The sequence below is a fragment of the Lygodium microphyllum genome, chromosome 13 (assembly GCF_053477565.2).
Source record: "Lygodium microphyllum isolate KBCC chromosome 13, Lygodium_microphyllum_v1.1.10, whole genome shotgun sequence".
Classification (NCBI taxonomy): domain Eukaryota; kingdom Viridiplantae; phylum Streptophyta; class Polypodiopsida; order Schizaeales; family Lygodiaceae; genus Lygodium; species Lygodium microphyllum.
In genome coordinates this window covers 130,377,199-130,521,377 of record NC_141147.1, presented here as the reverse complement: position 1 = coordinate 130,521,377, position 144,179 = coordinate 130,377,199, and the positions used below count along the sequence as shown (strand labels likewise).

Genomic DNA, 144,179 nt, shown 5'->3' with positions numbered 1-144,179 from the left:
CTTCTAGGCTCAGCCTAACCTCCGCAGGTTGGGGTGGCATCTGCAGCCCTGCATGCAGAGCTCTGCGTGCGATGCTCAGTTTTTTCTGTACCACCTCCAATGACTCCTTTTCCTCTGAGCGGCTCATGTTCATTAGTGTGTTAATGAAGGCCTTTTGCTGGGCATTGAAGGCTATCTGGGCGGCTTCTTCTTTACTCTCTGCGATGATTTTTTTTCTTTCTCCACCAAAGTGAGACGTCATGCCAGTGTCTTCACCCTTTTTTCGTTCTGCACTGCCCATTCCTCTGCTCTCTTGTTCATTTCCTCCATTCTCTCTCCTTGCTTCTGTACCAGGGTTACGAGCTTCTACTCTTGGTCTTTCAGTTCCCTGCTCATGTTCTCTTGCTCTTTCCTTCCCAAGTGTAGCTGATCGGTCATAGACTCGATCTCCTTTTATTATTGCTCATTCTCTTGCTTTCTCTCCTCTTCTTTGGCATTCAATTCCTCCATCATTTGCTCAATGTTGGCAGTTTTCGCCTCCAATTCCCCATGTTGTATCACGAGGAGCTTATACTGTCTCTGCATCAGCACCAATTCCTGATTTTCATCCTCCAACTACTGCTTGTAGCTCTCCTCCATGTCCTCCTTGGCCTTTAATTCCTGTTTGAGATCAAAGATCTCTCGTTGCTACATAGCTATTGTGCGGGCCTTTTCGAGCTGGAAAGCAACTACCGACTCCTTTTCTGCCACCAACTCAGCCACAGCCATCTTCTTTTCCTCTTTAGCCTTCTCCAGTTGGGAGAGTAACTCGACGACGTACTCATCGTAATTGGCTGGTGGCGTCACTGTTGTGTGGATTGGAGTGGTCGAGGCCTCCACTTTTTAACATTTTTGGTCCTGTCTCGACTCAGCATCTGCGGCTGCTCTCTTTTGCCCCGTGGTCGTGATCTCCGTGCTCTTTCCTTGGGCCATTTCTTTATTGATAAAATACTGCATTCATGCCATGAAGTTGGAGACCTCTACATTGGTAGGGATGCTAGGGGTGAGGGTGGTTGGTTCGATGGGAGGCACCATGAGAGTAGGGATAGGATGGATAAGAGCCTTGCCTTTGCTTTCAAGGATAGCGGGCGGCGTGATTTCTCGTACCTGCGTGCTAGAACCAAGCCCTTCTTCCCTCAGTGGGCTCCAGGCTCCCATATCATCAGCCCTGCTCTGCTGCTCGATGGACTGGCATGTGGCTTCGGCCAAGTCCTCCTCCTCCTTTCTTCTCAGGAGCTCTTCTTTGCCTTTCTTCTTCAGTTTTCTTGTACTCTTCCTCAAATTTCTATTTTTCGTCATGTTCTTTCCTTTTCCTCTTCTCGGCCTCCTGTTTCGACACCTTTTTAGCCTTGTTGAATTCTTCCTTTGCTTTTTCTTCTTCCTGTTTCTTCTTCTTCTCCCTCTCCTCGGCCTCCTTGAGGGATTCTCTTTTTGCCTTCTCCAAATCCTCTTTCTCCTTCTTGCGGCCTTCATCCTGCTTCTTTTTCTTTTGTGACGTCTTCTTCTTGAGTTTCTTGGCCTACTTTTTGCCCGATTGTTCTTCTTGTTCCTGCCCTTCCTTATCACTCTCGGTCCTATCCACTGGACCTCTCTTGGTCCTGGTGAGGGGGTCACCTGTCGGGCGTTTCTCCTTCTCCTTCTTCTGCATCTTATGTCTCATTTACTGCCTCCTGGATGAGTGCAGGCAAAATGCTTCCATAGGCAATAACGGAGGCCTCCTTTCTTTCCGTGGCCTTGGAAGCTGGGGACTCCTCTCCTGCTGGTGTACTTCTTAAAGTTAGTGCTTTAGCCGCCTGGTCAATGGTTTTGCGTACATATATGTTCCAGTCGACTTCATGCAAGGTGTGAGCTGCTACATTCTCCAGCATATGCACGTTGATTCGATGCATTAAGGCATTGTAGTGCTGGCTAGAGAAAAGCGTGTGCACTAGCTTCGCTTGTAGTCTGGCTTCCGCATCAGGAATGTCCTGGATGATGATGCCGTCATTAGTTACCACATCCTCCTTTTTCATTTTCAGCATGGCATACACATCCCTCTTCTGCTTCTTCTCTATCTTTGGCTCCAGTATCAACGCCTTCTCCACCAAGGCTGGGTTTAAGTGAACCTGTACATGTTTAGCATTTTCTTCCCTTCCCACCGTGACGTTGCCGCGCTCATTGTCAGGGTCGTATGTCTTGAGAAACTCCACACACTTTGTGTGGTCATGCTCTTGCACAAATTTCTCGAGGTACTTGGTGAGGTTGCATTGCTCGATGACTCTCTTGGCCGCTTCCTCCTTGGCCACTATACCCTCTGTGAACGAATGCCACTATACCCTTTGTGAACCAAGGCTGGTTGTAGGCGTGGCATTCAAGAGTGATGCGGTATTGCATTATTTCCTCCTCTGTGAACGAAAGTTGGTGGGCACGGTCTTGCTGCGACATCTTTTGTTCCTGTCATAATCCCAAGTTTCCATTAGTGCTTCCAAATTAATAATTCACTGGAAAAGTCATAATTAAAAAGAAAGACTCTATATGCTTATTGAATTAAAACATAAAAATCCAATCCAATGTAGAATCTTCCCTTCAGGCTTTAACTTTTTTCCATTTATTTCAAAGTTCTCGTGCCTTTTTACTACCTCGCTCGTTGTTTACGTGTTTATGCGTTTCACCTGACCCCCCTCCCCTTCCAGCTCGAGAAGAATCCTTCCTAGGATTGAAGGTTAGGAGGTCAAGGACATTCTACAATGGGTCTAGGAGTTATCGGCGTAGGAACCAAGTGTAGAAATCGAGGTTGTATTCTAACTAAGCTTCGCGGTCTAGATCAAAAGGTCGAGTACCTACGTGTGTGATGTAAGTGAGGACATCTGTTAGAAAGTCACTGAAAGCGATGCGGCTAGCAATATGTAGCTCTTCCTCAGTCAATAGGCGATCGATGTAAGGGTGTCCTTTGATGTGCCCTTCCAGGGGTCGGCCACGAAGAGTGGTTAACACTCTATACGAGGTTGGCGCGACATAAGTGGGGTCATACTCCGCTATCTTGATTGCGCAACACTGCTCAGTGTTTGTCATGACTTGGCACCCTTCAACTTTCCATTGCAACCTAAGAGTGTACCAATGCCTCAAGAACGGGGATTCAGTATCAGCAAGTTTTGATAGTTCTGCAATTTCGGTGATGGCAAAAGTGGTTCGCTGATCATATGACGTGATGAGGCACTGTTTGAGGGCTTGCTCTTTAGAGATCTCGTTGTTGAGCAATTCAGGAATGGAGTTAGTTGCTTTTGCATAGGCAAGTTCAAACGTCTCCCAAGAACAAGGCATCGTACAAACTTCGATTGCAAAAGGTTCGGGCAACAAGCCTAAGTCCAAGCGGTCATAGCTCAGAGCTAGCTCTCTGAAAGTGGCATCTAGTCGTCTAATGCAATCGACCACATCATCCCCCGTATCTTTGGTTAGATCTGAGGCCAATGTCAAAAATGATTTTTGCTCATACGAGGGTTTAAGACGTGCTGGTGGTTAGGGTTTGATAGCACTAAAGCCTTTGACAATGAACAGTTGTGGTTGGGTTGTTCTTGAGATTGCGGTTGGACCTCCTGGATTAGGGCTGGGGAAGTGGTAGCTACATCCAATGGACTGCTGCCTTCAGAATGGATCATTGTAGTCGGATCGGCTCTAGCCAGTGATGGCTTATGTGACGATGTCTGTCGTTTGGGCCGATAGGCTTGTTCGACTCTTTTGGCCATGTGCATGGATGAGCTTGATGGATGTGGGTCCGGAAAGCACTGCAGCTTATGGTCTTGAGGTTCTATGGGGCTTGGGGTGATCAAGCTTGAGGGCGGCGTACAAGTGGTGCCCTTGGCCGTGTGGGCTTTAGAGATCCATATCCAGGCATTCCCCTCATAGTAGCCTTGTGCGTGTAAGAGGGCTTTAGGGACCCGCCTTTGCTTTATCATGCACCGATTTTTGTTACTGCACCGATTTTTGTGACTACGCCTTGGTTTCCTAGGTTTAGAGCTTTGGGTCTTATGAGGATGTGTGTGTCGACTCCTAGGTGGCGATTGCGACTGTTTAGGCTTCCATTGAAACCTAGGCTGTTGGGCATTAGCTTTTGCTGCCATGAGCAGTGGTTCTTGAGAGTTGGTGGGTGATGGCCGAGCACTACCCCCCTCCTTAGATTTGGCTGCTAATATTTCTACCGATGGCCTTATGGACTGTGGTGAGGTCGCGCAACCCTTGCTGAAAGCTGTAATAATGCGAACGTTACCTATGGTGAGGTGGATGTGCTACAACTCATAATCAACGTTGCAACGAGTTTGCTTTTTGAAGGTTCGCCCTAGCAACGACTCCGTGCCTGCGTCTTTAGCGTATGGCAACACGTAGAAGATCATTGGTACAGTCTCAGACTCGATAGAAACGACGGCCCTGCACTTGCCGAGAAGTGCGTATGAGCGGCACCCATATGGGCTTAATTTGGCATTAGTGGGTTGTAATGGTGGTTTGCCAAGTTGGGTCCAATGATCGTGAGTCAAGACATTGAAGTTTGCTCCCTCGTCGATCAAGGCATTGAAGGCGCATGTTCGCTTGGCAGGTGGTACTTTGACAGGTGGTTCCAACATTAGTGGTTCATGCAAAGGATGAGTGGGAGGGTAGTACTTTTTGACACGACTGCCATTAAAGAAGCCTATTCCCTCACCATCTAGAGTCTCAAGCTCAACGTTGCCCATTCGGCTGATTGCACGAACTTTGAAAGGTCAAAGACCCCTAAACTTCATTTTTTGCTTATGTCCCTTAACTGAGTATAGGAGAACTAAGTCGCCCTGTTCGAAGTTGCGTTACTTGATGTGCTTGTCAAACCAGCTCTTACATCATGCCTTTTCACATATGAGCACATGAGTGGCTAGAAGGCGAGTCTCCGAGAGGCGTTCAAGTTCAACTAGGCATTGCGTCCATGCCTCCTTTCCTTCCCATCATTCCTGAAGTGTGATTCTCAGGCTGGGCACGAAGAATTCTATAGGGAGAATTGCTTCGATTCCGTAGGTCAACCTAAAGGGGGTCTAGCCAACATCCATTTTATAAGTTGTGCGGTAAGCCCACAAGGCTGCCATCAGCTTGTTATCCCAGTCGCTGCGCGAGGCAGACATTACCTTGGTTAAGATGTTGACAAGAATCTTATTCGTGGATTCTGCCTGGTCGTTTGCTTGAGGGTAGTATGGAGAGGATTTCCAATGGATAATTGGGAAGGTGGATAAGAGATGTGCTATCACTTCATTGATGAATTGTGTGCCCTGGTCACTGACTAGTTCGATGGGGCAACCGAATCGTGAGATCACCTGCTCCCACAAGAACTTGGCAGCCGTTTGAGCATCGTTATTTCATGTTGCTCTCACCTCTCCCCACTTCATTAGGTAGTCAATGGCCACAATGATGTATTTGGCCTGCGAATACTGTGCAGCGGGGTTGATGGGTCCTATGAAGTCGATTTTCCATTTTTCAAAGGGTTGTTGTGCAATGAGTGGGGTCAACTCCATTTGATCCTTGCGAATCGGGACCTTCATCTGCTCTGACACTCATCACAATGCTTAATAAGTCGCGCTGCATCACAGAACAACATTGGCCACCATAGTTGAGACTGTAGCACCTTGCGGGCCGTCATGTCTCTGCTAAAGTGTCCACCAGCAATTCCATTGTGTGCCTCTAAGAGCACATCGTGCATCTCATGCTCACACACGCATTTGCATAGCAATCCATCTTGCCCTAGGCAATACAGCTGGCCTGCTACTATCAACAACTGGTAGGGTTGGATCTTGAGATTGAGTCGCCTCAGTCTTGCCTTCTATATCAGGCATTCAGGTAGTCCGTGCTCAAGCACTTGGACTATATCATCTGCCCAATATGGCGTTAGATCGACCTTGAATAAATCTCTCTCGTTGGAGAGGTTAAAGAGATTGGTGTCTGGCAATTCATCGGCAATGCCTTCTCTAGCAGCTTCTCTTGTGGGGATGCATGTCATATGATCAGCCATGTAGTGCTATTTTTCCTTTCGTACAATAACAGAGAAGTCAAACTCGAGAAGCAGAAGGAGCCACCGAGCTATGCGTCCTATAGCGCAAGGTTTATTCACTAGATATAGCAAGGCTTGATGGTCTTAAAAAAAGGTAAAGGGTGTAGCCAATAGATAATGCCGGAACTTCTTCACAGCAAACACCATGGCCAAGCCCTCTCTTTCTGTCATCGAGTAGTTCATTTCCGTCTCAGTGAGTTGTCTGCTAGCAAAGTTCACTGGATAGTCTAGGTTGTGCTCGCTAGGTTGGCACAACACTGGCCCCACAACAAATTTAGAAGCATCGATATGCACGTGGAAGGTAATGGCCCAATCTGGGGCTCGTAGAATTGGTGTTGTGATTAGAGCCTTCTTCAACTCTTCATATGCTCATTGGCATGCTTCAGTCCATTCAAAGACGATCATCAGCTTGTATAAAGGTTTGGCTATCAATGCGTAATTCAGCACAAACCGTCAGTAGTATCCTGTATAGCCTAAGAAGCATTGGACTCCCTTGTAGTTGATTGGGGGTGGAAGGTCGACAATAACCTTGACTTTCGAGAAGTTAGTGGTTGGCAATGCCGTTCTTCGACACCATGTGGCCTAGGATGCATCCATGCTTCACCCAAAATTGGCATTTCAAGGGGTTCAAGGAGAGACGATATAGGCGACACCGCTCAAAGACTGCTTGGAGTTTGTCTAAGTGTTCCATCTAGGTCAAGTGAACGCAGAGGTCATCGACAAAGACTTCCAACTCTTTGCAAAGCATGTCTTTAAATATGGTGCACATGAGGCGTTGGAAAGTGGCAGGGGCATTAGTCAACCCAAAAGGCATGACTATGTAAGCAAAGATGCCCCCACTCAGTGGCGAAGGCAGTCTTATGCCTGTCGGCAAGATGCACTTGCACCTGATTGTATCCTGAGAAACCATCCAGAAAATTGTAGGCTTCCTTACCCGCCACTCTTTCAAGCATGTGCTCGGTGTATGGCAATGGGTAACTGTCCCTTTTAGTAGCAGCGTTTACCTTCTTGTAATTGATGCACACTCTAATTTTTCTGTTTTTCTTCATCATGATGACTATGGGTGATACCCAGTCCGTGTGCTCAATTTCGTAAATGAATCCCGCTCTCATCAGCTTATCAATCTCTTCCTTGATAGCATGAGTGTGCTTTGGATTCATTGGGTACAGTCGCTGCTTCACCGGCATTACATCTGGTGTCATGGGTATAGTATGAGTCACTATACTCAGATCCACCCCTTTAAGCTCTTCCAAGGACCAAGCGAATATATCTACGTACTCTCGCAAGAGAGCGACAAGACTCGTTTCTTCTTCCTCAGTCAAGTCATCGGCAATGAAGGTTGGTCGAGGTGTCTCCCCTTCCTAGGCTAGGTTCACCTCCTTGACCTTGGCTGGTCCCTCAATTGGTTCGCTCATTTGCCCTTTCCCTTTGGCACCCAACAGGATCACTAGCCTATCTCCTTTCTTGATTTTTGTAAATCTTTTAGGGAGGTCCCGTCGTTTTCGTTGTTTGTATATTCATGTGTCCCTGGGTTGTTTCACCCCTTTCCTGCTTCAATCGTTTGCGCCTCAAGTGGACCGGTAGGTCCCCATTGGTGCATCGGGTCTTGGGCGGCCTAGGTATTTCTGGGTTGCTATCCGAACTTACCTCCCACTCAGAGTCAAATTCATTGTCTTTGCTAGAAGAGGTGGTCTCCCCTGGCGGTCGCAGTTTAGATGGTGATTCTGTCCTAAGCACTGGTGTCGCTCCCGGTTGGGCTAGGCTTGCTTGCTCAAGATCTATGGCTCCTACATGTTCTAACCAAGAATGATCACAATCCATGTGTATGACCCCTTGCTCTATCCTGAAGACACTCTTTTTCTGTGGCTTCCTCAGTGTCGTATTCTATGGTATCTATCTCACCCTCACTTTCGTCACACTGAAGGATTGGCAGTCTTTGTACTCGTTATCAGAATCATCTACGTCAGACTGCTCGTCATCTCCTAGGGCTTGGTATATCTCTTGTCATTGATCAGGGACTAGAGCCCAGTTGTACATAAGGTTTAAGTCATGCACCTGGTCCATTGCCACTTGGATTCACCTAAGAGATCCTGGAGTGGTTTGAAGTTTGCTACTGGATTGTCAGCTAGCTTGTCCATTAAGTATTCCAGAATCTCCTGGAGTTCTCTTTTGTCGCTTAGCACTTGGAAGGTAACAGGCTTAGGTCTCCCACGAAGGGTTCCTGCCATCATGCAAACTGGTACGGAGGGCGTGCTATCAGACTTGCCCATCATTTTGATGGCTTGCTCATATGCCTCATGATCCAAGATTGGCAGGTCGACTATAGCAAGGACATGCATCCAATCTCGCTCATCCTGTGGGGATGGGATATACTTGGTCAAGGGCCCATAAGACTTCTTGACTTGAGTATTACCCTTGAGCATCGCAGAGATGGCATCCAAGTCGACTAATGAGGTCTTCCAAGTGTCCATCTCTACCCTCACAGCTTCCATTCTGTTTCCTAGGAATATCAAGCCGTTACCCCAATCTTCGATAACTCTGGCATTGCGCATCCAAGGTCAGCCTAATAGGATATTGTAGTCCACCCCTTTCACGACTATAAAGTCAACAGAGAACTAGACACCTGCGATTTTCACTGGCCAGTTTTTAAGTACCCCGAATGGCTTCACCCTCATGTCGTTTGCTAATGTGACACTAAACCAAGCGGTCCCAACAGGTTGTCATTGGAGGTGCGGTGCAAGTCTTAGGGTGACAGGTCTAAAAGTCCTGCCCTTGATGTGCCCTAAGTGTGAAGTGGGGAAGGGGCTAGGGAGAACCCTAGGTGCATTGACTGTGGTGCACAACAAGGTGAAGGGAAGTTGCAAGCGGGTCATGTAAAGTCCTCTCTCTCTTGTCTTTGCTTAGTAGTAGATTCATCCCTTGGCTTTGCTATTCTTTGCTGTTGTCTCTTCTTTCCAGTTCACCCCTTTTTTTTTAAATAAAAATTGTGGAATGACAGCCAGGCCTAATTGTCTTCACCGGAATGAGGAGGGGAAGGGGGTCGGATAGATTTGCTCAAAAACTAGTGACTTTGCATGTAATCTTTTAGATTCATACAGACATGAAGAGAAGTGGTGGAGAGGAAAGGGTGATTGCACCTAGTGAATTAGCTGTCATTCATATCTTCCAGGAGGGCTAGGCAAAAAGAGGGGAGGAGGCTAGCCCTCATCATAAGACGAGCCATGGCGCAGTTGTCAATAGCGTTAGGGTCAAAGAAGAGGAGAGGTAGGCCGCGCTCTTGTGGAGTCAGGTCATGCTTAAGGAGTAACCTAAGTAACCTACGATAATTACAGGTTGTTACAAAGGCGGGGTCAGGGCATGAGGAGAAATCCGCAAGAAAGCGTGTCATAGAATCATCTAGGCTTTCAAAGAAGGGCATGCTCAAAGGATACTACAGTAGAGTTATAAATCATAGGGAAGTCGTACCGCCCGTGGAGGGTGGCATCAAAATCCACCCCTACCCTCCGAGGGTATGCCATGTAGGTAGGGTTGTTCCGCTCGAATGGCAGGGTGTTGCAAAACGCCATCCAAGCGAGCATGCTGATGTCGCATACTCGCCTCCTCCATAGGGGTTGACTTTTGTAGCCCTGTACAGTGTGTGGGACTTTAAAAACTTTGTTCTGCCACCAGTAAATCAGCCGCTTCTATGCCCTAAAAGGTCAAGATTTTTTCTCGCTCTTCTAGCCATCTTTGCCCCAACCGGCCACCGACCGCGATCACCTCGTCCATCACTTTGAGCGGCAAGACCCTCCACAGGCTGTTGGTTAGGAGAAAACTAAAGGTGAATGGATCCTTTCCTTGTTCTTGTATCTCCCACAGCATCAGTTCTGCGTGGAATCCCATGGGGATATCATCAGGGCATGGTGGGAGAGGTGTGGACGGCAGCACGGCTAGTTTGGCTCTCAGCTGTTTCCTGGCTTCCTCTACTAGCTTTCTGCGTCTCTCCCTAGAGGCGGCTTTTCTTTCTGCAGATGGGTCCTCTTTTGGTGGCTCTTGAGACTGCGGCGAGGGGGGTTGTGGGACTACATCCTCCCTGAATCGGTTCATGTCGATTTCAAGTTCTGCTTCCTCCCCCTGTCGTTCTCCCTGTGGTGCTTCTTCTTCGAATCCAAGGGCGTTGATTTCCTGGGGGGTTAGGCCGGCCAGCAATAGGTATTTTCGTTGCTCGTCCAAGCTCAGCCTAACCTCCGCAAGTAGGGGTGGCATCTACAATCCAGCGTGTAAGGCTCTACGTGCTATGCCGAGCTTTCTTTGCGTCACCTCCAATGACTCTCCTTGTACTGAGTGGGTGATGTCCAGGATGGTGTCGAGGAAGGCCTTCTATTGAGTGCCGAAGGCCACTTGGGTAGCTTTTGCCTTGCTCTCTGCGATGATTTTCTCCTTCTCTACCAGAGCAAGGTGCCGCGCCAGTGTCTTCACCCTCTTTTCATTGTGTGTAGCCCACTCCTCTACTCTTTTGTTCATTTCTTCCAAGCTCTCTCCTTGCTTTAGGGTTAGTATCATGAGTTTTTGCTCGTGGTCTTCCAACTCCCTGACTAGCCTCTCTTGCTCTTCTTTTTCAGAGTTTAGTTGATCTGTCAGGCGCTCGATCTCCTCTTGCTGCTCCTTTATGCCTTGTTTTCTCTCTTTCATCCCTGGCATTCAGCTCAGCTACAAGCGCATCAACCTAAGCAGATTTCGTAGCGAGCTCCTAGTATTGCACTATCAGGAGCTTGTGCTCTCTTTGCATTTTCACTAGCTCTTGTGTCTCGTTTTCAAGCTACTGTCTCCAGTGCTCCTCCCTATCATCCTTAGCCTTCATTTATTGTTTGAGATCTGCGATCTCCCTCTGCTGCATAGCTTTCATCCTCATTTTATCCAGCTAGAAGGCGGCCAATGATTCCTTCTCTGCTACCAACTCAGCCACGGCTATCTTGCGTTCCTCCTTAGCTTTCTCCAATTGGGAGAGCAGCTCGGCGACGTACTCGTCGTAATTAGCCAATGGCGTCATCGTTGCGTGGATGGGTGAGGTTGAGGCTTCTACCTTCTGCCTTTTAGGCTCTTGCCTGGAGTTTGCATCAATAGCTGGCCTCTTTTGTCCTGTGACCGTGGTTTCTGTGCTCTGTCCCTTGCCCATCTCTTTGTTAATGAAGTATTGCATCCACGCCACGAAGTTTGACACGGCGGCACTGGTCAGGATGCTAGGGGTGATGGTGGTGGGTTCAGTGGAAAGCACCAGGAGGGTAGGAATTGGATGAATCGGGGCCTTGCCCTTGCCCTCAGGGACTAGAGGTGGCACAAACTCTGGGACCTGTGTGCTAGACGCTGGCCCTTCTTCTCTATGCAGGCTCGGGTTCCCCAATTCATCTTCTCGGCCTTGTTGCTCGATGGACCGGCGAGTGGCTTCCGCCAGGTCCTCTTCCTCCTTCCTTCATAGCTCTTCCTCTTCGTCATCCGTCTTTCTTCTCCTTTCTTCCTCCACTTTTCTCTACTCTTCCTTCTTTTTCCCTTTTTCTTCTTTTTCCTTTCTTTTCTTCTCCTCTGCTTCCTGTTTCGATGCCTTCTTTGCTTTCTGTAATTCTTCTTTTTCCTTCTCCTCCTCCTATCTCTTCGTCCTCTCTCTCTCCTTGGCCTCTTTTAGGGACTCTTTCTTTGCCCTTTCCAAGTCTTCTCTCTCCTTCTTTTTGCCTTCGTCATCCTTCTTCTTTCTCTGCGTTGTCTTCTTCTTGGGTTTCTTGGTTGTCCTTTTGCTTGTCTGTCCCTCCCCCTCTTCTTCCATCTCAGTTCTATCGGTGGACCTATCCTTGTCCTGGTGAGGAGGTGACCTTTCTGGCGTTTCTCCTTCTCCTTCTTCCGCATCCTGTGCTTCCTTCACTGCCTCCTGGATGATCACAATCAAGACACCTCCATACCCGACGAAGGAGGCCTTGGAGGAGGCTTTCTTTCTTTCTGTAACTTTAGAGGCTGGAGATTCTCCTCCTGCTGGTACACTTCCTAGGGCCAATGCTTTGGCTGCCTGATCGATCGTTTTTCGCACGTACCCGTTCCAATCTACTTCGTCTAGGGTATGGGCTGCTACATTCTCCAGCACAGGTACGCTAATTTGATGCATAAATAAATTGTAGCGCTGGATGGAGAAGAGCACATGTATCAGCTTGGCCTACATCCTGGCTTCTGCATCAGGGATATCCTGGATGCTTATGCTGTCATTTGTGAGCACATCTTCCTTCTTCATTTTAAGCATAGCATAAACATCCCTTTTTTGTTTCCTCTCCGTCTTTGGTACCAATCCCAAAGCCTTCTCCACCAAGGCTGGGTCTAAATGGACTGTATCTGCTTTGCATCTTCTCCTCTGCCCACCGTCACAGTACCACATTCTTGATCTGGATTGTATGTTCTGAGGAACTCCACGCACTTCAGGTGGTCCGGCTCCTGCGAGAACTTTTCAAGATACTTCGTGAGGTTGCATTGTTCAACCACCCTCCTGGCTGCTTCCTCCATGGCCACCACAACTTCCATGTTGTGAATGGTTCGAAATTTGAGCTGACTGAAGGCAGCACGGTTCTCTAGATGGATGCAGTATTGCTCCCTTTCCTCGTCTGTGAACGGGAGTCGATGGACACGGTCTTGCTGTGACATTTTATGCTCCTGACCGTAAATCGTAACTTTCATTGGTACTTTCCACATATCAATTCGTTGATTGCTGGAAAAGAAAAATTCTATGCTTTTTGAATGAATTCATTAGGAAGCCATGTAGATTTTCATTTTTAGACTTGGATTTTTTGCCCTTTACTTCAAAGTTTTCCTGCCCATTTTCCTACCCATCCGTTTTTTCATACTACATGTTTATGCTTTTCACTAATTTTACTTTGATTTATCCCCTTTGATTCATTTCTCATCTAATTCATTTCACCTTACCCCCTCCCCTTCCATCTTGAAAAGAATCCTTCCTAGGATTGAGGATCAAAAGGTTAAGGGATTTCGGCATGTTGGGGTAGGAGTTACTTGTGAAGGAGCCAAGTATAGAAATTTGGATTGTATTCCAATTGAGCTGCGTGGTCCAAATCAAAGGGTCGAATTCCCACGTGCGTGATGCATGTGAGAACATCTGTGAGGAAGTCACCAGAGTCGACACGACTAGCAATGTGTAGCTCTTCCTTGGTCAAAAAGCGATCGAGGTAGGGATGTCCTTTGAGGTGTTCTTCCATGGGTCGGCCCTGAAGAGTGGTTAACACTCTATACGAGGTGGGCGCGACGTAAGTGGGATCATACTCTGTTATTTTCATGGCACGGCATTGCTCGGCATTGGTCATTATGCGACATCCTTCAACTTCCCATTGCAACCTAAGAGCGTACCACTGCCTCAAGAAAGGTGATCCAGTATCAGCGAGGTGTGATAACTCCGCGATTTCTTGGTTAGTGATAGCAGAAGTGGTTCGTGGATCGTATGATGTGATAAGGCACTATTTGATGGCTTGCTCCTTGGAGATCTCGCTGTTAATCAACTCAGCAGTGGAGCAAGAAGCTTTTGTGAACTCGAATTCAAAGGTTTCCCAAGAGCAATGCATATTTTGTACTTCTGTTGCAAAGGGTTCTTCTAATAGACCTAGGGCCAAGCGGTCGTAGCTTAGCGCGAGTGACACAAAAGTGTCATCTAGTCGTTTAATACAAATCCACTACGTCATCCTTGGTGTCCTCAGCGAGTCAGCGGCTAGCGCTAGGAAGGATTTTCGTTCATAGGAGGACGTAAGGCCGGCGTAAGGCCGACAGGTGGTCGAGATTTGACAGAACAAGAGCTTTTGATAACGAAGATGGGCGGTGGGGGGGGGGGGGGGGTGTTTGGGAGTTTGTGGTTGGGCCGCTTGGATGTTAAGTGGATTAGGAGCAGCCACAACGGACGGGCTACTACATCCAGGTTGGAGTTGGGGAGGCGGATTGACTTCAACGAGTGATGACTCTTGTGACGGAGCCGACGACTCGGGCCGGTAGGCTTGTGGGAGTCTCTTAGGTCTAGGTGTGGATGAGGCGAATGGTTGAGGTTCAGGAGAGCACTGTGGCTTGCGGTTTTGAGGGTTGATGGAACGCGGTTTGATCAAGCTTGAGGGTGGTGTATGAGTGGTGCCTTTGGCCATGGGGGGCTTAGGGATCCACAGCCAGGTATTTCCCTCGTAGTAGCCTTACGCACGTAAGAGGGCTTTAGGGACCCATCTTTGCTTGATCACACGGTGCTTCCTGTGATTGCGTCTTGGCCTCCTAGGTTTAGAGTTCTGGGTCTTATGAGAATAGGAGCATCGACTCCTAGGCAATGGTTGCTGCTATTTAGGCACCCATTGAAGGCAAGGCTATTGGGCCTTAGCTTTGGCTGCTGTGGGTTGCGGTTTATGGAAGTCGGGGAGTGGCGGCCGCGCACTACCCCCCTCCTTAGTCTGGCCTACGGATGTTTCTACCGGTGGCTTTGCGAACGGTGATGGTGTCGCGCAGCCCTTGCTGAAAGCTGTGACAATGCGCACGTTGCCTATTGCTAGGTGGATGCGCTGCAACCCATAATCAACATTGCAGTGAGTCTGCTTTTTGAAGGTTCGCCCCAGCAGTGACTCCGTGCCTGCGTCTGTAGCACTTGGCAATACGTAAAAAAGCATTGGAACAGTCTCAGACTCGATAGAAACGGTGACTTTGCACTTGCCAAGAAATACATATGAGTGGGCCCCATATGGGTTTAATTTGGCAGTTGTGGATTGAAGTAGTGGTTTGCCAAGTTGGATCCAATGACTGTGGGTTAAGACATTGAAGTCTGCTCCCTCGTCGATCAAGGCATTGAAAGTGCATGTTTTCTTGGCAGTGACCGTGATACGGAGGTAAGCGGGTTCTACGGCTTCCTCCTCCTCTTTGTTGATTTCAGTTATTGTAGCTACCCGTACTTTGACCGGTGGTTCTAACAATGGTGGCTCATGCAAAGGATGCGTGGGAGGATAGTATTTCTTGACACGACTGCCATTGAAGAAGCCTACTCCCTCACCGTCTAGTGTCTCAAGCTCGACATTGCCGGTTCGGTTGATTGCATGAACCTTGAAGGGTCCGAGACCTCTGAATTTCATTTTTTGCTTATGCCCCTTAACGAAGTAAAGGAGCACTAAGTCACCCTGTTATTCGCGCTGCTTAACATGCTTGTCAAACCAACTTTTGCGTCGGGCTTTCTCACAGATAAGTGCGTGGGTGGCTAGAAGACGAGTCTCTGATAGGCGTTCAAGCTCGACCATGCATTGCGTCCATGCCTCCTTCCCTTCCCATCGTTCTTGAAGTGCTATTCTCAAGCTAGGAAAGAAGAATTCTAATGGTAGAATTGCCTTAGTTCCATAGGTCAACCTAAAGGGGGTTTGGCCCCGCCGACAGCCATTTTATAAGCTGTGCGGTAGGCCCACAAGGCTACCATCAGCTTGTTGTCCCAGTCGCTACATGAGGCTGAGACTACTTTAGTCAGGACATTGAGAAGAATCTTATTAGTTGATTCTGCCTGGCCATTCGCCTGAGGGTAGTATGGTGAGGATTTGCGATGGATAATGAGAAAGGTGGACAGGAGATGCACTATCACTTCATTGATGAAGTGACTGCCTTGGTCACTAACTAGTTCGATGGGGCAGTCGAATCGCGAGATCACTTGCTCCCATAAGAACTTGGCAGTCGTCCTAGCGTCATTTTTTCGTGTGGCTCTTGCCTCTGCCCATTTTGTGAGGTAATCCGTGGCCACAATGATGTACTTGGCTTGTGAGTACTGCGCCACAGGACTGATGGGTCCTATGAAGTCGATTCCCCATTTTTCGAAGGGTTGGCGAGCAATAATTGGGGTCAACTCCATTTGATCTTTGCAAATCCGGCTATTGTCCGTTGGCACTCCTCACAATGCTTGACGAATTGCTTGGCATCGCGGATAAGCATGGGCCACCATAGTTGAGACTGCAGCACCTTCCATGATGTCGTGTCTCCACTAAAGTGTCCTCCCTCAATACTGTTGTGCGCCTCTGAGAGCACATCGTGCATCTCATGCTCACACACACATCTATGCAGCAATCCGTCTTGCCCCAACCTATAGAGTTGGCCTACAATCAGCTGGTAGGGCTGGATCTTCAGGATCAAGTACCTAAGTCGGGCTTTTTCTATTGGTCGCTCAGGTAGTCCGTGCTCAAGCACTTGGACTATGTCGTCCGCCCAGTATGGCGTTAAATCAGCCTTAAATAAATCTCACTCGCTGGACAGGTGGAATCGGGTAACTCATCAACGATGCCTTGTCTAGCAGCTTCTCCCGTGGGGATGCGTGACATGTGATCAGCCATGTAATGTTGTTTTCCCTTTCGTACTACCACAGAGAAATCGAACTCTAGAAGCAGGAGGAGCCATCGAGCTATGCGTCCTGTAGCAGAAGGTTTGTTTATTAAATAGAGCAGGGCTCTCTCTTTCCGTTGTTGAGTAATTCATCTCTGTCTCAGTGAGTTGTCTGCTAGCAAAGCTCACTGGATAATCTTAGTTGTGATCACCAGGTTGGCACAACACCGCCCCCATGGCAAACTTAGAAGCATCGATGTGCACATGGAAGATAATGGTCCAATCTGGGGCTCGTAGAATTGGTGCCGTTGTTAGAGCCTTTTTTAATTTTTCGTACGCTCGTTGGCATGCCTCAGCCCACTTGAAGACAATCAGCAGCTTATACAATGGTCTGGCGATCAGCGCATAGTTCAGTACAAACCGCCGATAGTATCATGTATGGCCTAAGAAACATTAAACTCCCTTGTAATTAATTGGGGGTGGAAGGTCAACAATAACCCTCACCTTCGAGAAGTCAGTGGCAATGCCGTTCTTTGACACCACGTGTCCTAAGATGCATCCATGCTTTACCCAAAACTGGCACTTCGAGGGGTTCAAGGAGAGATGATATAAGCGACACCATTCAAAGACTGCACGGAGTTTGTCCAAGTGTTCGATCTAGGTCAAATGGACACACAGGTCGTCGACAAAGACCTCTAACTCCTTGCAAAGCATGTCCTTAAAGATGGTGCACATGAAACGTTAGAAAGTGGCAGGGGCATTGGTCAACCCGAAGGGCATGACTATGTATACAAAGACGCCCCACTCAGTTGGCAAAGGCAGTCTTGTGCATGTCCGCAGGATGCACTTGCACCTGGTTGTACCCTGAGAAGCCGTCCAAAAAACTGTAGGCTTTCTTGCCTGCCACCCTCTCAAGCATGTGCTCGGTGTACAACATTGGATAGTTGTCTCTCTTCGTAGCAGTGTTCACCTTCTTGTAATTGATGCACATTCGGATTTTTTCATTCTTCTTCATCGCAATGACTATGGGCGATACCCAGTCTGTGTGCTCAATTTTGTAAATGAATCCAGCTCTCATCAGCTTGTCAATTTCCTCTTTGACAGCATGAACGTGTTTTGGATTCATAGGGTACGGTCGCTGCTTAACCAGCATTGCGTCCGGCGTCATGGGTATGTTGTGAGTCACAACACTCGGATCTACCCCCTTAAGTTTCTCTAAGGACCAGGCAAGCACGTCTATACACTCTCACAAGAGAGCAACAAGACTCGTTTCTTCTTCATTGGTCAAGTCATCAGCAATGAATACTGGCTGGGGTGTTTCCCCTTCCTGGGCTAAGTCTACCTCCTTGACTTTGGTTGGTCCCTCGATTGGTTCGCTCGTTTGCCCTTGACGTTTGGCACCTAACAGAACTACTACCCTATCCCCTTTTTTGAATTTTGTGAAGCGTTCAGGGAGGTCCTGCGGCTTTCGCTGTTCTTCTGTTCGTGTATCCCTAAGTTGCTTTGCCTTTTCCTGTCTTAACCGTCTGCGCCTCAGGTGGACGGGTAGGTCCCCCTTGGTACGTCTGGTCGTGGGGACGGTCTAGGGATCTCTAGATCACTATCCGAACTAACTTCCGATTCAGAGTCAAACCCTCCGTCTTCACTAGAAGAGGTGGTCTCCACTTGTGGCCGCAGTTTAGATGGTGATTCAGTCCTAAGTATTGATGTCATTCCTGGCTCGGCTAGGCCTGCTTGCTCAAGGTCTATGGCTCCTACACATTCCAACCAAGCGCGATCACATTCCATGCGCATGACTCCTCGCTTTACTCTAAAGGTCTGCCTTTTCTGTGGCTTGGCGTATTCTCGTATCTGCTCAATTTCTTGTCCTTCAGTGTCGTATTCTACGGTACCTACTTCACCCTCGCTCTCATCACTGAAGGATTGGCAGTCTTCGTATTCATCGCTAGAATCTTTGTCATTCGACTGCTCGTCGTCTCCTAGGGTTTGGTATGTCTCATGTTGTTGGTCAGAAACTAGGGCCTAGTTATACCTGAGGTTTAAATCATGCACCCTGGTCCATTGCCACTTGGATTCCTATAAGAGATCCTAGAGTGGTTTGAAGTTTGCAGCTGGATTGCCAGCTAGCTTGTCCGTTAGGTATTCCAGTATCCCCTGGAGTTCCCTTTTGTTGGATGGTACTTAGAAGGTGACAGGCTTAGGCTTTCCACGGAGGCTTCCTGCCATCATGCAGACTGGTGCTTCGTTAGACTTGCCGATCGTTTTGATGGCTTGCTCATACGTCTCATGACCTGAGAATGGCAGGTCGATTGTAGCGAGAACGTGCACCCAATCCCACTCATCCTCTAGGCATGGGATATGCTTGGTCAAGGGCCCATAGGACTTCTTGACCTGACTGTTCCCCTTGAGCATAGCAGAGATGGTGTCTAGGTCGACTGGTGAGGTCTTCCAAGTGTCCATCTCTATTCTTACGGTATCCATTCTATTGCCAAGGAAGATCAAGCCGTTACCCCAATCTTCAATGACTCTAGCGTTGCGCATCCAGGGTCGGCCTAATAGGATATCGTAGTCCACTCCCTTCATGACTATAAAGTCAACAGAGAACTGGACACCTGCGATCTTCACTGGCCAATTCTTAAGTACCCTGAATGGCTTCACTCTCAAACCGTTTGCTAACGTGACATTAAACGTAGCCGTTTCGACAAGCGAGTTTCCCCAAGTCTGGAGCACTGCGTGGCTAAGCACAATAATCCCAGCTCCCATGTCTACGATTCCCTTTCTTGTTGTGTCACCTAGGGCTAAAACCGGCAAGACCGCATGCATCTCGAAACCTTCCCAGAAGGCATTGACGTGCAAGGATTTAGACACAGAGTGCAGCGTCAAACTCGGTATTTGTGTTTCTGCATCATGGTCTTAAGGGTCTGCCGTGACCTGCTCTTGTGATCCTTCGACCCACTGCTTAAGATCTTGCCATAGGGTAGGATGCTGCCTAAGCAGATCTCCCAGGCTAAGCGTTACAAGGGTAGTCACTAGTGTGGTCAGGAAATCGTTGGATACTTGCCTCTCCCTCAACCTAGATTGTCCTGGCCAATGGCCGTGACTGATCTGCGACTCTGTAGCATCAAGGCTTGGTCTTAGTGGCACTGCTTGTGGCGCGGTTGCTTCTGTCACCTTAGGTTGAGGCAGTGATATTGGCGTACTTACGCTGGAGAGATCATCAATCTCGTCCTCTATGATGGGCTCAGCGTCTTTGAGATGCTCTTGAGTCTCCCTCACCCATTCCTTCACCTTTTCTATGGCCTCTAACTTTGCTTCGGATGCGGGTATTCCCCTACCTTAGCGCTTCCCTTTTCGGCCGTCTTAGGGGCTGAAGTCTCTGCCTCTGTATCTGAAATCTTCTTTCCCGCAGGCAGAGTTGTAGCACTCTCGGTTTATAGTGCGACTTTAGCTTCCGATCTCTTCTTTTTCTGCCTGTGGCTTTTCTTCCCTATCGAGGTTGCGTCAAGATTGCTAGGTCCTGGCAGAGAGATGCCGGCCTGCTTCGCTTGGGCTCGGGTCATGACCCGCAATGGGATAGGTGTGGCCTCCCCATCAAGGTTTTCGACACCAAATAGCCCCAATGGGACAAATGGTACGTTGGCTGAGCTAGAAGATGGCTTTCGCTTTGGGCAGTCTACGAAGAGATGGGTGATTCCACACTCTGCGCACCTTTGGTCAGCCTTGTCTCTATTTTACTACTCTCTTTCGGGGCAGCATGATGAGACATGACTGGGGTGACCACAAGTCCAACAAGTGACTGGATCCTGCGATTGCCCTCCTAAGCCTCTACCTCATCCTCATCCTAACGCCATCACCGGCACGGGTCGATAATCCATGAGGACCGTGTTGCCCTCGTCGTCGTGCGAGACGTAAGGGTATATATAGGTCTCTTCATCATTCGGCTCCTCCACGTAGTGGACTGGAGCGTCGCTCGGTGGGTGGGTCACGTAAGGACCAGGCGGTCTAGGAATGCTGATAGGGTTTATGTCCATTCTAGGGACGGCTGGTTTCATATCGTTAGGCGCGGAATGAGCCAATGGGGCTCCCCTTCCGAAGAATGGCTGCGGCCTATTCGCTAGGTAAGCCTGGTCGTAGAGTTGCGAATATGGAAGTCTTCTGGGTAATCTGCATTGCGCAACATCATGGCCAAACCTACCACAGTTAGCACAAGGACTTGACCTAGGGTCGTGACACTCGGCCGGTAAGTGGTTTTCACCATAGTACACGCATTGGACGTGTGGGCGCGTTGGGCGTCTCAACATGTCTTGCAACTTGGCTAACTCCATCTTAACATCAGCCAAGCACTGTCTCGGTGGCCTTCCCCTTGTCTTAGGGTGATGGGATTGATCGCTCACTAGAGGCTGATATTCTCTCTGAGCTTTGCGAGTTGGTCTCCTCTAGATTCGAGCTCTTGGAGCTCCGCTCTTTTAGCTGATCATCGACTCTGATGGCTTTCTCAAACACTCTAGCTACCACGTCTTGCTGCAAGCTTGAATTGCTTGCCAAAGCCTTATATAAATCCTCGTCTCGAATTCCGCTGACAAATACAGTCGAAACTGCTCTTTCAGAGGGATTCTCTTGAAGAGACTCCTCACATGGGTTACGTAGTCGCGGATGTCCTCCTTCTCTTTTTGCTCGACATTCATCAAGCGTACTAGCAGGTTATCGGAGTATCCGGGCTCGGCGAATCTCTTGACGAAGAGATCCTTGAGGTCATTGAAGTTGGCTCGCTCTACAGCATCTAGGCTCATGTACCATGTCCTACCCTTGCCACCTAGGCAAAGCCTGAATGCTTGCAAGCGTTGAGTTAGGTCGTTGAGGCTGCTGGCTTCGCAGACTTGCTCAAACTGCTCAACAAAGCTGTATGGGTCGTCATGGGGTTGGTACTTGTCGAGCTGCTTGGCAATGATCGGTATTTTGGATTGGCTCTTTGAGCCTTGGTTCGCCCCTAGTCTTGCGAGCAGCGACGTCGCTAGTGCGGTGACACTCTGCTCTGCTGCTGTATTATCGAGCAGCCGCTTCATGAGAAGCTCGCTCAACGTCAAGTCTCCCTCTAGTGCTCTCTCATGGTTCGTTCGATTTCAGCCAGCTAAGTTCAGCACTCGCTGCACCTCATGCAACTCCATGCTTTGCCTTTGGCTCCTAGCCTGCTGCTCCCTATTGTACTCAGTTATGCTCTGCAATGCTCTACGGGCTAGCATTCTCTCCTCTTCTAGATCTGCGATGATTGCGTCTACTATCTTGCCGTGGTGCTCGTACCGGGCATGCATGTCATAACTGCTCACCAACTGCTGAATAGCATCTGGGAAGACGTTCAAATCGAGTTCCTCATTAGACCCACAGTCTGAGCTTTCCTCTGCCATTGTCGAGTTGTCTTGCTCCACTAAGCTATCGACTAGGTTCAGTAGACTTGTTAAATCCACGTCGTTGGCTCCCCTTGCTTGGTCCTACTCTGCACTTTGTTGGTTTGTCTATGTCTTGGGTCCTCTCCTATTGGTGGGTTCCTTGAGTGGTTTATCTGAGTGAGCTCCTTTGGTTATTAAATACAAACCTCAATTTATAATCACTCAGTGCGTGTGTCGTTTCTTGTGCACTTGTGCCCAATCAGGCTTTCAGCTTTCTTAAGTGTACTTCAAGTGCGAAAATTCAATGTGAGTGCAGGAAGCAATTCCTCAACGTCTTACACACTCTCGCTTGTTTCGGGCCTGATAGGCTTGTAGATCCACTTTCTGGCCGTTTTGTCAGGGTTTAGGGTTTTCTTGTGTGTCGCCTTGTTCGTTTTCGGTCAAGCAAGTTTTGCAACTCAGCGGTTCACGTCTAAGACCTTGGGTCTCGCAACTACCCACTTCTAGCTGTCAAGCGACTGCGCACTACGATTTCTCCTAGTACGTGTGCCAGAATCAAGTTCTGAGCGTCCGAAGGGTTTCGACATTTTGTGTTGCTGCGTATTTGTTGAGTCAGGTCAAATTTCAAAAAAATTTGATAAAAAGCTGCACTCGGACCAACTGGTCCGAATTGCAGGGTCCGAGTAGGTCACTCGAACGGGCAAAGGCACAGGGCCGAGGCCCGAATTTCAGGGTTAGACTCGGATGGTTTTGACTCGGACGGGCTGAGTGGCAAATTCGGACGAGGTGACTTGGACGGGCCGAATGGCACTTGGGTCGAGGGCCGAATGTGGAGAGTGGCCGAGGACTGAATTGGAGGCTCGAACAGGCCGAGGCCGAATGTGCCACGTGGCAAAAAGTTTTGACTGGGACAGCCGAATGGGTTGACTCAGACGGTTTGCCTCGGACGGGGTCCGAGGGCCAATCGAGTGGGCCGAGTGACAAGGACCGAGGGCCGATTCTGGGACTCGGCCTAGGGAAGGCCACTCGGACGGGCCGAATGCGACGCGCATAACCCGTGCGAACACGATTTTGATCAATTCACCAAATGTAGGTCAGCACCATGGCCATGCACTTCTAGATTCTATCTAGGGGAGTAGAGGGAGAGATTCATATACCTGAGCGGGCCGGTAAATGCATCGGTGATGCGATCGAATCGATGCGGGCTGGAGCTCTCTCTCTCTCTCTCTCTCTCTCTCTCTCTGTGAAATGGCACAAATGAGCTCTCCCTTGGCCTCCTAGCTCTTATACCCCTTCCCAAGTGTGACGTTGATGCCCCCAATCACTCACTTGCCGATCTTAGGCATCACTAGCGAGCATTTTACCCATTTTTGCACGATTTTTGCCCTGTTTTGCCTTGTTTTGAAACAGTAAACCCTACCCTTCTCCGGTTCGATTTCCTAATTCTAACCTACGCTAAATGCAACAAAAATCGAAGGCAAAAAACTGAAATAGATTCTCCATGCTTTCCCATCATCAACAACCAAAATATCCCAAAATACTTACTTGTTTGAAGATCAAAAACACCCAAACTTCCTACCTATCTCAAGCTCCGTTTCGGGGGTGAATCCCTTACTTCGATGCTCGATATGAGGCGCGCAAGTGCTCAAGCTTGAATCCATTGGTCCCGGCAACGGAACCAAAATGTGGGAGCTTTCTCTCAACCGCCAAGACCCACAGACCGCTTATTACTTCAAGCGTTCCAAGCGAGCTCTAATGGCTATCTCTCACCTAGCCGACGCGCTGTCGATCCTACGAGTGTAGTGAGCTTACCTTGATGCTTGATTGAGTACCCTCCTCTCTCTTGCACTCCGGTAGCTCCACGATTCTTGATGCTAGCTCAAGCATCCTCAATACTCCTCCATCCTCCATAGCCGTGCGCGCAAGAGAAGAGAAGAGAAGAGACGAAGAGAAGAGGAGATAGCGAAGAGCTTCACCCTCTCGATCCCTCACTCCCACACACTCACTCCCTCACTCTCTCTCACACTCCCTCTCTCAAGAGCACACACAAGCAAGAAGGAGAGAAGAAGGGAGGAAGAAGAAGACTTCTTTTGCCACACACCAAAAGAATGAGCTTCTCATTCACTTTTCAACCTTATATACAAAACCCTAAATCCCTTTTGGGCGGTCATCCCCTTTTTCCCTTTTTTACATGGCCGGCCGTAGCCTAGGCCCTTTTTCCCATTTCCCACCATTCTAATTTATCATATTCCCAACTAATGCATACAATTTGCACAGGAGCGAGCCTGGCGCTCTTTTACAAGGATTCAGGAGCGCTTCCACATTTAATAGTGCGCCTTTTACTCTTTTGTTATTTCGGGGTGACACTGAGACTTTCTGAGGGTCGTGCCCGAACATTTAATTTTTAAGGGTCTGGTTACCGGTCAAGGCGCCTTTTTCTGCTTTTATCCTGCGCCTTTTTTGCTATTTCCTTTTTTCCATTTTCCCGCTCCTCTGTGCTGCAGTAAACATGATAAACATAAAATGATTTCAAATGGAGTAAGAACATGAAATGTTATGCTCATAAGGTTGATGTGAAAGATAAACATGAAGCTTTAGGAGGAGATTTGTGCTCGTACCTTACTCCTGCATTGCAATCCTCATCCACCTTTCCAATCCTCACTCCTCCATTTTGGTTGGGGATATGTTCCACACACGATCCCACAAAGCCCATGTGTACGCTCTCATCTACTTTCCTAATGATCACCCCCCCAAATTGGCTGGGGATGTATGCACACATGCAATCTCACAAGCCAAATTTGTTAGTTAAAGTAATCAAAATTATCGATTTTCAATTATATTATTTTGAAAAGTGTACATTTTAGAAGACATCCTCCATTAATGCATATGTGGGTAGATGATAACTTAGATGCCCAAGAAAGTAGGACCCAAGGGTTGAGATTTACTATAATCGATAAATTTTTTTTTCTAAAACTCATTTATGGAAGCTATTTATGCAGGTGATGTGTTCATTGAGACACAAGTAACATCACAAATCCATTTGATAATACACTTTTGTGAAAAAAAAAAATCCATTTGTGTTTATCAATGTTAAGGCTACATGTCCTCCTTTTGAAAGTGTCAAATCCATGCCTCTATATCCACATCTTCGATAGTTGTACTTGTATGTCATTCCTAATGAGTGACTAATGCATGGAGCTTGGACATTTTACCAAGCCTTCTTGTAGGCCTTCTTGAAGGATAGACAAAATATAGTTTGCCCAATGAGGTGTGATATTGGCCTTAAAGAGCTGAGCTTCCTGATTGATGTGGAATAGATGAGCATTAGGGAGTTGAACATCAACTCTTGTGGTGTTCTTTTTGCCATGGTCACTTGTGATAAGTGATTGGCAATGAAGTGCTATTTACCTTTGCATATGACAACATAAAAATAAAATTCCAATACACCTAAGAGCCATCTAGCAAAGTTTCATGTAGCACAAGGCTTATTTAGTAGGCACAATAATGCTAGATGGTCAACAAAAAATGTAAAAGGCATAGCAAGGAGATAATATCAATTTTTTTTCACAATTTAAACCACCACTAAGCCCTCCCTCTTATTGGTAGAATAGTTTATTTTGGTATCAGTGAGTTATCAAAGTAGTGAAGCTCACTAGGAAATTCATATTATGCTCATTGGCCTAGCACAACACCATCCAATTGCAATTTTGGATGGGTTGATATGTACATGGAATATTATTGTCCAATTCAAGGATCTTAAGATGGGACTAGTCATGAGAGCCTTTTTCAATGCTTCATAGGAGGCATTCCTCTATCCATGCCTAGTAATCAATAGCTAGTAAAGTGTCATGTGATAGTAGTATAGTTTAGCATAAAGTGACTGTACTACCTTATATAACTAAGGAAGCACTACACCCCCTTGTTGGTGGGTGGAGAGAAATTCATAATGACTTAAATTTTGATAGTGTCAGTTGTGATTCCATTTTTTTGACATGACATGGCCCAATATTATGCTATGCTTATCCTAACTAATACTTGAGAGGATCTAATGATAGGTTATATAGTCTACATCTCTCAAAGAATAAATAAAGCTTGTCAAGGTGTTCTTCTTAGTTAGAATGGACACAAAGGTAATTAGTAAACACATGGAGCCACTTCCATAACATGTCATAAAAGATTGTGTACATGAGCCTCTAGAAGGTTAGTAGAGCATTAGTCAATCCAAATGGCATGATGATATAATTAAACACTCCCCATTCAATGGCAAATATAGTTTTTGGTCTATCATTCGGATGGACTTATACCTAATTATATCCTAAAAATCTATCTAAGAAGCTATAGGCTTTCTTCCCTACTATTCTTTTAATTATATGATTAGTGTATGGTAGCAAATAGTGATCTCTCTTGGTTGAAGCACTTAGCTTCTTGTAATTGATTCAAACTTGGATTTCTCTGTTCTTCTCGAGAGTACCATAATGATTGATGACACTCGATCGGTATGCTTAATTTCATAAATGAATCCTTCATTTTGTAACTTGTCAATTTCTTCTCTAAGATGATGGGTGTATCAAGGATTCATAGGATAGAGCCATTGATTGATAGGTTTGGCATCATCCTTAAGAGGGATTCTATGGGTGAGAACTTGTGGTGGTATACGCTTAGGGTCAAAGTAGTTCCATGTGACAACATCATGATATAACCTTAGGGTCAAAGTAGTTCCAAGTGACAACATCTTGGTATTCTTTTAGCAAGTTAATCGATTTCATCATCCCTTGCACTAAGGTCCTTAGTAATATACAGAGGCTTAGGGTATTCCTCGAGTATTGCAATGTTCACTTTGGTATCTCAATGGGTCCGTTAGATGTGCCTTTGTGAACTCAAAACTTGATCTTAGACTTAGTAGATTGGGTTGGTTGGGAAATTTTTGAGTCAGAATCACTACTTCTTTTCATATTGGAGTCAGAACTTGTCATAGTGTTCTCTTGGACTTTAACTGTGCCATGTTCGATGGTGAATATCCTAGAGTCTGAACAAAGATTGTTGAGTCATTCTTCATTTGTTCATAGTCAAGTAGCTTGAGGTATCCGAGCTATTCTCCAAGTTTAGTCTCACAATGCCTACATCAATGAGTAGGCTCTTAGTCTAAGAGGGTTTGGGATCCATACAAATTTGCTCAATGGTGTACCATTAGTATCATAATCCACTATGTTAGAAACAGAGTCATTGTCATCTTGAACAAATTGCTAGTCCTCAAAGTCACTTATTTCCTCAACATCTATGCCTTGCTCCTTCATCAAGGAGATAAAGAGGTTGTTATGAAGTTGAACATGACTTAGTATAGATTTGTCCATGACCATGTGGGGTGTGTTTATCAATTCTTTGAAGATGATGAGACTAGTGTATGCTTAGTTGTTTTGGAAACGTGGCTGCCACTAGCTGAGAATCTTACATAACCCACGCTTATATACGTTGGGGTCAGATAGCCTGGGAAAGTTGTGGTTACTAATTCAAGGGCCATCACAAAGAGTAACACTAAAATTAGTTCTAAGTGATGCTCTACGATGAGGATTGAAGTATATTGTGCATCTTTGGGCTCATGCATTCATGTGCCAACTATCGATATTCCAGCTTCTCTAAAAATGTTAGTTTCAATGTGGTAAGAATATACATCCAATCATGCTCATCCTCGAGAGAGGGAATATATTTGGCCAATGGTGAGGAGGTTGAAGGGTCATTAGAATCTCCTCATAATAGTGTATATATAAAGTCTAAGTCAACAGGTGAGGATTTCCACGACTCCATCTCAATGACTACCTCCTTCCTATTTTTTAGAAAGACTAAGCCATTGCATCAATCCTCAATAAGACATGCATTGCACATCCACTATTGGCCAAGCAACAAGTTATAATCTACCCCTTTCATGACAACAAAGTTAACATTGAATTGTATACTAGTAATCTTGATCTATCAATCTCTTAAGACTCCCATTGACTTTAAACCCATCCACAACTATCAAATCAAAATACATTGGTTCAATCAATGGGTTTTCCCAGGCTTGGAGTATGCCTTGATTAACTATGCTCACCCTAACTCCGATGTTGAAAATTCCTTACTATATAGTGTCTCCAAGGGTTTCCATGGGAAGAAGGGTGCATTGCCCACCTTCTTCAAGGAATGTGTTAATCCCTAAAGCACTTAGAGTTAATCCCTGAAATATAAGGCATTGCATTGATCTCTCTTTTTATATTCTTTTTGCTAATTACCTCCACTTGTTTTCTCTCTATGCCATTAAATGTTACTTACTACTTTTTCCAAGTAAACTCCATAAACATACAATTAAGATCTAAGGAAAAATTTCCAATCTTTTTAAGCCAATCACAGCCAATGATGATGTCTATAGGACCCATATCTAGGATAATTAGATCCATCATAATGGTACAAGACTGTGATAGCTCAATGGGTGTCTGTAGGCATGTCTCCTTGCTCAACTCTTGAGCTCCATTTGCCACTTATACCTTCAGTGCGGTGTCCATTTCTTGAGGTAATAACTTCAATGCAAATAATGATTTGGCATTGATAAAGCTATGTGCACTACTCATAACAATAAGAATATGAGCAACCTTAGAATTAATCATGCCTTTGAGTCGAAGTGTATTCTCTCCTTTACAACCCATCCATGCATCTTGGGATATAGAATATAGCATGGGTGAGCTATATTTGTGGTTGTAGCGTTTAGTGTACTGTATGGCTACATGTACATTCATAGGCTTTGGTGCGTCCACCTCTACTGAAAGGTTTGGATCTAATCCAAAAATATACTAATTCAATTTTGTTGAATCAGAAATGCCCTCACCATACATAGAAAGGTTTAGGAAATGGCTAGAATACTCCCTAACAATAGAACATTGTCTAAGATTATACCACTTCATTTCCAACCTTTCTTTTTCCATTGGAGATATGAAAACCTATGTCATGGTGGCTACTTTTAAGTCCTTCCATGTATGAAGGACTTGTCCAATATTTGTCATGTATCTCCACTAAATATAAGCATATCCCTCTAAATGTAAAGTTGCATAGCAAATCTTTGCCTCATCATGGGCTGGATAGAGGGTGAAATACATTTTCAATTTATTAATCCATTCTTCAAGCTTTGTGGGTGAAGCAATACCCCCTTTGAGCTATGGTATGCTGATTTTTTCTTTGTACTCTCTATCATAGTGGTAATGATTACTGTTATTGTTGAGTGAACCACTTGATTGCTACCTTGGGGAGAGATTATCTAGTATTGGCTGTTCGTGGTTGTTGTTAAAGGATTTCTATCCATTCTACTTGTTGCCATAAGTGTATTGGAGCCAGTACCACATGGCTAATGAATATGATAGGGCTCATTTCCTCAAGATCATCATCATGTTGAACTCTATTATCTCTTCTTGAATCTTCATGAAAGTATTGATCTTTTCTATTCCTTGCATTAGGCATTTGCAAGTTTTGCGGATAAAACTGCTTATAGAAATAGTCACACCCATGAATGTCTTTTTCTTTTTCAAAATGTTGAGCTATTTCAGGCTGTCCATGATCCTTTGAAGATCCAAAGTTTGGTATTTCCCAATTTTATGAGTTAGAAGGAGACTAAAATGTTTTCTTAACTCTTGATGGACCACCTTGCTCATAGGTTGAGTGTATAAACTGATGGACTGCCCTTGATTTCACATTGTCATGTGGAATTGACACCCCATTATCATTGAAAGGTGGAGTGCTTTGCCACTTCTGATCCAAGTTGCTAAGAATGGAGATCATCTAATCAAACTTAGTGTCCAACAATTGATTAAGCTATCCAAACTTCTCAAAGTGATTGACCATTTGTCCAAACTTGTCATCTTGCTATCTCATCTAGCTTTGGCCTTTTCCCTCTGTCGGTATGCCTACATGGCAGAGCTAGTGTTCTAGAAGACAAAGATGCTTTGTATGGTTGAAATAAAGCTTTGGGCATTCAATGAGATGTAAGAATTGAAAATTGAATGAAATGGAGAGGGTTGAGAAAGGTTTACCTTTAGTAATCAATGACTCACTGATCTACTAAGCTTAGCTTTTAATTGATTTCTTGGGTATTTTCTTGGGTATTTCAATATAAAGGATCACAAGAAATCAAAATTTCAGAGATTACGCAATTATATGAGCAATAATTCATTGAAATTTTTGGATTGGAATGTACCATAATGCATGTTTTAATCATGAAAGAGATCATTGTTGGAATCAAGCAAAAGGGCTAAATTATCCATCATTACATGAGAGAGACTCAATCAACAATGAATAGACATTTAATTTTCAACATAACTAGACTAGAATCATCAATCAAGCAAAGAGGACATACCCAACTCGACCCCTCCTTCAACAATTGGAATTAGAGAGACTAAAATTGAGTAGATGATACCTTGTTTGATACTTAAGTTAATGTAGATTGCTAAAATAGATTAGATGCCTTCAAGATAGTTGATGGAAGCTCCATATAATCCTTCTATTGATTAAGAGCTCAATTGAAGTATTCAAGAAGCTTCAGGAATGCCAAACTTGATCCATAATTATTGACATTGATTGAAAAATGTCCAAATATCCATGAATCGAATTCAATATCTTCAAGTAGAGCTAAATATTAATTTAAAGCTTCAAGAGATGCTTCAATTCTTGATGAAGATTAGTCCAAAGCTTCAAAAGATACCTTGATTCCTTGTTTAAAGCAAGAATCCAAGTGATTTTCAATAATCCATGGCTACCCAAGTATTCAAGAAGAAAGAAATGTTATGAATCAATGTCAATTGCTCCAATGTTGGATCAATCTTGATATAAATGCCTTATATTTGATGCTCAAAGGTAAACTCATCATAATCCCTGAGAATAAGCCAAAAATGATAAAAATGTTGAAGAATTTCATGGTTGCCCTAGTTTTTCCCAAATTATAGAACAAGAATCTCCCAAAATCTTCTCCAAATGCTTCAATCTTGCATCAACTTTACTTCACTTGCTAAAGGTAAAGGAGGGTATTCAGAAGGTATTTGAGTAAAAGCCCCATGAATTTGGAAGAAACTTGAAGAGAAGAAAATGGTTCGATCTCTGAAGGATTAAGCAAGAGAATGCTTTCGAGAGCTTAAAGAAGTGAAAGCACCATGGAATATTGAAAATTTTCATTGTTGTCTTGAATAGTCAACAAGAAGAGGAGAGAGAATCCATGGTTGACCTTAATGAAAGGGAGCGACGGATCGAAGGTTGGACTCGAGAGCTATGGCAGGAGAGCAAGAGCAAGAAAGGGAGAGACTAGAAATGGGAACTCCAACACTCACAATGTGTGACCGGGCCTTTCTTTATTCAAACTATCACTAAAAGAATAAAGAATAAAGTGACGGTGACAGGCGCCCGCCACCTGCAGTGTGTAGTGGCGGTGACTGTTAGTGTAGTAATACACGGGCGGCTAGGAAGAGGTGCCTTTATCCCCAACAACTGAAAGGTGAGAAGGATCGAAGCTTGCACGCGAGCTATGGCGGGAGAGCAAGAGCAAGAAAAGAGAGAGACAAGAAATGGGAACTCCAACAGTCACAATGTGTGACCGGGCCTTCCTTTATTCAAACTGTCACTAAAAGAATAAAGAATAAAGTGACGTGACGGGCGCCCGCCACCTGCAGTGTGCAGTGGCGGGTACTGTCAGTGTAGTAATACACGGGGCGGCACGGCGGAGGCGCCTTTACCCCCAACAACCTCCCACTTAAAGGCGAATCTGCCCTAGTGAGAGAGAAAAGAAAAAGAAAAGACAGTACAAATGTACATAGGTACAAGGGATGAGGAAAGGCGACATCTCATCCAACGCCCATCAACCTCCTGAGGAAGGCAAAGCGCTCAGTAGTGAGGCTCTTCGTGAGCAGATCTGCAGGATTCTCGTCAGTGGAGATCTTGACAAGATCAACAGACTTGTCCTCCACGACACCACGTATGAAGTGATACCTCACCTCAATGTGTTTCGTCTTCGCATGGAAGACCGGATTCTTAGCCAACTGAATGGCACTCATAGAATCTGAATGCAGTGTAGGTGTAGCATCAATCCCAAGGTCAGCAACTAGACGGCCTAACCATATGGCCTCCTTGCAAGCCTCAGTGGCTGCAACATACTCGGCCTCAGTGGTAGACAAAGCCGTACACTTCTGAACCCTGGACATCCAAGAGACAGCCCCTCCAGCATAGGTGAATACATAGCCAGAAGTGGACTTCCTACTATCTGCATGTCCTGCATAATCGGAGTCAGTGTACCCCATGACCCCTGTATCCTGGCTGCCATAGCAAATACACATATCTGTTGTGCCCTTCAGGTACCTCATGATACCCTTCACGGCATCCCAATGTCTGTTGCCAGGTGTAGCCATATAGCGTGCCACAACACCAACTGCATGCGCAATATCTGGACGAGTGGCTATCATGGCATACATCAAACTGCCCACGGCTGAAGCATAAGGGATCTTGGCCATCTCGGCCCTCTGCTCATCTGTCTGCGGACAATCGGCCTGTGATACCTTCACATAAGAAGGTAATGGACAGCCAATAGGCTTTACGTCCTGCATGCGGAAGCGTTCAAGGACTTTATGAATGTACTCCCGCTGTGAGAGATACAAAAGCCCCTGATGCCTATCGCGCTTAATGCGCATCCCAAGTATATGTGAGGCCTGTCCCAAATCCTTCATCTCAAAGCTCTTCTTCAGCTGAGATTTAAGAGCATCTAGCTCATCATGAGCTTTCCCTGCTATCAGCATATCATCAACATAGAGTACCAAGATAAGCAAACTGCCATCACGGGCTTTCTTCGTGTAAAGACACGGATCCATAGCACTCCTGCTGTAGCCCTGTGACTGCATAAAGGCATCAAACTTATGATACCATTCCCTAGGTGCCTGCTTCAAGCCATACAAGCTCTTCTTCAACTTGCACACTAGGTGCTCCCTGCCAGGTTCTGCAAAGCCCTTAGGCTGATCCATATAGATCTCATCATGCAAGTCCCCATGTAGAAAAGCCGTCTTGACATCCATCTGATATAGATCTAAGTCAAGCTGTGCAACCAAAGCCAAGACTAAGCGCAGGGTGGTCATCTTAACCACAGGAGAGAAGACCTCATCAAAGTCCACACCATGTTCCTGCTTAAAACCCTTTGCTACCAATCTAGCCTTGTATGCCGGCTTGGGGTGTCCAGGGGTACTTTTCAGCTTGTACACCCACTTGCATGGCAAAGCCTTCTTGCCCTTAGGCAAGGCAACCAAATCCCAAGTCTCATTCTTATGCAGGGAGTCTATCTCAGACTGCATAGCCCTCTCCCAGGAGTGACTGTCACCCCTGCGCATAGCCTCATCATAAGTGAAAGGCTCTCCTGCATCTGTAACCAAAACATAATGCATAGAGGGCTGAAATCTGTCAGGTGGACGTCTATCTCTAGCAGACCGTCTCACCGCAGGCTCTGCTGCCTGTCTAACTACCTGTCCAACATCCTGGCCATGTGGAGGAACTGCTGCAGGCTGTACTACTGGCTGTGCTGGAGCTTTAGGCTCCTCTTGAAAGATCACTCTGCGGATCTCAACCACCTTCTCAGGCTGCCTGTGCATCTTGTCTTCATGGAAGACGACATCATGGCTGCGTACTATTTTCCGCGCCTGCGGATCCCATAGGCGATAGCCCATCTCTCCTGACTCACCATAGCCAAGGAATATGCATTTAATGCTCTTTGGATCCAATTTACTCCTCTTGTCCTTGGGCACATGGCAGAATGCCTCACATCCAAAGACACGGAGATGCGCATAAGAGGGTGGCTTACCAGCCCAAACTTCCTCTGCAACCTGGAAATCCAATCCACTGGAAGGCGATCGGTTTATGACATGCACTGACGTACTAACTGCCTTAGCCCAAAAACTCGGGGGTAGGCCTGCATGGCTAAGCATAGAGCGCACACGCTCCTGAATAGTCCTGTTCATGCGCTCAGCCAAACCATTCTGGGGTGGGGTGTAAGGGGCGGTCAACTGACGCTTAATACCCCTGTCATCACAAAACTGCTCAAAAGCATGCGAGACATATTCTCCCCCATTATCTGTCCTAAGGCATTTCAGCCTATATCCAGTCTGGTTCTCAACAAGAGCAATCCATCTCTGAAAAACTGCCAAGACATCGGACTTCTGCTTTATGGGATAAGCCCACACTTTCCTAGAAAAATCATCAATGAAGGTAACGAAGTACTTCGCGCCACCCATAGACATGCAAGGCATAGGCCCACAAACATCGGAATGCACCAATGCCAAGGGCTCACTCATGCGTGGCCTACCCGATTTCTTATGCGTAGACCTATTCTGCTTACCATAAAGACAATGATCACACGAGTCAAAACATGCATAATCCAAAGGTGGAAGATACTGCAAACCAGATAACATTTTCATTCCTTTCAAAGACATATGCCCCAAACGGGCATGCCAAAGTGATACATGTGGGATAGAGCCCACTGCCAAAACATGGTCTACAGAAGACCTAGATACAACAAGAGGATAGAGGCTGCCAGCCTTGGCGCCTCTAGCAAGCACAAGTCTGCCTTTGATAATTTTCCAGGCAGAATCCCCAAAACATACATGAAATCCTGCATCATCCAGCTGTCCTGCAGACATAAGACTGCGCGTAAGCGCAGGTACATGACGTACATCCCTAAGCAAAAATGAACTGCCAGTGGAAAACTGCAACTGAATATCACCCATGCCCACAATGTCAAGAGACCTGTCGTCTCCAAGTCGGACTGAACCAGATATAGTGCGGTAAGAGTGGAACCACTCACGGTAAGGCGTCACATGGAAGGACGCACCTGAATCCAATAACCAGCACTGTGCATACATACTAGGTGTCTCAGTCAAGTGTGAAGCATCAGAAGAACTAGCTGCAAGTATAAATTCATCACCACCATCGGACTCCTCAGTCTGCGTGATATTAATTTCCTCAATCTTGACGCTGGACTTCGTAGGTACTATGCTGCGATCAGAGGACTTCTCCTGCACTTTATCTTTCCCCTTATCCTTGCGCTTCTCATTGCGCAACTCATGACACTGTGGTCTAATATGGCCCTTTTTCCCACAATGATGACAAGTGACATTTGCATTGCGCCCACGCGACTTACTACGCGACTTGCCACCGCGAGATTTAGACCGACCCTTCTGCGAGTCACGGCCTCGGCCATTACCACGGTCATACCTGTCATTCCTGCCTCTAACTGTCAAAGCATGACTACCACGAGAGGCATCCAAGTTTTTGCGATTCACCTCTTCCTGAAGAAGAGCACTCTCAACATCTGCCAATTTTAGAGTAGCACTAGAGGCACAAAGAGCAGTGCGGAATACATCCCATGACTCATTCAGAGTTCCAAGCAAGAAAAGAGGAGTTACTTCCTCTCCAAAGGTGATATCCTGCGAAGTCAGGTTCTTCAGTATAGCATGGAACTGGCTCAAGTGAGCAGACATAGTCGCATTATCCTTCATGCGCAGATCCATAAGCTGCTTCAACCAGTACATCTGACTCACCGGACTTTTCTTATCATAAAGATTCTTGATCTTATTCCATAGATCCCATGCACTCTGTGCTTCCTCAAATACATTATAATGTACCTGTTCAGTGAGAGACAATACAATCGTGGACTTGCATAGCTCATCAAGTTCAAGCCAGTCGTCAATGTCCATAGTTTCAGGCTGCTCCCCACTCAACCGAAGTGGCTTAATCTGAGATTTCTGCACCAAAACCTGCCATATTTGACTCTTCCAGTAAGAGTAGTTGGTACCATCCAACTTTGTAATGTTAAAGATGGCACTATCATGCGAAGATGACGCCATTATGCAGGCTGGAAATGCCCAAACAGTCCAAAAACTGCTTGCTGTTTTACTGCAGAAACTGCCCAAAAATGACCAAAACGGGGTCCAAAGGGTGAGCAAAGTGTGCCAAAAGTTGCTGCCCACTTAGTACTAGGTGCGGTACACCAAATCAGGATATTTCAGCATGAAAAGTACACCTCAGTCCACCAATAACTGCTTGCTGTAATAAATTGCAGGTATGCAGTCTAGAGAGCAAACTGTCCCAAAATAGGATCCAATGTCAAGCAAACAATGCTAGGTCCAAAGCCGGCATGAAACGGACATAAGCAAGGCCAATGACAGTGAAAAGAACATGAGCTCAACACCAAGCATGTCAAAATAACATCTACCAGTGAAAGGCACACCCCCAGACACTCTAGGCAAAGTGTTCCTGTAACTGCCAAAACCTGACACAAATAGGTGTCTGCTCAAAGAGAAAGATCCAAATATGAGACTCAGCTCATAAGCATCCTGTGAACCAAGAGTACATCAATGCATATCCATAAAGATCGGAGTATGATCCCAAAGTCTCAATGTGTATGTAGCTGCTCAAGACATAAACTGCTCCAAATACATGTAAGTGCTCCAATAGCATGCAACTGTCAAAGGTCAAGAAAGCATGTAAAATGCTCCCACTGGCACAAAAGGCGTACAAAGCGAGCTCAGAAGCTCAAACAACCCAAGAGAAAGCACCAGTGATAAGTGACCCTGTCAATGCATCAAGCGCATCCGAGAGAGCATGACATACATGAAGCACCGGTCGTATTAACCATGAAGCAATACATAAGCCCAAATAAGCTCTCGGTCAACTCAATGACATCCAAATAGCAACCAAGATCAGTGATCAAGTAATCCGGGAATGCTCAAATACATCCAAATCCAAGCTCCAAATGTCGGTATGGCATACACGAACCAAATAGCATATGTCACGAACCAAAGCATGTAATGCAAAAGCCTAACTGTCAAGCAGAGACATGAGGCATAGGCGGTCCATGAGCATGCCAAGTCGGTCCAAATGCCAGTGAAGATGGAGCTAATGCGAAGCTCAAAAGCATCCCATAATGTCATACATATGCTCCAAGTCGTCCCCAAATGTCAGAGACATCATGCCAAAGCTCAAAGCATACATCCGGTATAGGTAGGTAAGTGCCAAAGCATGTAAAGTACCTTCAGCCCACTGTTATTCCAGCATGTATTTACTGTTCTAAACAGTAGATTTCAGCCCCGAATTCAAGCCAAAATCATGGTCAAACCAAATGCATACATCCCCAATACATCCGGGTAGGAAATAGACCGCATATGGGCATCAAACAAGGTAACCGGAGTAGGGTATAAGCATCAAATGCCAATGCCAAGTGTGGCTGCCCTGTTTCCAGCACTGTATAACAGTAAATAACAGTCCCAAATCAGCCAATATTTCAAGCCAAAATCATGGCATAATCATGTGCATACATTCCCAAGGCACTAGGCATCATGTAGACCGCATACGGGCATCAAATAGCACAACCGGAATGGAGTATAAGCAACAAATGCTAATGCCAATGGTGCTGCCCTGTTTTCAGCCTGTTATGACAGTTTATGACAGTCCCAAATCTGAAGAAATCAGCCCCGAATGATCAAGACCAATGCCCAAATCTTGAATGACATCAAACATGAAGTCTATAGCCCTCTTGATCAAGGTAGAGAGCAAGAAGCAATGGCCAAGTGTGGAGCTGAAGTAGATGAGTGCTCACAGCCTGGAAAAAAATGATGCAATCTGCCCTGTTGGTGCTGAACTTGCTGTTGCTCCACATGGGCTGAAAAGGGGGTAATGGGGGGCTCAATGGTGGCCCAAGGTAGGCACATACCAAGCCATGAAGGCCCAATGCAAAGGGGAGGGAAGATATGAGCTATGGAGCTCAAGAAGAGTGGCTGCCCTTTGTTCCTGCCCTGTTTCAATTTGAGAATACACTCAAATGCCTGCAAATGCTGAAGCAATACCTCAAGGGCAAGGCCCTGATGAAGCTCAAGAAGGCCAGGATGGAGCTCGGGAAGCCGGGGAGAGTCGGGAGCTCAAGAGGTCGGCTATGGCTGCCGGGATGGAGACCCAATGCGTGAAGCGAGTCGATGCGAAGGTCGGGAAGCACCGAGTCAAGCTCGAGCAAGAGAATGCCAAGCTCTGATACCAGTTGAAAGGTGAGAAGGATCGAAGCTTGCACGCGAGCTATGGCGGGAGAGCAAGAGCAAGAAAAGAGAGAGACAAGAAATGGGAACTCCAACAGTCACAATGTGTGACCGGGCCTTCCTTTATTCAAACTGTCACTAAAAGAATAAAGAATAAAGTGACGTGACGGGCGCCCGCCACCTGCAGTGTGCAGTGGCGGGTACTGTCAGTGTAGTAATACACGGGGCGGCACGGCGGAGGCGCCTTTACCCCCAACAACAACCTCCCACTTAAAGGCGAATCTGCCCCAGTGAGGAGTGAAAAGAAAAAGAAAAAAGACAGTATAACATGTACACATGTACAATAGGATGAGGAAAGACGTCGTCTCATCCCACGCCCATCAACCTCCTGAGGAAGGCAAAGCGCTCTGTAGAGAGGCTTTTCGTGAGTAGATCTGCAGGATTCTGGTTAGTCGAGATCTTGACAAGATCAACAGACTTGTCCTCAACGACCCCACGTATGAAGTGATACCTCACCTTAATGTGTTTCTTCTTCGCATGGAAGACCAGATTCTTGGCTAACTGAATAGCACTCATAGAATCTGAATGCGGTGTAGGGATAGCATCAATACCAAGGTCAGCAACTAAACGACCCAACCAAATGGCCTCCTTGCAAGCCTCAGTGGCTGCAACATACTCGGCCTCTGTAGTAGAAAGGGTCGCGCATTTCTGCACCCTGGACATCCAAGAAACAACACCTCCAGCATAGGTGAATACATAGCCGAAAGTGGACTTCCTACTATCTGCATGTCCTGCATAATCAGAGTCAGTGTACCCCATGACTCCTGTATCCTGGCTGCCATAGCATATGCACATATCTGCAGTGCCATTCAGGTACCTCATGATACCCTTCACGACATCCCAATGCTTCTTGCCAGGTGTAGCCATATAGCGTGCCACAACACCAACTGCAAAGGCAATATCTGGACAAGTGGCTATCATGCCATATATAAGACTGCCCACTGCAGATGCATAGGGAATCTTGGCCATCTCGGCCCTCTGTTCATCTGTTTGTGGACAATCAGCTGTGATACCTTCACATAAGAAGGCAATGGACAGCCAAAGGCTTTATGTCCTGCATGCGGAAGCGCTCAAGGACTTTATGAATGTACTCCCTCTATGACAAGTAGAGGAGTCCCTGATGCCTGTCGCGTCTAATGCGCATGCCAAGTATGTGAGCGGCCTATCCCAGATCTTTCATCTCAAAGCTCTTCTTGAGCTGAGCCTTAAGAGCATCTAGCTCATCACGATCTTTCCCTGCTATCAGCATATCATCCACATAGAGTACCAAAATCAATAAAGAACCATCACATGCTTTCTTCGTGTAAAGACACGGATCCATAGCACTCCGGATGTAGCCATGTGTGCATAAAGGCATCAAACTTATGATACCACTCCCTAGGTGCCTATTTCAAGCCATAAAGACTTTTGTTCAATTTGCACACTAGGTGCTGCATGCCAGGTTCTGCAAAGCCCTTAGGTTGCTCCATATAAATCTCATCATGCAAGTCCCCATGTAAGAAAGCCATCTTGACATCCATCTAGTATAAATCCAAGTCAAGTTGAGCAACCAAAGCCAAGACTAAGTGCAGGGTGGTCATCTTAACCATAGGAGAAAAGACCTCGTCAAAGTCCACACCATGCTCCTGCTTAAAACCCTTTGCTACCAATCTAGCCTTGTATGCCGGCTTGGGGTGTCCAGGAGTACTTTTTAGCTTGTACACCCACTTGCATGGTAAAGCCTTCTTGCCCATAGGCAAGGAAACCAAATCCCAAGTGTCATTCTTATGCAAGGAGTCTATCTTAGACTGCATAGCCCTCTCCTAGGAGTGATTGTCACCCCTGGGCATAGCCTCATCATAGGTGAAAGGCTCTCCTGCATCTGTAACCAAGACATAATGCATTGAGGGCTGAAATCTATTAGTAGGTGGATGTGTGTCTCTAGTAGACCGTCTCACGATCTCAGGCTCTGCTGCTTGCCCAGCTGCCTGTCCAACACCCTGACCATGAGTATCTGCTGCAGCTGTAGGCTGTCCAACTGGCTGTGCCGGAGCTCTCGGCTCCTCCTGAAATATGACCCTGCAGATCTCAACAACTCTCTCAGGGCTGCCTATGCATTTTGTCCTCATGGAAGACTCCATCATGACTGCGAATGACTTTTCGCGCCTACGGATCCCAGAGACGATAACCCATCTCGCCTGCATCTCCATAACCAAGGAAAATGCATTTGACACTCTTGGGATCCAACTTGCTTCTCTTGTCCCTGGGCACATGGCAAAATGCCTCACATCTAAAGACACAGAGATGCGCATAAGAGGGAGGTTTTCCAATCCATACCTCCTCTACAACCTGGAAATTCAAACCACTAGAGGGTGATCTGTTTATGATTTGCATAGCTATACTAACTGCCTCAGTCCAAAAGCTATGTGGTAGGCCTGCATGGCTAAGCATACTGCGTACACGCTCCTGGATGGTTCTATTCATCCGCTCAGCCAAACATTCCGGGGGGGTGTAGGGGGCGGTCAACTGACGCTTAATACCCCTCTCATCACATAACTGTTCAAAATCCCGTGAGACATACTCACCCCCATTATCTGTCCTTAGGCATTTTAGCCTATACCCAGACTAGTTCTCAACCAATGCAAGCCATCTCTGAAACACAGCCAAGACATCGGATTTCATCTTAATGGGATAAGCCCAAACTTTCCGTGAAAAATCATCTATGAACGTAACAAAATACTTTGCACCACCCATAGACTGACAAGGCATGGGTTCACAGACATCCGAATGTACCAATGCCAAGGACTCACTCATGCATGGCCTACCAGACTTCTTATGCGTAGACCTAGTCTGCCTGCCCTAAAGACAATGCTCACATGAATCAAAACATGCATAATCAAGGGGCGGTAAGTACTACAAACCAGAGAGCATTTTCATTCCCTTCAAAGACATATGGCCCAAACGGGCATGCCAAAGAGATACATGTGGGATAAAACCCACAGACAAAACATGATCAAGGAAAGAAGCTGATACAATCAAGGGGTAGAGACTAGCCTTGGCACCTCTCGCAATCACAAGTCTGCCACGAGTGATCTTCCATGTAGAGTCTCCAAAACATACATGATATCCTGTGTCATCAAGCTATCCAGCTGACACAAGATTGCGTGTCAAAGCAGGTACATGATGTACATCCTGCATAACAAAACTGCTGCCAGAAGGAAACTGCAGCCTAACATCACCAATGCCCACAATATCAAGAGAGCTGTCATCACCCAAGCGCACAGAACCCGAAATAGTACAGTATGAATGAAACCACTCTCGGCAAGGTGTCACATGAAAGCATGCACTTGAGTCCAAGAGCCAACACTGTGCATACATAGAGTGTACCTCTGTCATCTGCGAAGCACTAGAAGAAGCTGCTAGGATATAACCATCATCATCAACATTCTCAGGCTACATAACATTGATCTCTTCAATTTTATCACTGGACTTTGCAGGTACTATACTGCGATTAGAAGACTTATCCTACACTTTGTCTTTCCTCTTATCTTTGCACCTTTCTTTGTGCAATTCATGGCATTGTGGCTTAATATGGCCCTTTTTCCCACAATGATGACAAGTAACATCTGCATTCCTGCCACGGGACTTCCAAGAGACTTGGATCGAGATTTCTGAGAATCCCATCCACGGCCACTACCATTGCCATGCTTTCCATATCCATCATTCCTGCCTCTAACTGTCATAGCATGAGACACACGAGAGGCATCCAAATTCTTACGGTTAACCTCTTCCTGCAGAAGAGCACTGTCAACATCAGATAATTTCAAGGTAGCAGTAGAGGCATATAATGCAGTGCGAAATACATCCCATGACTCATTAAGAGTACCAAGCAAGAAAAGAGGAGTGACATCCTCTGCAAAAGTGATGTCTTGCGAAGTCAAGTTCTTGAGTATAGTATGGAACTGGCTCAAGTGAGCACATAGTCACATTCTCCTTCATGCGCAGATCCATAAGCTGCTTCAGCCAATACATCTGACTCGCTGGACTTTTCTTGTCATAGAGATTTTTTATATTTTCCCACAACTGCCATGCACTCTATTCTTCCTCAAAGACATTATAGTGAACCTGTTCTGTGAGAGACAATACAATAGTGGACTTGCATAACTCATCAATGTCAAGCCATTCCTCATCTGGCATAGTTGTAGGTGGATGCCCGCTTAACCTCAAAGGTTTGATTTGTGATTTCTGCACCAACACCTGCCAAATCTAGCTCTTCCAATAAGAGTAATTCGTACCATCAAGCTTAGTGATGTTGAAAATAGCATGATCTGTGGACGAAATCGCCATAATGCAAGGTGGAAGACTATAGATAGTTCAAAACTGCTTGCTGTTTACTGCAGAAAATGACCAAAAAATCACCAAAATCGAGGAAAAATGGCAAAGAAAGTGGAACCAAAGCTACTACCCACCAAGTACTAGTGAAAGTACATCATTTCAGAGTGTTTCAGCAGGAAAAATCCATGTCAGTCCATACATATATGCTTGCTGTAGTAAATTTCAAATTTCAGTAAAAGAGAGCTAACAGTGCCAAAATTGAATCCCAAGGCAATCAGATATTGCCAAGACCAAAGTTGGCATCATGCAGGCATAGCATAAGCATATGACGGTCGATAAGCATGAATCCAACACCCAAGTATGTCATACAAACATCTGCCAGTGAGTAGGTACACCCCCCAGGCAATGGGGCAAAGTGTTCCTGCCACTACCAAAACTTGACACAAGTAGGTGTCAGTTCACAAAGATACGGATCCAAAACTGAGACTTAGTTCATAAGCATACAGTGAACCAAGACATATGATGTATCATCCCAAAAGGTAAGAAGTCCCAAAGTCTCAAGTGTCTGTAACTGCTCAATAGCATGTAACGGCTCAATGCATAAAAGTACCACCTGCTCAATGTCTGATAAGCATTAAAGAATGCTCCCACTAGCACGAAAGCCGTATGTACAAGCTCAAGAACTCAAGCCAAGGCAAGACACAATGCCAATGACATAAGTCCAAGACAATACATTAATAGTACATCCCGAACATGTAGGCGATAGAGCATCCGTATGTAGCATCCATAAGCATGTAAGACATCAAGTACATCCCAAGATACAACTCTGGCAAGCCAATAAATAGCTCAAGTAAGCTCCAAGAATCCAAGGTCAAGCCAAGACCGAGCTCCAATAGCAATAGGCTCCAAACAATGTAACTAGCATATAGTAATGGCATAGGCTAAGCATGTCAAGACCGGTCAGACATAAGCAACATACATGCCATAAGTACATCCAAGACGGAGCATCCAAATGCTTTGCAAAGCAAGCTCAAGCTCAACCAATGATCCCAAATCAAAACCAAGCTCTATGTCGAGCCCCAAGTGTCAATACATCACCATATATGTCTGAAACATAGCCCGAAAAGCATAGACATAAGTATACATGAGTAAAATGACATCAGCCAAACTGTGTACGGCAATGATTTACTGTTCAAAACTGAGAATTTCAGCACCAAAATCAGCTCCAAATGGTTGCCAAACAATAGGCATACATTCCCCTAACATTCGGGCATCAAACGGGACCAATCGAGCATCAAATGACAATGCCAAACAAGCTACAGCATCAAATGTCAGTGTAACATTGTCATAAACTGCCTGTGGACTGTTATGACAGTCCCAAAATAGTATTAAATCAGTCCAAATACTATGACAACACATCAACCATCAAAACCAAGGAAGGCCTCAAACAAGCTCCAGCAAGTCTTGTTCAAAGGCAAGTGAGATATGAAGCAAGGGAGCTTCAATGGTGGATGCCCCAATCTTGTTTACAGCCTGTGAGACATGAGAATTGAAGTAAACCCTGAAGAAAATGATCAAATACCTCTGATGTAATGCCCTGAAGGTGCCCAACAATGCCGAGAAGGTGCTCGGGAAGCCGGGGAGTGACGGGAGCTCGAAGGAGTCGGATATGGCTGCCGAGAAGGAGACCCAATGCAAGTAGGGAGTCGATGGGATGCTGAGAATGCCACAAACCAAGCTCAAGAGTCAAAAAGCAAAGCTCTGATACCAGTTGAAAGGGAGCGACGGATCGAAGGTTGAAAGAGAGCTACAAGAGCAAGAAAGAGAGAGACTAGAAATGGAAACTCCAACAGTCACAATGTGTGACGAGCCTTCCTTTATTCAAACTGTCATTAAAAGAATAAAGAATAAAGTGACGGTGAGACAGGTGCCCACCACTTGCAATGTGCAGTGGCGGTGACTGTCAGTGTAGTAATACACGGGCAACTAGGCAGAGGCGCCTTTACCCCCAACACTTAAATCTTGAATTATTCTTAGAAGAATGTCATCTACTTGTGGAAGAAGATTTAGGAAGTGCCAAAGATTAATCATTAGTCATCATAGAGAAGATCTTAGCTGAAGAAGATGACTAGAATACAATTTGAAATTTGTGGTGGAAATCACATTGACTTTGTTGCTCTTTAATCATAGCTCAACTACTCCATCTTTGAACAATAAGTTGTTCCAAATGAAGTGAGGAATGAGATGGTGTACTCAGTGGAAGAAGATCTTAATAGGGGGTGAGAGATCTTGACAAGGGGTGAAAGATCCTAGCAAGATTTGAGCTATGGAAGCTTGGGATAGGCTGAGAGAGAAGAGACAAACACTTAATTAGCAAAGAGTAATCTAGTTTAAGCTTTCACTAAACTCTATTAATCCCGGTTAGATTGAAACCTTCAAAATGGTCCTCTTCTTATCCACGAGTTGCTAAAAAATCCAAGATTCCACAATTTCTTCTTTAAATCTTCTCCAAGAGCTCCAGAAATGGTAAAGTCTAATTGTAGGAAACCTCGACTAGTCACAATTTAAAATGTACCGTCTTGTAACCAAATCTTAAACTCTAGTTACCCTAAATGGCGTTGGTAACTAGATATAGGCTTGAAAACAACCTTGCCAAGAATCAAATTCAAGGCTCCGATACCATGGAAATGAACTTAGCCTAAACTGAATTAAAATAACAAGAAATTGAATAACAAACTAGTGAATCAAATGGCCATAGACATGTTATAGATGAAAATGTATTAAATCTATAGCACAATGAAGCCATAACTAAATGATATCAAAGGTACAATGAGAATCATGGATGAGAGATTGATGCAAGAAATCCACCTCTTGCTATGGTGGCCATTGAGTATTCACCCTCAATGTTGGTGGGGATGGCAAGAACCCTCAAGCTGCAAGAAAATGGAGAATGTTTACAAAAGTGCTAAAAGATACTTACAATGGCACACCCTTGCCCTTTTATACTCCAAATAATTAAGGTATGTTTCCCTAAGCTAAAGGGTACAAAAATTGTTTTATTACATGCAAGTTGTAGAATATAGTGAGATTTGGCAAGATTTGTTCCTTCCACCCAGTATTTCAATCCTTGCCAAATCAATGTGCTATCTTTGAGTAGAGTTCCGAGTGGAATGCTAACTTTTATGGATGCAAGGGCTTCAATGATGGTAGATTTGATTGTCTTGTAGATATACTATGCCCTACTTACATTGGGAACAAGAGAAGACTCTTGTTCTATGGGTTGTGGGCCATTCACAGGTCCGATTATGATCTCATTAGATTGTCATGGCTTTGAAGAGATGCATGGGACATGCTTTGAATACTTAAGATCTCGTCTACCTTTCCTAATTGTAGCTCATCTTGGGTAACATTTATCCATTCCTTGACCTTGTCAATTGTAGCTAGCAACCAAATACGTCTGGATAAGCTTTGTCCTTAATGATAGTTTCCTTAGTAGTCTAAGGTAAGATTGTAGCACTCTCTATACTAGAGGCAATATCCATTAGTGGTGGTCTTGAGTGTCCTTCACTCTTGAGTTTGAATTTAGCTCCTTTTCTCCTTTTATTGGTGCTCTTCTTGTTGCCAATGATTGATCTATTCACATTGTGGGTCCTTTAGTGCTTGCTCCCCCAATCTTACATTGTATACAAGTGATAGCGTGTGCAAGAATGGGAATGCTATCTTCATAATTGATATTTTTTATTGCAAACAAGCTCAATGGATTTTCTCGCACTATTGCTTGCCTTACGTTGTGGATAGTCCAGATATGCATGCATGATTCCGCATTCAATGCAACACTAGTCAATATCACTCCCCTCAGACTACTTTTGTTTTTGTGGATACCTCAAGGAAATGTGTCCTGGTTGCCCATAGTTCCAATAGGCGATGGGATCTCTATTTGTAGACATACCTCGCTTGCAACCTCACCCCAATATCAGAATGAGTATGGGGATGTAGCCCATGAGTATTGAATATCCTTTGTTTTCATAATAGCAAACTAATAGGATTTATATATTCCTCATCCTCCACTAGTTCCTCAATGAAGTGGATTGGCCATCAATGGGTGGGCATGTGATCAAATTAGTCCACTTAGACATAAGAGAAACCATGGAGATAATACCAAACACAATGAATAGGATGGAGGGCTTAAGAGATGTCTTGGATGACTTCTAGGCCATAATCAATGGCTTCCAACAAGATGTCAAATTTGACACCTCCAAACATAAACCATGAGGCCATGGAAAGGAAACTCTAAGAGTTACAAGGCCAATTGACAAAACACCCAACTGATTCTTAGATCTCAACAGTGACACTAGTCATCAGCTTGTGACCATGCAAGTGGAGATGGAAAGTATTTTGTAAATGTTGTTGAATCTAAAAGCAAGAGGCTCATCATAGGATTCCCTCTTGGATCTTGTGCGTGGATGCCTATTTGATCATTTTGATATAATACAACTAGGAATGCACATCACACAAACTATTCTAACTAAAATGGAAAACGCTCTAGGCACTAGAGACTAGGCAAAAAGTAAAATTTTCCTTAGTCACAAGACAACTAGACAAATACTGTGCTATTGACAATCCCTACAGTTTTATTAAAAAATTTGAGCAAGTCTACAAGGTCATTAACCTTATTAGTGATACTAAGAAATTGCAAGGTTTCAAATTTTGCTTAGGAGAAAAGGGGTGAATCTAGTTTATCAGTCTAGATGCCACTCATAAGGTCTCTTTTATACTACATAAGGACATGTTCATCAAGCACTTCACCGAAGCTAGCTATGGGGATAGCCTCATCATTCAACTCACGAACATCAACCAGTGAGAAGACAAAAGAATGAGAGATTGCATCTCTAAGATCCAAAGTCTATACAAATGGGTCCCTATCATAGAGAGACCCACCACTAAGGCAATCACAAAAGCCTTCATCAAGGGTATCCACGATGAAAGGATCTATGAAACCTTAGCTTGGAACTCTAAACTTGATCACTCCAACATCAATGATGTTCTAGATGAGACTATTCATATGGATGATCTTCACTGTTGCGAATATAACAGGGACAAAAAACCACATGAATCTTGTTAGGATACACCTATAAAACAAAGCTACACAGAAGCAAAGGAAACCTAGGACTTAATAGCTAATGTTAGGAAGTAGCAGTAAGAACAGCTCAAGATGAAGAATCACTCAAAATTTCTAATTCCTATTGCTAGAATATGCAACACCTTCATTGTGGTGGGGACCATCTTTCTTTAGAATGTCCCCGATCGGCTTGATCATGCACTTGCTGTGGATGATTTGGCCGCCACGAAGTTGCATATCGTAGAGCCCCATGTAGCTCCATGGTCCTAACTTTGCCTATCGACAATTTAACTATGGGCCAAATTATTCTCTGTAGCCTCTACTTGTTCCACAATTAGCATTATGTTGGCACCTCCACAATGGCCATATAATGAGTTGAAATCTTGGGGGATTCACTATACATATTTTCCCTTTTTCATGTGTGTTTAAGGCCTATTTGTAAACACCCTTCTCTATTATTTTGTCTTGAATAAAGCACAACCCTTTTCTATTCAATTTGTAAAAAATCCCTTTATATGACATCCTTATGTATGTAAAAAATGTATACAAGCAATATTTTAAAAATCCCATATTTTGAACTTGCATGATACACATGTACATTCATGAGTCACACACCCACCCAATGATGCCCTTTGTCAATTTCATTGAGGAACTAGTGGTTCCTTTGTTATCTTTTGCTCCTAAAATAAATGCTTGCTTGGCCTATTTTTGTGGGGGCTTAGGAGCTTATTCCACCTCCTTCTTTTTACTCTCATCTTTGCCTCCTTGTGTAGCCTCTTTATTGGTTGGTTTCCCCACTAGAGAAGATTGGGTTGTTGGCTTCTTTAGGCTCACACAAACCATCCTTTGCTAGTTCCCCAAGTTTGATGGGACACTCAGTAAAATGACAATAGTACATACATATATAGTGGGAGTTTCTTAGGAAACTCTTGAAATAAACTTGCACCACAACCTCAAATCCATTTTTATGGGATAGCTCCACATATTCAAGGGGGTGCACCTATGATTCCACAAAATGCATACTTTCCTCTCATGCTTGAGAGTATTGTAGGACAAAGCATTTGGAGGTGGGCATATCACTCTCCCAAGTGCACTAGCAATCAATGCCACTTCACCATCAAGCTAGATAGGAAGGTTATCAAGTGTGATCCAAATAGGACATTCAAACTGTAGAATCGTTTTGGTAGAGAAGCTCGCGGACCAGAGCATTGCCAATACTAGATTACCCTTATACCCCACAACACACCCAAGGACCCAATCCTTTTCTAGCAGGAAAACTAAGGAGTGCAATGAAAAAACCTCTATCAACAAACTTAAGCAATTGCATGAAGCTTTCTCTCAATAGATTGTAGTAAACTAGTAGTTGAAATCATCCTCTCAAGGTGAATGGTCCATGGAATAAAAATAAAACCCACATGTAGCATAATCTACATACTTTTGGCAAATGCATTGCAAAGACAAAGAAAAAAAAGCATTGAAACCTTGTTAATTATCATTGCCTTAGTTCATTTTTATGCATTGATCGCAGCTTGTTTCTGCTTGACTGCCTACTTGACCTCGGCCATATCTTGACCTCTTGCTTTGGTTGCTACTGCATAGTCCATCTCCATGTCACCTCCCTCATTTGAGCTTGCTAACCTTTACCACGAGTGATTCTCCTCCCCATCGGGTGGTCCATCATGCCTATCCACTCCCATCCCCTAATGCATGCAAAGAGGATGGCAAGCCTCCATGTGTCAGAAGGTTTTTAAGGCCTTAGAGACATGTTATGGGCAATAACTAACTCTTTCATAACATTGCCTCCATGTTTCTTCAGCCACCTCTACACATGAGGAATCATCCAAATAAAAGAAGCTTTATTTTAATTACACACTAGTGCTGTGTGTGTGTGTGTCTCACACACTCTCTCATTTTCTCTTATCACTTTTAAGGTTTTCAAGTTGATGCTTTAGGCTTGGGGAGTTAGGCTAGTGCTTCAAGTTGGAATCTAATTTGAATTCAAATTCTCAAAAGACTTTAATGGGGATGATGCATGATTTGATGCCACTTTAATGCATGATGTCCTCTCTCTCTCTCTCTCTCTCTCTCTCTCTCTCTCTCTCTCTCTCTCTCACCTTGAGGTCCAACATTTGTTAACTTTTGGGTAATAATTTTATCTAGTTTTTTCAAATTGTCTTTGATTTTTGTGTCAAATTTAGAGCTTTTGCCCAATTGCACCTTGACACACTCAAAATTTGGGGTTTTGCCTCAATTCATTTCTTTGGCCTCAACATAGTCAAAAATCATATTATTTGGTTATTGCCCTATTTTTTCATGACATTGAAGACAAATTTTATTATTTCAACACATTTATTGGATGAATTTTCATCAAGATTTTGGCGCTGTTCACATTATTAGAGCACTTTCACCCATTAATATTTGATTTCAACATATTGATGATTGTCACCTTGATCGCGTATTATTTTATGCATAATTTCTCTCTTCTCAACAAGAAAACATCAAGAAAATTATTATTTTTCATATTATTTTCACTGAGGCAAACATCATCTCTTCTACTACTATTTTGACTTCATTGATGCAATCATCATCTCTTCTATCAGTAATTTATTATTATCCGGTCATTCATTTTCTCTCTTCACTTGGAACTAGAAATAATAATAATTTGCTAGGCGTGCTTGGCATCGATGACAAGCTCGACAACACCAATCACCCATTGTGGGCTTACATGATGCGACATGTTCTTGTTGTGAAGAACTTATGGCATATTACGAACAATGTCTAACAAAGGCTAGCTTCTCCAATGCCGACGTCACCTTCACCTCCACATCGCGAGATGGTTCTCATGCTTAATCATCTTCCTCTTCCACAATGCCTCCCACTCAAGACCAAATTTGATGGGATGACTTTGACGCCCAAATACATGCCTTAATTGCTTTATCTGTAAAAGCACTAACCTGAAAGCCTAAAAAGTGACACGAGAGAGAGAGAGAGAGAGAGAGTGTGTGTGTGACCCGTCACACTTGTTGCAGCTTGTAGGACTAACCTAACACACCAAGCTTTAAGTACCTGCGTGATGCATCCAGCTTGAAGCACCAACTTGAAAGCCTGAAAAGCGATGGGACAAGCAAAATGTGTGTGAGAGAGAGAGAGAGAGAGAGAGAGAGAGAGAGACGCCATGCAAGATGATGCATCCTGCCCATTAAAGTCTTTTAAAAAATTGAGTTCAAACGAGGTTTGGTTAAAATGTCGATATATTTTGGCCTGGTTACCTGCAAAAAGTGTAGCGATCTTTAGTTTACTAGACTCTCGAATGATTGGCCAGTTGCGCACCCCGTTTGTTTGCAGGAGAGATTGTGATTACAGAAAGGGGTTTCCTGCTCATTTATCTGTCCGCAGGGGAACATCGTCATTAAATAAAGGCGTTTCCCGGCGTTCCTTCCGCAAATGTCAGCTCGAAGGCGTTTGCTACAGTTCAAAGAGGTAAACAGGCGCTCATCTGCTTGTACAATTCCTGTTACTGCAAGAGGATTTAGTCGATCAAGGTCTTCGTATGGTGATCCTGATGATCGACGAATCATGATCGTTACACAGGCGTGCACTAAAGTAAAGATACAATTACCGTGTATGACAAGCACAAATTTGTCATGCCAGAAAACCTGAACCGCTACCTTTTACAGATTTTAGGCTTATGTAGAAGTGAAGCTCCATAGCACTTCATATGTTCATTTCCGGAGCCGAGGGTTATGGTTTCGATGCTGGATAGGAAGCACAATGGAGGCCACGACGGTGTGCCTCCTGGTCAAGTGCGAGTGCTTGTCGTCGGAGATACAGGTAAGTAAACTTTAAAGTCCGTGCTCATTTTCATTCTGGAACTTTGTATTGTCAATGTTTGTCATTCAAACACTTCGGTCATTTTGCAACAAGTGAGAATAGTCTGAAAATTTGCAATCAAGGTCTGTGTGTGAACTTTGCTTGTCCAGTAGTCTGTTGTCCAATGTAAACTAGCCTATTTATGGGATCAGCTGCATTTAGTTGGTTTGAAGTGTACTTTTTCCCACTCCACTCTCAATTTCCTTGAAGTCAAGGGCAAATCTAGTTGAGGTGGATGGGGGTTTCATAAGCGTTATTCTTTATCCAAGAAATGGCCACAAGAAGCACGTAGCTTGATATTGAGTACAGTTTCGTTGAAGATATTGCTTGGTAATGCCTTTTTTTAAACAGAGATCCTTGGTAGATATCTTAGCTCCTCTGATCTCACTTTATTAACTGTGTCATATAATACGTGGAGAGAGAGAGAGAGAGAGAGAGAGAGAGAGAGAGAGAGAGAGAGAGAGAGAGAGAGATTCCACAATACCACCTGGGGTCTCCAGAAAAGCCAAGCATGGTGGAAGTCTTTGGTAATGACAGGCTGGCTTAACAAAATGCCTTTCCGATCCAAGGTCTTCATTTGGCAAATGTTGATTGGTGCGCTTCCACTTGCCTTGGTGATTTCCAAGCAAAGGATTTCCAATTGTTGCTGCTTCTTTTGTTAGATGTCAGTTGAAACCCCTCGCCATCGGTTCCTTGCTTGCTCGATCAAGCGAAAGGTTTGGTTAGTACTGTCGGCCATTTGGTTTTGAGTGGTTGAGCTATTGATGTCTCCAAAGGATTGGCTCTTTCAACATCCCAAGTTTGTGGTTGAGCTATTGATGTCTCCAAAGGACTGGCTCTTTGGACATCCCAAGTTTGTGGACCCTCTGCTAGTTGACATGAAGTGCACTTTCCTTTCTTATGCTTCTAGGGTTGTTGGCATATATGGACCATGAGGAATGCATTTCTCTTTGACGCTTCATCGGGTGTGCAGAGTCATATAGCCTGCTTGAAAGGGTTTCTTCATTGGCAACTAGACTTGATTGAGTTAACAGACATTCTCTCTAGATAGGATTTCATTGCTTGGCACATTGCAGTTTCTTCTATCTCCCTTTAGTCACTTTGGTTTCTTTGGACCTTCATCATGTCTATGCATGATGGCCGAGAGCCATCTTGTAGTTTGTAATCATGTAATCTCATACTTTTTGTACTTAATACAATTACCTTTTATGAAAAAACAAGCCCCTAATAATTGGGATATCCCATTAGTGTGGATGTCACTCCCCGAGCATTGCTTGATTGGATGTCATCTTGAATTCGTGATGGGTTTATGTATCGGAAATCTTAGGGCTAGCCTCTTCATGTGTGGCTCAAAGTAGCACAATGTATCATGATTAGTATGGCCTCTTATTTCTTACCCTTGCTTCCTTGGACCAAGAAATCTCTCTTGGAATTGGTGCAACCTATCCGTTTTATGTTATGGAAAAAGAAAGGCAATCATTTGGAGTTAGAAGGCTTGATACGAGTGTTCTATTCATTCTGTTTGGTTGGCCTGAAGGCCTAATGTAAATATTCCTTACATTAATATACACTTATTCACGAAGAAAGAGATTCCACAATTATATCACAAATTTTTATGTAGACAAGAAACAAACTACTAGAAGAGAAATAGCCTTTTTGGTTTATAAGCTCCCTCCCTTTCTTCCCTTCATCTTTTGTTAATTTTGGGGAAATATGGCTGCTGTCTTCTGATTCAATATGCTTAAATGTTTGATAATGGCTTCATTATTGGTGATGAGAAACCTTATTAAAGATTATTCCTAGAGAGTAGAAAAGCTGTTTGGTTTCTACAGACCAAGTAGTAGAAGAGAAATAAGCTTTTTAGTATGTAAGCTTCCTCATTGTCTTTGCTTGATCTTTTATTTTAGGGAAATATGTCTGCTGGTTTCCAATTCAATACGTGTGAATGTTTGGCAATGATTTCCTTATTGGCAATGAAAAACCTTACTGAAGATTATTCCTTGAGTGTACCCACATATGGCATGCATCTATGAAAATCATTCTGATGGATTGTCTGGTAATTGACCTGCAGTTAAGATGAATCTTATTTTTCTTGGTTATGTTGCTGGTGGAAAAACATAGTCTCTTACTCTAATTTTCTGATCCCACAGGTGTAGGGAAGTCTTCATTGGTCCATTTGATTGTCCGTGGGAGTCCCTCATTCAACTCTCGACAGACAGTTGGTTGTACTGTTGAGGTTAAGGTTGTAATCCTCTTCCTTCTGGTATGTAGAGGTCAGAAGCATTTTCAAGAAGACTATTTGTACTCCAAAAATCTTGGTATATTGATATATATGATAAAATGCTCCTCTTTTTGTTCATATCACAGCATTTGACTTGTGAAGACATTGTGAGCTCTTCAAATAATATGCTATCTGGGAAAGAGCGTGATTATTTTGTAGAACTGTGGGATGTGTCTGGTCATGTACGTTACAAGGATTGCAGATCGCTCTTTTATTCTCAAATCAATGGTAAGCTTCTAAAATGTTATCCTCCCAAGCAGAAAACACTTTTCAAACTCAGTGCTCTTGAAAATTTGTGAAGCTACTTCATGAAAATGACTTCTGTATTAAAGTTAAAGATTTCTAGTCTCAAGGGACTGACTTGTGTACAGGTTTCCTTTCTGCATTTCATGCAGAAAGTGAGGTAGTTCTCAAAGGATGTTCACATCTTGATAGTTTGAACTTAATGTCTTCAGCTGAGTTTCACACAATTTAACAATGTATTATGATGGTTATTTTTTAACATATGAGGGCATATAGGTAAGACAATGCAGGGCTTGAAGCTAAATTCCTTGGATCATTTTCCTTGTAAATTCAGTGTTGTTTCATTGCAGGATTGAAATCTTTAACCAAAGGCATATGGTTGATTAAAATCTGGCATTGTAATGAATGAAGGGGCACAGTTGTTTGAAATATAATAATGAGCCATTTGGAAACATCAAGAGGACCACATATGCAAACAATCATTTTTCCTTGAGGTAGAACTTTTATCAATAATATCTTGAGAGGCTTCAAAGTTTGTTTACAAGAATCGCCTTCTAGAAAAGGGCCTTCGGAGGTAGTGCTCTCATCTTTACTCTGACTATCTCATGATTAACTAGTGAACATTTGGGAGATGATGATCACTAGGAGCTTCAGTCCTCTCCATTTGTTGCTGCTGATATTAAACCTCCCATGTCTATGGTGGAGAGAGAGAGAGAGAGAGAGAGAGAGAGAGAGAGAGAGAGAGAGAGAGAGAGAGAGAGAAGGATTCTATGTGATTGGGCTGTGAAGAAATGCTCTAAACGCAAAAAGCACAAAATCTATCGTATGACAAAGCACAGATTCATAAACATAGAACACAATTAGGGCTAGGGTTAGGGTTAGGTTAACTCAGAGACAGTGAATACAATGAATAATAAAATGAATGAATAATGAATATACAGTGCTCGTGCAACAAACACACTATGCAATGAATACTAAACCTCAAACTCTTGTATCTTTGGGATCAAGGCAAAGGTTATGAGTTGTAGAGTATGACGTACTTTGAACGGATTCTGAATCATAGCAAAGGCAGCCTCCAAGTGTTCAAACACCAATAAGATGTAGCCAAGGAAGGTTGGATTTGATGCGGACAGCAGTGTGAGAGAGAGAAAGGCGAAAAACCCAAGTACCCAAGGGGAGAGAAAACGGGTGACTGTGTAGAATAGGCAAACGTAAGTTGACTGTGTTGGGCAATAGGTGGAAACCGATGGCAATAATATAGATGCTAATGGTGACAGTTGAGGAGAGAGACTGACTGCAAATGCAAGCGGGATGATGATGGCAATAACTCCTACTGATGGCAATTGATGTAGATGATGGTTATTGACATTGTGATGGAAGGCTCTAATTGCGATATCCTCGGCGATGGGGGTGTGGGCAACAAAGGTATGGTTTCTGAAACTTGTAAAAAGAAGATTAAGAGAGAGTGGTGGGTTATAGAAAGTTTGGGGCACCCAAATTAGGATTTTGCATGTGTGACACAGTAACTCTCTAGGATTGCATTTCTTTTTAAAATAAGAAATTTTCTTCATTAATTAAGTGTGTTTTGGGGTTTTGCATTTTTAGCTAAACACCCCTTCTCAAGCCCAAAATTGAGCCATGAGAAATAAGCCTTTAATATATATTTTCTTTTACCCCAAGGCGTCCTATCCCAAAGCAGCCAGGGCATTGCGCAAAGGATGCATATCAGCGGCCTAGTCATCTACCAAGTCTATAGAGGCGATAGTTATCTTACCAAGGGAGCCTAAGTGATCACCCTAGAGAGGCTAGGGCATCTGACACCAAGGGTGCTCGTTGGCTGCCCAGGGGCCTACCAAGTCTTGCAAAGGCAGATGCAATCAACAATAGACTTTTTTGTGTTTTTTATTTTTTAATATTTTTTTGGAGATGGTGGTGTAATTTGAACAAAAGATTTAGCATTAAGTGATGGTGTCAAATCAGTTTTTGTCCCATTGAGTTATTGTGTCTTGAAGTACGAGAAAATAAGGACGAATAGTCTCACTATCTTTATACAACAAGCAAAACAATCCCACACACTACTAGGATAAGCGCTTAGGGATTTCTAAGTGTGTGTGTGTGCGAATCTTATAGAAAATATGTGAAGAGAAAGGCAAGACGGGTAAGCAAACAAGACACGCAAAGCTAGCATGTAAGCATAGGAAAAAATTGCCTTTGGAGACTGCCAGGTGCAATGGCATGATTATGGTGGATCCAAAGTTGACCACTCCAAGGGTGTTTGAAAAGGGATAATTATACACAGAATACACACAGATGCATGTTTACATGAATAGAATGCCAATGCATGGGATAATGTCATGAGGACATGCATTTTTGAAACCTCACTTAATATGTGGATTAATTTTTAATCACATGGTTAAGCAAATGTTGCGTGCATGAGGTGTAACTAGGGTTAGAGTAAATTTATGAGCTTAGGATCCGAGGAAATCACGGGATGTCAAAGGCAAAAGTTGCTATAGGTTATGGCGGGGAAGTACTTGGTGGTATCTAGTGCCAATTGTTGGCCTAGGTCATTTATTTGGGCATAAGTGTCAGTTGGTGACACTAGAGAAGTGGCGTTTAATGATATCTAATGCCAATTTGATGGTCAAAGATGGCGCAGAGACATTCGAGAATGGAAGTCGCCTAGCCAATTTAATTATTATCGTGTCAAATTATTTTTTTAGGCAACAAAATAATTATTAGATTATTCTTCAATATTTAAGGACTGAAAATTAATATTTAATTATGGATAATGCTGGAAAAACCATTTTGGAAGGTTGGCACTTATAAAAAAATGTCCATGCAAGATTGAAAAGCGTCTTTAGAGGTTGGAGAGAGGCATTTTAGTGTATTCAGCTTGCAAGAGAGGGAGGAGATGCTGCTGGTCCAATTTGCAGCCATTGGAGGACCTTTTGAGGCAGTTAGGGGTAGGAGAAGACGAATCAATAGTAGTAGGTGATAGCATCTATAGGCTGTGGAGATAGGGCAACAACAGTAAATGATTGATTCTCTTCAGTTCTTTGCATCTACAAGCTTTTGAGATAGGGCAACAATAGTAAATGACTGATTTTCTTCAGTTCTTCATGAAGAAAGTCTGAATTTTCTCTCTCCTCAGTATTCTCTCTCATCTCCTAGCCTTTCCACAGCCTTGCTCCGAAGATTACAGCATTGAGATCACCAAAGGCTGAGAAATTTTAGATAGCCATGATTTTCAGCCCAAATGTGACCAACAAATTCAGCAAATGCAGGCCCAAACTGTCACACAAGTGACCAAGGTACAAAGAAGTACCAACCAGCAATAAATAACCGCGTAAAAGCAGAAATTTCAGATCTGCAAATAAATTTTCAGAAGTACTAAACCTTGTGCTAGAGCACTCCAGAACTGATTATAGCTGTTCCAAGGACAAATACATCACATTACATGAGAAGTCCCAAATTTTAGCTGCAATTTCTGTTGTACATGCACCCACGGGTACAAAATTTGACACGCATAGTCAAAAGCCCCAAAAATTTTGTACTAAAAACCGTACATCTGCACTGTCTCTGACATGCATAGAATAGGCTAATTTTGCCAAAATAGAGCAATTTCAGCAAAACCCCCAAAATTTTACTGACAAATCTGCACCGATTGCATCAATACATAAACTTGAGACCATAAAACGGGCAAAATTGGCAAAATTTGCCAAAATCTTGCAAAAGCCCCAAAAGTTCTCAAGTCAATTGTGCACCAATGTCAAAAAATTTGACTCTGCTAAGCGAAATTTCATTGATTTGAGAAAAGCCCCAAAATTTTAGGGACCAATGTGTGCAATTTTTGCAAATTTTTATTGTCTTGTTATATAATATCAGCATCAGATTTGGGAAAACCCCCAAATTTTCGGGTATAAGAATGCACTGGTCTGAAGACTGTGCTTGTATATGCAAACCAGGACTTAAAATGAGCCACTTCATAACCAAAAAATAAAAAATTATCTGTTGATTGTTGCTCGTCTGGTTACGTTGAGCTGATACGTGATGTGGATGACTCTAGTTGGCCCCGTCTTGGTTTCGTTTGACGTTGAAACGCCAAAACTAGTTGCCCGCTAGTGCACGCTAGTCTGGTCGCGCCTGCTGGTACTCTAGTTGCACGCTTGTTGGCGCCCGTTGGTTCTCTAGTCACCCGCTCGCTCGCACCCGCTGATACTCTTCGCTTCTACTCGATTTGTACTGCACGTCATTTTTTCTTCAGGTCAACCTGTGCTGGTCATTTTTCCTTGAGCTCGACTTGTGTTGGTCGCTCTTTCTTGAGCTCAACTTGCTGTACACTATCCTAATCTACCACGTGTATCTTGTCTTGTGACCTATGATACTCTTGGGAAGCGCAAACGTTGCAACCAAGAGCTCTGATACCAGTTTGAAGTGAGCGATGCGCAGTGGCGATGCAATGTCCGGTGATGAAAATGTTAGGTAGAGAGCAAAACGTGAGCAAGAGTAGAGAGTGAGATGCACGATGTTCTTGGGTACAATTTTGTGTGTGTACCTCTTGAGGTTTTAGATAGATATATATGAAAGTAAAAATGTGCTAAGGGTGTGTTCACACTCGTGCACATGTAAAAGGCACGGTGGCCTTTTATTCCCAACACAACCACGCCATTTGATGCAGGATTATAAGGGACTGTCAACTCCCTCTTAATGCCATGCATCTCACAAAACTTTTTGAACTCATTAGATACATACTCTCCCCTATTATCCGTTCTTAGAGCTTTTAACTTAAGCCCTTTTTGTGTGGTAACAAAAGCATGAAACCTTTTAAAAACATCAAACACTTTCTTTTTACTTTTTAACACATACACCCATGACTTTCTATTGAAATCATCAATAAAAGTGACAAAGTACTGTGCACCCCCATATGAATTAATAGGCATAGTGCACACATTAGAGTGTACTAAATCAAGAGCATTGAACTCTTTAATGACACCAGAGTAATAAGGAGACTTCACATGTTTTCCATATATGCAATCATTACAAAATTCGAGACCAAATTCTTTTACATCAAATCTCCCTAAAGACGATAGAACTTGAAGGTCTTTTTGGCTCATATGGCCAAGTCCTTTATGCCAAAGTTCCATCTGTGAATGAACTTCAGCCACAACCAAGAATTTGCCGGGTAATGCTTTACAATGCAAATAATACAAAGTCCCCCTTTTGGTGGCTTTAACAATCAGCATAGAGTCCTTTTTGGTGATGTGCGTATCATCTATTGCTGCCATAATATGTGCATCATTGCACGAGGTTGCAACAAGTATCTCTCGAGTGTTAGGAAGTTCTTCAATGACCACACTAGATGCAACATTTGCCTTTGCAACTTCTTTTGAGGAAGAGTTGTCATCATCTTTCTTATCATCCTTCTTTTTCTTTCCCTGCTGTTTCTTTCTTTCTTGTTGTCATGAGGACATGCATTTTTTAAACCTCACTTAAGATGTGGATTAATTTTTAATCACATTGTTAAGTAAATATTGCACATGTGAGGTGTAACTAGGGTTAGAGTAAATTTACAAGCCCGGGACTCGAGGAAATCACAGGATGTTAAATGTAAAAGTTAAGTTATGTTGCACAGGTACTTGGTGGTATCTGATGCCAGTTCTTGGCCTAGGTCATTCATTTGGCCATAAGTGCAGTTGGTGACACTAGAGAAGTGGTGTTTAATGGTACCTTATGCCAATTTGATGGTCAAAGATGGTGCAGAGACACTCCGGAGTGGAAGATGCTTATTGGCCAGTCAAATTATTTTTCAAGGCACTGAAATTATTATTAGATTAATTTTCAGTATTTAAAGGCTGAAAATTAATATTTAATTATGAATAATACTGGAAAAACCATTTGGGAAGGCTACCACTTGTCAAAAATGCCCATGCAAGACTGAAAAATGTCTTTAGAGGCTGGAGAGAGGCATTTTTAGTGTATTCAGCTTGCAAGAGAGAGGGAGGAGATGCTACTGGTCTGATTTGCAGCCATTGGAGGAGTCAGGACCTTTTGAGGCAGCTAGGGGCAGGAGAATACCAATCAACAGCAGGTGACAGCATCTACAGGCTGTTGAGATAGGGCAGCAATAGTAAATGACTGATTCTCTTCAATTCTTTGCATCTACAAGCTATTGTGGAAGGGCAGCAAGCTGCATTTGACCGATTTTCAGTCATTCTTCGCGACAAAACTCTGAATTTTCTCTCTCATTTCCCAACCATTTCACAGCCTTGCTTTGAAGATCTCAACATTTGGACCCTTGGAGGCTTGTAAAACCTAATTTATACAATAGAAATTAGGGTTTAGTAGCAGCCTCGGGAAGCGTGCCAGAAATTGGAAGCTCCAAGACTTGGATTTTTCAGGGCTGAAGGTGAATTTCAGGTAAATTCAGGTGGAGGACTAGCCAGCCATTGAATTTGGGGCATTTCACCGTCTATGAAGTGGGCGAAGGCCAATCAAGTGTCGAATGAAGGGGCAAATCAGATTGAAGACTTGCTGGTCACTTTGGACAGCAAGGGGAGTTTGGATTGTGAAGGAGATTGGGAGAATCCCATTGTAAATCAACTTTTTCTTCAATAAAGCTAAAGAAATATAGAAAGAGGTGCCAATTTTGGGGCCAATCGGGTGTGCATTGTCCAAGATCGGTAGGTAAATTTGTATTTTCAGATTTGCATTAATTGTTTGTTGTTGTAATTAAGTTGTAATCAGGATTTAGCACCCATCAACTGAAGGAAGGATAGTTTCATGGTTTTGTTGCCAGTATACCATCAAATCCTTTGAATTGGTGGGCCCGTGGTACTTGATTGCAACTTGGGACTATTGTATTATTGCTGAAATTGTTCTCAGTAGTGAATTACAGCAAGCATGTCTTCACATGGTCATACGGGATCAAGTGGAGAGGATGCATCACTCCTTGGTCAATCATGTGGTGAAGGGGGAAATGCAATGACTGATTTTGGGCATGATTCTGTGAGAGTGCGCAACGGAAGAAGAACACGAACACAGAGGAGGAGAGAGAGACAGCAGAAAATGAAGGAAGAAAATCTGCACTGACTGTAATGAATGCTGAATACACTGAAATGGACTGATCAGTCCCTGCACGCAGCCCACAGCGTCAGTGAGGGCACCAGATCAGGCTGATGGCGATGGCAGCACCATCACGGAGGAAAAGGATGTCGGAGTGTGCACCTGCTGAAGAGGAAGAAGACTGAGAGATGATCTGCCAAGTGTGGGGGGCTGGCTATATATAGCCAAAAGAGCCCAAAACTGGCCGACCTGCCCCAGGGGCCCTAAATACTGGGCCGACTGCATTAAATGCAGTCGCAAAATGCTGACGTGGCACGTCTGGGGCCAGAAAATCCCGAAACAGGGGGACAATACCTGGCAGGTGTGGACAGCCTGGGAAATGCAGAAACTGCCCTAAAAATGCACACTGGACCACGACAAATAAAGGGAATGTATAGAAATGCAAACTGACAGCCAGTCGAGAGTGACTAGCCTCCTCCATCAAAACACATGACAGACATGTCAGAGCTCCTAATGTCCTCGTCTGACTCAGACTGAGGCTCACAAGCAGGAGATGACAAGGCATGACAAACATGACTGCTAACACCCCCTCTCAGATCCTGGATGTGGCAGAAGGCCAAGGGAGAAACGGATCTTGGGGTGGCAAGAGGAATGCCAATGTCGATGAAGTCCGTCGATGTAGACTGCCGCCGCTAAAGGAGCTCCTCACGATCCTGGAAATCCCCCTTTAAAACACTAGGGGCCAGGGAATCCATAGCCGCATCATCGAGATCGTCCCCCTCTGAAAGGGATGGGGGGTACGAGGGAACCACTGGAGGAGAAGGTGGGGGATGGGAAGGAACCTGTGGAATAGAAGGTGCACAAGCGGGAACGGGTGTAGCAATAGACTGCCGCGGAGGACCCTCCATCAAAGAAGGGGAATGGAGCCTGTAAAGCCCGCTCTCCTGCCAACCTGTAGATAAGACAGCTCCTGTAGAAGAATCCTCAATAACAACGGCATGCTCGGTGAAGATCACTCGTGTGCCAAGTCTCGTAAGGCCATAAACTGAGAGGAGGGGAAGGCCCAAATCCGGAACATGTAGGGCCTGTGAAAAGGAGCTCGAAGGTCGGTCGGTAAACAAAGGCAATGTGCCAACACCACTAATAGGCACCGATAAAATGTCACCAACAGTGACTGAACCCTCTGATGGACGGAGATCCTGTAACAAATCACCTCGGGGAGTCATATGACTCGAAGCACCACTGTCCACTAACCAAGGCTGCGCAGAAGACACTGCAGCCACGGAAGAAGGATCCTCCTCCAAAGCATGGATATGAAGGAACACTGACTCATGGGTAACAACTGGTGTAGAGGTAGAAGAAGGCTCCGATGTAGATCCACCCTTCGCTCCCAGATGAAGGTGAGGGTACTTCTTCCAACATTTCTCCTCGGGATGTGTCCCTTTCCCACAGTGTGGGCACTTCGGTCTCTCTGAATCTGAGTCAAAGCCTGAAGAACTGTCCTTCTTCGTAGCCTTTGACTTCTTCTGCTTCTTCTACCCTCCCGAACCTGCAACAAAGGCTCTAGTGGAGTTGGATCCACTAGCACTGACCTCTCTGAGTCGCTCGTCATGCTCCAAGACAAGCGGGGATAGCTCCTCCCATAGAAGCTTCTCACGGGTCCTCGATGTAAGAAGGCTAGTGTAGAAGACATCAAACTGAGGCGATGGCAGCTGAGTCAAAAGAATCATAGCCATGTCTTCAGAAGATATCGTCCGAGCGAGGGATGCAAGCTCATCCCTCATATCCTGTAATCTGTTGATGTGGTCCTTCATGGAAGGGCTATCATCAATAGCGAGCATCCGCAACTTCTTTTCAAGAGATATCCGGTGGGCAAACGTCTTCTGTTGATAAAGAGACGCAAGCTTTCTCCACACGTCTGCTGCAGTCTTCAACCTGTGAACATGAACAAGGACAGAATCCTGCAAACTCAGAAAGAGGAAAGATCTGGCTCTAGAATTAAGCCGATCCCATAAGGCTGCACGATCCATAGATGTCCCATCTGCAGGATCCACCTTAGGCCGGGAAATAGGAACAGAAACAAGCTCCCAAAGATCGAAGGAGTCCAAGATACACTCCACCTTGCAGGACCATAGAGAAAAGTTGGAGCCATCCAACCGGTCCTCTTTGGGCAGCTGAGGAAGTACGGGTACCTGTACAGGGGGTACCAAAGGCTGCATCTTCGGCCCACTGGAAGGGGATCGCCGAGATACATGAATAGAAGGGGGACGGGAACGAGGAATAGACTCCGTATGACGATCCTCGCGATAGAAATCACGCCTCCGTTCAGATGAATGTCGAGACAAAAGCTCATCATCTGAGTCATCAAAACCTGTAAACTGATGATAAGACATCTTCTAAATCTGCAAAACACCAAACACCAAAGAAAACTGTGCCGATACCGAAGAATGACCACCAGAAGGGTCACCAACCACCAGAAGAACCACCAAACTCCAGGAAATCAGGTCGCCTATCACCAAGAGGTGAAAACGCAGCTGTGTAGGGCACAAAATCCGGAGGGAAAGTTGCCAGGCACCAAAACACAGCCAAGAAGAAAAGCGCCAGCTGGAGAGGAGCCGCTAGGAGGGAAAACGACCACCTTGGATGGAAAACGCAGCCTGTAGTGGACTCGCCCAGCTGAAGAGAAGGCCGCCCAGCTGAAAACGCAAGTAGACAGGGGCTGGTTGATGATGTGGCAGCCTCTGGAAGGGGCGGATGCAGCAAACGCAAATGTATAGACCACCTGGAGGGGCCGCCTGGCTGTTGGAGAGAAGGGGGGCAGCAACAGATGATAGGTGTGGTGTCTCTCCAGTCGATGAAGACCTCCGTGCTCTCAGTTTGGCGATGATACCATGTGAGAGTGTGCAACGGAAGAAGAACACGAACACAGAGGAGAGAGAGACAGCAGAAAATGAAGGAAGAAAATCTGCACTGACTGTAATGAATGCTGAATACACTGAAATGGACTGATCAGTTCCTGCACGTAGCCCACAGCGTGAGTGAGGGCACCAGATCAGGCTGATGACGATGGCAGCACCATCACGGAGGAAAAGGATGTCGGAGTGTGCACCTGCTGAAGAGGAAGAAGACTGAGAGATGATCTGCCAAGTGTGGGGGGCTGGCTATATATAGCCAAAAGAGCCCAAAACTGGCCGACCTGCCCCAGGGGCCCTAAATACTGGGCCGACTGCATTAAATGCAGTCGCAAAATGCTGACGTGGCACATCTGGGGCCAGAAAATCCCGAAACAGGGGGACATTACCTGCAGGTGTGGACAGCCTGGGAAATGCAGAAACTGCCCTAAAAATGCACACTGGACCCCGACAAATAAAGGGAATGCATAGAAATGCAAACTGACAGCCAGAGAGTGACTAGCCTCCTCCATCAAAACACATGACAGACATGTCAGAGCTCCTAATGTCCTCGTCTGACTCAGACTGAGGCTCACAAGCAGGAGATGACAAGGCATGACTGCTAACAGATTCTCAGCATAGACAGCATGCTGAAAATGTGGGAAATGACCCAAATGTTGGCATTTCAATGAATAAAGAGGCTGATGACCAGCAAGGGGCTGAAGAATTTGGTGATAGCTTCAAGGATCGAATGCATACAACAGCAAATCTTTTTACTGAATTGGCAAAGGATCCCCAGTTTACTCGATTCTTGAATGCCCCAAAGAAGGACAACAAAGGCAACGAGAAGAAGACACCTTCTACAGCTTCGGGACAGCCACAAGAACCCAAAGGAAATGCCTAAGCCTTCTTTAGAAGAGCCCAAAATGCTTGATGAGCACAAACAGTTGGTATCTGTGGGGTAGCAAGTGCAAATGCATGGCCAACTTGGTAGTGCCAATCCATGGGAACATGGGCAACAAGGCAATTATGCACATGCAAGCATGGGACAGCAAGGATACTTTGGTGGTGGTACCATTTTTAATGCTATGGTTGGACAGGCACCGCATACGGGAATGTATGGCACAAATCCCTATGGTATGCAGTAGCCAATGGATGGCTCACAACACCCAATGTATCTAGGTAATGCAAGTGGAACGCCTAATCCCATGTATGGCAGCATAGGCATAATGCTTGGGGCACAAAGCGGGCCATATGGATATGTATTGGCACCCTCAGGGACTGTTGAAGCACAAGGATTTGGTGCTGGTCATGTAGGTGCTTTAGATAGTGCTGGTTTTTATGCAAATACAGCCAATGCACCCTTTTTGCAGCAGCCCATTTATGATAACTTGACTCCCATAGGTCTGCCGAAGGACTATGATGAAGGTGGCAAAAGCGTGAAGTTTGAGCCTTTCAGTGGTGCACAAGATAGGCTGAAAGCACTTGTTTTTATTCAGCAATTTGATGCAGCCTATTTTGGAGGCAACTTCACAGAGGCATCTAAGATACGCAAGGCAGCCACATTTTTGAAGGGAAATGCATTGCAGTGGTGGTCTACACCTCTTATTCAAGGGAAGTCACCTACCACTTGGGTCCAATTTAAGCAAATGTTTGCTTCAAATTGGTTGACAAGTACGTTTGAAGTAGACATTATGACAGCTTGGAATCAGTTGAATTCCAAAGACTGTAAGAACTTGGATCAGTATAATAAGAAGTTTTGGGATGCATTGCTACCAGTTACTTTTTATTACACAATACCCCTCCATGAGCAGGTGGAGAAGTATATTTGTGGTTTGCCAAAGGGTATACGGGATTTTTGCATTAAGTCCACTGTTTCGAGCATGTCTTAGCTTATAGAAACTGCTACTACAGCCGACACATTGCTGCGTGGAAAGGATGTAGGATTCCACGATGATGGTGCCAAGTCACATGTCAAAGATGAGAAAAAGGGTAAATCTGAAAATAAAGCTGAAAATTAGGGCAGATCTGAAAATAGGATTGGAAAGAGGAATAGATTGCAGAGGAGTGGGAAAAGTGATGCTCGACATAAGGAGGTCATGGGAAAAGAGCGATTGTATCCAAAGCTGTCTATGAGATACTATGGGCCATTTCAAGTGTTAGAGAGGACCAGTGATGCATGCTATAGGCTGAAATTGCCTCCACACTAGCAGATACACAATGCCTTTCATGTGAGCTTCTTTAGACCTTTTCATGGAGATGTGCCAGAGGATGTATCTACTGAAATTCAGCCGGAGGTTGAAGAGTTGATGAAATACTGGTTCTAGAGCAGATTTTGGCACACAGAGAGGAAGATAAGGGGTAAGGGTTCTAGAAGGTACTTGGTGAAGTTTTAGAATTATTCACCAATGGATGCCAAATGGATGGAGGATGACTTGGCAGACCATCCTTAGTTATTGCAACTTTACCTTGAGCTTTCCGGTTAGAGCTGACTTTAGTTCGTACTCAATCAGGTTCAGCAGAGCAGAGGTCTAGAGTATTATTTGATACTTGTGAGGGAGCTAGCATCTCCACTCCTCAGCAATGGACAGCTCTAGAAGTAGTGGATCTTGAATGTATTCAACATACATTCAGGGTACTGTAGCTGAATAGTATGTTTGCCAAGGGATCACTATTTAGGGTACTAGTCACCATATTTGGTATGCAGATCTGTATGGTTTTCACTCCAGCTCTAAAACTGTACATTTGTATCCGTTATGCTCGGTGTGTAATCAATTATGCTTGGTATGGCATTGGTTATGCTTGGTGTAGCATTAGTTAATGATCATCAGGGGTTGATTATCGAATGTTGGTTTTCAGCATATGATCATGAATATTCATTGGTATTCAAGTGGTTTTGTGGACAACAATATGTCTTATGATGCCATTGATGTTTCAACCATGGTTTATGCTTGATTTTCGCTATACTACGGTTTGGTTTTGCTAGATGAGTTGAGCTCATGAGAAATGGACATGTCACATGATAATCTGGCAATGTTTTTGAGATTCTTTGTGAGTCTTATGTTATGATATGTTGGCTGGTAATTTTCAGCATATGTTGGGCATATGGAATGGTTGAACAACAGTGTGCAATGTTGTGTTAACTATGATGCCCTATGGAAATTCCAGTGTAGTACTTTGCTTTTGATGCATTTGGCAGTGCAATCGAGGACGATTGCAAGGATTTCAAGGGGGAGGGTTGTCATGAGGATATGTATTTTTGAAACCTCACTTAAGATGTGGATTAATTTTTAATCACATGGTTAAGTAAATGTGGCAAAAATTGCTGTAAGTTATGCCGCATAGGTACTTGGTGGTATCTGGTGCGAGTTGTTGGCTTAGGTCATTCATTTGGCCATAAGTGTCAGTTGGTGATACTAGAGAAGTGGTGTTTAATGATACCTTACGCCAATCTGATGGTCAAAGATGGTGTAGAGACACTCGGGAGTGGAAGATGCCTAGCCAATTTAATTATTTGCCAATCAAATTATTTTTTAGGGCACCAAAATAATTATTAGGTTAATTTTCAGTATTTGAAGACTGAAAATTAATATTTAATTATGGATAATACTGGAAAAACCATTTGGGAAGGCTATCACTTGTCAAAAATGCCCATGCAAGACTGAAAAATGTTCTTTAGAGGTTGGAGAGAGGCATTTTTAGTGTATTCAGCTTGCAAGAGAGAGGGAGGAGATGTTGCTGGTCTGATTTGCAGTCATTGGAGGACTTTCTGAGGCAGCCAGGGGCAGGAGAAGACCAATCAATAACAGGTGATAACATCTACAGGCTATTGAGATAGGGCAGCAATAGTAAATAATTGATTTTCTTCAGTTCTTTGTATCTACAAGCTGTTGTGGCAGGGCAGCAGCTGCATTTGACCGATTTTCAGTCATTTTGAGATTTGTCGCGAAGAACTGATCAAAATCAGCTGTTGCCCTGCTGTACCAGCCCCAAACGGATGCACCAACAACAATAGGAGTATCATAGACTGTGATCTTCAGGAGAAAGTGCATCAGTAGCAATTGCTAGCTTCCCAAGGTCAAGAATATGCAATCTCCATCACCAAAATGGTCTCCAATGGCTGGGAAATGGCCCCAAAAGCTGGCAGCAACAGTCCAACACTCTTTCCAACAGCTCCAAAATGAAAAAACGAGATTTCCCTCTCCCTTCAGCCCTATTTAGCCTTTCCCCCACTTGCATGGGAAATTTTTGCCAAGTGGCAGCTTTCTTAATCCGTTTTTAGCAATTTCCAGTCATTTAATTAATTTTCAGAATTAATTAATTCTGCAAATTAATTCAGCCCTTAATCCATGCCCAAAAAATTGACCTTGCTCATCCAAAAATTAATTGGCTAGGCCATTTGCAACCCAAAGTGGTCCCATGCATTAATTGACCCTTGGACATGTATTAATCCATTAATTAATGCCTAGGCCTTAGTGTCACCACTGACATTTAATGGCCAATAATGGTCCTAGGGGCAAACTGACACCATAGTTCACCTAAGAACCTAACAAGTATAACTTGTTACAACTTTTGCCTTTGACACCCATCTTTTTCACAGGGTCCTTGGGCCTTTAACTGTAAAAAAAGTAGCTTGCACCTCACATGTGCAACACATGTGCATCTTTTAATTGCACATTTGATTCATCCTTTAATCAAATGTCAATTAAACATAAGCAAAGCATCAAAATTTCACATCCTCGTGACATATTAGGTAGCTCCTATTGAGTTGATGTATTGCTGGATATTCATAGTGCAACAATCTTAGAGATCATTTGTAGATTTGGGATTGTTGCAGATGTATTTTTGGTGATATGGCTGAAGTGGAAGTCACCTGGCAATGATGTATGCGTATAATGTATACTGAAAATTTTAGTTATATTGCTAAAAGTCATCCTTTCTACTACTGTACATTTATTTGGGCACTGCCATAATACAGTGACACTAAATCTTGCTCTTATTTCTTGAAAATTTAGGCACTGTCATAATACAGTGACACTAAATCTTGCTCTTATTTCCTGAAATTTTGGGCTGAAATTAGCTGAATATTCAGCTTGTTGTTTACTGTCATAAATTACAGCATTGGTTTTCGGTGCATTGCTGACAAATGGCCACTAATGTTTCTGGCAGCAGTAACACTAAATCACTCCTTAAAATCAAGAGATTTGGCAGCAATGCGCCGAAAACCAATCTATTTGGGCACTGTCATAATACAATGACACTAAATCTTGCTCTTATTTCTTGAAAATTTAGGCAATGTCATAATACAGTGACACTAAATCTTGCTCTTATTTCCCAAAATTTTGGGCTGAAATTAGCTGAATATTCAGCTTTTTGTTTGCTATCATAAATTGCAGCATTGGTTTTCGGTGCATTGTTGACAAATGGCCACTAATGTTTCTGGCAGCAGTAACACTAAATCACTCCTTAAAATCAAGAGGTTTGACAGCACTGGCTTTGATATGTGGAAGGACAGAATGCAAGGCATTTTGTTTCTCAAGGACTGTGATGATGCTCTCTTGGAAACTAAGCCTGCAGTTATGGCAGATAAGGATTGAGCTAGAGTCAACAAAAAGGCCATTGCACACATTAAAATGGTTGTATCTAATGATGTACTTATAGATATTAAGCATCTTGATACAACTTATGCTATATGGAAAAAGTTAATGGATACTTATGAAAATACAACTCCAATGAATCAAGTGCATCTCATGCGCAAGCTTGTGAACATGGAGTTGAATAAGCACAAGCCAATATCTAAGCATTTGAGTGCTTTCAAAAGGATTTTGAGTAAGTTGCAAGACTCTCGTTTGCATCCCTAAATTGAAGGCTATTTTCTTGTTGATGACTTTGTCTGATAGCTAGGAGGCTTTGGTTGTTTCACTTAGCAACAACACTGCTTTAACCTTTCATGGTGTTAGGGGCTCTATCCTCAATGAGGAGATCAAAAGAAAGTCTAGTGGAGAAAGCAGTGATTCAGTCTATCATCTAAGAGGTAGGTCAAAGAAGAGGGGTAATACAACAAATAAAGGCAAAAGTAAAAGTAAAAGCAAGGGCAAACAACAAGATATTACTTGCTATCAATGTGGGCGTAAATGGCATAAAAAACCTAATTACCAATATTACAAGAAATAGCAAGTGTAACCAGCCTTCCTTCCGTGGATGGGTGGTAAATCCCTTATTACAACTTAATTATAACAACAAACAATTAATGCTAATCTGAAAATACAAATTTACCTGCTGATCTTGGACAATGCATACCCAATTGGCCCCAAAATTGGCGCCCCTTTCGGTATTTCTTTAGCTTTATTGAAGAAAAAGTTGATTTACAATGGGATTCTCCCAATCTCCTTCGCAATCCAAACTTCCCTTGCTGTCCAAAGTGACCAGCAAGTCTCCAATTTGATTTGCCCCTTGATTCGAGGACTTGATTGGCCTTCATCCACTTCATAGATGGTGGAAATGCCCCAAATTCAATGGCTGGCTAGTCCTCCACCTGAATTTAGTTGAAATTCACATTCAGCCCTGAAAAATCCAAGGCTTGGAGCTTCCAATTTTTGGCACGCTTCCCAAGGCTGCTGCTAAACTCTAATAGCTACTGTAAATTACGTTTTCCAAGCCTCCAAGGGTCCAAATGCTAAGATCTTCAGAGCAAGGTTGTGAAATGGTTGCGAGATGAGAAAGAAAGCTGTAGAGAGAAAATTCAGAGTTTTGTCGCGAAGAATGACTGAAAATCGGTCAAATGCAGCTGCTGCCCTGCCACAATAGCTTGTAGATGCAAAGAACTGAAGAAAATCAATCATTTATTATTGCTGCCCTATCTCAACAGCCTGTAGATGTTGTCACCTGTTGTTGATTGGTCTTCTCCTGCCCCTAGTTGCCTTAGAAGGTCCTCCAATGGCTGCAAATCAAACCAGCAACATCTCCTCCCTCTCTCTTGTAGGCCGAATGCATTAAAAATGCCTCTCCAACCTCTAAAGACATTTTTCAGTCTTGCATGGGCATTTTTTACAAGTGATAGCCTTCCCAAATGGTTTTTCCAGTATTATCCATAATTAAATATTAATTTTCAGACTTCAAATATTGAAAATTAGCCTAATAATTATTTTGGTGCCCTAAAAAATAATCTGACTGGCAAATAATTAAATTGGCTAGGCATCTTTCACTCCCGAGTGTCTCTACACCATCTTTGATCATCAGATTGGCGTAAGGTATCATTAAACACTTCTCTAGTATCACCAACTGACATTTATGGCCAAATGAACAACCTAGGCCAACAACTGGCACCAGATACCACCAAGTACCTATGCGGCATAACTTACAACAACTTTTGCCACATTTACTTAACCATGTGATTAAAAATTAATCCACATGTTAAGTGAGGTTTCAAAAATACATATCCTCATGACAGCCCTCCCCGTTTCCTTGCAATCGTCCTCAATTGCACTGCCAAATGCATCAAAAGCAAAGTACTACACTGGAATTTACATAGGGCATCATAGTAAACCCTAATTTACAGCAGAAATTAGGTTTTAGTAGCCACCTTGGGATCCGTGCCAGAGATTGAAGGCTCAAGGAACTGAAATCAGCAGCTGGTAATTGAAGATTATCAAGGGGTTACAGGTGTGAGAGTGCGCAACGGAAGAAGAACACGAACACAGAGGAGAGGAGAGAGAAAGCAGGGAATGAAGGAAGAAAGTCTGCACTGACTGAGATGAATGCTGAATACACTGAAATGGGCAGAGCAGTCCCTGCACGCAGCCCGGAGCGTCAGTGAGGGCACCAGAACAGACTGAAAGCAATGGCAGCACCAATGCCGGAGCGGGAGACGACGGAGACAGTGCTGAACCTGCAGAATACAATGCAGGGAATGACTGGGGGCTGCTATATATAGCCCCAGGCCAGTAAACTGGCCGACCTGCCAAATCTGGCCGACCTGGCCAGATTTGGCCGACCAGCCAGATCTGGCCGACTTTGGCGAGATCTGGCCGACCTGCCCAGAAAACTGGGCCGACTGCACAAAAACAGCCCAGTATGGGCTGTGTGTCTCCCGAAGGCTGAAGACTGACAAAAAACAGCCACTAATGGACTGACAGAGCTCCTCTGTCTCTTGTTAGACTCTGACAGGAGCTCACAACCAGGAGATGACAGACTAAGAATAATAAAAGAGCAGGCTAACACCCCCTCTCAGATCCTGGGAGGGTCTGAAGACCCAAGAACCGCATGTGATGAAGCAAAGAAGCCTGAGGCAAAGGCTTCGTAAAGAGATCAGCTGCATTGGCCGCAGTAGGACAATAGACCACCACCAGCTCCGAATCCACGATCTGCTCTCGAACATAGTGATACTGAACCTCAATGTGCTTCGTGCGAGCATGAAACACCGGGTTCTTAGCCAGAGCAAGAGCACTCTGGTTATCCACGCGCAGCTCCGTAGGTCCGGTCTGGGAAAAGCCAATCTCCGGTAGTAAGCGACGGAGCCAAACTGCCTCCATAGCGGTCGAACATACGGCCCGATACTCAGCCTCTGTAGAAGAAAGTGCCACAGTAGGCTGCTTCTTGCTGCTCCAAGAGACAGCACCGGATCCAAGGGTGAAAGCATAACCTGTAGTGGATCGTCGCGAATCCACATCACCTGCCCAATCAGAATCACTCCATCCAGAAAGGGTAATCCCATCGCCATACACGATCCCAAAGGATCGAGTCCCCTGTAAATAGCGAAGAACTCGCAAGGCTGCCTGCCAGTGATCCTGTGTAGGAGTCTTCATAAAAGAAGACAATAAAGCCACCACAAAAGAGATATCCGGCCTAGTGTGAAGCAGCCAGATGAGAGAGCTGACAAGGCACCTGTAACGAGTGGCATCTGTAAGGGGGACTCCATCTGTCAAAAGCTTGGACTCTGGGTCCATGGGGCATGAGATAGGCCGACACTCGACCATATCAAACTCCGAAAGAAGCTCGGAGATGTACCTGTGCTGCGAGATAAAAATGCCCTGTGCCATCTGATAGATCTCTAGGCCTAGAAAGAAGTGAAGGATCCCTAGATCCGTCATGTCAAACTCCCGCTGAAGAATGGACCGAGTATGCTCCACCTGCTGAGTGTCGCTCCCTGTAATGATAAGATTATCCACATACAAGATAAGGAACACAGAAAGGGAATCCACAACCCGTAAATAGAGATTGGGATCACGAGCGGAGCGCGCAAAACCACTCTGTGGAAAGAAGTGGTCAATCCTCTGGTACCAAGCATGAGGAGCCTGCTTCAGGCCATAAAGAGCCTTCCGCAGCCTGTAGACATGATCCTCCTTCCCCTGCACAAGAAAACCAGGAGGCTGTGAAACATAAATCTCCTCCTCAAGAACGCCATTCAAAAAAGCAAACTTGACGTCCATCTGATAAACAGGCCAACGGTGGTGAGCAGAAAGAGCCAATAGAACTCGAATGGTCAACATCCTAGCTGTAGGAGCAAAAGTTTCGAAGTAGTCTAAGCCTGCGCGCTGTGCAAAACCCTTGGCAACAAGCCTAGCCTTATGCTTGTCCAAGGAGCCATCTGCAAGATACTTGGTCTTAAAGACCCATTTCACACCTATCACCTTCCGTTTCTCGGGACGCGGAACAAGCTCCCAAGTATGGTTTCGCTCGATGGAATCGAGCTCGGCTTGCATAGCCTGTCTCCAAATATCCTGTGCAAGAGCCTCCTTCACAGTGGAAGGCTGGGAATCCTGAAGAATCTGTGACATAAGAGCATAGTTCACACAGAGTGAACTATCCCACTGGGCCTATAAACGGACTGATCGACGTGGACCTGTAGAAGAACCAAGAAAGTGAGTAACACCTGAATCCTGCATGAGCCGGCGATACCATAAGGGAATCCTGAGAGACTCCTGCTGCTGCGAGGGAGACCGGGAGGTCTCCGGAACCTGCAAAGCACCCAAATCGGAGAGGGACTCACCCTTACCGAATGAAGGTAGATCCTCCGCATCAGAAGAAGGCTGTGTATCCCGTGAAGATCCCGAAGTGGAGGTGGAAGAGCTCGTAGAAGACGGAGGCACATCCACCATTGGGGAAAGGGAAGCCGAAGGAGGAGGAATAGGGGGGGTGCTAAGAGGTATCCTGGAAGGAAGAGAAGGGAGAGAAGGTGGGGGGGGGGGGGGGGGGGGGGGTCCGTCGATGACGAAGAAGCACCTGTAATGGAACCATCAATCGGATCCTCAGAGGCCGAAGCCTCATCAAAGATCACATCCCTGCTCACCTCAACCTTCCGCGTCGTCGGGTCGTAGAGTCGATATCCCTTCGTGGTCGTACTATAACCCACGAAGATAAGCTTTCTCGACTTAGAGTCGAACTTCGTCTTCCTCTTCTTCTTGTCCACATGGACAAAAGCATCGCACCCAAAGATGCGAAAATGGGACACGGAAGGCTTCTTCCCAAAGAAAGCCTCATAAGGAGTCATGTCCTGTAAAGCCGAAGTTGGAGAGCGGTTGCGAATATGCACCGCTGTAGCCACCGCCTCACCCCAAAGGAAATGAGGAAGACTCCTATGCTCCAGCATAGATCGGGCCATCTCCACCATGGTCCGATTCGCACGCTCCACCACACCATTCTCAGATGGTGTGTTCGGATGGGAATACTCCACCGGAATACCATGATCCCTGCAAAACTGAGAGAAAAGGTGAGAAGTGAACTCGCCACCGTGATCAGCTCGAACGCCACGAATCTTGGAAGTTGTTTGGGTCTCCACAAACACCTGCCACTAACAGAAACGGGAGTACGCCTCGCTCTTGTACTCCAAGAAATAAGGCCACACATAACGACTAAAGTCGTCCACAATCAGCATCAAATACCTGGCCTTCCCAAGGGAGGCCGTGCCCATAGGTCCGCAAAGGTCGGTGTGAACCAACTCAAGCGGAGAAGTAGCCCTCCTAGAAGCAACCTGAGGGTGAGGCTGTCTATGCTGCTTGCCCCTCAAGCAGCTAGGGCACAAAGTGTGAAGAGGAGGGAAATTTGGAAGTCCCTCCACCATCTTCCTCCTAGAAGCCCGCCGAAGAGAATTGAGGTTCAAATGACCATACCGAGCATGCCAAAGCAGCCCAAGCTCATGGGAAGTCCTCGCAGCCAAGGCTGTGAGTGTATAAAGCCCACCCTCCTGTGGACCTGTCCAAAGAGCATCACCTGTAGAAGCATCCTCCACTGTGACTGCATCCTGTGTAAAAATGACTCGGGTACCGAGCTGAGTAAGGCCATGCACAGATAATAGGTTAAAACCCAAATCAGGAACATAGAGAACTTTGGCGGAGGAAGACCGCCTGTCAGAAAACATAGGTAAAGTCCCCACGCCTCGAACAGGGACTGTAGAATTGTCACCTATGGTGACTGTACCCCCTCTGGAACGAAGATCCTGAAGCCAATCCTGGCGGAAGGTCATATGTGAAGATGCTCCACTGTCGACGAGCCAAGGCTTCTCCAGTGTGGTAGAAGCTAGGGCTGTATCCTCCTCAACAAAGACATGCACAAACGCAGATTCTGTTGTGGCTGGGGCCGCCTTCGAGTCCTTCTCCTTAGGCTTCAAATGGGGATACTTCTGCCAACACTTCTTCTCGGGACGAGTGCCCTTCCCACAATGGGGACATTTGGGCTTCTTCTCCCTCGCATCCTTCTTGTCCTCCTCCTCCTTGTCCTTGGCCTTCTCCTTCTTTTGTTTCTTCTTCTTACCGCCACCTGTGCCGGCCGTAAATGCCTTGGTGGAGCCACTGGCTCCCACCTCTTTGAGTCGCTCATCATGCTCCAAGACAAGCGGGGAAAGCTCCTCCCATAGGAGTGTCTCACGGGTCCTCGAGGTGATAGAGGTTGGTATAGAAGACATCATAATGGGGTGATGGCAGCTGAGTCAACAGAATCATCGCCATATCCTCAGACGATATCATACGACCAAGAGAGGCTAACTCGCCTCGCATATCCTTCATCTTCGTGATGTGCTCCTTCATGGAAGGAGAATCATCAAGACTGAGCATCCGCAACTTCTTCTCCAAGGAAATCTTGTGGGCAAACGTCTTGTGCTGGTACAAAGACGCAAGCTTCTTCCATACTTCCGCCGCGGTCTGTAACCTGTGAACATGTACAAGAACGGAATCATGTAGACTCATAAAAAGAAAGGAACGGGCTCGAGAGTTGAGCCTATCCCATAAGGCTGCACGGTCCATAGAGGTGCCATCGGACGAATCCGCGGGGGGACGGTCGATGGGCGAAGAAACAAACTCCCAAAGGTCAAATGTATCGAGGATGCATGCCACCTTGCACGACCAGAGGGAGAAGTTGGAACCATCCAACTTATCTTCCTTCGGAAAGGAAGGGAGAATCGGCACCTGAATGGAGGGAATCAAGGAAGGCATCCGCACATCTGAAGCAGTCTTCACGGAAGATGCCTTCACGGTAGATGGAACCCTCTGAGATGCATGGACTGAAGAAAAACGAGTGCGAGGAGGTTCTTCCCGACGTTGAACCTCTTGATAATCCCGCCTCCGCTCAGAGGAATGATGAGAAAGGAGTTCATCCTCTGAGTCGTCAAAGCCTGAAAACTGGTAAGACATCTTCCAATCTGCAAAATACCAAAGAAAATTGTGCCGATGTCGAAGTATGACCAGCAGTTTGGTCACCAACCACCAAGACGCAGGCTGAGAAAGCCTACAAACACATGGATCTGCAAAACGCAAAGATAACTGATGACGATCACCAGAAAAGAGCACCAACACCAGGACACAGCCAGAAAATGAGTCACCAGCAGGAAATGTGCCGCCAGGAGTGGTAGCGACCAGCAGAACAGCAAAACGCAGGCTGTAGATGAGTCGCCCAGCAGAAGGAGGGACAGCCTGGTGGAAAACGCCGGGTTGTTGTGTCACTGGATGACGTGGCAGCCTCTGTAGTCAGCGTGTACAGAAAACGCAGGCTGAAAAGCCTCCAGAAGATGTCGCCTGGGCAGTTGCTGATCAGATGACAGCAGCAGTGAGGTATCTCTCTCCAGAGGGTATGTCCTCCGTGCTCTCAATCGGGCGATGATACCATGTGAGAGTGCGCAACGGAAGAAGAACAGAACACAGAGGAGAGGAGAGAGAAAGCAGGGAATGAAGGAAGAAAGTCTGCACTGACTGAGATGAATGCTGAATACACTGAAATGGGCAGAGCAGTCCCTGCACGCAGCCCGGAGCGTCAATGAGGGCACCAGAACAGACTGAAAGCAATGGCAGCACCAATGCCGGAGCGGGAGACGATGGAGACAGTGCTGAACCTGCAGAATACAATGCAGGGAATGACTGGGGGCTGCTATATATAGCCCCAGGCCAGTAAACTGGCCGACCTGCCAAATCTGGCCGACCTGGACAGATTTGTGGCGAGATCTGGCCGACCAGCCAGATCTGGCCGACTTTGGCCAGATCTGGCCGACCTGCCAAATCTGGCCGACCAGCCAGATCTGGCCGACTTTGGCCAGATCTGGCCGACCTGCCCAGAAAAGTGGGCCGACTGCACAAAAACAGCCCAGTATGGGCTGTGTGTCTCCCGAAGGCTGAAGACTGACAAAAAACAGCCACTAATGGACTGACAGAGCTCCTCTGTCTCCTATCAGACTCTGACAGGAACTCACAACTAGGAGATGACAGACTGAGAATAATAAAAGAGCAGGCTAACAACAGGAGCCAGCACTCACGTTGTACGCCTGCTGCCCTGCTGTCGCGAAGAACTGATCAAAATCAGCTGCTGCCCTGTTGTACCAGCTCCAAACGGATTTCAGAGAGCTGTAGCCTGCACTCACGTTGACCTGGGAACTGTCGCTTGCACTTGCTTGGTCAAAATTGATTGGAAAGATTGTCACCTGCATAGATTTAGGTTTTATGACTTATTGCTTGTCTGTCTGATACCCACACATGCTTGAAAAAAGTGACAACTTGATGTTTCTTTGCGTTGATGAGGTGGAGAATTGAGATGACCCGCACGGACTTTGGGAAGTGTGCACACCTTAGCTGCAGCTTTGATACCAGTTTGAAGGGGGAAGAGTGCACTGGAAGTGCGACACAGAAACATGAGCAGGAGCGTTGAGAGTGAACACAGAGATAGGTGTATCAAATTGTGATGTTACACAGAATAAAGCATGTATTTATATGTTATGGTACAATAAGGGTGTGTTCACACATGTATAACTTTATATATGGAGATGAAGGTGTTGAGAGTCATTTCCCTGCCACATCAGCAATGCCACGTGGCTGCAGTCCGGACTGTCCGACTACAATCGGCTGCATTAAATGCAGCCGACTTGGCTATTTTGGGCATCTTCTCAGACATTCTTTTTAGCCTTTTTAAGGCTGAGTTTCCAGCAAACTTCTACACTCGTATGTGACAGATTTCAGCCTCTTGGTGACAGAGACAGCACTCAGGACTGACGAAGATCGAGGTCCTCAAGACGGAGACATACGTAGATATTCTCTCTGCACCCGTGTATAATTCTGCATCCTTATACAGCATTCTTCACTGCAGATTTCTGCGTTTCACTATCTCTTTTTCTCTCTCTCTTCTCTCTCTGTTCACTCTTTGTCACAGTCATTCGCTTCCGCATTACTTCACTCTGACATGTTATCGGAGCATTGAAGGACTGACCTAGGGTGGACCTATGTGAAGAGGAGTTTTCAGCGTGACACAAGTTTGCGTTTTCAGCGTTCAAGTGCGAGCAGGTGGGCTGAGCATCAGAACAAGGCTGAGACGAGCGTGGGTGTGTGAGAAAAGAGAAGATTTGCTGGAGCTGTTGCTGTTTTTTTGCTGTTAAAGAAGGAAGAAGGCAGTGTTTTTGGCCTTCAAGAGCAGATTTTACCTTTTCATCGCCTCCGGTGGTTGAAGAAGGTTTAGGACGTGGAGACAAAAATGCCAGAGGGGGTTTCTTTTGCGTTTGTGCAGGCATTGCAGGTGAAGATGTCTACAGAGATTGACGTGGAGTTCTAGGCGATCATGGATCGGAAGGTGCCTGTTTTACTGACTCTTCCATCAGATTAAAAGCTCGATGGTGACAATTACTACATATGGCATGTGATGATGTTGGCCATATTCGAGTCTTATGATTGGCGGAGCTTGTGATGGAGATCAACTGGCCTTTGGTGAGAGATGAGTCCAAACTCTTCTCAGGTGCTCGTACGGAGTTGACCAAAGCACAGTCTCATTTGGACAAGTTGAATGCCAGGATTCGTTCTTTTCTTTTTTTGTCTTGTACAACAGCCGTGATAGCCCATATCGAGCACTTGACGGTGGCTCGGGAGATATAGTTGGAGCTCGACTAGATATACAACCGGATGACCCTTATGAAGAGGGTTTCTTTGGAGGTGCAGATGTGGACCTTGTCTGTGAATAAGTCTTCTTCACTTCGGGAATACATCAATAAGCTTTGACAGCTTCAAATGCAGGTTCGAAATGTGGGAAAACCCATTTCCTTCGAAGACGCCATATGGCGATCACCTTATTGTCCTAGTTGCCGCCATGATTCGGTACCTTTTATTCCACTCTTATTCCTTCAGGGCGGGATCGACTCTTTCTTCGGAAGAGTTGGTTGCTATGGTCTTGGACCAAGAGGAACAGTTGAAGGGATAGATTGCTTCCAAATCGGAGGTATTGATTGGCCAAGCCTCTCAGAAGAAGGGGAAGGACCAAAAGAAGAAGGAGGACAACAAATCTAAGAAGAACAAAGAGAAAGAATTGACATGCCATATTTGTGGTAAGAATGGCCATTGGAAGAAGGATTGCCCCGACAAGGACAAGGACACCAAGAAGAAGGACACGAAGGATTCTGGAGCAGTGGTTGCACCCTCATTAGTTGCTTTTCTACATTTAGCAGTCATTGAGGACTCTACATCGAAGATTTTTGATGCTGCGATGACAACTTCCCAGGCTCGAGAGTGGATTGTGGATAGTGGTGCCTCATGGCATATGACTCCTTCGACAGTTGGTGTTGCCCATTTGTGACCCTCGCGTGGGCAGATTCTCATAGAAGACAACTGTTCTGTGTCTATTGCTGCTCGGGGTGAGATGTAGTTGATTCCAGATGGACGTGGTGGTACCCACACTTTTGAGGTGTTGCATGTGCCAGGTTTAGGGTATCATTTGCTTTTGGCACATAAGATTTGTTCTCTTGGTCTCTTGGTGGAGTTTGATAGTGATGCTGTTCGAGTTTTTGATCGTGGATTGAGGAAGGTTCTCTCTTTAGGGTATGAGAAGAATGGCATCTACAAATTGAAGTCTTCTTCCACTCTTATCTCTCTTCTTCTTACCTGACAGAGTGCAAGCTATGGCATGTTTGGTTTGGCCACTTGAACTATGAGTATCTTTGGAAGGGGTCGCACAAATCGCTTGTTCGAGGTTTGCTGGACATAGTGGTGAGCCAGCAGCCACGTGTAGGTGTTGCATGTGCCGGGTTTAGGATATCATTTGCTTTCGCTACATAAGATTTGTTCTCTTGGTCTCTTGGTGGAGTTTGACAGTGATGTTGTCCGACTTCTTAATCGTGGATCGAGGAAGGTTCTCTCTTTAGGGTATGAGCAGAATGGCATCTACAAATTGAAGTCTTCTTCCGCTCTTACCCCTCTTCTTCTTACCTGACACAGTGTGAGCTATGGCATGCTCGGTTTGGCCACCTGAACTATGAGTATCTTCGCAAGGCGTCGCGCGGATCGCTTGTTGAAGGTTTGCCGGACATAGTGGTGAGCCAACAGCCATGTGTCTCCTACATTCATGGGAAGCAGCATAGGGATGTGATTCCCAACAAAGCTTCAAGGCGATCTATTTCACCTATGGAGCTTGTATCTACGGATCTATGTGGCCCGATGAGGGATGAGTCCTTGAAGGGGAGCTTGTACTTCATGTTGATCGTAGATGACTACAACAGGATGACATGGGCCTACTTCTTGACATTGAAGTTGGAGGCTTTCTCCCACTTCAAGGATTGGCTTCTCTTTGAGGAGAACCGATCAGGCCGGAGATTAAAGATCTTGTGATTAGACAAGGGTGGTGAATTTGTTTCTAATGAGTTTACTCGATTTTGTGTAGATAAAGGCATTCATCAAGAGTTTGATAATATCAAGACTCCTCAAGAGAATGGCGTTTTGGAGCGGAAGAACTGAAGTGTAATCGAAGTGGAGGCTTTCTCCCACTTCAAGGATTGGCTTCTCTTTGAGGAGAACCGATTGGGCCGGAGATTAAAGATCTTGTGATTAGACAAGGGTGGTGAATTTGTTTCTAATGAGTTTGCTCGTTTTTGTGTAGATAAAGGCATTCATCAAGAGTTTGATAATACCAAGACTCCTCAAGAGAATGGCGTTTTGGAGCAGAAGAACCGAAGTGTAACGGAGATGGCACGTACCATGATGGAGCATCAATAGACACCTCGGTTTTTATGGGTCGAGGCAATGGCTACGGCAGTCCACATCCTAAATCGATCCCCCAGTTCGGCCATTGATAGGATTTCACCTTTTGAGGCTTACTTTGGGACTAAGTCTGATATCTCTTATTTCAAGATCTTTGGGTGTGACGCCTATGTGTACATCTCAAAGACGCATCGTGACAATTGTGAGGCAGCTTCCCGACGACAGGTCTTTGTTGGCTACAGCTCCTAGTCCCAAGGTTATTGCTTGTATGATCCCGTGAAGCGGGATGTCTACACGAGCCGAGATGTGCGGTTCGTGGAAGTTCCGGCCACAGAGGGGGGTGAGGAGCACCCCATACTTGGAGATCCAGGGGAGAGTTTGGCTCCCAAGACAGTTCCTTTGGAGCCAGAGCCTCTTGATGGAGATTTTTCTTTAGATTTCGAGTCTTCTTTTCCACGGCCTACCCTAGTGGAGATCCCGCCGGTGGATATACCCGAGTCTTCAGTAGATGGGGAGTGCCGAGGAGAGATCCGGCCTCCTCGTTGGGCCTGTGACACACTCCGTGATTCATGGATTGAGGGGGTCCTTGAGGAGTGGGAATTGCAGGATGGACCGTGGAGGTCACGGAGGCATTGGGCACATTCTTTGGAGCTTGTTTGCTCTAACTACTATTTGATGTCGTGTGTTATGCAAGATCGAGAGCCTGCATCAGTGAAGGAGGCTTTACAGTTTGATCATTAGCGGAAGGCGATGGAAGCCAAGTTGGAGGCTATTGAGCGGAGTGGCACTTGGTTCCTTGTGCCTTGTCCCTCTCATAAGAAGGTGATTGGTGTCAAATGGGTCTTCAAGGCCAAGTACCATAGTGATGGCTCTTTGGACAAGCGCAAGGCTTGCCTTGTTGCTAAAGATTTTCACAGCACCCAGGTGTTGACTTCCATGATACTTTTGTCCCTACAGCTCGCATGGCGAGTATTCGTGCTATTCTTGCCTTGGCTGGTCATAGGAGATGGTTCGTTTTTCAGTTGGATGTGAAGTCGGCCTTTTTGAATGGTGATTTGAAGGAGGAGATCTATGTCGAGTAGCCTCTTGGCTTTGGCTCCTCAGATGGGCATGTTTACAGGTTAAAGAAGGCCTTGTATGGCCTAAAGCAGGCTTCGCGTGCTTGGAACAAGAAGATTGGTTCGTTTCTCCAGGCCACATTGGGATATCGACGCTCTAGGGCCGATCCGTAGCTTTATGTGCACACTTCCGAGGGAGGTCGTGTGTTGTTTGTTTTGTATATTGATGACTTGATTATTGCAAGTGCTCATTTCGAGAAGGTTGAAGAGACGAAGGCAGCTCTACACTAGAAGTTCGAGATGACGGATTTAGGACTTCTCCATTTCTTTTTGGGCCATGAGATTTATCAGTCTCAGAGGGGGATTTTCATCTCTTAGCAGAGATATGTACAAGAGCTTTTGGTGACTTTTGAGATGGAGGATTATTGGTCCATTTCTACTCCTATGGATCCGAACTAGAAGGCCACTTCACATGTCGCTTCTCCTTTGGTGGATGCTACTCGCTACGGTCAGCTGATTGGCTCATTGATTCGGCTCCTTAACACACAGGTTTATCTATGTTTTATTGTAGGTTTCTTGGTTGGGTTCATGAATGCACCTCAACATGTGCATTGGCAGGCTGCTCAGAGGATACTTCGGTATTTGAGGGGGACCTTTGACCTTGGGATTTTCCATCCAACAGGTACATATGCTTCTGATCTTGTTCTTGCAAGCTGGAGTGATTCAGATTGGGCTGGCGATGTGGATCAAAGGTGGCCTACTATAGGTTATTGTTTTACCTTGGGTGCTGGTGCTATCTCTTGGAGTAGCAAGAAGTAGCCCACAATAGCCCTATCTTTGACTGAGGCAGAGTATCGGGCTGCGTCTTCTACCACATGTGAGGCCGTGTGGCTTTGGCGGTGGTTGGAGGAGCTTGGCTGCCCCTAGACTCGTCCTACTATGTGGTGCGACAATGAGAGTTGCATTGCTTTGGCACGGAATCTCGTATTTCATGCCCAGACGAAGCACATAGAGATCCAGTATCACTTCATCAGCAGGGAGAAGCTTCTGGTTGCAACCATTGATGTGGAGTACTGTAAGACTATAGACAATCTTGGAGATTTGTTTACAAAGGCACTTCCCTAAGCTTTACTTCGACATTCTAGATCCCTACATTTGCTGCCTTGTCCAAGATGGGCTGTTTTGGATTTGGATACACATATAATTGCTCTCTGTTGGTCACTGTTCCAGGCTTTGTGTGAGGATTGGCAGCCATGGTCTTTGATTGCTAGGTTCTTCCAGTATTAAGCATGGGAATACTAGAATTTCTGCTTCATGGTGGCATGTCGTTAATACTGAATAGCCTCTTCATACTAAGTCTTCCATGCTTTTGAATCATTTGGTCCTTTCTTGGAAATCGATCCTTGCTAAACCTTCTTGGCACCCACCTCTGGATTGGGAGCCAGCAAACTCCTTGAGAGCTTTGGGAAAGATGAGGAGGAGAGTCACTTGTATGCCCTAGAAGGTATTTGGATATTTCAATACAGAGGTCTATACATTTCCTTAACCGTGATGGTTCATGGGTTTATCTACATGTATGTTCTTGGGATGTAAAAAATTTACAAGTTGAGTTTTTGAGTTGTAGGGTCTGCAGTTCTGGGTCATTAAAATTGGTGCTGGATAACAATGTTTTGCAATATCTCCAAGACTTATTATTGCAGTGTCAAGAAGCATTGAGATAGGCTCCTCCTACATCCCATGTACTCCACAAGAGTTAGTCGGGCAGCCAACTCTCTCCTACAAACTGCCATAGTGGCAAGCTGTGTTACAATCTCTGTTTTGTGGCCACCATGAAGTCCCCATGTATAAGTTGGTTACCATGAAACACAACTGATGAAATGCAAAACACATTTCATGAGTGAAATGTTTCAACTTGGCTCGAAGCGCCATGTTTTGAGAATGTATTTTTTCACAAGAAATATAGACATATATAATAAAGTTGGCCATTTCATGTGGTGCTTCACTAGGGATCCGCTTGGAATGTTTCAGGCTGAGATGAATGTCTCAGGGCTGAAATGTCTTGGGGAGGATGTGTTCCCTGGTGACATTGTACAGTATGGCCTGATCCAGGCCTGTTTCACTAGGGATCCACTTGGAATGTTTCAGGCTGAAATGAATGTCTCAGGGCTGAAATGTCTTGGGGTGGATGTGTTCCCTGGTGACATTGTACAGCATGACCTGACCAGGCATGCACTGCTTGTAGAATTTCTAGCATAGGCCCAACTTTACATGGCCCAAACTCCCTTTGCCAAAAGGAAAGGAAGGTGGTTTTGACTTCTTCCAAAGCAGAGTTATGTAGTGCTATCAAGAGCTGCTCAGCAAAACATAAATCTACATATGAATTTGAATGCCTGAAAAATGCTGCAGCCTGAATTCCATTAAAATGCAGGAGTTGCAGTCATAAGAACCTCCAAACAGGTTATAAGATGCAGTCATGGGCACCTCCAAAAAGGTTACAAAATATTACTGCCCTGCTCTCTCTCTTAAACAGCAGAGGACAAAAAACCTAAAGGCATAGATATGCATGTCAAGATGAACACCACTATCCATGGCTGTAAATGATGGAGAGCGGAATGATGCAGGACAGTGTTACAATGAGGGTGAATGGATGAATCACTGTCACATGAATGTAAAGCGCTGCTATGGACAAGTTGATTACGAATGATTGGTTCCTTGCACGAATATTACCTCTTTGAGTTTTTGGTGATGCCTTTTGGCTTAACCTATATCTGACCATCTTCAGTAGGATGATTAGCAGGGATCATTATGAGCATTTTCTGTAGGATCTTCAGCTCATGGTGGCCAACAACCTCTACTTAGCCTAGATCTGCTATCTTGGTCACACCTTTTTCTATATGCAGGCATGTCAATCAGATAAAGACTAAATTGTTGCAACTTGTGCAAACAACAGGCCCAAGTGACTGGTCCCATCTTAAATTTGACTTGCTAGGGAGTCTTCTTCCTCTTCAGACTAACTTAGCTGGCAGCATTTAAGGAGTTGATGACTATCCACAGGCCCAATCCAATTATGCCCATCCTGCATATCAACAAGTCTTTTGTGGTTTGTATGGATGCTTCCAAGATATGTATTGGTATACAATAATGCATTAAAATGTCCATTTGATGGCTCACGAGAAAAGAAGCCCACACCACAAAGCAGAGATACTTCGATCATGACCAGGATTTGGCCATGAAGCCCTTACATCAGGTCATAGTTGGTCCCAGCTGCAGAGAGGAGTAATGGCAAGAGGAATATATGGGAGCTTAGGTTGCATTGGGTCAATGTTCTTATCATCTTTGTTTGTCAATTATATCATTTGTAACTTCTAATGGTAGAATGCAGCTATGAACAGCTGATCTTTGTTTTCGTTTATTAAGTATGAGTACTAGAAAAACATGAGCTATTGTGGTTGGCAATGGTCATTAAAACCTGCATGTCTTGGGTATAAATTTAGAGCCTATCATTTTTCAGTGTATGTGTTTATGCCATCATTTCCTAATCAAAGAAAGGATCTAGAGTGTGTAGATTGCATGATCTGCGCAAGTTTGTGAAGTGCATGATTCTTCATCATGGTATGGTTTACAGGGATCATTTTTGTACATGACCTTTCCCAGAAAAAAACAAAGGTCAACCTGCAGAAATGGGCAACAGAAATATCTATTTGTGGAACCTTTTCTGCACCTTTGTCTGATGGCTGGATAGCTGGCATACCTGTGCCTTTCCTTATAATAGGAAACAAAGCTGACCTATCTCCCAAACTGGGGGGAAGCAGTGGCAACCTTGTAGATGTTGCTCGTCACTGGGTTGAGAAACAAGGCCTTTTGCCAAACATGGATGAACTACCTGTAACAGAGAGATTCCCTGGAAGCGGGGGACTTGTTGCTGTAAGCTTTATACTTCTGTCTGAAAGGACCTGATCACTTTTGTCACATGCAATCAGAAAGGGATTTCTAGCAAGGGACATTTCTTTCAGTTATAGACCATGTAGACTATATATGCTGTTGATTGATTGTCTGTTATGGCAGTCTGCAACAGAAGGGCGGCTGGATATGCAAGCTATTGAAAAGTTTTTCCAGAATGTGAGGGATGCTGTAAAACTTATGCAAGAGCACAAGCAAGTCTGTCTTGTTGCCTCACAACTAGCTAATTATGATGTTCTTTTTGTTATGGTTTAATTGTAATTGTAGCTTATTATGAGAAGATATTTTGGAGAAGAGAACACAAAAGCACATGGGCCGGCTGGCACCCGGAGTTCAACTTATCATTCTATGAATAACTTTTTGCACGAGGATGCTTCAACTAGCAGCTGTGAAAGGTAACATACTTTGACTTCTAACTTTCTCATAGTTTCTCTGACCTTTTCTCAAAGCAGACCTGTTTTTGATATCTGGATAAAGGCATAGTCATGAACACTCCATTTTGAAATAAAAAACATGACCTCATTTAATTTCAGACATTTTTATTCATTGCATTGGCATTCCGTAATTTAATCAGAAAACATTTTTTGTGAAGGCTGTTGAATTACAAACTTTTGAGATGTAGCGACAGCCTTCTGGCCAGCCAATGAAAGACACAATGAATGGAAGGCATATATACATAAGAATAGAACCTGAGCTAGCAGAAAGAAGACACATGCTGAATCATATTGTGGAGGAATTACAAGTGTAGCCATTGGTATGAAGTGGGTCTATAAGCTGACAAGGAATATAGATAGATCCATTGACAAGTATAAAGCCAGGCTTGTGGCCAAAAGTTACGCACAAAAGAAAGGCATTGACTATGAGGAGACATTTGCTGCGACATCCCGCATGACTACCATTCGGTCAATGGTTGCTTTGGCTGCCCATCATGGTTGGACTATGCATCAACTAGATATTAAGACTCCAAAACTAGCACCTCTTTTTTTGGTATTTTTTTAACTTGATTGCTAATGGAACGAGTACAAGCTAAGATTTACAGTCTCCTTTGGTGTTCCAAAAGCCTCTTTGTTGTAGCAACAATCAACAATCAATTTAGGCCAATCGCCCCTTGATTTTTCACCCAAGACTTGCACAAATGGAATCTCCAACTAGCCAAATGCTGCTCCAAATTACAATGAATGGGCTGGCATATGAACTCCTTAATAATTACACAAATTTTAGGTTCTGAATTTTGGATACAATGCCTTCACCAATTGGGATGGGTCTTGAGGTGGCAATCAGATCCTAATTTTAGCAGAAATTTAGGATTTTACAGCAAAGACCTCTCTGTTGTCCACCAAATTTGGTTCAGATCTACTCAAAATGAATGAGAAATGCTGAGATCTCTTGAGAAAGGGTTGGAGAAGGTGAGAGAAAGCCAAGAGGAGAGAGAAATCTGATTTTCTTTGTGAGCAAACCCTAAAATTTTGCATGCTGCCTGCTCGTTCATGCATTTAATGCAGTCACCGACTGCTAAACACCTCCAAAATGCTGTCACCTGAACAACAATGCTGATGCCGACCCCTGGAAAGTGACTCCTTGCTATCCTTTGCCTATTGAGGCGCCTAGATGACTGTCTTCTATAGCAAATTGTTATTCTTTAATTAGAAAATGGGCCAACAGCTCTTTCTCTCCCCCAAGTTGTAAACTAACTAAATGACTGAGACCCAAACCCCAAAAACGTTTTCTCAATTTGCATAGGCATTTTTGCCAAGCGGCAACCTTCTAAACTTATTTTTTAGCATTATCCACCCGTTTAATTAATTTTTAGAGTTAAATAATCTTGAAAATTAATTTCAGCCCTTTTGATCTTGCCCAAAATTAAATGCCTATTCATAATTAAATTGTCTAGGCTATTTGCAACTTTAAGTAGTCCCCAACCTTTGTTGACCTTTAGACTAGTATTAATGGATTGATTAATGCTAGTTCCTAGTGTCACCATCGATACTTTTTGGCTAAACCACTGGCCTAGGGTCCAATCGGATACTGATTGACCAACAAAATCTAGTCGACATAACTTATCACAACTTTTGTCTTTGACACCCCTTGCATCCTTGAGGTCCTTGGCTTGTTATCATGAAATAACTGCCATGTGCATCACATGTGCTAAACAACCTTACATGTTTGATTAATAACTTAATTAGATGTTATTAACAAGATTAAAGCATCTTAAAATTCCACGTCTGCGTGACATAAATAGAAGTAAATTTTCTATTCGGCCAGCCATGAGTCCTTTCTAGTCTCTCAATATTCATCATTTTCCCTTTGAAAGGTTTTGATGGAATTGAAGTAGCAGTGTATCCATGGCCGCAGACACAAGTAAAAAATGAGGGGTGTGTAACTTGACAAGTAGTTCTTGCATGTATTTGAGTTGAGCTTGAAGAGATGCCGCTCGAGACAAATCTTCTTTGGACATGAGGAAAGAAGATTCTTCAGGGGGACACCCATGTGTGGTCTAAATTGGAAGAAATCAATCTGACAAACATCCTCCATATGTTAAGGGTCACTTGTGACAGGAATCTCATTTGAAGATATGTCACAAGAAGACCTAATGGTAAGAGGAGATAGTGATGGTGAGAAGAGAGAGAGAGAGAGAGAGAGAGAGAGAGAGAGAGAGAGAGAGAGTGTGTGTGTGTGTGTGTGTGTGGAAGGAAAAAAATGGTGGTTGCATTGCAACACTTCAATAAGTAGCAAGTAAGGGGAGAAAGAAAGAAAGAAAGAAAGAAAGAAAGAAAGAAAGATATATTAACGTCTGCATAAGGCCAATGTGGCCTATGAGACAAAATCCAGAGTACATCCATGTCTAATGTCATCTCATGAGTAAGGTAAAGATAACATTACAAATAAGTGGGTGGCCTATGAAACAATATTGAAAATAACTATATGATGGGACTATACTAGGGTTGGACCATGTGTAGTGTTATTTCATCGATAGAAAAGAAAAGGAAAGGAAAGGAGAATCAGATCTGATAGAACCATGTACAAAAGTGTGGTGGGGACTATGGGTTGTAGCTGATCTCAAGATCTGCACATGATCTCAGCTATGATGCGGTCCCTAGCTGCTTCACTGATATGCCTAGTGGTGAGTCTGCGGTGTCTCGTGATAATGGCTCTAATCCGACTGTGGTGTGGCCTCCTCGGACGTGGTCCTGGTAGACGCAGTCGTCGTGCTCGACGAAGGGAAGTGGCTCTATCGAATGTGACACCACGGTATGGCCTGTAAGGTGTCTGGTGGGGTGGCTCTATCTCTGCTAGGTTGGTAGTGTCAGTAGGGTCGGCTCTGTAGAAGAAGTCTGTCACTGCTCTCTGTCTGTGTCCCTCTGGGTGAGCTGGCCTCCTGTCTCGCAATAGTGCAGTTCGGCGCCTCTCGAGCTCCAGGAGGAAAAGACCTAGGCATCTCTAGTCCTCGTACTCCATGACGCGACGAAGGGGTCCAAATCCATCACGGAAGAGGTAGTGGTACCGTCCTCATATGTCATAGTATACTGTGCATCTGCATATGTAGTGCTCCTCCATCTCAGGCTCTCGACCACAGAGCTGGCAAGTCCTATCCTTTGCTAGGGTATTTGTCCATCTTCCTGTCTCCATTTGAAGCCTATGTGAGGAGGTGCGAATCTGTCGCATAGCAACCCGTACGCTATGGGAGAGATGGGTGTTCATATATGCTGGCCGAATAGTGAAACCATCATCAGAGAGACACAAGAAATGACTCCTGTAGAACTCCATCCTCGATCCTAGAGGGAGTGGTGGATGGATCCATGTCCTTGCTGTCTCAATCCTCAAGATATCAGCTCTGATCACCTGGTTCAACTCTGATCGGCTGAGAGAAAGTGTAGGGCAGTCAAGGCTATAATCCAAAGGTGGAAGACAGTCAATATCTAAACCATGTAGGCTCATCCAAATAGTCATCTGTGAAAACCAACATTTCTTCTCGCCTCCAGCTGCTAGTTGTCTAGATGAGGTTAGTGCCAATCTAGAGTATCTATGGTGTGGAAGTTCCCATAGTCTGTGCCAAAAGGTCATTGCCCTGAAGAGTGCCTTCGTAACTATGGGTGTTGCCCCTAGCTCTGCTCTGACAATGGGATGTGGAGTGGAGGGCTTACTCCTAATCATGCATGCTATCATCATGATCAATGGCCTTTCCACGCTATCCCAACCATCATAATAATCCCTCTCTATTCCAATCTGATCAGTGAGTGGGCTAAGACGCCTGTGGTACAAGCTGCAACCCCATACCTCTGCTCCATATAGTAATGTAGGTGTGACTAGGGTGTCAAACAACCAGAGTTTGGTGCGGGGCTCTTGGAACTGTATGTAAGCACATTGACTCTCGAGTGCCCCTAGTGCTGCATATCCACATGCCAAACGTGCCTCTGATGCCCCTCTCAACGAAAAACGTGGGCCAGAGAAGGTGACTCCCAAATAGACATATTCCCTCACATGCTCCAGTATGTCTCCCCCAAATGTGAACTGATACATAGATCTAGTCACCCATGTTGCTGAGGTATTGAAAACCATGGTTTTGGTCTTCCCAAGGTTCACTGTGATGTTTTTATCTCTACAGAAGATGTGCAAAGCATCTAGATGGCACTGCAATCCCTCCGATGAATCTGAAATGAGAACAATATCATCTGCATAAAGTAATATCGGTATCAGCACCCTTGCCAGGTTGGCTCCAGCTCCTCCTCCTCGGTCTATGTAATCAGACACTTCATATATGTATAGACCAAACAATGTGGGTGAAAGTGGACATCCTTGCTTCACTCCTATGGTACTGTCAATCCTCTCTGATAGCTCCCCAGGTGCTCGTACATGACGTGTCACTGCCTCATGCAATGCATAGATACCCCATCGTATACCCTTTGGTACTCCAATGTCATGCAATCTCTGCATGATGCGTGTATGACACACTCTATCAAAAGCTTTGCGAATTAGTATGCTTCTTGAAGTCCTTGAATGCATCAAACACATCATCCTTATGTTTCAGTATGTAAAGCCAAGTATACTTGCTGTTGAAATCATCAATGAAGGATACATAATAACGAGCACCACCAAATGAAGCATTATGAGAAGGACCCCATACATCTGAATGTACCAACTGCAAGGATCGTGAGCTATTCCATACATGTCTCATAAATGGAAATCGTGCTTGCTTTCCAAACTGACATGCATTACATACATGTCCAAAGTCATGATACTTGAACTTAGGCAGCCCAAGCACAATCTCCTTCTGCTGCATAGATTTCAGCTTTTGTACATTCACATGGCCAATCCACTTATGCCATATCTCAATATCCCGTATAGCACCATCATCATGTGCAAATAGGGTTGCTTTCAATTTTGGAATTGACGCATCAAGAGTAAACATTCTGCCATCTCTTTGGCCTCTAGCAATCAATTGGCAACCATTACCATATTCTTTAACAAAGCATCCATCTCTATTAAATCTCACTTGAGATTATGTTCTGCCATCTATCCAACTGACAAAAGATTCTTGGTTATTGTAGGTACATGTAGTGCATCATGCAAACTCTTTTTCTTGCCATCAGGCATCAACAAAGATACAACTCCTTTATGTAAGATCCTGGGGTGGCAAAGAGGAATGCCAATGTCGATGAAGTCCGTTGATGAAGACCGTCGATGAAGAAGCTCCTCACAATCCTGGGAAACCCCCTTTGAAACACTAGGGGCAAGGGAATCCATAGCTGCATCACCAAGATTGGCCCCCCTCTGAAAGGGATGGAGGGAACGACCAAAGGAGAGGGTGGGGGTGTTAGAGATCATCCCTTGGACATAGACATTTTCCTCTTTCAGGCAGTGTGCAGAGTAGTTCAGGGTCAATTTGTGTGCCACATCAACAACAGGGTGCCACGTTATCATTTCTGCCAGTTCAGCAGTCACACGTGTGGTGGGAGATGATGTTGCAGATGCCACGTGGCAGAGGACTGTGTAGTCGGACAGAGGCTGAGCAGTCGGACAGTTTTTTATGCAGTCGGCTGCATTTAATGCAGCCGACCTGATGTTGGACATTATTTTTTCCTTGGCTATATATAGCCAGTCTTTTGGCACATTCTCATTCATTCACATGCACTCTCAGTAGTTTGTGGAGATCAGATCGTGATCAGGCCTTGCTGTCCTCGAGGTGTGCTCGTGTGGTGACATCATCGAGGAGGAGATACGCAGACATACACACTGCTCCCGTGTACAGAACTGCATTTCTTTGTATTCAGCATACTTCCTAGTGTAGATCTTCTTGTTCTCTCTCTCTCTCTCTCTCTCTCTCTGTGTGTTCACTTTCTCTCTCAGTCTTGGTTCCACGCTTCCGCATGGCTGCACTCTGACATGGTATCAAAGCGGTGAAGACGGATTGACTGAGTAAAGAACCTACCTGAAGAGGAGATTTCAGCGCGACAGAAGGTTGTGTTTCGAGCATTTGAGAGCAAGCGGGAGGGATGTGCATCGGAACAAGGCTGAAGCAAGCGTGGGCACGCGGGAAAGGAGTCTAATTGGTGAATTTGCTGCTGTTTGCTGCTTTTTGAAGAGGAGGAAGGCTGTGTTTACGGCCTTCAATTGCAGATTTTACCTTTTCATCACCTCCAGCAGTTGAAGAAGATTCGGGAATCGAAGACAAGAGCCCTAGCAGGCTGCGTTTTCACAGTCAGAGGGGGTTTCTTTTGCGTTTGTGCAAGCATTGGAAGTAAAGATGTCTACAGAGACTGATGTGCAGTTCCAGGCGATCATGGACGGGAAGGTGCCTGTCCTACTGGCTCTTCCATCAGATGAGAAGCTTGATGGTGACAATTACCGCATCTAGTGCGTGATGATGTTGGCCATCCTGGAGTCTTATGATTTGGCAGGGCTTGTGATGGAGGAGATTAACTGGCCCTTGGTGAGAGATGAGTCCAAACTCTCTTCAAATGCTCGTGCGGAGTTGACCAAAGCCAGCCTCATTGGGACAAACTTAATGCTAGGATTCATTCTTTTCTTTTTCTGTCTTATACTACAGTCGTGATAGCTCACATGGAGCACTTGACGGTGGCTCGAGAGACGTGGTTGGAGCTCGACTAGATGTACAACCGGATGACCCTGATGAAGAGGGTTTCTTTGGAGGTGTAGATGCGGACGTTGTTCGTGAATAAGTTTTCTTCACTTCGAGAACACATCAATAAGCTTCGGCAGCTTCAGATGCAGGTTCAAAATGCAGGGAAGCCTAATGGCGATCACTTTATTGTCCTAGTTGCTGCCACGATTCGGTACCTTTTATTCTGCTCTTATTGCATCAAGGCGGGAGTCAACTCTTCGATGGGAAGAGTTGGTTTCTATGGCCTTGGACCAAGAGGAACAATTGAAGGGACAGAATGCTTCCAAATCGGAGGCATTGGTTGGTCAAGCCTCTTAGAAGAAGGGGAAGGACCAAAAGAAGAAGAAGGAAGACAACAAATCCAAGAAGGACAAAGAGAAAGAATCGACATGCCATACTTGTGGTAAGATCGATCATTGGAAGAAGGATTGCCTTGACAAGGATAAGAAGGACATCAAGAAGAAGGATCCTAAGGTTTCTAGAGCGGTGGCTGCATCCTCATCAGCTGCTTTTCTATACTTAGCGGTCATTGAGGACCCTACACCGAAGACTTCTGATGCTGCGATGACAGCTCCCCAAGCTCGAGAGTGGATCATGGACAACGGTGCCTCACGGCACATGACTCCTTCTCCCATTGGTGTTGCCCATTTGCGACTTTTGCTTGGGTAGCCAACTCTTTTGTGTCTATTGCTGCACGGGGTGAGATGCAAATCTGTGGGAAAGTTGAGCATCCATGTATCTCGGCCTCACTATGAGACCATCATGAGAAAGTGGAAGAAGTGACATTGGTATTGTGCCATTTTCGTGCATAATGGGAAAGGGGGCTTGAACCAAGTCCTTTCTGTCTCCACTTTAGTGATGTCTGCTCTGATCACACTATTTAGCTCTGCACGATTGAGACTCAAAGTAGGGTAGTCAAGGTTGTAATTGAACGGTGGCAGTCTATCTGTACTCATGCCATGTAAGTTCAGTCATGTGCTCATATGTGCATACCAACACTATCTATCTCCCTCTGCTACAAGTTGTCTTGAAGACTCCAGAGCTAGTATAGGATATCGATCTTTAGGAAGCTGCCATATCCTCTGGAGGAAAGTAATTGCTTGGAATAAGCTGCAACTACCATGGGTGCAGCGCCCAATTCTTCCCGGATGATCTCTTGTGGTACTGAGGCTTTTGCCCTTATCATACATGCTATCATCATGACCATTGGTCTTTCCATATGTTCCCAGCCATCATATTGTTGTGCTTTTGGTCCATCGCAGTAGTCCATAAGTGGCATCTGTTTAGTATGATAAAGGCTTGGGCCCCAAATGGCTGCCCCATAGAGTAAAAGCCGCAATTTGGTAAGAGGCTCTTGAAACTGTATGTGTGCACTCTGCCGCTCTAGAATACCCAAAGCTGCATATGCCCATGCAAGCCTAGCCTCTGAAGTCTCCTTCCATGAAAATTGTGGCCCTTTGAAAGGGACCTTGAAGTATACATATTGTCTAACCATTTCCATAGGCTGACTGTCATACTTAAAGTGGTGCTCTGAGCGTGTCACCCAAGTTGCCGAGGTGTTAAAGACCGTCACACACACACACACACACACACACACACAGATAGAGAGAGAGAGAGGTGTGTGTGTGTGTGTGTGTGGGGAACAAAAAAAAAATGGTTGTTGCACTGCAACACTTCAATAAGTAGCAATGAGAGTGAGTCAGTGGCACGGGGGAGTGAAATTTTGATGCTTTGCTTAGAATTTGATTAAGGTACAACTTATTAATCAAACTTGTAAATGTGAGGTGCATGTGTTGTGCAAGTCATTCAAGTCACAATTGATAGGTTAGGGATCTCGTGATATCCGTTGGTGCCAAAGGCAAAGGTTGTAACAAGTTGTAGTTGACAGGAACTAAGTGGTACTTGGTGATAGATTTTGGCCTTGACCAATTTATTAGCCATGAATATTAGTGCTGTCATTAAGGACTAGGCATTAATTAATTAATTAATGCCAATCCAGGGGCTGGTAACTTCTTAGGAATACTTGGAAGACAAATTGCCTAGCCAATTTAATTGTGGGCTGGAATAATAAATTTTTTGGGCAAGAATTAATTGTTAAATTAATTTTCAGAATAGTTAGGCTGAAAATTGCTGGATAGATGTGGAAATTACTTAAAATAGGTTGGGAAGGTTCTAATTGGGGCTAGGAGAGAGAAAAAATTCAGGAGAGGACTATTGGGCTGTTGGCGATTGTTGTAGGGGGGGGAATTCCTCAGCAGACCTATTTGCTGCAGGCAACAATAGCACATAGCCTCCTGGCAGTAGGTGATAGCAGGGAAGTGCAGTTCTCAGCCTGTAGACAGCCTCTTGGCTGTAGGCAACAATTCTTGGGGCTGTTCCAGAGGGCAGCAACAGAAATCAGTTATCTTCTCATGATGAAGTCTGAATGTTCTCTCTCCACAGCATTCCCTCTCATCCTCCAGCCAATTCTCAATTTCCCTCAGCAAATTCCAGCAGTTTCAGCTATTGGAGGTGGACAGTTTAAAGATTCTATGCTGTAAACCCTAATTTACTACAGAAATTAGGGTTTTACAGCCACCTTTGGAAGTGTGCTTTCAATTCAGGGCCAAGAAATTGAATTTTAGTGCCTGAAATTATAGAATTTCTGGAGTTTCAAAAGACAAGCTTGGCAACATTGAATCTAGGGTTAAATTTGTCTTCTAAGGAGCAGAGTGAAGGCCAATCCCTAAGCAAACCAAGAGGCAAATTGGTTTGAAGGCTTGCCGGTCACTCTTGACAGTAAGAGGCATTTGATTAGAGAAGGAGATTGTAGAAATCTTAGTTTACTCCATCTAATTTGCAATATAAGTTAAAGAAATACCACAACCGGCACATGTTTTGTAATCGAATGGGTGGCGAGTGTCCAAGGATTCATTGATAACACTTCGATTTCAATTTTACTATTGTTAGCATTAGTATGATTTTTAAGGGGACTTTTGTGTATCCACAATCAAAGCTTATAGCCTTCGACCAAGGGGTAATTGCAAGGCAGTCAAAAGAGAATAGGGTGGTAGCATTTGATACACATCATTCCGTGCGAACTGGGAGGTTATTGTCTCCTTCTCGATGCTTGCCACCTACACTTGAAATTGCCAATCTCTAGCCCTGCACATGCCGCCTTGCATGCACAACTTGATCATGTGCCCTAATCCACTTGGCATTCTTGGACCTTCTTGGACTACTATCATGCCTAGGCAATCCAGCTACATCTAGAACTATTTCCCTACCTCGACATGAGTTTTAGTTGCAACAACCTATTGATGACCGTGCATGATGCCGGCCACACACTTAGGGTAGTACCCTTAGGCTACACTACACTAGTCTCATACTACTTAGAACTCTTAGCTCTTCAAGCTAATGAGTCAGGCCCATAAACTTTGTCCTTAGGCTTTCCTTCCTTTGTCTTCCGCTGCATTTACTCATTCGTATACTTGTTCGCTTTCTTTTAGCCTTGCTTTTGCTTTGTTTTCCTTTAAAGCATCTCACTACCAACCTTTGATTTTGTAGATTCTGATCTTTTTAGTGTAATGAGCACATCAATGTAAAGAAATACCCTTAACATAGAAACACAAATAGAAACCGTACGACAAAGCACAACTTGATAAAAGAACACAGTTAGGGTTAGGGTAACTCAGGGACAATGAACACAGAAAATAAATGAAGTGATGTGACGGCTGAATATACAATGCTCATGCAGCAAACACACTATGCAGTGTATGAATACTGAACCTTGAACTCCTGTATCTCAAGGATCAGGTAGGGGTAATGAGTTGGAGAGTGTGTCGTACTCCGAATGGATCCCGAATTGCGGCAAGGCAGCAATAGTACACGCAGCTTGTGTATGGTTGGACCTAAAGTAGATGGCAGTCTAGAGTGCAGTAAACACAAGTTGTAGAGAGAGAAAAACAGCAAACACAGGTTGTGGAGAGAAAATCAGGTGAATGCGGGTAGAGGAGAGAGAAAATCTGGTGTGATAGGCTGAGGAGAGAGAAAAGCAGCAACAACAAGGAGGAGAGAGAATACTGAGCAGGCGGCAGTTGGAGAGTGATTAGCAACAGTCGCTCTGCTGTAAACAACTGCAAATTGTGGGTAGAAGGCTGAAAACAAGGGCCAGATTGTAGATGACAGCAAGGGATAGCTGAGACTGCGATGTCCTCCGTGCAAGGGATGTGGGCAGTAAGCTGAAAACACTTGAAACTTGCAAAAACGGGATATATAGTTGAATGGAGGGTAGTATACCTATTTATAGAAAGTTTGGGCCCTCCTAAGTGGGTTTGTGCTTATAGGATACATACACTTTCTAGAAACGCATTTCTTTTAAATAAAAAAGGTTACTTCATTAATTAAGCATGTTTTGGGACTGTTTAAGTGAAGCTAATGCATTTTTAGCTTAACAAGTGCTCTTTGAGAGTGAAGAGATTGCTCTCACAACTCACAAGAGAAGAACTTGAAAGAGAGATTGAACTAGAACATGATTGTGAGATGACTTGATTATAAGAGAACTTGATTACATGAAAATGCTTACAAGAGCGTGGCTTGATTACAAGACAAGACTCAATACAAGACAAGACTAGAACAATTCAAAAACTAAAAGAGGACTTGCCTCGCAGGAGCTTCACAACTAGTCTTGGCAAGATTGAAGGGCTTATAGCCCAAGACCCTTGTTTATAGTAGAATTGAGGAGGCTATGAGGAAGCTTCTAGACGATGACATCATTGATAACAGAAGCATCATACAAGACAAGACTCAGTACAAGACAATAACTAAAAGAGGACTTGCCTCGCAGGAGCTTCACAATTAGTCTTGGCAAGATTGAAGGGCTTATAGCCCAAGACCCTTGTTTATATTTATAATAGAATTGAGGAGGTTACGAGGAAGCTTCTAGACAATGACATCATTGATGACACAGCATCATTGACGTAAGTGATGACATAAGCATGTTGATGTAAGCATTGATGCAAGCTTTTGCTAGCAATTTCCAAAGAATTATCTAGAAGCTTCCTAGAATCGTCTACTACTTTCTTGAAGCTTTTGTGTTGTGGAATCTTCTAGAGACTTCATGGAACTAGGGCTTGTACTAACTTGCATACAAACCGAGGGTAGTCCTTGCTTGAGCGTTCATTTCATTACCCCCCCTTGTAGCATCGAGTTCCACGAGGGGAGGTGGTGTGCTTTTGAATAGACCTTGGCTTGATTGGGTATTGAAGATGAAATTCATGAATCTTAAGAGGAGCTCTTTGAAGATATAAAGCTGGTTTCCATGTTCGTTCACTTGCATCATAGCCCTTTCAATGAATGAGATATTATAATGTGTCTCTTGAAATTCTCGAATCTGGGATTTTATCTACTTCATATTCTTGGTGATCTTCAACTATGATTGGAGGCAATGGCTTTCGTACTCTTTTAGGGATATTGGATGTATGATATGGATCCAAGATTGAAACATGAAATACAAGATGGATTTTCATGGACGGGGGAGCTTGCAGATGATAGTTGGCCGGATTTACTTAGCCAAGAATCCTAAAGGGCCCAAGTCGTTGAGAATCCAGTTTTTGGGAGAGACAAGAAGAACGTAGATCACATTGAAGAAGCCAAACTTCATCTCTAATTTTATATGATGGGTGTTGCATGCGAAGCTTGTTTGCATTTCTCTTATATTTCTCTTGAGCTTGTTTGGTATGTGCTTGCAACTCTTTACATATATCAAAGAGGTGTTGAGCTAGATCTGTAATAGTTGGATTATTTTGTTGTGATCAATGATGAGGGACTTTAGCTCGATTGTATGTGGCACAAGAACGCACGAAGTCCTTGACTAGTTTTCATACTTGCGGGCACCAAAAATCCCTTGAAACCAGCTCGATTGTCTTGTTAACCTCAAAATGCCATGTTGAGGGGAGATCATGTCTCTTTTTAAGTATATCCACTTGCAAAGGACCGGGAGGAATATAGAGGAGTCCTTTATAATAGAGCAACCTATCAATATCTTGGAAATCCCTTTGAGTTTGTTCTTGGCCTTCATGTAATTGCTTCCTCATGTCCTTGGCAAATGTGTCTTTTGTAATTTTCTTCTAGACCTTTGATAAGAATCCAAAGTCTTCTAGGGATTTCTTGATAACTACCCTTAACTTCAATTGCTTATGTTTCAAGGTTACTGAATTTTGTTGGTCATGGGTTTTGTCACCTTCTTTGAGATCGTTGAGATAAAGCATCTCGCTTTCCTTGTTGGTTGCCAGGCCTATAGGTAATGACAAAGTCAAATCTAGATAGGAAACTGGTCTATCTTGCTTGGCGACGATTCAAGATACGAGAATTGATAAAATATTTTAGATTTTTGTGATTTGTATAGATAGTGATTTGGAGATTTTTGTGATTCAAAGATGTGGAAGATGATCGCCAATTGTCGAGGGAGCAAGAACTTGATGCTAGGGAGTGATCCAGGCAGCAACGAAACACAAATTCAAGAGTGTTAGAGCTGTCAAACGCAAGAAGAGTAGTCTAGATGTGGACGCCAAGAATTAGGTGATGACGCCAAATGCAAAGGAAGTTCCCAGGTTGCAAAACACAAATACTTGGAGTGTGTCCGATTGAAGCAGGGGTAAAGAAGGTAGTCGTCATTTGCAGAATGTTGTCGCTAGGTGGAGGAAGTTAATGTGTGGCAGAGAGAAGGCCTCTAGATGCTAAATGCAGTAGCCAGCAAGTTGTCAGGTTGATGTGAGCTGATGCTAGTTAGTGGAGACAATCCAGATGCAGCAAACACAGAGAAGATGATGACGCTAGCTGGTGGAGATTGATGCTAGATGCAAGAAGGCCATAAATTACTATGCCCTCTATAAGGGATGTGGGTAGCAGTGGTGTGGGAAGATTCTCGAGGCGACAAAAGAAGAGACGTGAAGAATGACTGAAGTGGATATTGGTGACTGAAGAAGGTAGTAATGAATGAATGAAGTGATTGCTTATTCATAGGCATAAGCAATCTATGGTGGCGCACCACTGTGTGGGCATCCATTGAAAAAGTAGCCAAAATGCGGACACCAACCTTTTTGGCCCTTAGTCTACCTTAGACAGCAACTAGTACATCCATTCACCTTGGTCGTTCACTCATTCTGTAAATTGAAGAAGAGGTTTATAAAAAAAATGACAAACAGAAGAAGGCTTTGATAGCATGTCAAAAATGACAAAGAGACTAGAGAGACAGTAGGGTTTGCAGGGAGAAACACAGTGTGTGTACTGCAAACACTAAGACAGAAGAGAATCCGAGAAATACAAGAAGAACATGGTGATTATACAGTGAATCATGCTATGAGAAGAAAAGCTGATACAATGGAGCTAAAGCTCAGCAGCTAACTGTACTATCCCGCTTGAATCAGGCGGTAGCACTTGTGGAATCAGTATAGTGAAGGAAGCAAATTGTAGTCCTATGGGTAGTGGGCTATCGAAGTAATCACTAGAAGGTGAAGGGCAGCTGTGGAGGGAGTGGAATGCAGTCCTCTGATATCGTCGAGACGTGGAAGATGATCACCAGTTGTCGAGGGAGTGAGAACCAGAGTCCTCTGATGTTGGAGAGTGATCTAGATAGCAAAACGAAAATCCCAAAGTGTGAGCTGTCAGACATAGGGAGAGTACTCTAGATGTTGAATCCAAGAACTAGATGATGACGCCAGATGCAGAGGACGTCTCCAGGCTGGAAAACACAAATACCTAGGGTGTGTCTGATTGGAGCAAGGGGTAAGAAGGCAGTCGTCAGCTGCAGAATGTTGTCGCTAGGTGTAGGAAGCTGGCGCCTGATAGAGAGAAGGCTTCCAGATGCTAAATGCAACAGCATGCAAGTCGCTAGGTTAATGGGAGATGATGCTAATTGATGGAGACACTTCGGATAGAGCAAACACATAGAAGAAGATGACACCAACTGGTGGAGATTGATGGTAGGTGGAAGAAGGCCACGAATTGCGATGTCCTCTGCAACAAGGGATGTGCGTAGCAGTGGCATGGGAAGAGTGTTGGGGGGATGGAAGAAGAGGGGTGAAGAATGACTAAAGTGGATGGTGGTGACAGAAGAAGGTGGTAATGAATGAATGAAGTAGCTGCCTATTTATAGGCATTAGCAGTCTAGAGTGGCGCACCACTGTGTGGTCATCCACTCAAAGAATGGCCTAAATGTGGGCAGCAGTCCTTTTTGAGGCTGTCAATGTGAAAACCTAGTAACCCTTAGTCTACCTTAGATAGCAAGTAATGCTTCCATTCACCTTGGTTGTTCACCCATTTTGTAAACTGAAGAAGAGGTTTGTCAAAATAATGACAAACAGGAGAAGGTTTCGATAGCATGTCAAAAATAACAAAGAGATCGGAGACAATAGGGTTTGCATGGAGAAACACAAAGTGTGTATGGCAAACATTGAGAGAGAAGAGAAGCTTAGAAACACAAAAAGAACACAATGATGATACACGGAATCATGCTATGAGAAGAAAAGCTGATATATCAGAGCCGAAGCTCAAAAGCTAATGATGCTGTCCTGCCTGAATCAAGCGGCAACACTTGTGGGAATCAACATAGTGAAGGGAGCAAAACATAGTCATCTGGGCAGTGGGTTGTTGAAGTAATCACTAGAAGGTAAAGGATAGTTATGGAGGGAGCGAAACACAATCCTTTGATGTCGTTGGAGATGTGAAAGATAACCCCCCGCTATCGAGGGAGCGAATTATAGTCCTTTGATGCGAGGGAGTGACCTAGGCAGCAAGACGCAAATCCCAGAGTGTGAGAGGTATCAAACGCAAGGAGAGCAGCCCAAGTGTTGACACCAAGAGCTAGGTGATGATGCCAGATGTGGAGGACGGCCCTTGGCTGCGAAACGCAAATACTTGGGGTGTGTTGGATTGGAGCAAGGGTTAAGAAGGCAGTCAGTAGTTACAATATGTTATTGCTAGGTGTAGGAAGCTGACATCTAGTAGAGAGAAGGCCTTGAGATGCTAAATGCAAAAGCCAACAAGTCGCTAGGCTGATGAGAGTTGATGCTAGCTGGTGGAGACACTCTGGATGCGGCAAACGTAGAGAAGAAGATGATGCCAATTGGTGGAGACTGACGCCAGGTGGAAGAAGGCCATGAATTGCGATGTTCTCCGTAAGGGATGTGGGTAGCAGCGGCATGGGAAGAGTGTTGAGGCAACAGAAGAAGAGGAGTGAAGAATGATTGAAGTGGATATTGGTGATTGAAGAAGGTAGTAATGAATGAATGAAGTGATTGGCTATTTATAGGCATAAATAGTGTAGGGTGGCTTACCATTATGCGGGCGTCCACTAAAAAACTGGCGAAAGTGTGGACACTAGCCCTTTTGGTGCTGTTATTGCGAAAACCTAGTAACCCTTAGTTCACCTTAGAGAACAACTAGTGCATCCATTCACCTTGGTTGTCCACTCATTATGTAAATTGAAAAGGAGGTTTATTAAAAAAATGACAAAGAGAAGAAGGCTCCGATACCATGTCAAAAATGGCAAGGAGACCAAAGAGACATTGATGTTTGCAGGGAGACACAGTGTGTATGACAAACACTGAGAGAGAAGAGAAACTCAAAAACATAAGAAAAACATAGCGATGATACATTAAATCATGCTATGAGAAGAAAATTTGATGTAGCAGAGTCGAAGCTCAGAAGATAATTGTAGTGTCCTACTTGAACCAAGCGGTAGCATGTCTGGAATCCACATAGTGAAGGGAGTGAAACGCAGTCCTTCAGGCAGTGGGCTATCAAAGTAATCACTAGAAGGTGAAGGACTGGTGTCGAGGGAGTGAAATGCAGTCCTCTAATGCGGTCAAAGATGTGGAAGATGATCACGAGCTATTCAAGGAGCGAACCAGAGTCCTCTAATGCTGGGGAGTACTTGGGTAACAAAATGCAAATCCCAGAGTGTGGGACCTGTCAAACGCAAGGAGAGCAGCCCAAATGTTGATGCCAAGAACCAGGTGGTGACGTCAGATGTAGAGGAAGTCCCCAAGCTGCAAAATGCAAATACGTGGGGTGTGTTGGACCTGGATTGAAGTAGGGGGTAAGAAGGCAGTCATCAATTGTAGAATGTTGTCGCTAGGTGTAGAAAGTTGACGCATGGCAGAGAGAAGGCCTCTAGATGCTAAATGGAAAAGCCAGGAAGTCAGTAGGCTGATGGGAGCTGACTCTAGTTGGTGGAGGCAATCTGTATGCAGTAAACGTAGAGAAGATGGCGCTAGCTAGTGGAGACTGACACTAGATGGAAGAAGGCCATGAATTGCGATGTCCTCCGCAAGGGGTGTTAGCAGCAACGACGTGGGAAGATGGGTGATGGAAGAAGGGTGGTGAAAAATAACTGAAGTGGATGGTGGTGACCAAAGAAGGTGGTAATGAATGAAGTGATTGCCTATTTATAGGCATAAGTAGTCTAGGGTGGCGCACCACTGTGTGGGCAGGGACTGAAAAAGTGGCCAAATGTGGACATCATCCCTAGAGCAAGGAATCCTTGAAGTGGGAGAACTCATTTGACTTGAACTGTAAAAAATAAGCCCACAATTAGCATGAAATACAAGCTCTTTTAAGGAATTCCATCCACATAAGTCCACACAAATTTGTAGATACAAGCTCCAAGGGTGTTGAAAACCGCCTCGAAGCCTTGGTGGGAATGGCATCATGATGGTGTTTCCCATGATTGTAGGATACACACAGCTCTTGGCTCACCACAATGTTTAGCAGACCTGGAACAAGCTATCCCCTAGAATTTTTTTGAAGATAATTATAATTTAGGTAGCCAAACCGAGCATGCCAAAGTTTGAGTGTGTTTGAGAGGTAAGAAGAAGAGAGGTCAAGGCAAAAGGAGACCTTAACTTGTAGACTCCGTTCTCCTTATGACTGGAAGTAAGCACGTCTCGATCCACGGTCAAGAATCTGAAAGAAATCCTTGTCAAACTTAACCAAGAGGGCGAGGTTACAAATCTTGTGTACGGAAGGCAAGTGGTAACCCAAGCTTGTTATATAAAGCATCTCTGAAGTATGAGCACCACCTTGCCCATTTGGAATAAGCTACATATTACCCATTCCTTGAATAGGGATAGAAGAGGTATCGTTGATGAGAATATGGCCATGCGAAGGGTGCAAATGTGTGCAACACCTCTTGTAGGAGTAGTCATGTGTCCAAAGGCACCACTATCAACAATCCACTCACGAGAATGTAGAGCCATGAATGCAGTATTAGAAGCCCTAGGGATTGATGTCTCAATCATTGCTAAGTGGAGGAAGGCAACTGATGGGGGAGCAGCCATCGCTTTTGAATCCTTTGAAGACTTTCCCTTCTTCTTGTCAGGGCAATCCTTCTTCCAGTGACTTGTCTTGTCATAGATGTGACAAGTGGGATCCTTTCCTTTGTCCTCCTTCAATTTGTCCTCCTCCTCCTTTTGGTCCTTCCCCTTCTTCTGAGAGGACTGACCTATCAATGCCTCCGATTTGGAAGCATTCTCTCCTTTCAATTGCTCCTCTGGGTCCAAAACTATAGGAACAAACTCTTCCCTATGAAGAGTCTCTATCAGTCCTGAAGCAATCAAGGCAGAGTAAAATGCACTGAATTGGGGTGGTAACTAAGAAAGAAAAGTTATCGCCATGTCCTTGAGGTAATCGCCTTCTCTACATTTTGGATCTACATTTGCAATTACGGAAGCTTATTAACATGCTCCCACATAGAAGAAGACTTGTTAGGACTGAAAGTCCTCATTTGAATCTCTAGGGACACCCGCTTCATCATAGTCATCCGATTGTACATCTGATCAAGCTCCAGTCATATATCCCAAGCCATAGTCAAGTGCTCGATGTGAGCAATGACTGTTGGAGTACAGGAGGGAAAGAGGATAGAACGGATGCGGGCATTCAATTTGTCCCAATGCGCCTGTACCTTCATCAACTCAGCTTTCTCATTTGAAGAAAGCTTGGAGGAATCACGAGCTGTAGGACGGCCTATAGCCTTGGTCACAAGCTCTACCAAATCATAAGATTCCAAGATGCCAAGCATCATTACATGCTAGATACAATAATTCTCCCCATCAAGCTTTTGATTTGTAGGAAGAGCTGGCAACATGGGGACCTTACGATCCATAATAGCTTGAAACTCCAGATCAATTTTGATCGACATTGTAAATAGAATGACCTACCCGAAAACAAGGGCAACCCCCTCTTATTTGTGCTTGCTAAGGCTTCCTCCACTTATCCTCAAAGAGTTTCACCCGCCGGAGGCGATGAAAACTCAAAATCTGCAGCAAAAGGCTGAAAATGCAGCCTTTCCTCCTTCACGAACACCAAATACCTGCAAAAACAGCGACTTTGCTCTCTCTCCATGCACAATCTATTTAGTACAACCTCCAAAGGCTGAAAACTCAAGTTTTTGTTGTGAAGAATCCTCCTGATCAGGTGTGCGGATGATTAATCAGCCCTTCTACGCTGCTCTGAGATCACATCTGAGACGGTATGGCTTTGGAAGTTACTAGGAGAGCTTGGTTGTCCTCAAACAAGTCCTACGACACTTCATTGCGACAATGAGAGTTGCGTTGCTTGCCATTGATGAGACCGTTGATGTGGATTATTGCAAGACAAGATAATCTTGTAGGATTTTTCATGAAGGTGCTTCCTCAGCTTTTTCTACAATAACACTCTAGATTCGTGAGCTTTATGCCGTGTCTAGGATCTAAGAGGGGTTGTTAGAGATTATTCATCCTCTGGACTAGGATTTCTCAGGTTATATTGGTGTAGTTAGTTCTCTCAGAGGTAGTCTCAGATGGCATTATTCATTATTCATGTCTATTAGTAGGCATTTTCAGCAGACACTGTGTACGAGCAATTTTTCAAGGAGGTGATGGTGCCAGGTGGCAGAAGGAAAACTGATCACTGATTATTTCATTCATTTATGTTGTAGTCGGTAGTTTTCGATTAGGTTGGCCAGTTTTTTACTAGCCAATTGCATTATTTTATTGCATTCTTTTGTCCTATTTAGCCCACTTGGCAACTTGCCCGACACACTTGTTTTTCTAGGTGATGGTGGGAGAAATTCAACTCGAGGAGATACATCCATAGCCCTTGTATATCTATCCTCTTCATGTCAGTATTCATTGACTGCTGATTTCGTTTGTTGTCAAAAAAAGGACAAATAGAAGAAGACTCTGCTACATGTCAAAAATGACAAAGAGACTAGAGAGATAGTAGGGTTTGTGGGGAGAAACACAGTGTATACGGCAATCAGTGAGAGAAGAGAAACTTGGAAACATAAGGGGAGTAGGGTGATGATACACTAAATCATGCTATGAGAAGAAAAGTTGGTACAATGGAGCTGAAGTTTAGAAGATAATTGCATTGTCTTGTCTGAATTAGGCAATAGCAGTTGTGGGAATCAACACAGTGAAGGGAGTGGAACGCACTCATCAGGGCAGTGGGCTATCGAAGTAATTACTGAAAGGTGAAAGACAGATGTGGAGGTAGCGAAATGCAGTTCTGTGATGTCGTCGAAGGTTTGGAAGATGATTACTAGCTGTCGAGGGAGTGAGAACCATAGTCCTTTGATGGCGGGGAGTAATGTGGGCAACAAAATGCAAATCCCAGAGTGTTGGAGTTGTGAACCACAGGGAGGCAGCCCAAATCCTAATGCCAAGAACCAGGTGATGACGCCAAATGGAAAGGAAGTCCCCAAGTTGCAAAATGCAAATACTTGGGATGTGTTAGACTGGTTAGGGGGTAAGAAAGTAGTCATCGGTTGCAAAATGTTGTTGCCAAGTGTAGAAAGTTGGTGCTTGGTAGAGAGAAGGCTTGCAGATGCTAAATGCAAAAGCAAGCAGGTCTCCAGGTTGATGGGAGCTGAGAAAAGGAAGATGTCAACTGGTGGAGACTGATGCTAGATGGAAGAAGGCCATGAATTGCTATATCCTTTGTAAGAGACTTGGCAAGAGTGTTGGGTGGACTGAAGGAGAGCGATGAAGAATGACTGAAGCGGATGGTGGTGACCAAATAAGGTGGTAATGAGTGAATGAAGTGAGTGCTTATTTATGGGCATAAGCAGTCTAGGGTGGCGCACCACTATGTGGGTGTCCATTGAAAAAGTGGCCAAAATGTGGACACCAGCCTTTTTAGGGCTATTAGTGCGAAAACCTAGTAACCCCTAGTCTACCTTAGACAACAACTAGTGCATCCATTCACCTTGGTTATTCACTTATTCTGTAAACAGTAGAAGGCTCTCATAGCATGTCAAAAATGACAAAGAGACCAAAGAGACAGTAGGGTTTGTAGGGAGAAACACAGAGTGTATACAGCAAACACAGAGAGGAGAGAAATTGAGAAACACAAGAAGAACAGGGTGATGATACACTAAATCATGCTATGAGAAGAAAAGTTGGTACAATGGAGTCGAAGCTTAGAAGATAACTGCATTGTCTTGTTTGAATCAGGCGGCAACACTTGTGGGAATCAGCATAGTGAAGGGAGCAAAACGTAGTCATTTGAGCAGTGGGTATCAAAGTGATCACTGGAAGGTGAAGGAGAGATGTGGAGGGAGCGAAATGCAGTTCTCTAATGTCATTGGAGATTTGAAAGATGATCACCAGCTATTGAGGGAGTGAGAACCATAGTCCTCTGATGGCAGGAAGTGACGTGGGCAACAAAACACAAATCCTAGAGTATTGGAGCTGTCAAACGGGAGAGCAGCCCAAATGTTGATGCCAAGCACTAGGTGATGATGCTAGATGCAAAGGAAGTCCCCAAGTTGCAAAACACAAATAGTTCGGGTTTTTTGGACTGGAGCAAGGGTTAAGAAGATAGTCATTAGTTGCAAAATGCTATTGCCAAGTGTAGAAAGCTGACGCTTGGCTCAGAGAAGGCTTGCAGATGCTAAACACAAAAGCTAGCAGGTCGCTAGGCTGATGGGAGCTGACGCTAGTTGGTGGAGACACTCTGGATGCAGCAAACGTAGAGAAGAAGATGATACTAGCTAGTGGAGATTGATGCTAGATTGAAGAAGGCTATGAATTGCGATGTCCTCCGCAAGGGATGTGGGCAGCAACGACGTGGGAAGAATGTTGTGGGAGGGGGTGGGGGGGGTGGGGGAGGGTGAAACAGAAGAAGAGAGGTGAAGAATGATTGAAGTGGATCGTGGTGACCGAATGTGGTAATGAATGAATGAAGTGACGGCCTATTTATAGGCATAAGCAATCCAGGGTGGCGCACCGCTGAGTGGCCGTTCACTCAAAAAAATGGCCTAAATGTGGGAAGCAACCCTTTTTGGGGCTGTCAATGTGAAAACCTAGTAACCCTTAGTCTACCTTAGACAGCAAGTAGTGCATCCATTCACCTTGTTTGTTCACCCATTCTGTAAATTGAAGAAGTGGTGTGTCAAGAGAATGACAAATAGAAGAAGGCTCTGATACCATGTCAGAAATGACAAAGAGACCAGAGAGACAATAGGATTTGTGGGGAGAAACACAGAGTGTGTGCGGTAAACACTGAGAGAGGAGAGAAATTGAGAAACACAAGAAGAACACGGTGATGATATAGTGAATCATGCTATGAGAAGAAAAGCTGATACAATAGAGCCAAAGCTCAGAAGATAATTGCAGTCCTACTTGAATCAAGCGGCAATACTCGTGGGAATCAGCACAGTGAAGGGAGCGAAACACAGTCCTTTGGGTAGTGGACTATTGAAGTAATCAATGGAAGGTGAAGGACAAATGTGGAGGGAGTGAAACGTAGACCTTTGATGTCGTCGGAGACGTGGAAGATGATCACTTGCCATTGAGGGAGCGGACTATAGTCCTTTGATACTGGGGAGTGACTTGAGCAGCAAAACGCAAATCCTAGAGTGTTGGAGTTGTCAAATGCAGGTAGAGCAGCCTAGATGCTGACGCCAAGAACTAGGTGATGATGCTAGATACAGAGGAAGTCCCTGGGCTGCAAAATGCAAATACTTGGGTTGTGTCGGACCAGAGCAGAGAGTAAGAAGGTAGTCATTAACTGTAGAATGTTGTCACCAGGTGTAGGAAGTTGATGCCTGGCATAGAAAAGGCATTCAGGTGCTAAATGCACAAGCCAGCAAGTCATCGAGTTGATGGAAGTTGGCGCCAGCTGGTGGAGACACTTCGGATGCAGCAAACGCATGAGGCTAGGTGGAAGAAGGCCACGAAGAACTGCGATTTCCTTTGCAAGGGGTGCGGGTAGAAGTGGTACGGCAAGCGTGTCGGGGTGATGGAAGAAGAGGGGTGAAGAATGATTGAAGGAGATGGTGGTGACCGAAGAAGGTGGCAATGAATGAATGAAGTGAGTTCTTATTTATAGGTATACGCAGTCTACGGTGACACACCACTATGTGGGCGTCCACAAAAAAAGTGGCCAAAACATAGACACGAGTTCTTTTTGGGGCTATCAATGCAAAACCCTAAATGAAGTGGTTTTTGAACACACCCTCTCAAGCCCAAAAAGGGAAGAAAGAGGAGCGAAGAGAGAGACAATGAAGATGTAGAGAATCTTGGAGATCCAAGATCTCCTCTTGAAAGGTAACCTATAGTAAGGAACAATAGATAAGATGAACTGTAGAACCTAACTTCACCTTAGGAGAGAAGCCACTAGCTTCGTAACTCCATGCTGGAAGGAATTCGAAGGCCTTGGCACCAAGTCATGGCTTAACCTCCAAGGCTTCAATCTAGGTGGTCTTTGAAGATCATGGGTATTAGTAGGAGAAATGACTGCCCAAGGACTGCCATCTTCAAAGAGTAAATGGTGGGTGACCAACTACATGATGAGTAGGTGTTGTCACCAGGTGGTGATACTTTTTGCAGTTGCTTTCCTTATTTACTTATATAAATATTTTATTTTTTTATTTTTTAGTTGTTGTTGCTTTTGACGCCCAGAGTTCTCTTGGAATAAGTCGGGATCTTTGCATAGCTAGAAGAGGTATCCATTGGGACAAATTGAACTAATGGTTTGTTTAAGCCTTAGGATTGGTTCCATATTGAATGGGCACTGAAGAATAGAATGCCAATGGTTTGGGACTGTGTGCCTAGCCACTGGAGATGGTGTACGACAATGAGTCCGGCCAAGACAGAAGATGCACATGTGAGAATGCTCACGGAATAAAAGTCACTGTAACTGAGCCACATTACACTTTTTGATGTGGTTGCAATGATAGAAGTTGCTCAGAACAACTCCAGGAATGCAGGGTTTACCATCCCTAAAATTTAGGGAGTTACTATTTTTGGACCCCAAAATTTGTTTGCGTCATTATCTTTGTTTTTGCACGAGGATTAATTCTCTGGTCTGTGCCGAGATCAAATTTTGCACCAATTATGGAGAATTTTAGACCCAAAGGTTTAAACGGGAAAATTGTTACGTGTATGCCATTTGGCACAAATTCCCAAAAGAGAGAGAGAGAGCATTTTAAAAAAAACCTAATAGGGATAAGGGGCAGATCTGAGAATGAAGTTTTGAGGAGCTGAGGGCAGGTTGCTGCAATTTCATCAGCTATGGAGAGTACTTCGTCTCTGACTCATGTACGAAGGTAGAGCTTGCTCCCTCTGATCAACTCTCTCTCTCTCTCTATTCTCAGAGGAAATTCTTTGCATGATGGGCTGATTCCATCAAAGGTACAGTTTTGTGTTTTCTTTGCACTTCTGCTGAGTCAAGAGCCTCACTGTCTAAAGTCAAGAGTAGCTGTTGGCTTCTCCAATGCAAGAACTAAAGGAAGTAATGGCCATGCCACACAGGAACATGGTTTTTCAGCTGTGATTTAGTGCTGTTTGTGGGACCTATTTTAATGCTGGACAGTAAGAACAGCGAATTCAAAGATCTGCAGACTGCAATTCTGCACATGAATCGAGTTTTTGTCACAGAAAATGCTTTCCTGAAAGGGATGTTGTTTTGGACATGCTGGACAGTAAGAACAATGAATTCAGAGATCTGCAAACTGCAATTCTGCACATAAATCATTGAGTTATTGTTACAGAAAATGTTTTCCTAAAAGGGATGTTGTTCTAGTCATGCTGTACTGTCCTTACGCAGCTGGGATTTACTCAGAAAAGATGAAAACCAATGGTTCTCAGGTTATGTATTTTGGAACATTTCATTTTTATAACTTTCCATCTTTTAATTGATAAAGAAATACCGAGAGGGACACCGGTCTTCATGGCCAATCTGGTGTTGAGCGAGGGAGTGAGGTCTCTGTTTTTGTGTGTGTGTGGAAAGACCAGGTGTTAATTGAAGGAACTACAGCTTTATGTGAGTCATAGACCGATTTCAGGTGCCCCCCTTGAGGGTGGAGGTGTAGGGGTCCCCTTTGAAGCCAAAGAAGTAGAAGCCCGCTCTGAGGGCAAAGAGAGCACATCCCCTTTGAATCCCCCTCTACTAGAGAGAGGGAATCTAAAAACTCGTGGATCACCGATTCCGAATCATTTGAGGATGAAGGAAGTGCTGCTGGTCGTGCCAAAGAAGGTATTTGGGGTAGCAAAGATGTCGAAGAACTCCTAGAGGTGGCGTCTTGAGCCTGAGTAGTCAAGGGTGAGGAAAAGTGAGGCTCAGGTGGAGCCAAGAGTGGGCAACAATTAGTGTGTCTCAGTCTGAAAAAGTACAAAGCCTTTGAAAAATCTCACTTTTATTACCCCTCTTGCTTCTCAGAATGTTGATAAGAGTTATACTCAAAAGGGGATTAGAAGGAAGCGATCCATGCCCTTTCACATGTTCAGAGTATTCCGACTGTTTTAGCCATGCACATGTCAAACTCTGGCTGAATGCAGTAATTTTCCCGTAAAGTTTTGTATTTACCGCCCCAGAAATCTTGATCTGAATAGCTGAGGTGATTTATAATTGACTATCAAGAATAGCTTAGGTGATTATAATTGACCTCAGAAGTTGCCTGGTTGACTGTTTTGATGTTTACTTATATTTCGTGAGCTTAAACAAGGAAACAGAGACTCTAGTTATGTAAGGTTTCTAACATTCACTAAATGTACCATATTTATGTGAGAATGAGCAATGGAGTGGAAGAACACAACTATTTGAACAGTGTAAAAAATGAACAGTGAAAGAGAGAGCACAAGAACTCAAAGAATGAAAGAATGGGCAATGAAATCCATAAGACATGAGATTACCGTACATATCACACATGTGATGGCATGTGTGATGGCCAGCAGTACCTCTAGTCTTCCTCTCTTCAAGTGGATCTGATCCGAATCCCAATACAATAAGGGCGGAGGGGGTTGAGGTATATATAGACTATGAGACAAGAACCCATATAAATGGACCAGCCCTAAAATGAGGCCCCTGCTGCCGATATAGGTGCCCAATAACACGGCTAATCAATGTACCTAACACCCATGAAATGTACATTGCTAACACTTCCACACTGCTTGAAAACTATTGTTTTGAGTAAATAAGCATGGTCTTTAAAGGATAAAATGATTTTCGATTCTAGCCTAATGCTTACTGTGCTCATTTTGCAGCAGAGACTCGGAGAAAGATGGCGATCTTGTTCCAGCACAAAAAAATCTCTTGCAACCATTTTCATACTCACAACACCCATCATTGTCCAGGGAGAAGCATCGAGCTGCAAGAACACCATCTTTGCTTTGAAGGCTAACTCGTGACTTGCTAATCCTGGTTGACCTAGTCATGACTCTCTAATCCTGGTTGACTAAATATCATGCAGAGGTGGTCGCTCACCATCCTTTATAGTAGTCATAACACAGCTGGTGGTCACTGACCATCCTTAATTAAGAAGTCACAAAATACAAGTGAAAGCAAATAGCTAGTGGTAGAAGGGTTCCCCCTATACTAGTACACGGGTTACACAAATCAAATTATAATGTTGATTGTTTTGCATGTACAGTTTCATAATATTGAATAAGTGGGACTTCTGGCTTTTTGATTATGTGTGTGCATCTGATATTTGGTATCTTATTCAATTTGTCACTTTAGCACAAAATCTCAGATAAGGAAGCGCTATATCAACTGGACTCTGGATTTGTGCTTGCATGTGGGTGTTCACATGCATGTGCCAGGGGACGAATATGTAAGCTTCATAGTGATTGTTGCATTCGGTTCCCCTTGGTTGATTAAAGCCCAAGCTTAAGCCAAAACCGTTGGCCATTCTTTACGAGCATCCACTGCATTCAGCTGAAGAAGGAAATGCCTGCATATTGCATGAAAATGCCCATATCACACCAGCCGATTGTGGGAACATGTGAGGTGCTCGCATCGCACCACCTCCTATTGGTGAAGTCTTCATGTTGCATCACAGCTTGAGCAGGAATAATCCTAGGCATGATCTTCATACTCCATGACTCTATGTGATGGCTCAAATCACTCTCAAAACAAGCAATGGTATCTCGCTCTAAATCTTGTAGTAGACAGCACAGACATACATAATGCTCCTGAGAGTCTTACCTTTATCCCACATAGTTGGCACATTTGATCCTCTCGCATGATACTCTTGTATTGCCCTATTTCCACTTGTAGCTAATGTCATGAAGTATGGAGTTGACCAACGGCACATCAAAGATTGAGAGGTGCATATCCATGTATGATGCGTGTGTGACAAATCCATCATCGGAGAGGTGCAAGAAGAGTGACCTAGTAGAGTGTCGTCTTTTTGCCTAACTATTGCACATGGGTCACCCAAGTCCTCTCAGTATCCACCCATAATATCCATCTCGATCACTTGATTTAGGCTTGTGGTTGTGTTGATTGAGTCCAAAGTATAGGACAGTGGAGATTGTAGTGAAAAGGTGGGAGTGTGTCTATCCTCATCCCATGTAGACTTAGCGAAGTGCAAAACTAGGTATACCAACAATATGTATCTCCCTCTATTGCTAACTACTTGGAAGAGACGAGTGCGAAGAAGTATCTTGTTTGTAGAAGCTCCCACTGTTTATGAAGAAATATCACTACCTTGCAAGGGGCCTCTATGACTAAAGGCACAACTCCTAGCTTTGCTCTAATGATGTCTTGGGGCCTTGTTGGTAAAATTGGACAAATGGTGACTAAACTAATATAGTCATTTGGTTGAGGTGAACACATGGTGACAAAAGGTATTGGGTTCAACTCCTACATTCCTTACACTCATTTAGTATAGGTGAAGAAAAAGGAAGATTTGGACATGGGTCAATGGGTTAAAATAAGTGGCTTACCACAACGGTAGCCCCTTTGTGTGTGTGTGTGTGTGTGTGTGTGTGCAAAATGTTCCAAGAACATTAAGAGCATCCCTTTGCATAGGTGGTGATATTGCTTCCATGGAAGAACCCGAATGTGGTGTCATATGGAACGTTTCAAGATTGGTGGTGTTTTACACCTCATTAAAGGTATAGTGCACAATTTGTTGTGAAGAAGTGCATTGTCCCTCCCCAACCACATGGTAGCATCAATGCTTCCCTTTGTTAATAAATTGTGGGAAGTGAGTGATGTAGAGTCTCATGAACTTCATAATGATGTGAAGTTACACAATGCAAGCATGGTTAGCATACTTGATGGGCGATATCATCTAGCCAACTCGTTCAATAATTAAGGATGGACTTGGTTGCTTTTTATCACCCACAAAGTCAATTGTGTGTTTCATTGTTGTAGGATGTCTCCATGTTCACGTTGGTCAACACATGAACTATTCTTTTGTCATTTTGTCTTATCCTACTTTTACCATTTACTTCACAACAACATGAATCCTCAAATGTCTGGTATGATGATCTTAGTGACTCCTTTTGTTGATCATGTGTTGTGTTAGTCTTTGATTGGTATATGCATATATCTTTGACTAGCCAAGACTAACCAATATTGATGGCTTAGATGTTTTTGATGGTAATGTTGTATGTGTTACACATGATTCATGTGACTCAAATGGTAATGTTATATGTGTTGTACATACTTTATGATGTGATGACTTGTGACTATATATATTTGAACTTAAGAGATTCAATGAAGAGTTGCATTTTTTATTTGATTGAATTACTATACAAATTTTCTATAATGCTATGGTGGAGTGAGTGACTCCATTGAACAATTAAAGGGATAAGAACTTGCATTTTGAGTACGATCACAATCAATTAGAAGGTATTGATGCAATTGCAAAATTGAGGTGTGGACCCTCAAATGATTTGTTGCAACATTGCTTACTTTTCCAACTTCGGTAGATTCGTGAAACATTGTTCAAAATTAATTAATGGATTTTCTTAAGCTCTAGCATTAAGGAAATAAAAGGCATTTGGCACATTTGTGTATCTCGTTGAAAATACCCCATACCTTATGCTCACATGATAACATACAATAACTTAAGAGTGAATCACCCATGGAGAGTCAAGGTCATGAGTTTTGAGCATCGTGTCAATGGAAACGACTTATGTGACAATCATGATATGTGAAACATGAACCATCACTTGGATATAATTACAAGATGTTTGGTAGTAGACGAATTTGTCTTACACCCTGGATTTTTTCTATGCAATAAATGGATGGATCTCTTATCCATTCAAGAGCTCTCTATGGTCACTTGGTGGCCTAATATTTGACTTATGACACTCCTAATCTATTCTCTCTTTCTAAGGCAAGCAAGTAAGATAACAAGTGACAATTGAAGAGAAAGGTCTAGAACTTATCAAATCTATTGCTCCCTCCATTGTGGTCTAGATGGTGGGCCAAATTTCGTTGCTTCATGATCCTTACATGGTGAATGCCTTCAAGCTTTGATGCTTAGGTCTCCAACCTTTCTAGTTTTAATCAATGGTTTCGAGATTTTATCTTCTATGTGTGAGCAACGAGAGAGAGGATGAGGAGTGAAGCTCGCCCTGTCATTCACTCAAGCTCCCTCCCTCACATGCTCTCACTCACAAGCTATGATTGAAGAAAGAAAAATAATAGAGAATGGACTTCAAAGTTAGCACACTCAAGAATGAGATTTCTCTTCCTTTTTACATACATTAGGATTAGGGTTTCTTCTTCCTCTTTAGCCATGGACTTTCTAGCTTGTTGTGGACCTTCTCTTTTCTTTTTACATACAATCCTTGGTCTTTAGCCAATGGTCTTACCCAAGGACTCTATAACTTGTGGGATTTCTTTATTTTCTTTTTTATACAAGTTGTATGAGTTAAAGCGCAATGCTAGAGTTTACAAGGAAAAGTTAAAATTTTAAATGCCTCAAATGTCCAACAACACTTCCTTATTTACTTCTAGTCATATGCACACCCTCTTGGTTGCTTCTTATATCTTCATTCCTTTTCTTTTGCCTTTTCTTTTTCACTTCTTCAACCTCCTGTTTTTGAACTTTCTTTTGATGTTATGTACTCCTGTAAAACTCACTAAGAAAGAGTGAGATCTTCCTAGATTTGAAGGTTCCACCTAATCACCTCCAAAGGTCATCTAGGAAGCGAAAAGGAATGCTTTATCTATACCAATGCTAACTAGGAATTGACATCATTCCAATCCTATGCATTTGGATCCTCGACTCATGACATATCCAAAAAAGGATCTACCATCATTTCTATGGAAGAAATGAACCCTACGTACCCAATCCCCTAGGTCCAATTGTGATCTCTTTAGGGATTTCCTTTGATAGGCCTAGTGTCTTCATGTTACATCCATAAGTTTTATAAATAGTTGGTTCTAGATCTATCTATTATCTCTTCTCACTACTCCAATCCTTTAAATAGAGACACCCTTGAACCTTGAATGATCTAGATCCTCCCCTAATTCTATCTCTATTATGCTGGTAAAAACTCTCTCTACTACACAATCACCAATATATTATGTTTTCTTTAGGGGAGAGACCAATCTAGGTTTAAGAGGAATCTATATCAATCACTCAAGGGTGCTGTTGATACCTACTATCTCTATCATGGTCTCAAAGTGTTGTTGACTCTAATCTAAAGTGGTGGTTGAAGAGAAGAAGATGCCTCAAATTCGCTTCAATTGTGGTCAGGGCTAGCTACTAGAAGATAAAATTTTGCAAGGTTAAATAAAGATGGTTGAAAATCTAACCTCAAATCCCCTCCCAAGATTTTTGGCCCTACATTGTTGAAAAATCTAATGCATGCTATACTTCCATGGTCCATCAAGAGTAGGTGTGATAGATCTAATCTCCATAGTACTCTATCCTCCATGGCTTCTTGTATAGAAAATTGCCTCAATAACAAGATTCATAGTAAGGCTTTGCTCTAGTGATTTGGGGTTATGATGCCTTATGAGTACCATAGGATGTAGGTTGAATGATAAGGTCCCAAGTTACCATTATCCTAGGCTTTCATCTCCTCCTTATCAAATAATATTCCTTAATGGTGCTTCACATGTGACATACTACGTGGTTGTCGAACTTTAGTAGCAATGATAATACTCCTAGTCATCATGTTCCAATAGATGGGCTTTTGTTTCATGCTCAAGTCAAGGTGACAAGTTGGCTTGATCTCATCTAAGTACCCTACTATGTCACTTGTAAACTCCAGATCCAAAAGCTCATCAACTTTGGAATGGAAAACTTGATGCATTGGTTATTTGTAGATCCATGTTTCAAATAAGAATGTATGGCCCACATGCTAGTTTTGTGAACTTTCAAGAATGACATGCTTTTCTCATTATTGTGACCTACATCTATGGATGGTTATATTAGGGGGTCTAAAAATTACCTCAAAGTATCAAAGGGGTTTGTTTATAGGGGACTAAACTTCATGTGGTATAGGAATTTACTGAATAGTAACTTCCTTGAGGGCCTTCAATAGAAACGAAAGGCCTTGAAGGTAGCAAGAGGCAGCCCTATCTCATTGTATTTTTCGTTGTTGTACCTCTCCCATCTAGCCTTGCTAACTAGAAACTAGCTTTGTAGTATTGAAGCGTGTAAATGTGTGATTTCTCTTACCCACTACTTTAACAAACTCATTCGCAATATAGTTTCCTTTAAAAATTCCCAATCTATCCTATCATAAACTATCTTAAATGGAGAACATAATGGCATTCTAGTTCTTGGAGTAGAAGAGTGATGTATTCTTAAAATGTGAAAATGTTTTCTAGAGTGTCACACACTCTAAAAGCTCCATTATAGACTTCTACACTAGGATGAATCAAAGAATGACCATATAGAAACATTGTGAAGCTTAAATAGTATACAATAAATGATTATACTAGGTTTAAAAATTTGTTCTTTCCAAGGTTAACATGGACCATTCTTAATCAATGTTCAAAAGCGACCAATATCGTGCTCCTTTCGATAATAATATAAGGAAGGTCTTTGATGAAAAACTCACACCAATCTATTTAGCTTAAGAACGAAACTAAAGCATGAAACTTTGGTGGCAAATAGTCATCAAGAAAATCTAAGCACATGATTGGTGATAATGATAGAGGAAAGTAGAGTTGAGAAATGATACTGTTTGAGATCAAGGAAAATCTAAGCACATGATTGGTGATAATGATAGAGGAAAGTAGAGTTGAGAAATGATACCGTTTGAGATCAAGGAAAATCTAAGCACATGATTGGTGATAATGATAGAGGAAATTAGAGTTGAGAAATGATACCGTTTGAGATAAAGGAATGAAGCAAAAGTGATACACTTGTTTCCTCACATGACCCTAGCCATATGAGCAAGGTTTACATCATGCATCTTTAAAAGAGCATTTCCAAATTACATCCACTTCTCCATTAAGTATGGTGGGCTAACTTTAGATGCTTTCAACATCTTTGTCCACTCTTTGGCACGACATAGCCAGAACTTAGTTGCTAATTTTTTACATAGTTGATGATCATGAATGTCTTTACTAACTACAAAAGACCATATAACAATTTGATTTCAACTATTACATTTGGCCTTTGGTAAAGTTTGTGTGCTCTAGTACCATAGTTTTAATAACACTATAGAGGTTATGCATTTAATGCAAGTCTATATCAAGAGTTATACTATGTCAAACTCTCATTTATGGGCATATGGTCTACGAATAGATGAGGATATTTGGAGTTACACCAACTCATATTTAGCTTTTTATTTGAATGCAAAAACCCCATTGTTGCATCCAAATTCTTCAGTTCCAAAGTAACTTACAAAGTAGAAAAATGTATTGTGAATTATAAATCTATGAATAATGTAGCACCTTGTACATATGAACATGGTCTCAAGAAACATTAAAAGGTCAACACTATGCACATATGATTATGCTTTCAAGTGATGCTGTGCCAGCACAAAGCCATATTTAAGCAAAAAATTATTTAAAGGAAAAATATGATTTAAACAGTTGAGAAAAATGTGCAAGGATGTGATTCAAGCACCCTATGTGCAAGCACAAGGTTACTTAAAAGAAATGGGTTACTTCAAAGCATGTGATTGTTTGAAATAGAATGTGCTTTCATGAAGAAGAATATGATTTTAAAAAAAGAATAAAGAGAATGTTCCTCTTCCATGCTCAGTCTATCTTGTATTTCTTCAAAGATTACTTTGTAAGATGCTTGTTGAGCCTCTAAACACATGAAAAATGAGCATAAAATGTTGCAATGTTAAGTAATATTTACTTTGCATTCACATTTGTATGTGTTGGGGTCATGTTCACTTTTATATACTTAATATGATCAAGCTCAAGATGTTATACATGTACTCTAAAAAGCACACAAGTGATTCAAATGTGCTTCAAAACATACAAGTAGTGCTTAAATGGTATAGAACCAAAACCCATGCTTGAATCGTATGCTATTTACAACACTTTATTGCCTTTAAATTATTTTGATCCTATAGAGTAGACTTATGCTTGAACATTGTTGGATTTAGGGTTGCAAGGATTCACACACATAGCTTGGAAAAGAAGAAGCTTGGGAGAGCACAACACAATGTATATTGAGTAGTATCAATATAAAATATTTACAATACTATTTCCTAAAGTGAATAGGCATATATACAAGGCCAAGGAAAAAAAAACCTCTTAAAGAGGACAATAAGTGCCCCAATTGCCCTAAGAGTATTCACACACATCCCTACCAAAATATGGTAATAAATCTCCCCTATGAGTTATGTGATGAGGAAGAGCTGATACTCATGTATAGGGAAGTGGTAATCAGTGGATTACAATCAATGCACAAGGTGAAGTAAGCCCAAAGCTTTGTGACAAGCTTCAAATATCTCACAAGGCAAAGCCTTATGAAAAGTTGTACAAGGTTGTCTTGTGTAAGCACATAGGCAAACTTGATCTCTCTTGTAGAGAGTCTCTCCTTGGCATAATGAGAATGCACCTCAATGTGCTTGGTATGAGCATGGTACTAATGTGCTTTGACTCTTAATGAAGATGGTGATAGTAGATGAGTATCCAATACCCAAATCAACCATATGGCATATAAACCAAACACATTCAACTATAGTGAAAGCTTTCTTGTATTTAGCTTCCTAGAAGTTAGTTGCTTCTTATTCAACCATGATATGCATGCCTTCCCAAAAGCACGAAGCAAAAACCACATGTGGATACATGAGTGCCATAGGAAGCTATCCTCTTAGAATTTGAAAAAGCATGTAAATCTAGTAGCAATGATCCCTCTTGGCATAAAACAACCCAAGGTGCTTAGTACCACTTAACTAGTGAAAGATATGTGTCACTATCTACCAATGCTTGGTGCCTAGGCTATGCATAAATCTCCTCATTTATGAGATTGCAAACTAAATGTTGGGCTTCGTAATGCATGCATAAATCAAGCATCGAAGAATGCGCTGATAGAGAAAGACATCAAAGCAATCTCCAAAGAATGAAAACTCAACTTCAAATCTGTCTACCTACATGTATCAACAGGTTTGCAGAGACCGAATTTTTGCAATAATGTCTTAACACGCTTTGCTTGACATAATGCTTTGTTTGACACAAAGCAATGGCTCCATTACATTGCTTGAATTGAATGCCCAAGTAATAATGCAATAGACTCAAATTTGACACATCAAAATTGAACCTCAAATTAGCCTTAAAATCAATAGTATGTGTCTCACTAGGACCAATGAGTATGGTGCCACTGATATAAACCAGAACGATTAGAGACACATTACCCTCATGTTTCACATCTAAGATGCTCTTAGTTGGAGTATTTTGAAAACCATGTGTAGTCAAGTATATGCATGTGTCTTCTCATACTAACCCTGAGGTACTTGGTTTAGACCATATAATGCCATTTTCAATTTGTATACTTTGTTTTTTGTATGTTCTGCACAAAACCATGTGGTTGAAGAACATACACTTCCTTATGTACATCACCATTCAAAAATGTAGTTTTGATATGTAGCTGAAGTACATTCCAACCACTAAGAGTTGCTCATACATAAATGTTACGAATTGTTATCATACGACAAGTGGTGAAAATATCTCATCAAATTCAATCCTTTGTTTGCTAAGTATAGCCCTTTTCCATAGGTTAAGGCTTATAAAGGTCAACACTTGCATAGCTCATCCTCATCACACATACTAGAAACAACCAATGCATAACAATAAAATGCACAAGAGGCATTGTGAGAGCCAAAATGAGTACAATAGACAAAGGTGTATCCAATTGACTATTACACAATGTCTATACTTCCAATTTGGCATAGTCCTGGACTACGCAATCTTTGCTCTCTGCTCAAGAAGTGCATCATTCACATCTGCATCGAAGATGTGGTGTTATGTGGAATCATGAGAAACTATCACAGACTGGAAACCCATCTCATTTGGTGCTACATGTGATTGTGTACCAATGAAAAGAGACAACAAAGTGTCATAGATATCTTGTGAGTGTATATCTCTCTTTGGTACATGAAAATAAGTGATGAACAACATTTTTCACAAAGATAACATCATGACAAACTAAAATACACTTAGTTTGTTGATTCTATAACTTATAACATTTTCTTTTAGTATTGTAATCAACAAAAATGTGTTTTACAATCTCATCATGCTACTCTTTGTATTGTTACATAGGTACTAAAGCAAATTCCAAACAACCAAAAATGTCAAGTGAGGAATAGATGTCTTGTTGCTATGCCAAGTCTTATATGGAGTGATAGACTACAATAACCTAGTGAGACACGGGTTAAGCATACAAGCTACATAGACAATTGTCTCAAGTGAGGAAGTATGTGGCAAAGCTTGACTTTAATCATGTATCATGCCATCTCCATATAGAGTGGGATCGCATTGGGAACAATGTAGGAAAATTTCCAAGGAAAGTGCTTCGTGAAATTGGGTTCAACTCCTAAATTCTAACCACCAAAGAGGCACACAATGTGCTATAGCATATGCCCAATAATTTACTTGAAATAGACTTTACAAAGGTAAATTGGTATATGAGTGGAAGGGTATGGCAACCAAGAGTGAATGCTAATTCTTGTAATGCAAATCGGTTTGTGAATTCTTACTTACACATGGGTTTGTCCAGATCATAAATACCGGTTTGCTCCTCTACCCATAGCCTAGTATTTTCTTTTGGAATTCTATTCATTGTTGTAATCTATTGTAAAATATTCTTTAATGCAAGTAATTTCATTTTGCTATGGAACTCCAAGCTTCATAATTCTTTATAATTACATGAAAAAAAGTGGTACTTATACTATAAAGTTTAGCGGTTTATTTATTGTCAAAATACATTCTTTGCCAACAGGGTCATAGCTTAAGTGGTTTGAGTATGTGGGTGTGTACATCGCTGCATTAGTTCAAACCTTGGGTACACTCTTGAGGCATCTTTCAAACTTTCAAGCCTTTCTAAAGATTAAAAAATAAAAAGGTATACGGAGGAAAATCTAATGATCAAATAAATATGTAGTCATGTTGGAGGGTGACAAAGAGGAAACCATTGAAGTAGCCTTAGTCGAAGATGGTGGGAAAGATGAGGGAACTTTGAGGTTGAGGTTTTTGAACCGAGGGGGGGGGGGGGGGTTTGCACGTAACTACATAGCCACCCAATTTGCACATTTGTTGATGAGTTGTCCCTTCACCATGTCCATTGAGTTCAACATCAACAATACCACCATCTTGGGCATCTACTATTAAGGGTGTTGAGTGAGGGTTCATTTTTCTCTTAGGAAGCTAGAAAGACTTCATGGGGATGTATATATCATGGGCCATGAACACCTTTAAGGCCTTAATGGGGCAGGCTTGTGGTGGTCGGTGGTGATGGTGTTTCTTGTGAAGGAAGCCTTGTCTTGATCATAGAGCCCACATGACCAAACATGTTGAAGATTGTCTTGACATTTTGAGCTCACGCAACATAAAGAACACAAAATTTGGAATTAAAGAATTTCTTAGTTTTGAATATATAATAAAGTACACTCTTGAAAATATACTTGTAAGGGAAAAATGTTCTATTTACTCAATTGACATTGCCTACAAACTGGTCGGTCATGGTCTTGTGAAGTAATGATTTTACCCTAATTGCTTCCTTGAAGTTAGTCGCTTGTGTGGGAAGCCTAAAGGGAAGAGTGTCTCCATTTGTCTATTGGCAAAGGCTCATTATGGATTTAAACTTTTCTATCCACGCATTGACAAGATAAGAGCTTATGCGTGGCCTCAAGGCAACGCTGACATGTGGCTTCATAACCTTGCATGCTTTCAAAAATTTATATTAGGTTCAACATCTATGAAAAGATTTTTATGGAGTTGATATAAAAACCATGGACGATGACCATAAGTTTTTCTTAGGTTTTGCAAGGCTTTTTTGTCATATTCTAATTAAATATCCTTCTCTCCAAAGATTTCAAGGGATTTTTTATCACAAATATAACAATTCAAAGTTCACGTGCCACTAAACCTGAATTTTCAGTCAGCAGCGACTCAATGCTCATAGTTCACCTCACACAAAACCTCGATTTTCTGGTGACATCGATAAAGCTTACCGTGTAAAAGACGGTACAGCTGGTTCGTATGGCATAATGCATTTATAAGTTGAAACCATATATTTGAGACTAGTGCCTGAGAGAGTGACTAGGGAGCCTATGACAAGGAGGAGCACTCCAGTCAACCCTTCCAGAGTCAACATAATATATCTCTGTCGTCCTGCAGATCTCCTGTTCGTCTCTTTCTTCTGCTCTCTCTCTCTCTCTCTGTGTTGTTGGTTTTGATGCGATGAAGAAGCTGCAAGTTTTCGGCTGTCTGTTCATGGCCATACTGTTTGGCTACTCGGCTTCTGTGCAACTCGACGACATAGGTCTCTCTCTCTCTCTCTCTCTCTCTTTCACACACACACACACACACACACTTTGCTACTAATAATCTGCATATACTTCCATGTTGCAGACTGGTATTTTTGGCTTCCACTCTACACATTCGCCAGCCTGATCAGCCTGGTGCACACCGTCACCTCCACCATGTCCAAGGCTTCAAGGTCCTTTGCCCTTGCGACTCTACTATTTGGGCTTGCTTTGTTTATTAAAGTGTCCAGAGAAGCTTATGGACTAGGCATGCTTTGGTCCTTGGACATGGAGCAAAGGGTAGTGAGAGAGAAGCTTGGCAGCCTGCTGGTTGTGATCGGCATGGCACTGCAGGTAGAGTTGATGGCAGATCATACACACATCAGCAGCAAGCTTCCTGCATCACTAGGTGAATTCCGAGATCATCTTCTGTTGTAATTTGAATCTTTCCTCCATCAATGGCGATCTAAGGTTTATCCACATATGTGGGTGGGAAAAGGGGCTCTTTTCCCTTGCTTCCCCTCATATGTTCAACATCATGCACTTCTGTCCAGGAAAGAGGGTTTTTTTCCTTGTTTTCCCTGTAGCGTTCAAGAGCACGAGCTTTTGCTCGGGAGAATGGTTTTTTTCCCCTTGTTTCCATCGTAGTGTTCATTATGAGCTTTTGCGAGGAATGGACCGCATATCTAGCTAAGTACGGCTGGGGACAAGGGGAGAGCGGTCCCTCCCTCGCAAAAGCTCATAATGTCATCGTGATTAACAATGTGGGAATTGTAGTAGGAATTTGGCTAAAAACCTCTTGTGCTTGTGTTTGAAATACCTGCAGGAATGTGGTTTTTTCTAGTGTTTAGCACCGGTCTGTGTGCTGCTTATTTCTACCCACGACTGTGAATGAAGAGCCGCTTCAAAAGCAGCTTCGAGGTACTGAGCAAGACTGGTAACGTGTGAATATACATGCCCAACTTTCCATCAGCAAATTTCAAAGTAGGTGTAGGCGCGATGTGAGTCTCAGTGGAGCTGATGGAAGCTTCTCACGGCTCTATTGTTCGGAGTCGAATCATGTCTATGGCTGTTCAAGAATTTATATGTATTGTATTCTGCTGTCTTGCTGCAGAAAGTAGTAGTTGTGGACTTGGTGCTTTGTGATCTTAGGGTGCTGCCACTCTGCACCTGCATCCTGAGGAATCTCTCTCACACACACACAGTCTCTCTCTCTCTCTCTCTCTCTCTCTCTCAAAAGTGGACTGAAGTTGCTCGTGCATCCCAAGAATCTCTGTCTTTCTCCTTAGACCTCGCGGAAGCATGGAACATAAAGTGGGTAAGACTTAAACCCACAAGTTAACACCTCTCGATTGTAAGTGGCCAAGGTATAGCATCGGCCCTTGGGGAAGCATGGAACACTGGCATGGGTGGCATTGGATGGGGCAGTGAACTTAAAGGTCATCTAAGACCATTATATCATCATTTGTTTGCCCGACATGTGGCATCTACATGCATGGCATCTTAAGTGGGAAGGAGCCTCTGTGTGGTGAGGCTGGTGAAGCTAACCAGTATGGGAAGAAGCAGGCAACTAAGAATGATTCCGAGATGATGGGTTGGATCTGGCGGAGGTGGAGAAGAGTATGCAGCGCGATCAAGGCGCAAACAATGAATGAAAGCGAGCAGAGGCAGCCGCAATAGGAAAGATGTTCTTCAAAGTGCATGCTATACTCTCTCTCCCTCTCTCTCTCATTAGGTTGTGCTATGTTCATTTTCCGGGAATAAGTATCTTCTTCTATTTCATAGGAAGGTCACCTACTACTGAAGGAAAGTTAAATCTATGGTTTTCAATCACCTTTCAAGGTAAAGCAATCCTACAACAACATACGTTTCCCTTAAAAGGATATTTCATGGCTCTGCTTAGTTGCGGGAGCTTTCACTCAACCACCAAGACCCCCGGACCGCTTATTGATTCAAGCGTTCCAAGCCGAGCATTAATGGCTACCTCTCACATAGCCGACGCGCCATCCGTATCTACGGGTGTAGTGAGCTTACCTTGATGCCGTTCGAGTTACCTCCTCTCCCGCACACTCCAGTAGCTCCACGATCCAAGTGCAAGCTTCAAGCAAGCTCCATCCTCAAGCTCCACGCTCCAAGCTCCATTGCCGCGAGCAAGACAAGACAAGAGAAGATAAGAGAAGAAGAGAAGAGAAGATGGAGAGCTTCTCCTCCTCGGTCCCTCACCCTCACACACTCACTCCCTCACACTCTCACACTCCATCTCTCAAGCACAAGCTCAAGCAAGCAAGAACAAGAAGAAGAAGAAGAAGAAGAGAGCTACTTTTGGCCACACACAAGAATGAGCTTCTCATTCACTTTTCAACTTTATATACAAAACCCTAAATCCCTTTTGGGCAGTCATCCCCTTTTCCCCTTTTTACATGGCCGGCCGTAGCCTTGGTCCTTTTTCCCATTGTCCTTCTATCTTTCTAGTTTCCTTTCCACCGCCCGTCTACATTTACAAATTGCATGGGTGAGAGCCCGGCGCTCTTTTACAAGATTCCAGGGTGCGCCTTTTTATTTTAAAATGCGTCTTTCCCCTTTTGCCTTTGCCTTGGACTTTTAAGGTTGCCCTTGCGCTTTTGGCATTTTCTCCTTTTCTTTTTTCAGTCGGGCTACTTTTTTTCCGCCTTTGCCCTGCGTCTTTTCCACTTCCTTTTGCTTTCTTTGTGTTGGGGTTAACATTACCCCCCTCCTAGACGAGTGTCAGTCCCATGGTACTCACCGTCGTAGGTAGCAGGCTGTGGTATGCACCGAAGACGTGGGTGACAAGGATGCTTGTGGTTTTCGTGGATTGTTGGTGGTGATGTGGCAGAAGGTCCTGGGGGCCTGTTGGTGGCCAAGGTGGGGCTGGTGGAAGGTTGTTGGAGTTGGTGGTAGGGCTATGCTGTGTTGGGGGTTGCATTGATGGCCAGCACAAGTGTTTGTTTGTTGGGGATTCTGCACATGACGATTTTTGTGGGCTTGTCGAATGGCAAGGGACAAGCATTCAAAGTTGAGCGTTGATGAAGAGCGAACAACACCTTATACCTGCAATTGGAAAACCTCACATGTGGTCTCTCCTTAAGGGATAGTGCTAGACTTCTCATTGTGCACAAGACATATTTTGATTAGTTTGGGAGGCAGGTCGAACTCTAAGCAAGCCTAGAGTATTATCTTGCACTTGAGGACCCAAACTGTGGATATACTTTGGTGCAGATATTATGTGAGTGCTCGTGCATACTTAGATATTACATAGTTAGAAGACCGTGGACTAGTTTCTCATAACAATGCATGGATGAAGCAAAGTTATCCATGTGGAGGAGTACGCGTGAAGGCATATGAGACATTGTTTGCATTGTGACTGCACAATGTAGCATAATGGAACACAAGGACAACGCACTTTCAGTAGTTGAAAACTATTGGACTTGCTTGATGAGTACGGTGTACCTTTCATGGCCAATCGTGCGGTGCTTATCACCACTGAGTGCAATGGTACTAAGGCAGAGTGCAAAAGAAAATTGTGCAAGTAGGTCAGGATGACAGGTCTAACCCTAGGCGAGACAAGCTCCCCAGGTATGTCCTGCCCTTGATGTGCCCTGAACAATTGTGGGTGATTGTAAGGGGCTAGGGGACTAGGGACGAAGCCGGTCGACCAAGGTCACCAGATGGACCTAATTTGAGGACCCTTAGGTGTTGTGTTGTGATCGTGGGTGCTTCTTATCTTCCCAGTCATTTCTTTTTTTTTTTTTTTTCTTTTTTTCTTTTGATTTGCCTGAGTACAACCATTACAATATGTTGAGGCTATCAGCCTTTCAATGGGTTGGAAAATGTCAAGCTTTGAAGGCTCAGAAATTCGATAGTACAATGATGATTGTACCCTAGTCTCGTTGTTAGAGAAGTAGTTGGCGAAAGGGGGAGATATACTTGAGATATTGCGACCCTCCTTGCGGCACATGCGATGTGGGTACAATTAAGGTAACGACTGCCGTGAGCCAACTATAGAGCTTGACTCGGGAAGGGGGCGTGGCCCAGGAATGTGTTTTGGGCCATGCAATGTGGGCAATTGGCAAGGGTGTTTTCGGCAGCGTGGCTTTGCCGCGGCTCATTGTGGGGTTGGTGTTGCAGTGATTGGGTATTGAACATTTTCGCACAAGGACCTGTATTATCCTGCACACTTATCGCTTCATGAGAGTATATGCATTGTATATGCCACAACTATAATAAACCAGTGCAATGCAAGGAGACATCACTTATCGGAATTCTATGGTGTTGACTTAAATATTTTATCACGTGCGCTTGATTAGCTTTTTCTTTTGCTAAAGGCGTAGCATATATTAAACGCAGATATGATAAGTTCATACAAGTTAGGAACACATCAACACTTAACAAGTCGGGAACACTTAACCATTTAAAAACCAAAAGTCCTGGCCAGTTATCATTTGATAAGCCCTTTATGCATTATGGGCTACTCGATTTGTACGAGGCGGGGCGAGTCTGGGTGGTCGGGTGATTGGGGCTCTGCTGGTGTGGGACTCCCGTGGGGGTGAGCAAGGAACATGTCGCCCGGGACATGAATGGTGTAATCCCGGCCCGCTACCGTCTCCAGATTATCTTTAAATAGTTCATTAAATTCTTCTCTTTCCCGAGCTGCCCTTCCTGCCTTTAAGCATCTGGGACCCGAGCGGGAGCTGGGAGTGCGTACCACTAGTGCTGCGGCTTGTTGCGGGTTTCGAGTCTCGACTTTCTTGGCTCGAGGATTCTTCGGCCTTCGCCCTGGGCAATGTCGCTTAGGGCCTCGCTTCTTGGCATACCTCTTGATAGTGGGCACATAGCGCTCCGGTGGAGGGGCGCATGCCACATGCTCCCGTCTCTTGCGAAGAGCGTCTTTGCAAGCCAAATCTCCATGATTCTCCATGCGTTCCACTAAAAAAGGAAACCTGCAAGACGCACTCCAAGGGTTAGACCTTGATACATGATACAATTATTCGCATGGAAGGGATTTTAGTATGGTTTATCAAGCGCATATGACAAGAAGGGGAGGGGTGAGGCATGCGGTGTTTGTTGTAGGGAAATGGTCCCCATGTCGATGTTCGCGTTGCCTCCAATCATTAGCGGATATTAGTTTATGCTAAGTCGCGTGGACTGGTTGTCGTGGAGTGGGACAGGGTACATCCTCGGAAGGATAGACAAAAAAGGGAAGGTGTATAGAAAGGGACTGCACCCTGTCTACAACATCAGTGTTTGTTGGTCAAGGCCTCCTATGGCGGTAATGTGGGTTGCATGTCCTTCACTTGGAGGTGCGAATGGTCACACAACTTTTAAAAGTGTGATGAGAGGAGGACCTGAGGAGCTTAGCCTGTCCAACCCGACTCTTCTCCCTACGCTTGACTATCATTGCTTGTGTGTGTTGATATTGTTTATACATGGTGACACAAAAATCAGTGTTTATTTATATACATATCTATGAATCCATGTCACATCACGAGAATAAGAACCAAGTGTAGAACTCGGGGTTGTACCGAAGCATGGCACACGCATCTAGTATTCGTGGCAGCTGACTTAATACTAATAGATATTTTGCCACGTCGAGTAGCATGGAACCTTGACCGAGTCTACTGGCAATATGTAACTCCTCCTCAGTGAGAACCTTATCAATCAAAGGGCCCTGAAGCCTAGTCCCAGCTAAGTCCGTACCCCGAATGTCAGTGAGTACTCGAAGGAAAGTTGGTGCCACATAGGTTGGGTCCCTTTGGGATCGCCATTTGGCCACTCGCTCTTCTGAGACTGTCATGATCTAAGCCCCTAGTTCGACCATTACAATGCGGCTTTCGCACCAGCGCTGCTCAAATTGACTCTAGTCTGCTGACAGTCGCTTTAGTAGCTCTACGTCTACGAGATTCGGTCTGCAGAGCACTTCATTGAACGTGACGGTTAAGCGCAGTTCGTTAGCCTCCTCGTCAGGGATGAGTCGCATATGTTCATGCAGGAGCCTGTCGTAGTGCCCATTAAAATGTTCTTGTTCTTCCCACGATAGAGGGAAGGTCAAGTAATCTCCAAGCTGCTCCTTGGGGATCGTGCCCATGTCCGCGAGGACGTAGACACGCGCGACCACTTTGAGCTTAGCCTCCAACTCAGTTAAGCATTCTATGACACTTCTATGTTCAACGAGGGCTTGCTCGGTTGCTATCTCATGCAAAGTTCTAAGAGTTTCCTTAGGCTTTAGCATGGCTGGGGACTCAGGCCTAGATGAGCAAGATTGGTCAACGCTAGGATTTCTTATGCTCTTGGGGTTCTCACCTTTCTCCTGAGGTTTTGCTGTTATTTCGTCATGGTTCTTCTCGGATGTGACTGGTATAGATTTGTCACCCTGTTGTGACAGCGTTGTATCCACTCTTGATTGATCAATGTGAGTTCTATTATGAGTGGATAGAGTGTTGCAAGCAACTGTTGATGGCAACCGTTGCTTTGGTTTCTCAGAACACACGGATGTATCTAGGGTTTCACCGCTATTAGGAGAGACATCAGTGGGTTCATTGGTGGATGGACTCGATGCTTTATTCATTAGCTCTCCAGCGCCCTTCGTCTCAATGTTCTTCGGGTCCACAACCACCTGCATCTGTTGCTGTTTTCTCTACTTTCTCCTCTTTTTCTTGGTCAATGAAGGTGCATCTCTCAATAACTCAGGTACTTGGGCTATATCGACCGTTGATGTGCTTGGTCGGGCCTCAGCATTTCCCTTCTCTAGTGTGTCCTTATGGGACATAGCCGTGGTTTGCTGAATAGCCTTGCCCGATTGTGAGGGCACAACTGCCGCCCTTTTCGGAGAGTCTAGCTTTTCAACCAACTTCCTTGCGTTTGACTCCTCCATCCTAGGCTTTAGGCACTTTGAAAGTGTTGGAGTTGCCGAGGGATTTGGTTGCGACACCTCCTCCACTTGTAAACTACTAAGGACACGTTCCATATGGGGCATTGTCACAGCCAAGGGCTGTGACTGCTGTGATCCCGAATTGGAAGTAGTAGCAACTAGTTCAGTGGGCTGGCTACCCTTGGTGGATTGTGGTGTCAAGTCCCTAGGGCGATCAGAAGTGGTTGTGTCTTTCGTTGGCCTTTGAGAACTCATTTGTATAGATCAAACATGAGCTGATCTAGTCGCATTAGGTTGCTCAGGCATATCCTTGGGTCGAGAGCTACAGATGGCATCATGTCCCACCTCTTTGACGATTGGAAGCTTAGATGGAGATAGAGATTGGAATTGAGCAGTCGCCCTTGACAACTGCTGTGGTGCTTCCTGTGTCTGTTTGGGAGAAGAGGGCATAGGAGATCTAGGACTCTTGGGTGGACTTGGCACGCGCTGAATGATCTGCTCGAGGTTACTAGACGATTGTGCCATTTGCTTTGTTGAGCGATCAGCCTTGCCTTGAGCAATGTTGTGCCTATGATACTTGTTCTCCCCTTGGAAAATCAAAGGCTCTTTGGGCACTAATGATTTTTGTGCATGCTCAATGGCTACATATGACATCTGTCTATTTAGCATGCTAGGTTGAGGTTCTTTCCTTTGAACAATAATGTCTAGTTTCTTGCCTCGAGACCTAGATTTTCTCTTAGATTTCCTCTTGTGCTTCATTGCTTTTGATGCACTCTGGCCTTTAGCTAATAGAGGCGGTTTAGCAAGGGATTTTGGTACCCAAATCCATCGGTTACCTGCGTAGTACCCTTGAGCACGTAGCAACGCTTTGGATATCCATCGCGGCGTTGTGCTAACCCTCCATCGATGCCTGCGTCTATAAGACTTGGGCTTCTTTTGGGGTCTTCTACGATATTTATAAGTCCAAAGCCCGTCCTTGGCATTGTCTCTTGACCTTCTTGTTTCAGGCCTGGCCTCACTCACTGGTTCTCGTTGTTCGACTTGTGCTTATATCAGTTTTTCCAACAAGTCCTTGCTCTCGTCAGTAGGCTTGACTATTACGTCAGCATCTTCCTTGCCTTTCCCTTGAGGTTCGATGAGGTCACCCTTTCTAAAGGTGGTGACTATCCTCACACCCGGTAGTGTCAGGTGTATCCTCTGTGCTACATAGTCAGCCTCACATTTGGTCGCCCTTTTGAAGGGTCTTCCTAGGAGGGTTTCTTTCCTGCAGCTAGCACTTTTTGGAAGAACATGAAATAGGATAGGCAAGCTTTCTGTTTCAATTGTTGCAAGGATTTTGCACTTCCCTATGAGTGCTTGTGGGTGTCCCCCATAAGGACTAAGAGTTGCACTAGTCGGTGTGAGCTCTGGTTGGCCTAGTAGGGTCCATGATTCATAGGTCAAGATGTTAAAATCTGCTCCTTCATCAATTAGAGCATCAATAGTATGCTCTCTTTTCGCGGTGAGTTTGACCCTAAGATAAGCAGGTGGTACTATGTATTCATCTTCCGGGTCCTGGTTTGTAAATTTAAGCCTTCTGACAAATGCCCTTGAGTTCTCGACTGCACGACCAGATGTGGACTCTCCACTGCTATCTTGGATCGTCAGTGCAGTGCTATTCAAGGTACATCTCTCGTCAAGAGTGTCATGTCTAGTCATCTTCGCATTTGTAGCTTGCTGAAGTTGCATTTTGCTCTGACTAGACATGGTATGAACACAATGTCTTTGTGTTCTCATGGCGTGGCCTTTTTGCCCTTGATGGCTAGTTTGGCCCATTGATGTTCTAGGGTCTCTGTTTCTCTCTGTTCGGGTATGGGCTTTTGGTTGCTCTTTTGAAAGTGAGACTCCATGCTGGTGCAGAGCCATTGCTATACTAGGGTCTAACTTGGAGGACCTGTCACAGCGCACGTTTTCCCTCCAACCCACTTGGGGGAGGTGCGGAGGGGGCAGAGCCCCCTCTGCGGGGGTCCGGAGGGGGGACAATCCCCCCCGGACCGCAGGGCCGTTATGGTAAAAGCCATGCACAATTTGGAGGGCCGTTTATAGCCAAATTTTGAACTATGTGCTCTAAATTTTAGCCCGGTAATGGATCTGTGATGTGCCTTTAGCTCTACGTAGCCTTTGGGGTCAATCTCGGGGTTTAGATGTGTCAAAATTTGTGTTCTAGATACTTGTCCGATTTTGACAGTTTTCTGTTCGATTCTCAAATGTTCGATTTTCAGGAGTCCGATTATCAGAATCGGACGTTCGATTTTGGGTTGGTCCGATCGGCCCAGTGGTCCGATTTTGCTCACGTCCGATTCTGGAAATCGGATCGAAAAAGTGGTCCGATTTTCAAAGTGGTCCGATTCTGGGAATCGGATCGGACAAGGTGGTCCGATTTTGGACCGGTCCACACAGTCCGGTTCTAGATGGTCTGATTCTGGACGGTCCGATTCTGGGTGTTCGAGTCGGACAGGTTGGTCCGAGCGTCCGATTCTCAAAATCGGACGGGTTGGTCCGAGTCTGAGTGGTCCGAGTGCCACATGGCACGTCTGATCGGGCTAGTCCGATTCTGGGACTCGGACGGTCCGACTCCCGAACTCGCAGTGGTCCGATTTTGGGGAATCGGACCACTGCGAGTTGGTCCGAGTGCGTCGGCGGTGGGCGCGATTCCCGCGCGTTTGACCCCTCCTCACTGTCTAGTGCACACAATCACCACAGACTTTCTAGATCTGATCAAGGCACTTGTTGAAAAACACCAGACTCACCTGGAGCAGCACAAATCACCGATGCCTAGAAATCGGGGCAGTGCTTCCTCATCCTGTGAACCAGAAGTTCTCTCTCTCTCTCTCTCTCTCTCTCTCTCTCACACAAGGAAAACCAAGGAACTGAGGTGTGTCCTGGCCTCCCAGGCCTCTTAAGGTCCTTTCCTAGCACTGCAGAACCTCACAGCTAGTTCCCTATCCCTGTCTCACCCAGAACTTGAATCTGGTCCCCTGTTTCCCTGTTTTAGCCTGTTATACATCAATAGAAAACCCTACTATTTGCCTATTTTTTTCTTCTTTTTCTTTGTTTTTTCCTATCCTTAATGCATCCAAATCACAAAATAAATACCTATACTACTCCATTCCACAACATAAATCTCAGAAAGCAAAAAAACCTACTTGCCAAGGAGATCGAATACCATCTTCAACCCCCTTGCTTCCTACCTATCTACCTCAAGCACCGGTTCGGGAAAAACCCTACTCCAATGCTTGATTCGAAGCGCGCAAGCGCTCAAGGCTTGAATCCGTTGGTCCCGGCGTTGCGGAACCAAAATGTGGGAGCTTTCACTCAACCACCAAGACCCACGGACCGCTTATTGATTCAAGCGTTCCAAGCCGAGCACTAATGGCTACCTCTCACATAGCCGACGCGCCATCCATATCTACGGGTGTAGTGAGCTTACCTTGATGCCGTTCGAGTTACCTCCTCTCCCGCACACTCCGGTAGCTCCACGATCCAAGTGCAAGCTTTAAGCAAGCTCCATCCTCAAGCTCCACGCTCCAAGCTCCATTGCCGCGAGCAAGACAAGAGAAGAGAAGAGAGATTGGGTGTCAGAATGTGCAGCTGATTACAAACGGACTCGATCTTTGCCTTGGAGGGCTTCATTTTCTCTAGAAGCAATATTACACCGCGAGTGCTTTGTGTGGATTACCCACCTGGCTCTTCGAATTTGGTAGGATGATGTAGTTATTCTCACAAGGTCATTCGGCAAATATGTTTTGTCCACAATGTCATCCCACAAGTATCTTAAGTCAAATTGAAAGGCATGCATCCTCTGGGATGAGCATGTGAAGCTGTTAGACTACTTTACAGTCTATGATCAATACGGCTTTAAAGTAGTGCTACATACCATGTTTGGTGCTTTCGCTTGACTCTTGTTATATTTGCAAACGATATAGTCAATGTGCTAAGGATTGCACTTAATACATAAGAGGATCCACTTAAAGAAGGTGAGCAAGGGGCTAAGGAGAAGTCTCAAGATGTCCATTCGGCTGAAAGCTCAAGCTTGGGGCTCAAGAAAGAAGAGGCCATGATCGATAAGATTGTGGAAAAGAAAGAGAGCCATGAAAATGTTTGTTCACTTGATGCATCTACTTCAATGTTTTATTATTGGAGGTATCCTCTACAATAGCCACCCTTGACTAGAACTATATGATGCGTTGTTATATCATAGCTTCGATTGTATAAAATCACTTCAGCACCTTATTATTTTGTACATATGTGTTATGCATATTCTCATCAAATTAGGAATATGGTACATAACATGCTTTCTCTAAGCTCATCTAGGGCTATTATCCTCAAGCTTTTGCTTACATAAGCATTACTTATTAAAATATTATAGATTTATGCTACAAGATGCCATTGGCAATTGACATATGTTTGACATAAAAGTTGCATTACCATTAGTATATAATAAAAGCATATATGGTATCATAGACACACTAAAGAAAGAGATATATATCAATGTCTATTCAAGGCCAAATTGACAGATCAAACCAATCTATAGTCAACTTTGAGTGTCACATAAAATTAAAAAGCAATAAATGTGCAATTATCTATCTAGTATACTACTAGAGAGAGAAAGAGCAATACAAGAAGGTATCAAGGTGCCATCAACAAATGGACCATAGTTTGGAGCTATATTAAATGACTATAAGGCCTTTGAAGAAGCTTTGGGGGATTGGGTAAGGAAGCCAAGGAAAAGGAGCATAGCATACATCCAATCAAGAAGTTTCATCTCTTGATATAAAAGAACTTGATTTACTTCACCTACATGCAGAGGAAGAGATAACCAAGCTCATGTTGATGTCCCAAATTACCTTAAACCTAATATCAACACCCAAAGGCCAGCTCATATTACTCGATAAAGATGGTGAATCTTCTTTGAAATCTACTCAACATCAACTAACATCAAGCCTACGATATAAGCTGCCTTATGCGGCTCAAATCTTTGAATAAGATACATTGTGCTCCATAATTAACTGCCTTTAGTCCAACACAATGATGAAGCCACCCTCAATTATCAAGATTGTGTCATGGCAATCAACCTCATAGAGCATATGGAACCTTAAGTTGTTAGAGAACCAACAATAAGCCCTCACTATCAATGATGAGGTCTATGTGAATTGCCTTAGTAGACATCTCTTCCACAAGGTTCATCTTATGATGAATATTATTGTATTGCATGATTCTTAACATTCAAACCACTATCTCTAGAAGATTTTAAATACGAATTGATCTTCTAATGGTGAAGCATACCTTGTGCATAATAAAGGTTGATGCATGACAACTACAAATAGTTTATGTGGGTATTGTGGGAAATATCTTACAAGTGCTTGTAGATTTGTCCTAAAGTTTGCTCCATATATTGGAGGATGTGGTAAGAGATTTATGTATAAAATATTGAATTTATGGTTGCAGGAATGCACACAAATGACTTGCAGAAGAAGAAGCTTAATGGAGCACAACACAAGGTGTATTGACTAATATCAATAGAGAGGATATATAAGGCTAACTATTAACTAAAATTGAATAGGCATGTATACAAGGCTAGGAGAAAAAACATATTAGAGAAGGAAAAGAGTACCTCGATAGTCCTAAGTCTATTCACATAAATCACTATATAGTAACAAGTCTCCCATTGGGGGTGATGCAGTGAACAAATATTGGCACTCATGTATAGGAAAGTGCTAAGCCCATTGAACTACAACTAAACTACAACCAATCCATAAGGGGGGTAAGACCAAAGCTTTGCGAAATATTTCAAACTTAGTCTTGGCAAGGCCTTTTGTGTACCAATATACAAGGTTATCCTACATTGGTACATAGGCTAAGCTAATCTTTTCTACATAGAGTCGCTTCATATCATAATAGTAATGCACCTTAATATATGTGCATGTAATACTAAATTCCATGCAATTGCTAATGAGGTTTGACTCTTGATGTAGATGGTGGTGGTAATTGGCTCTCCAATACCGAAATCTATCAAAATGCCCTTGTACAAAACACAATTAACCATATATGTGAAAGCTTCCTTGTACTTAGCTTTGTAAAAAGTAGTACCCAAGCTAAGTTACTAATTTCTCAGCCATGATGTGTCACATTGTGGATACACGAGTGTCACAACAACCAACCCAATCAAAATCTTAAAAACTAAGGTAGATTTGAAAATAATTCTCTCTCCTTGGGATAAAGTAGCCCAGTATATTGAGTACCACTCAAGTAGTGAAAGATATGTTTCAAATCTATCGAGTAACAATAAACTTACAATTTTTAGCACAAAATCTCTGCAATAATGTCTCAATATACTTTGTTTAACACAAAGCAATACCTTCATCACATTTCTTGAATTGATAATCCAAACTGTGACATAATAGGCCTAAATGTGACAAAAATTTTGAAATTAACCTTAAAATCAACAATATGTATCTCATTATAATATGTGGGCAACATGTCATCGATATGAACGACAATGATTAGATGTACATGACTATCATATCTAATGTATAAAGTACTCATAATTGTGTCCATATCTTCGAAGGTGCAGCGAAGGAACGTATAGAAGGTAGAAGAAAAATTGAAAATTTGTAGAGACACAAGAAAAACACAACAAAAATACAGCTTTCAATTTTTGAAATTAGAAAATTACTTGGAATTATTTATGTACAAGAGCATCGACTCGCTCTTGTGCAAATTGTAACAATTAATCTCGGCCAAGCTGATCCATGAACAAGTATATGAATGGTATATGCTAGTGAGATAAAGCTAGTCTAAGTAAATGCAGAATGAAGGTACCCAAAAATTGAGACCATGTATAAAAACTGAAAAATGAATGGATAAGCTCATTGTTGTGGTATACAATCTTGTGAGTTCTCCTTGTTTATTGCGAGAGAGAGAGAGAGAGAGAGAGAGAGAGAGAGAGAGAGAGAGAGAGAGAGAGAGTGTGTGTGTGTGTGTGTGTGTGTGTGTGTGTGTGTGTGTGAGCTAGAGTGAGGGATTGATTGGAGAAGCTCTTGCTTCTTCTTCTTCTTCTTGGAGCTAGTGCGGTGATTCAAGCAAAGGAGGTGGAGCTCACTTATGGAAGATTACAAGGATTATGGAGCCATCGATGAGCTTTCCATGGATAGACTAGTACAACAAGACAGTAAATCGGTGAGTTCACTACATTAGTTTGGAGAGTTGCAATGGTTACGTGAGAGGTAGTTATAGCCACATTGTTTGAAATGGTTGAATCAATAAGCAGTTTATAAGCCTTTCGGTCTAACTCATGAGAGCGGTAACATTTTGGTTTCGTTGCTGAGACCCACAAAATTAAGCAACTAAGTGCATACTCTATGCTATATGATGGAATAGGAGCTTGTACTTTGAAACCCAACATGAATTAGCATAAAACGAAGGATCGAGAGGCAATTGATTTGTTCATATGTGTTGGTATTTTACTTGTGGTTGTATCAAATTTTTTGTGAGATATAATAATATTTCAAAACTTAGAAATAAAATTAAAGCTTTGAAGTTCCTTGCAATCGAGAAAGAACAGAAAGCAAGGGGTTTAAAAGAGTATGGGAGTTACTCAACAACATGGTTCTTGCTTTTTCTTGGAAGTAGTGTTGGATTTTGAAGTTGCTTTTGCTTTTTGGATTGGGTGTTCTTGTTTGTGCCTTTTGCATTTGTTTTTTGCAAAAAAGCTTGTGGAGTGCAAGAGGTTATAAGAATAAGGGAGAAGAAAAAGAAGTAATCACAGTTGGAGACTTCTAGCATTAAGGAGAATAGATTAGCCAGATCGACAAAAATTGACTCTACCTTGCTATCGAGATGGACATCTGAGTAGGACTCTCCAACCATGAGTAATTCATTCTAGCTCTTCATTTCATTGCTTATATGTAAGTTTTTGGGAGGGATTCATGAAGTAGTCTCGCTCTAGTGATTCTCTCTCTCTCTCTCTCTCTCTCTCTCTCTCTCTCTCTCTCTCTCTCTCTCTCTCTCTCTCTCTCTCTCTCATGCCAAGAGGCATATTCCATGGTGGATTTCGTGAGGTTTTTCGGTGGATTTTGTAAAACTGGAGAAATATTTCACGGTGGATTCTGTGAGATTTTACGATGGATTTCGTAAAACTATATATATTTGTCAGGACTCATACACAAGATGGATTCATTGTGCGAGAAGTTGAAGGCACGCCTATCCTTTTCGGGCGTCAAATTAATTTAATGTGCACGTACGTGATTCCACACCAGGTGAATCTGTAAAATATATATTTAAATTAATGGACGTTTATGAGTTTAGAGTATATTCTTATTAAATTAAGATTAAGACAGTTCTAATTTATTTATTTATTTTGTAGCTGAAGATTACTAGGTATTCACTTTTGTTGGTTTAATCTTATTATTTTCTAACAATTATGAATGCTTGATGCGTAGAGCATGTGGCGGTGGCATTGGGAAGCACGAGGCAATGACGTATATTCAAATTACCTAGAAAAAATTATCATTTTTAATGAAAAATACTTTATTATTAAATATATAGTGCTAATATTTATTTAGATGTGTTTATTTTTTGAAGCGCTTCACAAACATTTATTATGCGTATAGATGCTCGGTTTAAATATTTCATTATTGGACATTGTATTTTGGCGCATCTTGACTTTGGGACGCTCAATTGCTTTATTTTTTATTTGAACAAAAGCAAACACAAAAGACAAAGCATGCTAATTGTAAAATTGGGCTATTTTGAGCTTGGAGATTAATAAATTTATAAATACATGCCTTATGGAGCGCTCACAAAAGGCATAGGGGAATATTGTACCCAATTGGTCTCTTTTTTTCATGTCGTGCAAATATTTTTTCTTGTTTTATGAGCTTTAGTAGAGTTCTTTTGTTCTTGGGAACCTTCCAGTGCTCGCTACGTACACATTCAACATCCGATTTGTGTGTCAGTGGTATCAGAGCGAAGCTGAGTTCAAGAGCTCCTAATCACTTATCATCCCGCGTGAATGCGAAGCTCTTGGAATGAACGGGCTCTACAAGCAGTCTCGATACGAACCGTCAATACCAGCTTGTTCGTGGCGGTAAAGAACCCCCTGTTGTACTGTTGGATTGCGAAGGACCACTCTCTGGCGATGGAGGACCTAATTCCAGCGACAGCGGCAAGACGAGACGTCGACGTCATCAAAAAGCTCCTGACATCTTGTCAGAGCAAATTCGATTAGGTCAAAGCTTTTTATTGAAAAGCTTAAGGTTTTAAGCTTAGAATAAAGCTTAAGAATTTTTCTCTTTAATCTCCTTCTTAGCAGCTATTCACACTGAGCTATTTCCTGAATCAATCCTGAACTGGTTTTGCAACTCCAACAAGTCTCTATTCGTACATGCACCCTAACATAGACAATTTCTAGCAAGCAAATAATCATACGTAGTCTAGACAGAAGAAGTATTCTTTGGAAGACGACCAATATCAATTACCATACCCACAAAAGAAGCAAGATCGCAAAAAGTCATATTTATTTTTATTTTTTTAAAGCAAGTCTTGTAAACCCAAACTTGAGCTATGCTCATCCCTCTAACAATATTTCGAGTGTGTGAGATTGTTTGAGATTTTGCAAGATGTCCGATTAAAATATTAAAGATTTTATAGCTGAAGGTGATTTATCGGAACCAATTATGAAGCAAAATTTGGACCTAATTATGATGCAACTTCAAGAGAAACGAAGAGCATGCCAAACTTTGCAGGCTCAACTGGCTACTTTTTAACGATTCACTATCGATGAAGATGGAATGCAACCCGAAGATGTTATTCGACGTACGATCGATGCAACACTTGAAGCACAATCTCTCAGGAAAGAAGCCAAGATAAGTAAAAGAAATTTTAAATTTTGTACTTTTAATGGACTATGTGACAGAAAAACTATTCTCGCTTTTATCAGTCAGTTTAATGATTATTTCCATGAAGAGCGGTATGCTAAGAAAGATAAACTCAAATGTGTCACTAACCATCTAGTGGGAACAGAGTATCGTTATGACGGACTGTTGTCCGCAGCAGTATTGATTGTCCTACTACTTGGGAGGCCTTTCAAAAGAAATTTTTGTAGAATTTTCTTTCACCTCAATTCCATAAAAAAGAAATCAAACAGTGGGATCTTCTACAACAAAGAGATTATGAGGTATTTCTTAATACACTAAGCGTTTTCGAAATGCCTTACTACAACTTCGAATGTTTAAAGATGTTCTTTAGGCGATCCACAAGCGCAAGTATATGTCCGGTTTGCTTGGTCACTTCTATGCGAAAGTGAACATGTCAAGCCAAAGACTTTGAAGGATGTGATTTCTTTAGCCCATGATGCTAAAGACAAAATTCGTAGACGAGAGAAGTGACCACAACAATTTCCAACTAACGGTAACTTTAGTACAAAGCAATTCAATTCTAACTTTCGAAGATTCAATCAAAATTGCTTTGTTCATTCTTATTTTCGTAAACCCTGGACACTACCTCTTCCTTTACCATCAAACACAAATTTAAATTCTAAGCCATCTCTTCAATTAAATCCCAACATACCTAAACTTCCAACCATTACCAATAATGTTTTCAAAGCCAAGCCTATAGTTTGCTATAAGTATTAACCCAAGAAGTCAACTGTTCACATCAACTACTTGGGATTGACTAAAGACGAAGACCATGAAGAAATGCCACATTTCACGAAAGATAATGATGATATTGGCACTACTTTAGATACTTTACCAGGTATGCCAAATCCTCATTCATTATTTATGATGAAATATCTTGTGTATGGTCACGAAAAGATTGTTTTACATGATAATGGGAGTACACATGATTTTATTTCTGCAAAGTTAGTAAAAGAATTGAATTTACATACTGTTCCAACTCATTATCACATAAAAGCTGCTTTCTTAAATATTAGATACAATGATACACAAAAAAATTATGATTTAGAAATTAAAATTTGTGATTATATGAAGCGCAGAAATTTCTTAGTTGTGCCTTTACAAGCTAGTGTCATTATTTTAGGAATACCTTGGTATCGCAAATATAATCTCGACATAGATTATTCCACACATTCAATGAAAATTGATTCTAATGAAAAACAAATCGCATTATATGAAACATACACCTTAGATAATTCTCCATTGCTTAGTCACACACAAGCTAAACGTGCATTGAGAAAATGTAGCAAATCATATTTAGTATGGATAAATGAAATTGAAGCTAAGGAAAATCAAATACATCTTAGGTATGCACAATTTCTTTCACAATTTAAAGATTGTTTTGCTGTTGATTTACCCACTAGTTTACCACCTATATGTCTTGAAGACCATAAAATAGATTTAATTACTTATTCTCAACCACCATGTAAAGCACCTTATAGACACAATCAAATTGAACAGAAAGAAATCCAAGCCCAAATTGAAGAATTGTTAACTCGAGGACTCATTATGCCCAATAGTTCTCCTTTTGGTGCACCTATCTTGTTAGTCAAGAAGAAAAATAATACATGTATGATGTGCATTGACTATTGTGCCCTAAACAAGATCACTGTTAAGAATAGATATTCAATATCTAGGATAGACGACCTCATGGATAAACTATAAGGAGCTACTATTTTTAGCAAGATAGATCTCAAATCTAGATATCATCGAGTACGATTGGATACACCTGACATTTTCAAAACTGCATTTAGAACTCAATTTGGTCGTTATGAATTTTTTGTTATGCCTTTTGGTTTTACTAATGCACCAGCTACATTTAGTCGTATGATGAATCAAATATTTTTTAAGTATCAGCATTGTGTAATTGTTTTCTTTGATGGCATATTGGTTTTCAGTAAAAATAAGAATGAGCATTATGAACATTTATCTTTGATTTTCAAATTATTAGAAGAGAATCAATTATATAGTAACCTTGAAAAGAGGAACTTTTTTCAAACCCAAACTGAATGCTTAGCACATATTTTTTCTTTTAATGGTATTCAAGTTTATCCTAAAAAGATAGAAGCAATTTAGAATTGGCCAATCTCTAAAAATGTACATGAGTTACGTTCTTTTTTAGGTATTGCTAGCTTTTACATAAAATTTGTGAGAAATTTTTCACTGCTTGCATTATCTTTAACGATATTATTAAAGAAAGATGTATATCATTGGTCTGATAATCAGCAAAAGTGTTTTGATTTATTGAAACATACTTTAACACATGTCCCTGTTTTGCAATTACCTGATTTTAATCGTTCATTCTTTCTAGTAGTCACTGATGCTAGTAGATCTGGAATAGGAGCTGTCCTTATGCAAGATTCACATCCCATAGCCTATTCTAGTTGCAAACTTAAATCCTCTGAACTGAAGTATTCTGCTTATGATAAGGAATTATTAGTTATAGCTCAGGCTCTACGTCAATGGAAACACTATCTAATGGGATTTGAATTCATGATCAAAACTAACCAAGACAGCATCAAACATCTCCTTAGTCAAGCACAAATCTTTAATCATCATATTAAATGGGCTGGTTTTATTCAAAGTTTTCATCTACCTATCCAATATCAACCTGAAAAAGAGAATGTTGTTGTCAATGCCTTAAGTAGAAGACCAAATATCCATAATATTTTCGTTCTATCTTTTGATTCCCTTATCCCTATGAAAGATACCTATGACCAAGACCCCAGTTTTCAAGCTGATTTAAATAAATTAGTTGCTAATAACTGGATTCTAATTGATTCTTTGTCTTATTCTAATGGATTTATGTTTTATGAGAAAAGATTGTGTGGCAATGTTTCATTCAAATCATTTGTGTTGCACGAAATTCATTATCTTCCATATTGAGCCCATAGAGGTA

General features: G+C 43.5%; 3 protein-coding genes and 1 pseudogene across 11 annotated transcripts; 2 read left to right on the top strand and 2 right to left on the bottom strand.

Moving 5' to 3' along the window:
• The first annotated feature begins 50,544 nt into the window (after nucleotides 1-50,544).
• LOC148027211 (small GTPase-like protein LIP2) lies at nucleotides 50,545-113,181 on the top strand. 6 transcript variants are annotated; one of them, XM_087691754.1, is made up of 9 exons: nucleotides 50,545-50,563; nucleotides 50,677-50,811; nucleotides 51,009-51,162; nucleotides 53,352-53,464; nucleotides 53,569-53,710; nucleotides 85,791-86,089; nucleotides 86,231-86,284; nucleotides 86,393-86,520; nucleotides 112,754-113,181. In XM_087691754.1, the coding sequence occupies exons 3-9, from the start codon at nucleotides 51,075-51,077 to the stop codon at nucleotides 112,881-112,883; spliced, it is 954 nt and encodes a 317-aa protein (XP_087547880.1). In that variant the 5' UTR covers nucleotides 50,545-50,563; nucleotides 50,677-50,811; nucleotides 51,009-51,074; the 3' UTR covers nucleotides 112,884-113,181. The 6 variants fall into 6 exon arrangements, with proteins under 6 accessions (XP_087547880.1, XP_087547881.1, XP_087547879.1 ...); XM_087691755.1 differs by lacking the exon at nucleotides 50,545-50,563 and having other exon boundaries at nucleotides 50,587-50,811; nucleotides 112,757-113,181; XM_087691753.1 differs by lacking the exon at nucleotides 50,545-50,563 and having other exon boundaries at nucleotides 50,591-50,811.
• On the bottom strand, nucleotides 87,628-90,694 carry LOC148027213 (uncharacterized). The gene is made up of 3 exons (XM_087690657.1): nucleotides 90,384-90,694; nucleotides 90,088-90,335; nucleotides 87,628-87,662 (listed from the first exon to the last, which is right to left on the bottom strand). Exons 1-3 carry the CDS (start codon nucleotides 90,680-90,682, stop codon nucleotides 87,628-87,630), a joined length of 582 nt encoding a protein of 193 aa, XP_087546783.1. The 5' UTR covers nucleotides 90,683-90,694.
• LOC148027212 (uncharacterized) lies at nucleotides 98,411-98,914 on the bottom strand (annotated as a pseudogene).
• Nucleotides 113,182-124,167: 10,986 nt separating the features above from the next.
• Nucleotides 124,168-138,737, top strand: LOC148027210 (transmembrane family 220 helix protein). 4 transcript variants are annotated; one of them, XR_015692944.1, is made up of 5 exons: nucleotides 124,168-124,416; nucleotides 124,506-124,808; nucleotides 125,226-125,320; nucleotides 136,773-136,825; nucleotides 137,300-137,706. XR_015692944.1 is itself a non-coding variant. In XM_087691751.1 (4 exons), exons 1-3 carry the CDS (start codon nucleotides 124,335-124,337, stop codon nucleotides 125,288-125,290), a joined length of 450 nt encoding a protein of 149 aa, XP_087547877.1. In that variant the 5' UTR covers nucleotides 124,168-124,334; the 3' UTR covers nucleotides 125,291-125,320; nucleotides 138,394-138,737. The 4 variants fall into 4 exon arrangements, 3 of the variants coding, with proteins under 3 accessions (XP_087547877.1, XP_087547878.1, XP_087547876.1); XM_087691751.1 differs by lacking the exons at nucleotides 136,773-136,825; nucleotides 137,300-137,706 and adding an exon at nucleotides 138,394-138,737; XM_087691752.1 differs by lacking the exon at nucleotides 136,773-136,825 and having other exon boundaries at nucleotides 137,300-137,702.
• The last annotated feature ends 5,442 nt before the right edge of the window (nucleotides 138,738-144,179 follow it).

Bases quoted from the DNA above. Each gene is read 5' to 3' on its own strand.
- LOC148027210 (XM_087691751.1), top strand. From the start codon at position 124,335: ATGAAGAAGCTGCAAGTTTTCGGCTGTCTGTTCATGGCCATACTGTTT. The intron at 124,417-124,505 runs GTCTCTCTCTCT...TCCATGTTGCAG, and splicing joins TGTGCAACTCGACGACATAG to ACTGGTATTTTTGGCTTCCA. The intron at 124,809-125,225 runs GTGAATTCCGAG...AAATACCTGCAG, and splicing joins CAAGCTTCCTGCATCACTAG to GAATGTGGTTTTTTCTAGTG.
- LOC148027213 (XM_087690657.1), bottom strand. From the start codon at position 90,682: ATGGTTTTCAATACCTCAGCAACATGGGTGACTAGATCTATGTATCAG. The intron at 90,336-90,383 runs GTACCACAGGCG...TGGAATAGAGAG, and splicing joins GAGGTATGGGGTTGCAGCTT to GGATTATTATGATGGTTGGG. The intron at 87,663-90,087 runs GTTGGTTTTCAC...ATTGTTGTTCAG, and splicing joins AGCTGGAGGCGAGAAGAAAT to GTGACAGCATTTTGGAGGTG.
- LOC148027211 (XM_087691754.1), top strand. From the start codon at position 51,075: ATGGTTTCGATGCTGGATAGGAAGCACAATGGAGGCCACGACGGTGTG. The intron at 53,711-85,790 runs GTAAGCTTCTAA...TATGGTTTACAG, and splicing joins CTTTTATTCTCAAATCAATG to GGATCATTTTTGTACATGAC. The intron at 86,090-86,230 runs GTAAGCTTTATA...CTGTTATGGCAG, and splicing joins GAAGCGGGGGACTTGTTGCT to TCTGCAACAGAAGGGCGGCT.